This window comes from Tachypleus tridentatus, chromosome 5 (assembly GCF_004210375.1).
Source record: "Tachypleus tridentatus isolate NWPU-2018 chromosome 5, ASM421037v1, whole genome shotgun sequence".
Classification (NCBI taxonomy): domain Eukaryota; kingdom Metazoa; phylum Arthropoda; class Merostomata; order Xiphosura; family Limulidae; genus Tachypleus; species Tachypleus tridentatus.
Genome location: NC_134829.1, coordinates 49,470,630 through 49,614,808, shown reverse-complemented (window position 1 = coordinate 49,614,808; position 144,179 = coordinate 49,470,630). Strand labels below are relative to the sequence as shown.

At 33.7% G+C, this 144,179-nt stretch overlaps 3 protein-coding genes and 1 long non-coding RNA gene across 10 annotated transcripts; 1 reads left to right on the top strand and 3 right to left on the bottom strand.

Annotated features, from left to right (window-relative positions):
* Window positions 1-23,123: 23,123 nt before the first annotated feature.
* LOC143250280 (uncharacterized) lies at window positions 23,124-53,347 on the bottom strand. 3 transcript variants are annotated; one of them, XR_013028123.1, is made up of 6 exons: window positions 53,297-53,347; window positions 46,894-46,972; window positions 27,976-28,100; window positions 26,133-26,749; window positions 25,652-25,702; window positions 23,124-23,720 (listed from the first exon to the last, which is right to left on the bottom strand). XR_013028123.1 is itself a non-coding variant. In XM_076500742.1 (4 exons), exons 2-3 carry the CDS (start codon window positions 28,082-28,084, stop codon window positions 26,133-26,135), a joined length of 726 nt encoding a protein of 241 aa, XP_076356857.1. In that variant the 5' UTR covers window positions 28,085-28,100; window positions 37,771-37,902; the 3' UTR covers window positions 23,124-23,720. The 3 variants fall into 3 exon arrangements, 1 of the variants encoding a protein (XP_076356857.1); XR_013028122.1 differs by lacking the exons at window positions 46,894-46,972; window positions 53,297-53,347 and adding an exon at window positions 37,771-37,902; XM_076500742.1 differs by lacking the exons at window positions 25,652-25,702; window positions 46,894-46,972; window positions 53,297-53,347 and adding an exon at window positions 37,771-37,902.
* A 14,823-nt stretch (window positions 53,348-68,170) lies between these two features.
* Window positions 68,171-108,485, top strand: LOC143251126 (IQ motif and ubiquitin-like domain-containing protein). 5 transcript variants are annotated; one of them, XM_076502503.1, is made up of 12 exons: window positions 68,171-68,602; window positions 69,219-70,086; window positions 70,780-70,945; window positions 73,194-73,362; window positions 75,523-75,733; window positions 77,304-77,479; window positions 78,454-78,621; window positions 83,516-83,692; window positions 85,121-85,375; window positions 87,482-87,667; window positions 90,451-90,571; window positions 108,015-108,177. In XM_076502503.1, the coding sequence occupies exons 2-12, from the start codon at window positions 69,228-69,230 to the stop codon at window positions 108,032-108,034; spliced, it is 2,508 nt and encodes an 835-aa protein (XP_076358618.1). In that variant the 5' UTR covers window positions 68,171-68,602; window positions 69,219-69,227; the 3' UTR covers window positions 108,035-108,177. The 5 variants fall into 5 exon arrangements, with proteins under 5 accessions (XP_076358618.1, XP_076358619.1, XP_076358616.1 ...); XM_076502505.1 differs by lacking the exon at window positions 108,015-108,177 and having other exon boundaries at window positions 68,463-68,602; window positions 69,219-69,642; window positions 69,763-70,086; window positions 90,451-90,807; XM_076502504.1 differs by lacking the exon at window positions 90,451-90,571 and having other exon boundaries at window positions 108,015-108,485.
* Window positions 108,486-109,259: 774 nt separating this feature from the next.
* LOC143251129 (uncharacterized) lies at window positions 109,260-113,383 on the bottom strand. Its single transcript, XR_013028509.1, has 5 exons — window positions 113,365-113,383; window positions 112,383-112,477; window positions 111,785-111,867; window positions 110,540-110,665; window positions 109,260-110,085 (listed from the first exon to the last, which is right to left on the bottom strand). It is a non-coding gene; the product is annotated as an uncharacterized LOC143251129 (long non-coding RNA).
* Window positions 113,384-113,886: 503 nt separating this feature from the next.
* Window positions 113,887-142,808, bottom strand: LOC143251128 (uncharacterized). Its single transcript, XM_076502506.1, has 10 exons — window positions 142,462-142,808; window positions 141,737-141,815; window positions 136,844-136,955; window positions 133,227-134,129; window positions 127,325-127,588; window positions 126,939-127,035; window positions 116,443-116,602; window positions 115,337-115,426; window positions 114,720-114,897; window positions 113,887-114,027 (listed from the first exon to the last, which is right to left on the bottom strand). Exons 1-9 carry the CDS (start codon window positions 142,649-142,651, stop codon window positions 114,810-114,812), a joined length of 1,983 nt encoding a protein of 660 aa, XP_076358621.1. The 5' UTR covers window positions 142,652-142,808; the 3' UTR covers window positions 113,887-114,027; window positions 114,720-114,809.
* Between the last annotated feature and the right edge of the window lie 1,371 nt (window positions 142,809-144,179).

Here is a 144,179-nt window from a genome sequence, read left to right as displayed (position 1 = left end):
ATAGATCGTATTTTGTTTCTGATTCAGTTCCCAAATGAGCCTACAATAGTAACGCTAGTACAGCGTTATGTCTACGGACTTACAACGCTAAAATCAGGGGTTCGATTCTCCTCGGTGAGCTCAGCAGATAGCTCCATGTGGCTTTGCTATAAGAAAACACACACGTACGATAATTTATGCCTTACGAGACCCCAATTTATAATGTTAAGTATTATAACTTATTTCGAACGAGTCTCCAGTTATTACGTTACGTATTACGATTTCAAATAGACTGAAATCTAGTTGAATTGTAATTTTAATTTAAAAGTTAATTAAATGTGAAGATGTATTAAAGTTATGATATTTGCAAACAAGTTTTCTTTCTTAATACAAATATATTTTAATATACAACAAAACTATAATTTATAATAACGGTTACTACTAACAGTTATTACCAAGAATGATTTATCTAAATCTACCGTCGTTACCTCTTCTTACAAAGGCACCCTGAACATCCCACAGTGTGTACCATGTTTTAAGTATATACATACTGAGTTCTTGAAACTTAATAAAAACATTTGGTGAAGAACTAATGAATACTGTAATAATATGTCATGTTATAAATAAACCATGCGAAGGTTAAGAGTTTTATGATATTTATCATAGTATCCACCCCCACATATTTATAAGTTAATAACCCGAATAAAGGATGGGTACCTCAGGTTGTATAAAATAAAATATAAATGTTTGCTGTCAGCGTCGGAACCGCTTAAGTCAGGGGAGCATACATATAAATCAAGTGTTTTACTAGCCATGTGCTTTTCTTTCTCGTCTCTTTCAGAAAGAAATCGTTAAAGTTATTATCAACACGTCTAGTGCATTTCTTATGAAGCACAAAGTTGTACGAAAGTGGGATTTAACCTTTACTCGTGTTACACAAATACAACTCGAATCATAGATTTTTTTCCACTTTGCTTGCTAGCCATCGGACCAGGGCCAGTCCTTGTTACTTGAAATAATGTTATCAAGAGATAACGTTAATTACTGTATTGTCAATAACAGTATTAAAAATGGAATAGGTAATCGAGTTATTACCAATTTTTTTGAGCAGCAGTAATAAAAGTGACGTGTGGCTTTGTAGAAAAAAAAACACACGAATTTAATTCGTTATTAAAAAACAGACTTGTAATCAAGTCACTAATTAATTAGTATTTATTTATAATTTTCTCTCCTGAGACCTGAGTGACTGTTTGTATACCAATGACTTGAAGGAAACTATAACAAACCTTCACTCGCTTCTTGTCAGATTCAACCAGAAGAACATGAGACCGAGATGTGGTGTTTCTTGAAGTAAGCCTAAACAAATGATGGATAGCAGACCATTTTACTTTTCTTAAATTCAAAATAATAAATACTTTACAGATGTAAAAGGATTACGTTGGTTAAAGTGTGTGAAATTAACTTTAAAACTGTAATAATAAAATGTTTTTTTTAATATTTTCAAACGGCAAACAAGATTTACAAATAGTGAAAGATTTATATCCGAACCGCATTTACTTTCTTATAAAATTATTTCAACCGGTTTCATTTCGATGTTTCTAAAATGAACAGTTTTATAACGGGTTGTGATAATAGTTAGCAGCAGGATGAAATACAAAAGGTGTTACTGAATTTCAACAAATATAAAAACAACAACTAAAACCCGAACGTTTTCAAATAGTTAACCTTTGTTTTTTCAAGAAAGTAAAGTCGAGTGTATTGTACAGACGACAACGTGACGTAAACCGGATATTTGTCATCCTTTTCATTCTTTTTTTTATTTTGTGCAAAGCTTCACGAGGACTATCTGCTCTAGTCGTCCCTAATTTAGCAGTGTGAGAGGGCATCTAGTCATCACCACCCACCGCCAACTCTTGGGCTACTCTTTTATCAAAGAATAATGGGATTGACCGTCACATTATAACATCTCCACGGCTAAAAGGACGAGCGTGCTTGGTGTGACGGGGATTCGAACTCGCAACCCTCAGATTACGAATCGAGTACCATGGTGAGCCAAATCATTAGAAAATTATTGCTAATTATTTTTAACGTGACCAATTTTATGAATGAAGAACGTTTATCAAAACAGATCATTTACAGAGCAGGAAAACAGAAACATATTGGCTGCTGTTTCTTGTGTTTTATAACTATAGCCAAGTACGAAATGGCAATCCTGTGTATAAAAACAAACAATTGGTTGGTTTGTTTCGTTTTTGAGAGCACAGGTGCATTAGGCTATCTTCTATGTCTACCACGGGAAATCAAAACCTGGATTTTAGCGTTGTAAGTCCGTAAACTTACCACTGTCCATCGAAGCAACTCATACTGACAGTGACGAAACTTCGCAGAATGGACGGCAACTGCATGTTGTGGAGACACAAGTGTAGAGGACGACGTTTCGAAGGTCTTCCGCCTTTCGTCTTCAAGTCTTGAAGCCTAAACAATCTATCAAAGTCAAACTGACAGTGTCTATAAAATATCGTTATAATGGCTTTATTTTCTCAAGAAAATAATTATACGTTTTGTACATATTCAAAGATCAAAGAATGTTTGGTACCGAATCACGCCCGAAGCAATCAGAGTGTCTGATAAATAGAAGCTTCTGGTCCTTTAAACGTGCGAGAAACCGGGTTTCGATGCCCGTGATGGACACAGCACAGATAGCCCCTTGTGTATCTTCGTATTTTTGGCCCGGCATGGCCAAGCGTGTTAAGGCGTGCGACTCGTAATCTGAGGGTCGCGGATTCGCATCCCCATCGCGCCAAACATGCTCGCCCTTTCAGCCGTGGGGGCGTATAATGTGACGGTCAATCCCACTATTCGTTGGTAAAAGAGTAGCCCAAGAGTTGGCGGTGGGTGGTGATGACTAGCTGCCTTCCCTCTAGTCTTACACTACTAATTAGGGACGGCTAGCACAGATAGCCCTCGAGTAGCTTTGTGCGAAATTCCAAAACAAACAAACAAACCTTTAAACGTTGCAGTGTCTTCTGCTGCAAATAATAAACAAGGATTTCAATTTGTCAACGTATAAAAATCAAAGTGTTCACAAGTCTTCTCAGCATTGTAAGTCCGTAAAGTTACAGCTGTCCCACCGAGGGACACATCGATCACAAGTAATCCTTTAATTGTTATATTTATTATGATCCGCCTTCTACTTGAGTCAAATTGTAGTATCCTTAACAAGTGGTGAAAATTTACGTTTCTCCGCAGCCCTTGTCATTAAATATACACCTACAAACTGGGCTGGTATAAAATTGAAATATTACTTTGAAGACTGACCCCTGGTGGGACAACGGTAAGACTATGGATTTACAACTGTAAAAACAAAGGTTTGATTTCCCACGGCAGACACATTAGATGACCTAGGTGGCTTTACTCTAAAACAAAGAAACGTTAAATATTATTTATGGATTGTATTAAAATACATTTTTCAAGAAATGTTTTATTCACTTTAAATTATTTAATGCTTTCAAGACTTCTGACAGATAGTATAAAGCGGTTACTGCGCAATTCATCTCGGTTGTGTTTCCTTCTTGTTGCAAACACGTTAAACAGAGTAGGTAAACATTTGTCTTGTAGACGAACATACGTTTCATAATCACTTAACCCCTTTCCTGGTCCACTGTGTGTATTTTAGGTTTGTTGACGCTATTAATACGTTTGTTTCTCCACAGAATAACATCCTTCGTTAAGGACTATTACTCTGTTATATAGGCTGTTAAAATATTTCATAACGTCTCATGCTAAAATTATGTAATATGGATCGACGAACAAAGAGCATAGTGAAAGTAAATGTAGAAGGTAGGAAGATAATGGAACTTGATGTTAAAGAGAGGACCAACGTTAGACTTTCTAGCTGTGACCGGCCTTTTAGCTATCAATGCAAAAATTCTCATCGTATATTTTCGACCGAGATATAATTTATTTCTCTATCTGGATAGCCCTAATGTACCACGTTTTCCTCTGCTGAGGTCACTGATTACGTATTAGTAAATACATATATATATATATCTATCCTTATCTGTGTCAAATTGAAGTGATGCTAATGGTTAAGTGTATTACTTAATGTGTATGTTCACATATTGTTAAAACGTTTGATTAATTGCTAGTAATACTACTTAATAATATTTTTATCGATCTATTGTTGGCGTAACAATATTGTACTTCCTAACAATACTCATGTTCGTTGACGTGTTTGGTTAATTATAGCAATGCTTCTTAATAATATCTTTAGCAGTTTAATGTGGTGTGATGATAACTGTCAGATACATTACGTAATAATATATATATATTCACGTTCTCCTTGACGTGTATAATTAATTCTCAATTATATACTACTTAACAATGTCTTTAATGGGTATTGTTGACGTGGTGTTAATTTTGAGATGTACTGTCTAGCATTTATGTCTGTGCTTCGTTCATGTGTTCAAGTGATTGTTTACGTTGGCGTGTTTAGACTACATCTAATACAAGCCATAGTTAACTTGACAAATAACCTTCACGAAGATGAAATAACTGCAGAAATGGTATGTATTAGAAGATTGTCTATTTCAGTGGCTATTATAGAACCTTATAGGCCACGTGCCATCACTGAACTGACTTATCGAACATCCTTTTTTTTTCTAAAAGGAAAAAGTCATATAAATAAATCATAAGTAAATTTCTGGATTAGTCGTTTTAATCGACTCAGATACGACTAGTGTACAGGCTGATATTCAAATATCTCTATATCACATTGAAAAATATTCCATTTAACATCAGGTAATGGTTTTAATACCTCAAACAATCAAGAAATACGATAAATATCAGCTTGCACTAGCTAGACTGTCATGAATGTTAAAACTTGTATAAATTTTCATTACAACTAACAAAGAGTAGAACACGTCAATAATACACGAATATAAATATTATCAAGTGGTTTGTCTTCTTGTTAACCTTAAGGTCTGGGCCACCAGATATGAAACCCAGGTTTCAATACCATAAGTGTACAAATTTACTGTTGATCAACACATGGTAAAATTATAAAACAATAACAAAGAATTACCAAAACATGTCAACAATCCATGAATGAAGGTTTTATTTGTAATACAACTAACAGTTAACAAAACATGTCAACAATCCATGAATAAAGGTTTTATTTGTAATACAACTAACAGTTAACAAAACATGTCAACAGTCCATGAATAAAGGTTTTATTTGTAATGTAACTAACACGTAAAAAAACATGTCAACGATCCATGAATAAAGGTTTTATTTGTAATGTAACTAACACTTAAAAAAACATGTCAACAATCCATGAATAAAGGTTTTATTTGTAATGTAACTAACACTTAACAAAACATGTCAACAATCCATGAATAAAGGTTTTATTTGTAATGTAATTAACACTTAATTAAAACTACGTCAACAATCCATTAATAAAGGTATTATTTTGTAGTGTAACTAACATTTTTAACTAAACACGTCAACAATCCATGAATAAAGGTATTGTTTTGTAACATAACTTACACGTAACTAAACACGTCAACAATCCATGAATAAAGGTATTGTTTTGTAATATGACTAACATTTAACTTAGCACGTTATCATTAAGTTCACATCCAATTATTAATATAATATCAACAACATACAGATACAACCATTATTAAACGCAAAGCTATATAATGGAGTAATTGAGGTCTGAGAACCGCAAGAACTGAATTGCGAAAATTAACGTTATAAGTCTTCGAGTTTATCGTTGTATCACGGTAAGATATAAACTACATAAGTTTATACATAACAATTTGTACGTAAATACTGAGTGGAATAAATACAGATCCGTAAAGTTTAATAAAATGAGAACAAATAAATTTGTACAGAATGTGAGAGATAACAGTAACAATACAATACTTTTAATTCACATAAACAAAATGTCTGCAGAACAAATATATAAAAATATACAGATGATTAACGAAGTAAACAGTGGGTCATAAAATGTGTAATAACCATCTTTTATTTTCCGTCACTTAATAGGTGTAATTAGAAGGATATATATTCGCAGTGCTATTCTACAGTTTTGTTACAAACAGACTCAGCCGAAGTATCTCAGTGAAATCAGATAAAAAGTTTAAATTTGATGAAAGTAAAATATACTCTCCTAATAAAAGTAAAATTTGACCTGAAGGATCTATGCTACTGAAAGACAAAGACAGTTAAAATCTTACTGTTTGTAAGAAGGGGAGAATAATGGCCTCTAACACTGGCCTAATGGCCTAATGGCTCTAATGGCCTAAGACACTGTATATTATATATATCTTGTAAAATTCTGTGTATTCGACACCAATAACATTGTTATGATTGTTTACATTCTTGTGATTAAATTACAAACATTAACTCTGGTGTTATGAGTGTTTCCTATTCTTGTTGTTAAAATATAAACATTAATTTCTATGGTGTTATGGATGTTTCCTATTCTTGTTGTTGAAATATAAACATTAATTTCCCTGGTGTTATGAGTGTTTCCTATTCTTGTTGTTAAAATATAAACATTAATTTCCATGGTGTTATGAATGTTTCCTATTCTTGTTGTTAAAATATAAACATTGATTTCCATGGTGTTATGAGTGTTTCCTATTCTTGTTGTTAAAATATAAACATTAGTTTCCCTGGTGTTATAAGTGTTTCCTATTCTTGTTGTTAAAATATAAACCTTAATTTCCATGGTGTAATGAATGTTTCCTATTCTTGTTGTTAAAATATAAATATTGATTTCCATGGTGTTATGAGTGTCTCCTATTCTTGTTGTTAAAATATAAACATTGATTTCCATGGTGTTATGAGTGTTTTTTATTCTTGTTGTTAAAAAATAAACATTAATTTCCCTGGTGTTATAAGTGTTTCCTATTTTTGTTGTTAAAATATAAACATTAATGTCCATGGTGTTATGAATGTTTCCTATTCTTGTTGTTAAAATATAAATATTAGTTTCCCTGGTGTTATAAGTGTTTCCTATTCTTGTTGTTAAAATATAAACATTAATTTCCATGGTGTAATGAATGTTTCCTATTCTTGTTGTTAAAATATAAACATTGATTTCCATGGTGTTATGAGTGTTTCCTATTCTTGTTGTTACAAAATAAACATTAATTTCTCTAGTGTTATGAGCGTTTCCTATTCTTGTTGTTAAAATATAAACATTAATTTCCCTGGTGTTATAAGTGTTTCCTATTCTTGTTGTTAAAATATAAACATTAATTTCTCTGGTGTTATGAATGTTTCCTATTCTTGTTGTTAAAATATAAACATTAATTTCCATGGTGTTATGAGTGTTTCCTATTCTTGTTGTTAAAATATAAACATTAATTTCCCTGGTGTTATAAGTGTTTCCTATTCTTGTTGTTAAAATATAAACATTAATTTCTCTGGTGTTATGAATGTTTCCTATTCTTGTTGTTAAAATATAAACATTAATTTCCATGGTGTTATGAGTGTTTCCTATTCTTGTTGTTAAAATATAAACATTAATTTCCATGGTGTTATGAATGTTTCCTATTCTTGTTGTTAAAATATAAACATTAATTTCTCTGGTGTTATGAATGTTTCCTATTCTTGTTGTTAAAATATAAACATTAATTTCCATGGTGTTATGAATGTTTCCTATTCTTGTTGTTAAAATATAAACATTAATTTCTCTGGTGTTATGAATGTTTCCTATTCTTGTTGTTAAAATATAAACATTAATTTCCATGGTGTTATGAGTGTTTCCTATTCTTGTTGTTAAAATATAAACATTAATTTCCATGGTGTTATGAGTGTTTCCTATTCTTGTTGTTAAAATATAAACATTAATTTCCATGGTGTTATGAGTGTTTCCTATTCTTGTTGTTAAAATATAAACATTAATTTCCATGGTGTTATGAGTGTTTCCTATTCTTGTTGTTAAAATATAAACATTAATTTCCATGGTGTTATGAGTGTTTCCTATTCTTGTTGTTAAAATATAAACATTAATTTCCATGGTGTTATGAGTGTTTCCTATTCTTGTTGTTAAAATATAAACATTAATTTCCATGGTGTTATGAGTGTTTCCTATTCTTGTTGTTAAAATATAAACATTAATTTCCATGGTGTTATGAGTGTTTCCTATTCTTGTTGTTAAAATATAAACATTAATTTCCATGGTGTTATGAGTGTTTCCTATTCTTGTTGTTAAAATATAAACATTAATTTCCCTGGTGTCTTCTTCACATACTTAACTCTTTTTTCGTGTCTCTGTATTTAGTTATTTAATGAGGGTTTGTTTTACAACATGTAAAATAGTTCCATAAGACATCCAGTTATAACATCACGATCAATTATCCATTCATGTTTAAAAGAATTTAAACAAAACCACTACACTTGAAGTTGTTGGGTTGTCCAATACTGCTTCACAAGTTCCCAGTAACATCGTCCTTACAAATATTATTTTCTTTTGAGTTTTTCCGTTCTGGAGACGAGTATCTCCAGGGAAATAATGTCATGATAGAACCGGCTAGAGGACAATTCAAGATATAATCCAACTAACAACATGGGGGAAATCAAAGTAATATGAAGTCCTAAGAGAATCAACATTTGTTCCAACTCCTCAGTATAATAGAGTTGAACCTTTTCGTCAAATTAGTGTTATTGCTGTCGAATACACAGAATTTCTACAAGATATATATAATATACAGTGTCTTTTATCGTTAGAGGCCATTGTTCTCCCCTTCTTACAAACAGGAAGATTTCAACTGTCTTGGTCTTTCAGTAGCATAGATCATTCAGGTCAAATTTTACTTTTATTAGAAGAGTATCTTTTATTTTCATCAAACTAGTTATGTTACAAAATCAAACCTTTATTCATGGATTGTTGACGTGTTTAGTTAAGTGTTAGTTATGATACAAAATAATAACTTTATTCATTGATTCTTGACGTGTTTATTTAAGTGTTAGTTATGTTACAAAATAATAACTTTATCCAAGAACTGTTGACGTGTTTAGTTAAGTGCTTGTTACACTAGAAATCAATACTTTTATTCATGGAAAGTTAGTGTTTATATTTTAATCACCAACATTTTAAAAAATCATAACATCAGGGAAGTTATTGTTTATATTTTAATCACACGCACACAAAACACTTATAACAGTGCTTGAGATTATTTTCTAGCAAGATTAATCCAATTTAACCACAGGAAATGTTGAAATTATCGTGGTAATAAGAACAATCTTCAAGAAATTAGTCATTAATTTGAGTGTCACGATCTCGATACCCTACAGTCATGGTTTCTATCACGACCAACCTATATTTAAGTTTAACGTGAGGCCTTATTAAATGAAGTCTCTGGAGTTTTGCCACTGAAACTAAACTTATCCAGAGATATCAGAAATACACAAGTCAACTTACGTACCCTATATTTCGTTAAATAATTGTACACTATACTATCCATGCTCATATTTAGTATTCTTTTAATTTGTTATTTCTTTTCATTATTTTTTAATAAGCAGTTCTTTATTTTTTTATGTATTATATTTACCATGTTATTGCTCTTTTCTATAGTTAAACATTAATGTATGATAGAAATTTATCAGGATTTTATTGGTTACAAAATGTTGTTAGAGAAAATTGCATAATGCTTTCTGTAAAATGGTGTCACACTTTTCAAGGTATATGCAGTCTGTGATAGTGCACGAAGCAAAAATTTAAATTTTTGTCATTTATATGTAAGCTATGTTCTATATAATCTCATATAATATTAGTGGAATTATTTTTAATTATTAACATAGTATATTAGGTGAAAACTAGACTAAAACTCTAAATTTTGCAAACCTCGTGAAATATTATTGGGATTATGGCCAACAATGTCGCTAACGGCGGCTTATTCAACCGGTAAAGCAATTAATTTTAATCTTCATGAGAAACGTTGGTGTACTACATTATTTATGTTTAGTACGGTAGTACCATGTTATTTAATTTATAGAAATTAAGAATTGTATTCTATTTCAGTCTATAAGATGCTAAAATACAGTTTCTGTAGTCTTATAAAGTCATCTCTATAATATATAAAGTCATCTCTATAATATATAAAGTCATCTCTATAATATATAAGAAACCAATACTTCTCCCATTTATTTTTCTTCTGATACACATTCGCTTTTTTTGTTATGTACAAAATAAATAAAACTAAACAATGTTTGCATAAATTGTTATCTATTTTCAACGACTGGTATAATTAAGTCACATTCTTTATCTTTCCATAATTATTATATCCCTTCAGTGGCTCAGCGGTATGTCTGCGGACTTACAACGCTAAAATCCGGGTTTCGATACCCGTGGTGGGCAGGACACAGACAGCCCATTGTGTAGCTTTGTGCTTAATTCAAAACAATAAAAACAACAAGAAAGCCAGAATAATATCGTTTAGGTTGTACTTTACTTTAAACAAACAGAAGTTATTATTACTATAAATTAGTTGAAATAAATGTATTTTTCTGAAATTTTAAACTTATAATTCCTCCTCGTACCTTTGTACGTCTCCAGAGGTTCAGGGGTGAGCTTACGGATTTACAACGCTAAAATATAAAGTTAATTGTAGGAAACAGAGTTAATATTTCTGTGTACAGTTTTATGGTATAAAACAACTTTCTAGTGCAAACAAAGAACACATGATGCAAAAAAGTAATTTTTAAGAACTCTAAGACAAGCTGGTGGTTAGGACACCCGACTCATCACCTGCATTGAACATGTTCGCCTTTTCAGCCGTGGGGGAGTTATAATGTGACTGTCAATTCCACTATCTGTTGATAAAAAGTAACCCAAAAGATGACGATAAGTGATATTGATTTGGTGTACCTTCACTCTTGTCTATTACTTCAAAATGACGGACGGTTAGCGCAGATAACCTTCGAGTATCTTTGTGCGAAATTTAACAAATAAACAGTTTTTTAAATATTTATCTCCCTCTTGTTTTAAACTAACTGTTCAGCTGTTAACTAAATGTTAAAAATTTCGTGTGATTGGGAACCATAGCAATCACATTTAGTGAAAGAAAAATTGAATATAATATTCTCTGCTTTTAAATGTCTCTAATCGCTAACAGGCCCGGCATGGCCAGGTGGGTTAAAGCGTTCGACTCGTAATCTGAGGGTCGCGGGTTCTAATCCCCATCGCACCAAACATGCTCCCCCTTTCAGCCGTAGGGGCGTTATAATGTGACGGTCAATCCCACTATTCGTTGGTAAAAGAGAAGCCCAAGAGTTGGCAGTGGGTGGTGATGACTAGCTGCCTTCCCTCTAGTCTTACGCTGCTGAATTAGGGACGACTAGCACAGATAGCCGTCGAGTAGCTTTGTGCGAAATTCAAAAACGAACAAACTAATCGCTAACAAGAACCTCTCGTTGCAACAAAACGCTGAAAACAGCTATTTTGTGGGGGTTTTCTGTTTTGAAACTTGCACGTTTAGTACGTTTTAACATTTCTAATTAACTATAGATTTTGTTAATTTATATTCACCTGCAACTCTGCCTTGTCAAAAGAGTATATGAATGCCGACGAGACCTTTCGCTAATACCAAGTCATATCAACCTGGCTGTGATACAACAGACATAGTAGAGTCCGTTTAGTAGCGCTCTGGCTTTTGGAGCTGGCGAACAGAGTTTGAATCTGGACTATGCCACAAAATATTCTACGCACTTTGTACTGCGACTACATTAAAATAGTGTATTCCTTAGCATTGACAGTGGGTGGCTGCTTTCCCCTTTGACCAGTAGTTCGATACCTGGGATAACAGCGGATAGGCTTAGTGGCTCTGTCGTAAATAGAAATATTAACATAATGTCGTTAAAAACAGCCGTGTCCACCGTGGGAAATCAAACCCTGGATTTTAGTGTTGTAAGTCCGTAAACAGTACGCATAGATATATATAAAACCGAATCAATAATTCCAAAGGTATTCTAACGAAGTGTATCCTGTAATAGAAACATAAATTTCCCATATGTATTAAACTTTATTCGAAACTAAAATAGTTACGTACAACTGCCACGTGTGGCATGAAGATTGTTGGCTTTACGGGTATGACGGGACAACGTGCATGCCGCTGGCTGTCTATTTCGTAAGCACGTGAAACCGTAAAATGTGTGTGTGTTTCGTATAGCAAAGCCACGAAGGGCTATCTGCTCAGCCCACCGAGGGGAATCGAACCCCTGATTTTAGCGTTGTAAATCCGGAGACATACCGCTGTACTAGCGATGGGCAAAAAAAATTAATAGGGATTTACATTTCTTCTAAGATGTGCCCCAGAACCCCTGAAAGTTTCGTGGTGCTCAGAAATTGGAAAATTTTTGTTATAAACATCTAAACAAGATTCAGTTACAAACCGTATTATAGTATAGTTTGTTATAGACATCTAAACAAGATACAGTTACAAACCGTATTATAGTATAGTTTGTTATAGACATCTAAACAAGATACAGTTACAAACCGTATTATAGTATAGTTTGTTATAGACATCTAAACAAGATACAGTTACAAACCGTATTATAGTATAGTTTGTTATAGACATCTAAACAAGATACAGTTACAAACCGTATTATAGTATAGTTTGTTATAGACATCTAAACAAGATACAGTTACAAACCGTATTATAGTATAGTTTGTTGTAAACATCTAAACAAAATACAGTGACAAACCGTATTATATTATAGTTTATTATAAACATCTAAACAAGATACAGTGACAAACCGTATTATAGTATAGTTTGTTATAGACATCTAAACAAGATACAGTGACAAACCGTATTATAGTATAGTTTGTTATAGACATCTAAACAAGATTCAGTTACAAACCGTATTATAGTATAGTTTGTTATAGACATCTAAACAAGATACAGTTACAAACCGTATTATAGTATAGTTTGTTATAGACATCTAAACAAGATACAGTTACAAACCGTATTATAGTATAGTTTGTTATAGACATCTAAACAAGATACAGTTACAAACCGTATTATAGTATAGTTTGTTATAGACATCTAAACAAGATACAGTTACAAACCGTATTATAGTATAGTTTGTTATAGACATCTAAACAAGATACAGTTACAAACCGTATTATAGTATAGTTTGTTATAGACATCTAAACAAGACACAGGGACAAACCGTATTATAGTATAGTTTGTTATAGACATCTAAACAAGATACAGTTACAAACCGTATTATAGTATAGTTTGTTGTAAACATCTAAACAAGATACAGTGACAAACCGTATTATATTATAGTTTGTTATAGACATCTAAACAAGATACAGTTACAAACCGTATTATATTATAGTTTATTATAAACATCTAGACAAGATACAGTGACAAACCGTATTATAGTATAGTTTGTTATAGACATCTAAACAAGATACAGTTACAAACCGTATTATAGTATAGTTTGTTATAGACATCTAAACAAGATACAGTGACAAATCGTATTATATTATAGTTTGTTATAAACATCTAAACAAGATACAGTGACAAACCGTATTATAGTATAGTTTGTTATAGACATCTAAACAAGATACAGTTACAAACCGTATTATAGTATAGTTTGTTATAGACATCTAAACAAGATACAGTTACAAACCGTATTATAGTATAGTTTGTTATAAACATCTAAACAAGATACAGTGACAAACCGTATTATAGTATAGTTTGTTATAGACATCTAAACAAGATACAGTGACAAATCGTATTATATTATAGTTTGTTATAAACATCTAAACAAGATACAGTGACAAACCGTATTATAGTATAGTTTGTTATAGACATCTAGACAAGATACAGTGACAAACCGTATTATAGTATAGTTTGTTGTAAACATCTAAACAAGATACAGTGACAAACCGTATTATATTATAGTTTGTTATAAACATCTAAACAAGATACAGTGACAAACCGTATTATAGTATAGTTTGTTATAGACATCTAAACAAGATACAGTGACAAACCGTATTATAGTATAGTTTGTTATTGACATCTAAACAAGATACAGTTACAAACCGTATTATAGTATAGTTTGTTATAAGACATCTAAACAAGATACAGTTACAAACCGTATTATAGTATAGTTTGTTATAGACATCTAAACAAGATACAGTTACAAACCGTATTATAGTATAGTTTGTTATAGACATCTAAACAAGATACAGTTACAAACCGTATTATAGTATAGTTTGTTATAGACATCTAAACAAGATACAGTTACAAACCGTATTATAGTATAGTTTGTTATAGACATCTAAACAAGATACAGTTACAAACCGTATTATAGTATAGTTTGTTATAGACATCTAAACAAGATACAGTTACAAACCGTATTATAGTATAGTTTGTTATAGACATCTAAACAAGATACAGTGACAAACCGTATTATAGTATAGTTTGTTATAGACATCTAAACAAGATACAGTTACAAACCGTATTATAGTATAGTTTGTGTAAGACATCTAAACAAGACACAGTGACAAACCGTATTATAGTATAGTTTGTTATAGACATCTAAACAAGATACAGTGACAAACCGTATTATAGTATAGTTTGTTATAGACATCTAAACAAGATACAGTTACAAACCGTATTATATTATAGTTTGTTATAGACATCTAAACAAGATACAGTGACAAACCGTATTATAGTATAGTTTGTTATAGACATCTAAACAAGATACAGTGACAAACCGTATTATAGTATAGTTTGTTATAGACATCTAAACAAGATACAGTTACAAACCGTATTATAGTATAGTTTGTTATAGACATCTAAACAAGATACAGTGACAAATCGTATTATATTATAGTTTGTTATAAACATCTAAACAAGATACAGTGACAAACCGTATTATAGTATAGTTTGTTATAGACATCTAAACAAGATACAGTTACAAACCGTATTATAGTATAGTTTGTTATAAACATCTAAACAAGATACAGTTACAAACCGTATTATAGTATAGTTTGTTATAGACATCTAAACAAGATACAGTGACAAATCGTATTATAGTATAGTTTGTTATAGACATCTAAACAAGATACAGTGACAAACCGTATTATAGTATAGTTTGTTATAGACATCTAAACAAGATACAGTTACAAACCGTATTATAGTATAGTTTGTTATTGACATCTAAACAAGATACAGTTACAAACCGTATTATAGTATAGTTTGTTATAGACATCTAAACAAGATACAGTTACAAACCGTATTATAGTATAGTTTGTTATAGACATCTAAACAAGATACAGTTACAAACCGTATTATAGTATAGTTTGTTATAGACATCTAAACAAGATTCAGTTACAAACCGTATTATAGTATAGTTTGTTATAGACATCTAAACAAGATTCAGTTGTATTATAGTATAGTTTGTTATAGACATCTAAACAAGATACAGTTACAAACCGTATTATAGTATAGATTGTTATAGACATCTAAACAAGATACAGTTACAAACCGTATTATAGTATAGTTTGTTATAGACATCTAAACAAGATTCAGTTACAAACCGTATTATAGTATAGTTTGTTATAGACATCTAAACAAGATACAGTTACAAACCGTATTATAGTATAGTTTGTTATTGACATCTAAACAAGATACAGTTACAAACCGTATTATAGTATAGTTTGTTTTTGACATCTAAACAAGATACAGTTACAAACCGTATTATAGCACAGATACTTTAATTAAAAAGAAATATTAACATTAACTGGTTTCGTGACGTAAATATCGCTCTTCAAATACATCTAGTAAAGTTGAAAATTATTCAAATAAAATCTAAATACAAAGTAAGTGTATAGATTTCTTTATGTTTGTGTCATAACGACTACAGGTCTGTGTCGTCCTTTCTAATTTGACTAGAAGAAAAGCTAGCCCCTACGTTACGGTATTATCTTACACTGTTTTAACATTTAAAATACGGGTTATATTTTGTGGTATGTCACTAATTTAAACTCGGTTTACCAACCGTGAAATATAGAGCTCTATTAATAGACCAGGACGAGCATGGCCAAGTGGGTTAAGGCGTTCGACTCGTAATCTGAGAGTCATGGGTTCGAATCCACGTCACACAAAACATGCTCACCCTTTCAGCCGTGGGGGCGTTATAATGTGCGGTCAATCCCATTATTCGTTGGTAAAAGAGTAGCCCAAGAGTAGGCGGTAAGTGGTGATGATGATTAGCTGCCTTCCCTCCAGTCTTACACTGCTAAATTAGTGACGGCTAACCCAGATAGCCCTCGAGCAAGCAAACAAACTAATAGCCAAAGTCGTTTCGTCTTCTAATAATCGATTCGTATATTAAAATAGAAATAAGTGTCAAGTCTGAAAATTTTCGCCTTAAAATATTAAATCTTTCTAGTTTCACCGTGTACAAAAGTTTACAGTTTCAGTTTTAGGTTAGCGTTCAAACTTTATAGAATCTGTTAAAACAGCGCCTTCTACAGTTGAATCATGTATCCATTTATTATTTGTAAAGGCTTAAAATGCGACGTTAAACTTCCCATAAGGAGGTTGTTTTCATTTTTCATTAGAGATCCAAAACGGAAAAAGGAAACGTTATTGCACATGTGTGAATGTTTTCTAATAGCAAAGCTACATCGGTCTATCTGCTGAGTCCACCTAAGGGAATCAAACCCCTAATTTTAACGTTGTAAGTCCGTAGATTTACCACTGTACTAGCGAGGTACTTACTGTACATCGATGGTGTTTATTTCCGATCACTTTGTTGTTCCTTCGTCAGGTTCAAACACTATAGTGCTTTGAAGAATATTTATTGAGGGCTTACGTAAGCCCTCAAACATCCCATCCATACATGCACATCATCAAGTTCCGAGCTTCATGAATGCTTATTGGAATATTATGTAAACTTTAAAAATATCCTTTTTTTCATACTGTCCAAAACGTCATCAAGATATCCACGTAAATGAAATTAAAAAATTTGCAAAAGCGATCTATCCATATATAATTCTGCTTTAAATGTGCTCACTAAACCTTATTAGCTCATTCACTTTTTATCTTGTTAATGAATGACGTAGTTTACACAGATAAGAAAAAAGATCGAATAAAATGATAAAATCTATTTACATTAACTAAATCACGACACATTTTCATATCAGATATCTTAAATGCGATCTGAAATGAGTTGTTTTAAATGTAAATAAGAAACCATCATTACGATCCTTTCACTCACGTAACCCTGAACGAACTGTCTTCGACATAACACGTTTCTGTCTCCAGTTCTTTTATCATTCCATGTTGTAAGACATAATTCCATAAATAAAGATGAACATATAATAATTAGCTGAGTATAAATTGTGACGTATTACAGAGAAATAAATTAAATTACCTAGGTGAAAAAAAAAAAACAAATAAATATGAAAAGCAAAGTGCCTCACAGATTTGTTTGTTTTGTTTTTTGAATTTCGCGCAAGGTTACAAGAAGGCTATCTGCACTAGACGGCCTGGCATGGCCTAGCGCGTAAGGCGTGCGACTCGTAATCCGAGGGTCGCGGGTTCGCGCCTGCGGGTTTGAATCCCCGTCTCACACCAAACAGGCTTACCTTTCACCCGTGGAGGCGTTATAATGTTACGGTCAATCCCACTATTCGTTTGTAATAACAGTAGCCCAAGAGTTGGCGGTGGGTGGTGATGACTAGCTACCTCCCCTCTAGTCTTACACTGCAAAATTAGGAACGGCTAGCGCATATAGACCTCGTGCAGCTTTGCGCGAAATTTAAACCAAACCCCTATAACCAGAATTCTTCCGAATGGCGGACTTGTCTTCATCAGGGGTAGATGAACAAAAGTTCACGTTTTAAAAAGCTAGTGTTATACTCTTATATGAGACACAAAATTATGCAAGTGTCATCTGACGAGAATCAGTAGCTTTCTATTCAATGTTTTACGATAGATGTTATAGAAGCAATCATCAAGTTCTGTACAGCACTGAGAAAAGGTAGCAGAGATTTCAGTCTTACCTAAAGTAAAATTTAAAAGTGATAAAATAATGTGTGCATCTTAATTTTTAATTTTTATAACTTCAACAGTTCTGTGGTCCCGTAATGAAAAAATCGTTACACATCAGACGAAAACGCCATTTTTCACGTAAATATCACATAGGGTTAGGTCTTCCAGAAAATATCATCTTCCAAACCAAAAGGAGACAGTACTGATGTAACGATGATGTAACCGATCCCAAAATTATCTTTAAATGACATAAAATTGGTTTTACATTTTTTTCACGACAAATTTTAATGTCTTATACCGTATCTTTACATTAATAAAACGTTTAAACTGCAAATTCTTCCAGTATTTTAATGTATTAATATGTTCATTACTTCACGTGAAAACTAATAAACTTCTGTTTAATCTAAATCTTTATTTACTTAATTCATTCCCTACCCACAAACATCGTGTTTTTACAAACTCCAATAATCATCACAAATTATGCTTGCCACTTTTGGTCCAGTTGCAATATTTCGGTGACTGAACCTAGGCTTACAGTTGATGACTACATTTCCTCTTGACATGTCTGGACATGTTTCAGCAGAGCCACAATTAACGTTATTTATATAAGGGCACGAAAACAAAATAACATTACCATATCTTCCGAAGATATTAATAAACAAGAATGTTCGATCTGATAATGTTAAGGCGTGCGACTCGTAATTTGAAGGTCGCGGGTTCGCATCCCCATCGCGCCAAACATGCTCGCTCTTTCAGCCGTGGGGGCGTTATAATGTGACGGTCAATCCCACTATTCATTGGTAAAAGAGTAGCCCAAGAGTTGGCGGTGGATGATGATGACTAGCTGCCTTCCCTCTAGTCTTACACTGCTAAATTAGGGACGGCTAGCACAGATAGCCCTCGAGTAGCTTTGTGCGAAATTCCAAAACAGACAAACAAACTGATAATGTTAATTGAATATGAGAATGTTTTTCAGTCGATTTCTCTTCCTACAGAAAAATCCCGTTTCTTGTTTTATTCACTGGAAGCATCAATTGGTTTCAGATTGGATCAGTTTTTCTGGTTAAAACTGCCACACCTGCCATGAACTGTCCTTGTCTTTGTTAAAGAAGCCGTGTTTCATCCAAAGAATACGTGAAAATTGTTTGTTAGTTTTGAATTTTGTGCAAAGCTACACGATGGCTATCTGCGCTAGCCGTCCATAATTTTGCAGTGTAAGACCAGAAGGAAACAGCGAGTCATCCCTACAATCCGCCAACGAATAGTGGGATTGACCGTCACGGCTGAAAGGCGAGCATGTTTGGCGCGACAGGGATTCGAACCGCGATTCTCAGACTACGAGTCGAACGCTTTAACTCACCTGGCCATGCTGGGCCAATAGAAGAGTATTAAAAACAATTTTACACTAGAGGTGGCACTCAGTAGAGCGCATATATCCGTTATGCATTGTTTATCACATTCGGCTCTCAAAATATGTTTGCATTATCGAGCTATTTTTGGCAGGACAGTGAAAAATAATATTCTACATAAGTTCCTCAAAATCTGAACTTTGTTGACTAAGTTACCGTACAGAAATGGCATGAAAACTCAGTCACACTGTTAACAGATAGAGAACTTTTTATTTTTATTTTCGTAACCTTCTTTGTGACCTTGACCTTTAACCTTAACGCTCAAAACTCATCAGTCCTAAGTTCGGCCATTTGTCGAAATTCAGTTACCCGTTTATGAGAAATTCTGCTAACTAACTAACACACGCGCGCACAGAGGTCTCAGAAATAATAAACAGCAGATACAGAGAACCGAAGCTCAATCAGAAGCTGTTTGAAATAATACAGGTCAGAAAAGCTAGAAGGTATTTGGTGTTTTAAACATCAACAGCACTTTGTACGATACAAGAATCAGACTGCTAGGTCAGAGATAAGAGAATCAGTCAATAGCATTAAGAGCGATATTGATTGTCACTCTTATAACCCTCCCAAAGCCACAGATTTTGAAGATAATATTCATTTTTTTCTACCACGTAATAATTTTCTACAAATCGGGAAGGAAAAAAAAAAGCTCTTACTTAGACCAAATTTACAAAATCGTTTATATAAACTCTTGTTCACCCAGCAACGAATAAATACCATTGAAGAGAGAAAAAAAATAACATCGACCTTCCTCGCACAAACAAACATTATCCAAAAATCATACGTCATGCGGCCTGTTAACCGTTTATATACTGGCGGCGTGTTTCTCGCGAGTTCGAGAACGATCGATGAGACTCTGAGGTCGCGACTGGTCTAGAGAAATCTATAGCCAATAGTTGTCAACATATTAATATAGAAAAATGTGTCCATATTTCATTGGAAGTGATTCATTTATGTTAAGTCTGAATCGTAAGTCCTGGACTTCAAAAATGCACCACTTGGTCAATACTCACCGCTGTTTAGAGGCAGTCATTGTTTGTTCATTATTGAGCTCACATTATACAGCGGACTATCTGGGTTGTTCCACAGCTGATATCAGTAAGTCTGAGGTCTGGGGACTTATTATGTTGAACAACCACAGGGGCGCATGGGCGTCAAGGGTCAGTTGTTGCTAGTTGTTAAGTGCAATGCTACACGAAGGACTAAATGTACTCTGCCCATTACGCCTATCAAAGTATAAATCCAGACATACCGGTATGTGACTGAGGGGCTTTAGTGTCAGCAAACTTGTTTTTTATTAACACAAAATTGTTCCTTTGTAACAGCTACCTGAAAATATTATATTAATATACTATATTTAAAAAGCGGCATTTTGATATAATATATAACTAGATTCGTCGCGCCAAACATGCTCGCCCTCCCAGCCGTGGTGGGCGTTATAATGTTACGGTCAATCCCACTATTCGTTGGTAAAAGAGTAGCCCAAGAGTTGGCGGTGGGTGGTGATGACTAGCTGCCTTCCCTCTAGTCTTACACTGCTAAATTAGGGACGGCTCGGTGCAGCGGGCCAACAACCTACTCACTTAAATACCTGTTGAAGAATCCGCAAGTGATTGCGGCCATTTGTTCCTTGATGGAATCCAGTGGTGAATGAATGAATGAATATAACTAGATTGAATATATGATATCAATCATTAGAGTACAGGAATTAATACGAATAAGAATTAGGGCATACTTGTAATATTGTTCAAATAAATTATAAAAGTAACTTTACGCGAATCCTTATACATTGTATTCATTTGAAATTAAACACAAAGCAACACAATGGAACATCTGTGAACTGCCTCACCACGGGTATCGAAACCTGGTTGCAAGCGGTGTAAGTCTGGAGACATTCCGCTGTCTCACTGGCGGGCGTGTATATTGTACTTTAATGTTAGCTGTCTTTTGTTCTTCCTTCATGAGCACAGTTGTCATGGTAACATGACTTTCCAAAGTGTACTCTTTTTTTTCGTGATCAAAAGATGTATTTATTTTGTTTATTTTCAGAAATACTGGGTTCAGATTTATCGGTACATTTGCTTTTATTATCAACTTTTTCAAATATTTAAATGAATATGTTTAACTCAAAAATCTTAAATAAGTTTTTGTGTTTTTCATTTCGCGCAAAGCTACACGAAGGCTACCTGCGCTAGCCGTCCCTAATTTAGAAGCGTAAGACTAGAGGAAGGCAGCTAGTCATCACCACCCACCGCCAACTCTTGGGCTACTCTTGTACTAACGAATAGTGGGATTGACCATCACATTATAACGCCCCCACGGCTGAAAGGGCGAGCATGTTTGGCGCGATGGGAATGCGAATCCGCGACCCTCAGATTACGAGTCGCACGCCTTAACACACTTGGCCACGCCGGGCCATTGATTATATATTAAAAAATGTTTTGTCATGTTTACATGGATCTGAACTTGTCTTTTGGTTGAGAGAAACATTCCTAACTTAAGAATCAACGATAAATGGCGAAAATATCTTACACGTAATAGCACTAAAAACTCTAAACACGCACTCGCGAATTTAAAATTTATAAATGTTTTTTTTTTGTTTTAATACTGAATTTTCAATAATTGAAGCACAGAAATTTCTAAAATAATAAATATTTTTTTAGATCACGTAAGGATATTTTTTTACAAATTGGGAAGAAAAAGGAAGACTCTTGTATATATGAAATTATTATTTTATATCACAATCTGTTTAACAATCATAATTGTTAATATCACAATTAACATTTTTTATTATTATGTTTGGGTTATAGAACGATCGATAAGACTCTCACGTCGCGATTTGTCTAGAGAAATCTATATTCAGTGGTTGTCAACGTGTCGGCATAATAAAATACGATAAGACTTCAATGAAATTGATTCAATTAGGTAAACGTACATATGATGTTTTGTGATAAATCTGTACGTGATGGACATCATTTTCGGATTCAACATACAAGAATTACTCTAGATTTGTTTGTTTGTTTTTGAATTTCGCACAAAGCTACGCAAGGGCTATCTTTGCTGGCCGTCCCTAATTTAGCAGTCTAAGACTAGAGGGAAGGCAGCTAGTCATCACCACTTACTGGGCTACTCTTTTACCAACGAAAAGTGGGATTTACCGTCACATTATAACGCCCCTACGGCTGAAAGGGCGAGCATGTTTGGCGTGACCGGTATGCGAACCCGCGACCCTCAGATTACGAATTGCACGCCTTAACGCGCTTGGCCATGCCGGGCCATTACTCTAAAACCTGATAAAAACCATCTGTATAAATATTGTCATGAATTATTTATTTTCTCACACATACATTTTAATAAATTATCGAGCATTCAAATCATTTGGGTTACATTACGAATGTTTTAACTTCTTGAAGAAACGTAGGATCATTATAGTGATAACAAAACTTGAAAATGTGGTCGTTTAACTTTTTTTTTTTTAAATAACTCGTGATTGGATAGATTATTTTCAGATTTTCTTCCCATGATAAGTATAGCACCTACAGTATGTGACAAAATGTTCTGTAAATAAAACAAAATAACAAAATCGTATTGGAATAACTGCTTTTTATTTCTAAATTATTTAAAAGCAAAACAAGTTTTTGGCTCAGTTTGGAGCAGTTTACGCACATACACACACATCAGTTTTTGCAAACTGAAAATATAACAATAATTCTTTTTATTATCTTGAATCATATTTTTAAAAGGGAGATTTATTACAGACATTAAATCAGGAAATTCAATAGATACACTTGAACAAAGACATTCACTTGTCATGTTTGACTGAAAGTGAATCCTTAGTGTAATTTAACAAATCAAAAACAAAGCAAAGAAATCATCTTTAATCCAAGCTTTTTCCTGGAACATGTATGGACTTGTCGTTAACACATGAAATTTCTTGTTCAAAATGTGTTAAGGTGATTCAAAAGATGACTCTTTTGTGTTATAATTTTTGTATTTAACATTTATGGACTGACTTATTAGTTAATGAAAGAATGAAAAAAAAACACTTCAATTTTGATTCATGTCCTTGAACATGAAGTCGTATTCGTGTTTTCTACATCTTTAAAAATTTAATTATACTAAAGAAAATAGATGTTATATTTTTCAGTCTTAAGAAAAATAAGTATCCATTTTTGGGGCTTCACAAAATACTGGATATTATCTTCCTTGACTCTTTTGGGAACTTCGCTATGTTTAGAACGAGATTTCTTTTTCAGTAATAGTTGGAATGAGCTGTGGGACAAAAATTCACGTGGATCTGAAAAAAAGTAACAGAAAAGTAAAACAATAAAAAGAGTCGAACCAAAGATCGGATATAATATTAGAAAAGTAGACGCCAAGTCAGTTCATTTAAAGTTATTACACTCTCACGAAGTGTCACCCACATAACCACCCTCCCTCAGTGTCTCAGCCGTAAGTTTATAATAAAATATCATGTGTATAACTTCCTCTCGTAGTCAGTAAACGTTTTCTTGCATCGTTTGTTTGTTTCGAATTTCGCGCAAAGCTACACGAGGGTTATTTGCACCAGCCGTCCCTAATTTTGCAGTCATCACCACCCACAGCCAACTCTTGGGCTACTCTTTTACTAACGAATAGGATTGACCTTCACATTATAGCGCCCTCTCGCCTGAAAATGCTGGCATGTGTGGTGTGGATTCAAACCCGCAACCCTCAGATTACGAGTCAAGTGTCTTAACCACCTTGGGCCCCGTTTTCTTGAATATCGATATTTTATTTTTCTTCGAAAATATGTTTTTTTTTTTATTTCGCACAAAGCTACTCGAGGGCTATCAGTGCTAGCCGTCCATAATTTAGCAGTGTAAGACTAGAGGGAAGGCAGCTAGTCATCATCACCCACCGCCAACTCTTGGGCTACTCTTTTACCAACGAATAGTGGGATTGACCGTCACATTGTAACGCCCCCACTTAACACACTTGGCCATACCAGGCCAATATAAGTTTCATGCATAGAGAGAAAGTTCGGGCCCAAGACTTTTAAATAACACTCACAAAACATAGCATGTTTTAATGTATATTATAGTATTATAATTCTTCAGTTATGTATATATATCTCAAACACACTCGTTAAACACTGAAAATGTTTTGTAATTATATTCTAAAATGCGTAATTTTATTTTCACAATAAATCTCTGAAAAGGAAAATAGTGTATTAAGCTTAGAAATAGTAATACATGTTTATAAGTTTCTTTCCATGTAAGTCGCGGGCAAATTTTGAAAATACTACAAACTTGAAAGTTTATTTTTGACTAATTCCAAACTAACACGAGAAGTTAAAAAATCAGTATAATATGTTCTAATTCTATTATTATTATATTTCATTACAAATTTACTCACATATTAATTTTACCTTTATTTAACCTTCAGGACAAAAACTGCACAACGAGCAATCTGCGCTGGAAATTGGATTGTTGGAATTCAGTAAATATAAGACCTAAAGATACCGCTGACTCTTGGGGAGTTAACAGAAGAAGTTCTGTTTGTTTTATGACATTAACAGAGATAACAATTCCTGGTAAAATAGGTTTCTTCAAATACGTACTCAATTTCCAACAAACGTTACGTAATTGGGTGTTAGTATTTGCAGGTTAAGATACTTTCTCGCTTGCTCGTAAAAAATAAATTTTTACAGTAGGATATTTGTACATTTCTATGTGAGAAAAATTAATACATTTACCTTTGAAATAATGTATAACGAAAGAGGGCGCTGTTCTGGGAATATTACTATGTGTAGCTTAGTTAAATAGGCACTATTTAAGTAAAACATGAAGTCGTTTCCACTCAGCATTTTACAGAATAAAAGTTCTATGGGGTGTGGAAGTTTGACTCCAATGTTTAAACTAACGTTTTGTTTTCTTAAGCGTTATAAATTATTCATTAGCCAACGTGCTTCACAAAGACATGACATGAAGCATGATTCTGTTTAGTCGCTGATGTGTTTCAGTCTCAGTTCCTTTTTTTAAATAGCTTATTTTACATTAAAAGTGTATGTAGGCATCTTCTATTTGAAACGTGCTACTGGAACAAAAGAAAATAACCTCAAGGTATCACAAACCTTTTGACGTGTTTGTCTCATTAGTTCTAATCAAAAACATGTTAACCAGATCATTTTGAAGTTAAAGTTTTTAAAGTACGTTACAACACATAAAGAACAAAGTTAAGACTCACTTATAAGTTGGAGATCTCGGTTTCGTACATGTAGGAGACGGAGAATCAGAACTAAGAAAACAGTTGATAGAAAGTATAGGCTTTGTTAGTTAGTGCATTTTTTACATATTACAATATGTTCATCTCTAGCTATAATAAGTCACCATTTATTACTTTGTTTCACCGAGTCTAAAAAACATGTAAAAACATTCCTCCTAAATTGGTTGCTTAACCAATGAAGACAACTTATTCGTTCAATTAGATAATTCTAAAAGGCGGGAGTGAGTGCGTGTTACAAAAAAGAACCTTGGAATTAAAACATAATTCATCATTTATCCGTTCAATTACTACCTACAAGCACAAAAATAAGACTCGAACTAAGGATTAGTTATAAAATGTATTTATGTACATAGCATAAAATATTTTTAAATGTGACTTTTTCTAAATATTATGATACGCTTCTTTGTCATATATGTATGTTTGTACTTCAAAACTTTCTTACCTATATTGGTACAGAGTCCTCTGGCGTTGAATCTGGACTTGATGTCTTTTGACGTATTTCTCGCTTTCTTCTGCCAAGAAATTCCGATCCCATCCTTTTGCCCCAAAAGCTAGAACCAATTCCCTTGTCCAATAGTTCTGGTCCTCCAAGTTGGGTTTCGTGATCAGATGTTAAGCCTAAACCAGTAGTATCATTCTCAAAAATATCCAAACGTTTGCCTAGGAATTCTGATCCTATCCGCTTGTTTTGACGTTTTGGAAACAAGTAATTTGTAACCGTATCTTCGATGCCATCCAAACGTTTTCCTAGAAATTCGGAACCCATTCGCTTACCCAGAAATTCGGAACCCATCTTTTTGTTTACAAATGCGGAATTCATTACATTGCCGGCTTTATTAGAAATTGATCTCTTGCCCAAAAATTCGGAACCCATTACAAAGTCAGGGCGTGATAATTTTTTAAGGTTTTCTCTCTTGACGCCATTTCCAGGAAAACTATAGAGAAACGATGACAGCCCTACTCCATAGTCCGGACGTAGATGTCTCAAAATACGATGAAATGGTTCGAGAGTGTATATAGTTGAATAAAGACTGTCGTTGCTTGAATCAAATAATATGCCTAAAAAGACAAACAAAATAGAACAGAAAATTATTTATTTTTGTTTCCTTTTTCAAATCGTCACCTTGTCGCTCACATGATTCCAGTGATCAGGCTCGAAACTAAAGAATTCTAGCCTGACTGTTCTTTATTTAAAATTGGTTACTATTGTAAATCGAATAGAAGAATTAATACTGAATAGCGAGAAATCCGCTTAAGTAAAAAAAAAATGTATCTTAAGACGGCTGATGTGTGTATTAAAACTTTTATTTAAATAAAGTAAAGAACAACATGTCGACCTTCTCAGGTCATCTTCAGGTTAACAAAGAGAGTTTGCAATTGACCGTTGCCGGGCACATGTCTTAAGGACGAGAGTACAAACGGCTACTGGATTGTAGGGGGCGCTGTAGTATATGTTAGGTTAATAACCTCTCGTCCCTAAGACATGTGCCCAGTAACGGTCAGTTGCTGAAGATGACCTGAGAAGGTCGAAACTTTGTTCTCTACTTTATTTTAATAAAAGAAGTTTTCATACCCACATCAGCCGTCGTTAGAAACAGAAACACAGATAGTCATAGTCTTCATGGCTGAAGGGCATATCGCAGCTCGAACCTTGAATCCTCATAGTTTCAGTCGGCTCGCGATTCTGTAGCGTTACCACAGCAGTAATGGTAGAGAAGCAACAAATGTTCTTTAGTCACACCCACATAAACAAATAGACACTTTCTTGTGCTCGTGAGGAAGCAAGAGTAAACACAATACTACGAAGTAGTGTACATTTCCACCCACTCACACCTTCACACAGCTAAACTTTGTTCATTTACAGATCACGTAGTTAGGACTACTCGTGATTGTAAGATAAAGCACACTTAGTTCGATTTAGTCTTAGTGATGAGATTAGAATTACTGAAAACGAAACTCTTTCGTCGTTTGTGTCCTCTTCATTTTGAAGTCGAGAAACAATAACGTTTTCAGGTAAGAAACAAAAGCCATTTAAGTGAAAACGATTGCTCTAATCTGAATCCAGATTTATATCATTATTTTGAGAGCTATTCTTGATATTTTGTAATCATAAAAAAATAAATTAATATTTAATAAAAAAATAATTAATAAGCAAGAATAACAATTAAACCTTGAAGAAGTGGAAATAACAAAAATACAAACTGATATCTTTCTAATTTGTTTTCACAAGATCGGTATAAATTTTAAGTTATATCTAAATCATAAAAAAATGATTAACCACTTGCCTTGTCCATCGTCTGGCCGAATCCTCTCTCTGGATTGCGTCATAACCACGCCACTAATCACGAGATAAAGAAAGAGCTGTATGCATCGACAGCCAAAACATACAGCCATGATGACACTAGGTTATCTGGAAGTTATAAAATTTGGACCTGACATTATGATGTAAAACATTTAGCTTCCTACCAAGATTTCAAAATATAACAGTGAATATTGAAATACAGAAGAAAACGTACGTTTACGCGACTTAATCTCTAAAGAAAATAAACGGTATTTTCTAAATAATTTGTTTTCACTCATAAAATACGGTGGAGAATTAAGTGAAAATAAAATAATTAGATATTTGTACATTTTAACAGTTTTAACTCATTTTTAGATATGCCCGGCATGGCCAGGTGGGTTAAGGCGTTCGACCTCGTAATCTGTTGGTAAAAGAGTAGCCCAAGAAATGGCGGTGGGTGGTGATGACTAGCTGCCTTCTCTCCAGTTTTACACTGCTAAATTAGGGACGACTAGCGCAGATAGCCCTCGAGTAGCTTTGCGCAAAATTAAAAGACAGAACAAACAAACAATTTTCAGATATATCGTTGATGCGTTTTATGCCCCCCCCAGTGGCTCAACGGTATGTCTGTGGACTTAGAACGCTAAAAACCGGGTTTCGATACCCGTGGTGGGCAGAGCACAGATAGCCCATTGTGTACCTTTATGCTTAATTCAAAACAACAACAATGATGCGTTTTATTGCTAACATAACAGAAAGATATCTCTCATTTAGCAGCAAAAGAGACAAGAGAAAAGTTGTCTCATTACTGTGAAATGGAAAAACCGTGTATAGTGTTATAAAATATCCATTTTTGAGTTTTGCTATACGCCCCACATACCACCGCAATTTTATACATTTGAGTTCTCAGTAAAATATTTAGGAGGTAAATATGGAGGATTAATGCTAAAATGCAAAGTTCGATACCTGTATTACATGAAGCGAAGATAGCTCATGGGGCACGAGATCTGGTGCGGGCTGATAATTAAGGCGCTCGACTTTCAACCTGCGAATCTTGGGTTCGAGTCCCTGTTATCAAACATGTTCACCCTTTTAGCATTGGGGGTGTCATAATTTGACGATCAGTTCTACTGTTCATTGGTAAAAGGATGACTCAACAATTGGTGGTGGATAGTATTGACTAGCTGTCTTTCTTATAGTTTATCACTACCAAATTAGGAACGATTATCTCAGATAGCTCGCGAGTAGCTTTGGTGAATCTCAGAATAAACCGAGCCAAATTTAGAGGCGCTTTTGCACCTTACAACAGAGAAGTCGACGAACAAAAACGAGCAATAAGCGCGTGAAGTGCACGTTAAAATTTTGGGTGACCTGAAATGTAATACTGAAACAGACCCACTGAAACCGAAAATATGAAATAAAGAGCAGTTGACGCGATTTTTACAAAACGGAAAAAAAAGGAGAAAAACGTTTCCTTCTTGCTTTTCGAGATAGTAAGTTTAAATTAAATCAAAATAATGATAAGAGTTTCTTCGCTTCATTAGCATATATTTGGACCACAACTCTAGGAGCAGTTGCCTGAGTTCAAAGATCTCTTCCCTCTGTTTCTCCTGGTTTGTGACTAGATTGTATAAAACGACTCCAGATATTAAACTGGATTTACTTTCCGGACTCAGTTTTTAGTGTTCATTATTCACTAGCTCATTTCTCACGATTATTTAACAGCGTCTGGTCATCCGAATGTACTTCAGATCCTTGACCAACAGTTGGTAAATAGTGACCTCAGCATTGATGGTAATAGAATAATAGGTTTAGAAAATACTATAAATATTCAGAAATATTCATCTGTACAACAGAAATGATTATATTTTTTACAAAGATCTACCGAGAGAAGATTTCAGAATTACAAACCATCGTAAAAAGGTGTAGTTAGAGCGGCTAGATAAAATTTAAATTACAAGAATATATAATACACAAGGATAAGGCGTACAGATAGTTGACAAAGTTCGTTTATTAGGATCGATTTTTTTTTTTCCATTTCGTGCAATGTTTCACTGGATTTATTGTTTATCTTGTAACAGCTACGGTCCCCTAAACTTATTCACGATATGTTTTCAGAATCAGTTCCCCCAAGGTGAGCACAGCGCATAAATGAAAACAATAACAGTTTAATTGGAATTTTTAAACTGAAGGACCCTCTTTGCGTAATTAGACTTGAAGGTCAACCCTTAAGATTCAGGTATATATATATATACGTTCCTAACTTTAAACCACTGTTCAAAGTGAAGATAGCCAATCATCAACATTTATCGTGACAAGTTCTACGGACGGAAAAACGGAGTTGGTTCTTATTTTAATAATACCCCAACAGCTGAAAGCGCGAACGTATTCAGGGGGAACGTAAACAGCGAGAATGATACATCGTTTCGTTTCTGAAAGTGAGACCTGATCGCTTTCGACGTATAAGATATTAGTATTTTTAAAATGCAAGTACATCCAATTAAATAATCGGATTTATGATACTAGCTCTCTCTGGTGTTAAATACAAATAGCTCATTACAAATATAATGGCGTTCCTGATGTTTTACTAATGTTAAGTTTTAGTTATTTGATCTTGGAATTTTCAAATGTTTATTTAGTCTCGGTTTTCCTTTAAATTCAATGTCTTTAAAGCTTATATCGTGTTGTTTTTTAATCATATCTTTATTTACGTTCAAACGTTTTTATTTTTCAGTGGTATCATGTCTCAATCCTTCCGACCCCTCGATTTATAGCCGCACGTGCTGCAACGTCTGGTCCAGGACTATAACAATAACAAAACAGAGAAAGATGAACAGTCAAATTTATATGAAGTCAGGCTTATACATAAGTTTATCTTAAAGAAATTCCTGCAAGTGTACGCAAAGACTACTGCACATAGCCGCTCCTAATTTCTGAGGTGATAGGTCAGAGGTAAGGTATCACCCCCCTTCAGTGGCACAGCTCTTTATGTAGTTTTGTGCTTAAAAACAAACACCAACAAGGTAAGGTAACTAGTCAGCAGTCCCTACTTCTTCCCTTGGGCTTCCTTTGTCTGATTGAATACTGGTATTTGACTGTCACTCTTATAATTCACTCACTGCTGTACAATACGTAGTGCTCTTTGGGAACAGCAGTCCGAGAACGCTAACCTCTAAGCCACACTTTGTTCAGTAGTAATGATAATTCTAAACTTGCTTGAAATAATATTTATTGTTGTTTCTTTAGTGGAAAAAGTGTTATTTTATGTTCGGTTTATTTCTAATTTCGCGCAAAGCCACACGAGGGCTATTTGCGCTAGTCGTCCCTAGTTTAACAGTGTAAGGCTAGAGGGAAAACAACTAGTCATCTCCACCCACCACCAACTCTTGGGCTACTCTTTTACCAACGAATAGTGGGATTGACCGTCACATTATAACGCCCCCACTGCTAAAAGGGCGAGCATGTTTGGTGTGACGGAGATTCGAACCCGCGACCCTCGGATTACGAGTAGAGTGCTTTATCCACCTGGTCATAAGGGGCGGTGGCTTTTAAGTACGAGACCATAAATCAGACTTTAATTAAGTATTTCAAATTTGTTTTTATAATTCACCAACTGAAACGTATGACCACATTTAAAGTGTAATTTTATGCAATTTTATGCTATAATTTTAGTGTTTTTAATTCCGAATTTTGGATTTCCATTTATTTGAACAACCTTTTTTTTAAGTGTAGACAATAATCATAGATTCTATTTAAATTTCCTAAATGCGTTATTTTAATAATATATATATATATATACACATATGTATATTACAACCATAAATTTTAAGCCATAAACAAAACACATTAAAATTAAACAAAATACGCTGCATATTTTTGAAAAGGTTCTAGGGTACAAGCTACAACGTGGGATTATGAAATGTATCCTAGGTTTTGGAGGTGAATGATGAAGTAGGACCCACTTTGTGGTGGGGATACACTGTCTATCAGTCTTAACCTCCATTTCGCTAGTCTCACACAAGAAGAATAGAAATTAGAAAAGCGAGATGTGGGTGCTCAAGTCTTCAACGCCCCACATCTGTATCACCATTCACTGTCTGCAGACAGTTGTGGGAAGGTGGCTGCTCTTCCAAGTTAAATTAAAATAAGAAAAAGGAAAACATGAAAAGATGAAAAATAAATAATTAACATCTAGCGTATGTTAATGAATTAGTAAGCTGTCTTAATGACATAAATGAATAGTCTATGAAACATTAAATATCGTCCACTGGCCGAACAAATAAATGTACAAGAAAACAAAGCTGAATTAACAGTGTTTTAAATTACCATAGCAACCAAAAGTGATGAAAACTTCCATTATAAACGGAAAAAAATATACAAAATAACGAAACAGAAACATAACTGATTAAATGTAAAATTTGAAACATGCAAACATTAAACTATCCTATAAGCTTTAGTTTACTACTTCTGGCTTTTCTCTCTCGTATCAACTGAGAGACTTTCCGAATAAGGATGTTCATCTACAGTACAGTTTTCGTGAGGTAAGTGAAATCGTACGTGATTAAGGGTAACGTAATCGTTAGTTTAACCTGAAACACACCCTTTTAAAGTGTATTTTCAGGAACTGACTTGTCGAGTCTTTAAAATAATAAATTTTGATCTTCTATTAGGGCGTGTTGTTTACTAATTGAAACACGTGTATTCCGGAAGTTGGTAAAAGCTTTTATTGCAGTGAAAAGTAACGTTTCTATTGAGTGAAATTATCTAATGTTTTCCATACGTTCGTCTCGCTTTACATCAGTTCAAAACACAGATACTACATCTAGTAAGTTACGTATCCATTCTTAGAAACAAGTTTCGTGGCTGATGTCAAATAAATGTCATTTTTGATCTAAATGAGTTTATGGTAGCTGTCAGACGTATTCCTCAGCTAATGATCTAGTTTGTTATATGTTAAATTAATAACAAAGTTTTAGCAAATTCAAAACGAGTATGTCATTTCTAATTAAGTACGAAGGTTAAAAATCGCCTGTGTGCTCTGTAAACAAAGATAGAATAATATATTTTATCTTTATAAATCCTCGGTCTGTTTTGTATAAAACGTACAAACACAGTTCTGGAAACAAGAGATTAGCGCGCTCAACACAATAACGAAAGAAATCGGTTCTTCTGAAACATGCGAACATTGTAAATACTGTCGTCTAAATTACATTAGGGAATTATCTTTGTCTTTAAAAATACTTCCTAATATTTGGTTGAAATTTAGGCTAAATAGTTTGTGATACTAAAACTCTTGGTTGAAGATCGTTTACTTCGACTATATAAAAATAATTTTATTGTGTGCTAACTGTTAACAAAAACTTTCCTCAGTGAATTAGTGGTAGGTTTGTGGACTTACAACTGTAAACAAGTGTGTTGAAAGAGTACAGTCTTGTACAGAAAAACTAGCGCAATTCTAGTATGTTGACTTAACTGCAAGACCAGCCAGAGTTCCCACCTTAATATGTTGACTTAACTGCATGACCAGCCAGAGTGACCACCTTAGTATGTTGACTTAGCTAAAAAACCAACCAGAGTGACCACCTCAGTGTATTGACTTAACTGCAAAACCAGCCAGAGTGACCATCTCAATATGTTGACTTAACTGTAAGACCAGCCAGAGTGCCCGCCCACCTTAGTATGTTGACTTAGCTACAAAACTAACCAGAGTGACCACCTTATTATGTTGACTTAACTACAAGACCAGTCAGAGTGCCCACTTTGATATGTTGACTTAACCTCAAGACTAGCCTGAACGACTATCTTAGTATGTAAACTTAACATCAAGATCAACCTGATGACCATCTTAGTATGCTGGCTTAACTGCAAGACTAGCCAAAGTAACCACCTCAGTATGTTAACTAACTAGCGTGACCACTAAGTATGCTTATATCATCACATTTTGATAAACGAATTACAATATTCAAGGATTTCCAACAAAGAATGTAAGTTCACATATATGTTACTTTCAATTAAGCCTAAAAACTGAGGGTTAATTTTACGTATCTTTAGAGCTTTCTGCTTCTGTACAATTTATGTGTTATTGTTTCCAGAAGTTACACGAGAAATATTTACAAATAGTTGTCCACAATTTCAGTTATCGGATTAAAGGGAAAGCATCTAGTCATGAACATCCACTGCCAACACTTGGGCTGTTCTAATCTGCCCTGATTTTATTGTCATTTACAGCGCACCCATGGCCCCAAATATTTGACGACAACGAAACATGAGCCACAAACTTGTTATTACCTTTGAAAAATCATGTACAGATTTGTGAGAAACATCACCCTAGCGGTGCTTTTATGAACGAATAACTCTAGTTTTATCGTATTGGACAGAGCGCAGTCTTGCCCATCGTGTGGTTTCACTGATTAACATTTAAACGTATGAGAAGAAATAGCTTTCCATAACAGATTTAAGAATCACACTTAAGCCTGTAACATGTATTCCGTCCTCAGGTTTTCACCAGCAAAAGGTGCTTCAGACGACAATTAAAATAACAGAACATAACCTCCACATACAAAGTCATATTTCTTGAACCGCAAACACAGCTATAGTTTCCAAATACTCTCTCCATATACCAACCTGTTGTGTTAAGGTCGTTTTCAACTGTGGTAATGTGGCATTAATATGGAGTTTAGATGTGCTAAAGTTGTGTTAAGATATATAAAATATTTTACTAGAATAGTCCTTAGGTGTTTTAACTTAGTACTAAGATATATTAAACGTTGTAAAAGCATAGTATTTAGGTGTCTTAAATAGATACGTAAAAACACAGAAGTTAATATCTGGTGCTTGAATCACACTGTAGATAATACCCGCTAATTTAATGTATGAAACTTTACTTCAGTAGCAGATGATTTTGTGTACAGATGTAATGGATTATTAATAATGGCTTCATAAGTAGATATTTCGTGTTCATCAGCTTATTTAGGCACTTCATAGATCTGAAAAACCTAGTAATTAGTCGTAGTACTTTTGCTGGGTATACAAGACTTTGGTTTTAATAATAATTGTTTAGTTTATTTGAGACTTGATATTTTATTGTTGTTTTAGGTTTGAAGACATAAATGCGTTGTGTTTGCAATTACATTATTGTTTAGGCTTCACCAATATTTTTGACTTCACGTTACTCGAATCTTCGATATTTTTCTTGTTATCCAAGTGACTGTTGTTGCAGGCCTGGCATGGCCAGATGAGTTAGGGCGTTTGACTCGTAATCTGAAAGTTGCGGGTTCGAATACCAGCCACAACAAACATGATCGCCCTTTCAACCGTGAGAGCGTTATAATGAGACGGTTAATCTCACTATTCGTAGGTAAAAAAGAAGCCCAAGAGTTGGCGGTGGATGGTGATGACTAGCTGCCTTCCCTCTAGACTTACACTGCTAAATTAGGAAGGCTAGTGCAGATAGCCCTCGAGTAGCTTTGCGTGAAATTCAAAAAACAAACAGACTATTGTTGCCTCACAGCGCCGCTCGCATAGTTTAGAGAAAGTTCGAAGCCTCAATGAACAACATATAAATATAGGCCACCTAGCGAGCGCAAGTGCAATTCCGTCAGAAAAGTGGTTAACGAAAGAAAACATTAAGTTATGCAGTGTGTGTGTGATTAGCCATAACTGGCGATATTTTAAAGTGAATTTCACAGTTTGATAGAAATAAGGAAAGTAATTTGATTTGTCAATGTAATTGAACCTGTCTGTGTGGACTTTTGACCAGAAAGGAGAATTATTTGGGGTTTCATACACAACTTTAATATTCAATGTTGTGAAGAATTTTATTACCGTATGACTTGTTTTAAATATATTAATTTAAAAGAAGTGGATCCTGTACTTTTCGTTATTGTTTATATTTATCGGCAAGTCAAAGACACCTGCTACAAAAGATTGTCCTCTCCAACTCATCAAGGGCGGATTTAACGGGCCTATCTTTAGCCCGGGCCACGCTTTTTATTTTAGCTCACTAGGTATTTAGGCTTACATAGGCCCTTATCACTCATTTACATAAACCCTGCCAATATTTAATAGGTCCATCTTCATCTCTGAATCACACTTAGGCCTGTGGCAAGTATTCCGTTCTCAAGTTTTTACCAGAGACAGTTATTTCAGATGATAATTAAAATAACAGAACATAGCCTACACATGTAAGGTCAACGAACAAAAATAAACAGTAAGCACGTGAATTACAATATTTAACACTCCTACGAAAAGACGTTTCTAGTCCTGATTTCTCCAAGCCCGTTCCCCTGGCTGTGGTTTCGCTAGATAGTAGATAGGGACAGTGGGAATCTCGTTAATCCATTCATTAATGGATTTAAATGGCAATTTCATTTAAATACAAAATTATTAGCCTAATATTAATAACCTTTCAAATTGCTCTGGGGCCTATTAGGCCCCACTTTTCGTAGGAGTGTTAAGGGTTTCCGACAAAGAATGTAACTTCACATATATTTTACTTTTAATTAAGCCTAAAACCTGACGGTAAATTTTACGTATGTCTAGCGCTTTCTGCTTCTATACAGTTTTTGTGTATTTTTTTCAGTATAAGACTGATTTGGCAAACGTTTCAGAACGCTCCGCGTTTCGGTGGCGAACCGCTGGGCCCATTGTCACCAAACCTTTGTTTTATCCTAATGACACCCGAAAGTGACGTACCCTCTTTATATCAAACCTCGCACTTTGAACTGATATGCCAGCTAGTATGAACTAAAACGTAGTTGAATAGTAAACTAATTAAAGTTATTCTTGCATCGAACGACTTGAAAGAGTTCTATGTACGTTTCAAATATGTCTGATAGATTAATCTCCTTATAGCGTTTGCAGAAGTAAAGTCAATATGGCATACAACTTCGAAATTATCTGATACGAGAATGTTTTTTTGAAAAATAACAGAATTTATTGATTTTAATTTTTAAGTAAGTAATATTCAAAACTTGTTTTAAAGAATCTACTTGAAACATCAAAAACACTCGTAAAGGACTCCTGCCCTAAATTAAACGTCCCAAGAAGATATTTAGATGTTTATAAGAGAGAGAATCCCGAGTGACATCAATAAATGCACTGGACCCAGAATGAGAATCCCAGCGCTCTTAAGAGTACAATGGTAATCAGTTGAAATATACATAACACTAAAATGACCTTTAACGAAGGTATTAGAGTTATAATTCAATGCTTAATCTCATTAATATAACAGCCGGTGTGGGTCTCAATATAACTATTAATGTAGTTTGAGAACACATTCTTATTGTATTGAATGCAATGCAGATGTACTACAAACTTGTTTAAAAGAAGGATCTCAGTGATATGAAACGAACCCTAATTTTTACAACGCTAAAAACAGTGTTTCGATACCCTTACGAAGATATCCTATTGTGTAGCTTTGTGCTTAACAATATATAAACAAAACCTGAAATCTTCTAACCTTAAAGAAACTTTCAGTGACTTTAAAACACTGTCTGTAGACATGTCTGTGAAATATACTTCAGTAATTTTAAACGAATTACAACTAAACATGTCTGATAAAAAAGGTTTCAGTGTGTTGAACGTGCTATCTCTAAGCCAGAGATGGAAGCTTTTCATTGGCTCGAAACGAACCATCTCTTAAAAACATCTGAAAGTCTTTTAAACTAATACATTATTAATATTATTATAAACCTATGTTTTAGCTTAACTACACTTTGGAAGTGCAGAGAAGTTTTGTTTAACGCGTTTGTTATTTCAGTAGAATATCGTGTTTAACGAAGTTACTATTTGTGCTTACCTTGTTGTTTATCTGTCTCAATCTTCAACAATTAATACTTTAAATCTATAGCCAGCGGAAGTTAGGGTTTCAAACTCTCTTGGTAACTCTGCTATTCTACTGGTCAGTGGTACGGTTCACTTTTATACTGACTTTTAGGAGAGGGGGCGAGATCAGCAAGGTAACCTACACTGTATGGCGTCAGTACATAAAGGTGGTACTAGAAGGGAATGGACCAATGGGAGCTACCAGTGCTGTTCAAAGGTTTCCTCCTCCGTGAGTCCTTATTGTTAGTGAAACTTCGCGTGACTTTAAGATCATCTAACTAAAATTCTCATAATATTTTCAATTACACACGTTCCTTATTTTTACGTTTTGATATGTGGTTTTTATTATAAATTAATCATTTATTTTTATTTTCCGTTATTTATGTTTCATTTTCTCCTCACAGTTACTCTCTCTCCTTCTGTTGACTTTGCTAGATCTTTCTCTTCGAATTCACTTGTTGTATTATTTTCTTCTTGATTGGTTGTCTTAACTCTGTTTCGGGTTTTCCATAATTTTTTAAAATTTATTCTTTCTCATATTATATTTGTTTTCTTAATTTTTCTAGCTTGATATTACAATTAATTAAAGATTATTCCCTCTTAACTTACTCTTGTCTTTCGTCTAGCTTGATATTACAATTAATTAAAGATTATTCCCTCTTAACTTACTCTTGTCTTTCGTCTAGCTCGTTTTCTCGTTTATTGGTTCTCTGTCGCCTCTTATTTCGACTGTATCTCAACATCCATAAACGAAATAAGGATATTTTATTAATGAAAAAATAATACAAAAATACCAGACTGTACGAAAATCTAACGGTTCAGATACGTGAGTGTAGCTTAAGTGTAAATTAACAGTCGAGATATTTCCACAGCATTAAAAATTAGTTTACAACAAGCAGAGAATATAAAGATTTATATATATATATATAATTTCGAACAGGCATAAAACATTAACTTAAAAACGCGTGTTATTCAAATTCGCAAACTACATTAACAAAATAATAGAAGAATATAATACAGTTATTGGATTTTCCTGTTAAATAGATTAGCCCATGATATATTATAAAGGCTATATAAACTGCATTAGTCCCCAAAGGATGATAGTAATTCCGGAAGACGTATCCACACGACATTTAGTTGAGACATATTATTCTAAAAATGATCAAACGCGAAGTTCAATTTCGAACCTGTTTCAAAACTAAAGAGATTAAATCAAGGTGAGTAATTCAGAATTTATGAGATTTTGTTGTTGCAGTTGTTGTTGTTGTTTTAACCCCCACTCTTTAAACCATATTCAGCTTCGCAATAAAATCACCTGTTATAGGGGTAGAGATGAACCGGTTTTATCCCCTCCACAAGTGGCACAGCGGAATGTTTGCAGACTTACAACGCTAGAAACCTGTTTCTGATGCTTTAACTTTAAACATATCTTACTAGATGCACTTCTGCAGGGGCTCCAAAAGTGTCCTCTTCCAACAGTTTATAAAACTAATATTAAAAGTAACAACTATTTTAGTTTTTTTTTTTGTTTTAAAGTTCATATGTCATGCTGTGCTGTGGCCTATAGAGTGCATGAAACTTCTCGTGCTTAGTTATAAACAAACGAACTAACTGTAATCTGAGTGAAACTGTTTTACTCGACCGGCCTTCAGACAAACATCTGTGATATCTCGTGATATTTGGTTTGTGGTGATTTAATTTTTGATTTCAGTTAAAATCAAAACTAAAGCCCTCACGTTTACAAACATCTTCCAGAATCAAGTGGACCAGAGATGAGTTAGTGAAAAATGTCCCGTTGCAAAGTAGTGTTTGTACATACAAACATAACGTTAGTTAGTTAGTTTTGGAATTTCGCACAAAGCTATAGAGGACAAACATAACGTTAGTTAGTTTTGGAATTTCGCACAAAGCTATAGAGGACTATCTGCGCTAACTTTTTCTAATTTAGCAGTGTAAGACTAGAAGGAGGGTAGCTAGTCACCACCACCCACCGCCAACTCTTGAGCTACTCTTTTACCAAGTGGGATTGACCTTCACATTATAACGCCCCCACGGCTGAAAGGGTAAGCATGTTTCGTGCGAGGTGATTCGAACCCGCGACCCTCATATTACGAGTCGAACGCCTTAACCCACCTGGTCATGCCGAGCCTTGAACATAACGTAATAAGCTGATAACTATTTATGTTTTATATATTTCACGAGTAAAGTTTGGTTAGACCCATGTATACAGATTTTGGTATTTATATTTCTATAAACGACTACAAAACTTGATAAACATATGATTAAAGCCGAGAGTGTTTGTTACATCTCAACTCCGGCAATATTGTTCCAAGATAGTCATTATAACGTTGAACCTATCAGAAACTTCGAACCGAAAAACTGATAGATCGTTAAACTCAACAGAAGCTATCAACCAAAGAAATCCTTGAAATATTGGGCTCAGTAGAAATTTTAACAAAAACATTGAGGTGTGCACAGAAGATTGGTTAAGAAAATCACATTAGTAGAAATTGGGGAAAATTAGTTTAATGAATTGTTGACTGGTTTTATGGGAGAAAGTAAATGGCTTTTATTAATTAAAAGATTCAACTGGTATATTATTAATGTCATCATTGGGTCATGTATTTTATAGTTAAGCGCAGAACCACACAATGGACGCTCTGTGATGTCGTCCTTATTACAGGTATCTAAACCCGGTTTTTAGAGTTATAATTCCACAGACTTGTCCCTGTGCCCCTGGAAGGAAGGAGGCATCATCTGTGGGAGATTTTCATTATAAAGACTGAGATAGGTTTCATTTCTTCTATATTGAATTTTCAGTGACTAGTGGGTAATTTTGGCAGTTCTTAAATTTTGATTTGTACAAATACTTTGGACATCTGTGTCGACCATATTTTTCAAAATTACTTCCAACAGGAAAATTTGCTTATGGCACCTCTCTGAACATCCGTATTAGGATATGTTTGAGCTACCTCCAATATGCAATTTAAGTTGCATCACTGCACATCTGCATCAGCCATATGTCGCATAACCACATCAAATTCGCGTTTTACAACACCACCCTAAACATTTCTGTCAGCCACGTTTTGCATAACTAGCTCTAACGAATAATTTTGCAAGCAAAAACCATTCAAAAACTTTGTGTTGGTTATATTTTACAAAACAATCTCAGATACTTAATTGTATTAATTACATCGCTCAGATTATGTGTGTCAGCCACAGTTTTAAGAACTGCGTCCAACACTTGAGTTTGTTCACAATACTACTCTGGAAGTTTCTTTCAGCCATATTTTAAATAACTACAACTAGTATGTAAGTGGATTAAGAAAATCTCTCTACTCACCTCTGTCAGCCATATTTTACAGAAATATCTCCAATATGTAAGTGAATTAAGAACATCTTTCTGCTCACCTCTGTCAGCCATATTTTACAGAAATACCCCCAATATGTAAGTGAGTTAAGAAAATCTCTCTGCTCACCTCTGTCAGCCATATTTTACAGAAATACCCCCAATATGTAAGTGAGTTAAGAAAATCTCTCTGCTCACCTCTGTCAGCCATATTTTACAGAAATACCCCCAATATGTAAGTGAATTAAGAACATCTCTCTGCTCACCTCTGTCAGCCATATTTTACAGAAATACCCCAATATGTAAGTGAGTTAAGAAAATCTCTCTGCTCACCTCTGTCAGCCATATTTTACAGAAATACCCCAATATGTAAGTGAATTAAGAACATCTCTCTGCTTACCTCTGTCAGCCATATTTTACAGAAATACCCCCAATATGTAAGTGAGTTAAGAAAATCTCTCTGCTCACCTCTGTCAGCCATATTTTACAGAAATACCCCCAATATGTAAGTGAATTAAGAACATCTCTCTGCTCACCTCTGTCAGCCATATTTTACAGAAATACCCCCAATATGTAAGTGAGTTAAGAAAATCTCTCTGCTCACCTCTGTCAGCCATATTTTACAGAAATACCCCCAATATGTAAGTGAATTAAGAACATCTTTTTGCTCACCTCTGTCAGCCATATTTTACAGAAATACCTTTAATACGACAGTGGATGAAAGTCATCTTTCTGAACATCTCTGTCAGCCATATTTTTCATAACAACCTCCAACACATAACTTTATATGTGATACAACTGTCCGTTTTTCTACGTAGAATTATCTTTAATTAACAAGTAATTAGATTTAGAACAACATTCTAGAAATGTGTGTCAGACATACCTTCCAGAACTTATTTCAATACGTCATTTGATTCACAAAACGACTCATAACATAAATGTTAGACACATTTTGCAGAACTACCTCCATCACGTAATGTAATCCACACCATTCTGGACATCTGTATCAGCCATGTTTTGGAGGGCTTTCACAAAAGGTAATTGACTTATAACACCATGCTGGATAATCGTGTCAAATATAACTACCAATAATATACAAGTTGATTTGTAATACCACTCTTGACATCTCTGTCAGTCATATTTTGCAAGAATACCTTCAATACGTAAATTACTTTGCAATATCACTGCAAATATCTTTGTTAGCAACATTTTGCAAAACAATTTCGAACATGTAATTGTACTCACAGCGCCACTCTAAGCAATCCATATCTCACTTATTTTTGTCAAGCCACTTCCAAGTTGTAGGTTGATTTCGAACACTATCAGACATATGTATATTCTGAAAAATATCTCGAATGTTTAATCTTATTCATCAAACTAGTGTGAAATTTTGTATCTAAAATATTTTTCACGACTAACTCTAACATACATTTGGTTTTACAAAACTAGTCTGGGCATCTGTAGCAGCCATAATTTTTCACGACTAACTCTAACATACATTTGGTTTTACAAAACTAGTCTGGGCATCTGTAGCAGCCATAATTTTTCACGACTAACTCTAACATACATTTGGTTTTACAAAACTAGTCTGGGCATCTGTAGCAGCCATAATTTTTCACGACTAACTCTAACATACATTTGGTTTTATAAAACTAGTCTGGGCATCTGTAGCAGCCATAATTTTTTAAAGTACTTTTAATAAAGTATTTAATTAAAAAGATTAATCTGAAAATTTAAGTCATCTTTATTACAAAACAGGATCCAATTACTAATCTAAGTTACAACAACACTAAATACCTGTATCAGCCATATCTTACCGAAAGTCTCTAATGTGTAATTTGATATAGTGATGTTTTTACGGTACTCTCAAAATTACTGTAACAATTTTAAAGTTCGTCCCTAAAGATTAATTCTTGTAGCTTTATCGAAATAACATTTACACTTTGTAATATCAATTATTAAAGATACACAAAGCTTCAACCTTGTTTTAACTTCGTTTCATGTCAATAAGCTCCGTATGATTCCAATACATCAGATGTCTGACTATCGCCACCTAGTTACACCCTTCTAATCTACTTTAATATTCTGTAGCGCTTTCTTTAATTAGAGGCTGGCTGCCTAAATGAAAATAGAATAAGCTAATTAGGAAAACAAGGCTAAGTATTAGTTTCGTACGTTTTTAGTTTTGGAAATTATTAGGCACTAAATAGCTTCGTGTTTCAATAGGATCAGAGCTTAATTTATTATATTTCACGGTTCTTGTATAATGTCTATATCTTGTCTTTATATTTACCATGCATATACAGTTTAGTTCTTTTTGTTAATATAGTTTACTTCTATGTAATAACTTCATCTGTTTTTTATCAATGGAATGGACGTATCTGTGTAGTAGGTGTGAAACTGACTTAGTCCTTCCAGTAATCATGATTTCCTAATCTTTGTGTTTAACACACTCACACACCTCTACACTTTTAACTCTATTTAACTTTCCACGTACTTTTCATTATATATCCTCAGAGAAGTTTACTGTTTTTCTATTGTTGTTTTCAATCTGATTCTTCCAGACACTTTTCAATCGACCACTATCCATTTATTTCTGAGCGGATTGACTTGAAACTGGGCAGGATTGTACCTTGGTTCAACACGCCTAGACCCCATTCTCGTTTCATAATTTTGTTCTTTCTAAAGTGAAACAAAATGTATATTTTGGGCTCCTGTACGGTCACACTTACAGCAATCAAGATGAAAATTGACACAAATATAAAATTTTATACAACAAAAGCGTTTACATACAAAAAAAATGGTCATTTAGGCTTTCTGGGGTCAGAGTTCACCCAGAATCATAACTTGGAGTTTCTTGTCAGTTACTAGGCAATATTTTGACCTATTTACATGAGATTTGGTACAAAAACACTTTGTTACAGGTCCATACGTTGACAAGCTAAAATGGTGGACATTATAAGGGGTCAAATGCCACATAACTATAACTAAAAGGTTTGGACAATTATACCACAATATTTCTGCCAATCTACAAGGAATTTCTTACCGAGGACAATCATCGTAATTTTCCTTAAAAACAAGTTGCTTAAAACAGATCACAGAGGATAATCATCACAATTTTCCTTAACAACAAGTTGCTTAAAACAGACCACAGAGGATAATCATCACAATTTTCCTTAAAAACAAGTTGCTTAAAACAGATCACAGAGGATAACCATCACAATTTTCCTTAAAAACAAGTTGCTTAAAACAGACCCCAGAGGATAATCATCACAACATTCCTTAAAAACAAGCTGCTTTAAACAGACCCCAGAGGATAATCATCACAATTTTCCTTAAAAACAAGTTGCTTAAAACAGACCACAGAGGATAATGATCACAATTTTCCTTAAAAACAAGTTGCTTAAAACAGACCACAGAGGATAATCATCACAACATTCCTTAAAAACAAGTTGCTTAAAACAGACCACAAAGAATAATCATCACAACGTTCCTTAAAAACAAGTTGCTTAAAACAGACCACAGAGGATAACCATCACAACATTCCTTAAAAACAAGTTGCTTAAAACAAACCACAGAGGATAACCATCACAACATTCCTTAAACACAAGCTGCTTAAAACAGATCACAGAGGATAATCATCACAATTTTCTTTAAAAACAAGTTGCTTAAAACAGATCACAGAGGATAATCATCACAATTTTCCTTAAAAACAAGTTGCTTAAAACAGATCACAGAGGATAACCATCACAATTTTCCTTAAAAACAAGTTGCTTAAAACAGACCCCAGAGGATAATCATCACAATTTTCCTTAAAAACAAGTTGCTTAAAACAGACCACAGAGGATAATCATCACAATTTTCCTTAACAACAAGTTTCTTAAAACAGACCACAGAGGATAATCATCACAATTTTCCTTAAAAACAAGTTGCTTAAAACAGATCACAGAGGATAATCATCACAATTTTCCTTAAAAACAAGTTGCTTAAAACAGACCCCAGAGGATAATCATCACAATTTTCCTTAAAAAACAAGTTGCTTAAAACAGACCACAGAGGATAATCATCACAACATTTCTTAAAAACAAGTTGCTTAAAACAGACCACAGAGGATAATCATCACAACATTCCTTAAAAACAAGTTGCTTAAAACAGATCACAGAGGATAATCATCACAATTTTCTTTAAAAACAAGTTGCTTAAAACAGATCACAGAGGATAATCATCACAACATTCCTTAAAAACAAGTTGCTTAAAACAGACCACAGAGGATAATCATCACAACATTCTTTAAAAACAAGTTGCTTAAAACAGACCACAGAGGATAATCATCACAACATTCCTTAAAAACAAGTTGCTTAAAACAGATCACAGAGGATAATCATCACAACATTCTTTAAGAATAAGTGCTTTAAACAAAATAGTGAAGTTGATAAGTTACATAAAATATACCACTTATGATTCTAAGGACAATTTATGTAAAAAAGGTTACCAGAATAATAAAAACTTACCCTGAAAGCAACTTACTTAAATAGACCAATGAGAGCAAAAGCGAAATTACGTTATAAATAGGTTAAGTAAGATAATAACCAACATTTAAACTTGTCTTAAAAAATACATTTCTTAAAGAGATCATCGAAAGTGATAAGTTAACGTTGTCCTAAAACCATTCACCTTAAACTAACCACTGGGGACATGTTTGTTTGTTTGCTGTAAAACATAAAGTTGCTAAGGGTGAGTATCAAAAGCTGGTCTTAGCTCTGAAAGTAAGTAGACATATCGCCGAGCCACTGTTAGGGGACAGGGGGAGTACTAGAGATAATAAGTGAACATTACCGTTGAAAATGATAATTCAGCGCCCCCTTCCCAAATATTCACACACATTTGTAAAGAGTAAAATTAAACCTGAGATACCTAAATAACAAAAACATTAATTAAGATTAGTACAATATATCACCCAAACCTCTCTCTTTACTAAATGTATATCTGGTATTAAAACTTCAATAAGTACTTGTGTGGTGACATATTTCTGGTTATAGGTTTCATAATACGAATTCTTACATGTCTCCCACCAAGTTTTGGTAAAAGAGTAGCCCAAGAGTTGGCGGTGGGTGGTGATGACTAGCTGCCTTCCCTCTAGTCATACACTGCTAAATTAGGGACGGCTAGCACAGATAGCCCTCGAGTAGTTTTGCGCGAAATTCAAAAAACGAACAAACACAATATATAAAATACAATGTTCAATACACAACATATAAACAGATTACCTGAAATACAATACACTTCAAGATGACAAAAGCTCAAAGTTTTTTATTCAAATATATGTTATATAATAATATTGCTCGACTTGTTTTTGTCAAGATTAGATGAATACTAATTCTTGATGAATTGTCTTATTTTTAAATTGACATATCAGGAGTGTAATGTTCTCCAGCGACATCTATGGTTAGTTCAATACAATCTAAAATAAATCTAGGTAATATGATTTAATTCGTGTTCTCCGAAAAGTACTGTAGGTAATAAATAAATCATTTTTAAACCGTGTGTGAATTATTATCTGAAAATAACAAAATTAAATAACTGTATTTTAATAACACCTGAATCAATGCTCATTAATAACGGTCAAAATTAATACACATACATAAATATGTGATAATTCTGCACTTCTTTAGAATAACAATAAAAATATCCATAGGTAAGGGAAACCAGCAAGTCCTGCTGAACAATCTCCTCCCTATAGTAACTCACCGATAAGTTTGATGTTTAGAACGCTAAAACTCGAGTTCTGATTCACGTGGTGGAAGGAGCACAGATGTGTAGCTTTGTGCTAAGAAAACCAGAAAAATAAAAAAAAAATTATCATCCTGGTAAGAAAATTCGTTTCACAAAGATTAGCACCCTTCACTTTACTGATTGTCCAACCAGTTAACATATCCACAGAAAACAATGTAAACATAAAACAATTTAAAAAGCCAAAAACAGCCTTGAATAAAAAGTTAACGAGACGCAAGTTATGCACGTGAAACGCGTGTTTTTCCTTGAGCTCTTTCGAAAATAAAATGAACTCTTATGTAAAATACAGTTGACGAGAAAAATTGAAAACTTAACCGAGCACTCTCAAAAGTACTTGTAAACACCCATTTTTAAATTCATTTAGATCTCTTTTCAGTCCTGAATAATGTAAAACTTATGACATAAATATATGCACATCTATGTACGTGTATCTTGAACAGGCTTAAGGACTATTATTATTATTATTTCTATGATTTATTAATTCTTTAATTTATAATTTATGCTGTTACACTTCCCATAATATTTACAGTATATGTTTGCAGATAACGAAATACAAAATAAAAGGTGAAAAGTGAATGTTACAAAATATAGTGTTTCGTGGAGTCCAGCTTTGTGAAAATTATCTCGGTAAGGTTTATCAGTTTGATCGTGTTAGAGTCTAGCTTTGTGAAAACTGTCTCGGTAAAGTTTATCAGTTTGATCGTGTTGGAGCGCAGCTTTGTGAAAACTGTCTCGGTAAGGTTTATCAGTTTGATCGTGTTAGAGTCCAGCTTTGTGAAAACTGTCTCCGTAAAGTTTATCAGTTTGATTATATTGGAGTGAATCTTTGTGACGTTTATCAGTTTGATCGTGTTAGAGTCCAGCTTCGTGAAAACTGTCTCTGTAAAGTTTATCAGTTTGATTATATTGGAGGGAATCTTTGTGATGTTTATCGGTTTGATCGTCTTGGAGTCCAGCTGTGTGAAAATTGTCTCCGTAAAGTTTATCAGTTTGATTATATTGGAGTGAATCTTTGTGATCTTTATCAGTTTGATCGTGTTAGAGTCCAGCTTTGTGAAAACTGTCTCTGTAAAGTTTATCAGTTTGATTATATTGGAGTGAATCTTTGTGATGTTTATCGGTTTGATCGTCTTGGAGTCCAGCTGTGTGAAAACTGTCTCCGTAAAGTTTATCAGTTTGATTATATTGGAGTGAATCTTTGTGATGTTTATCAGTTTGATCGTGTTAGAGTCCAGCTTTGTGAAAATTATCTCGGTAGGGTTTATCAGTTTGATCGTGTTAGAGTCCAGCTTTGTGAAAACTATCTCGGTAAGATTTATCAGTTTGATCGTGTTGGAGCGCAGCTTTGTGAAAACTGTCTCGGTAAAGTTTATCAGTTTGATCGTGTTGGAGCGCAGCTTTGTGAAAACTGTCTCGGTAAGGTTTATCAGTTTGATCGTGTTGGAGTGCAGCTTTGTGAAAATTATCTCGGTAGAGTTTATCAGTTTGATCGTGTTAGAGTCCAGCTTTGTGAAAACTATCTCGGTAGGGTTTATCAGTTTGATGGTGTTAGAGTCCAGCTTTGTGAAACTATCTGGGTAAGATTTATCAGTTTGATCGTGTTGGAGTGCAGCTTTGTGAAAACTGTCTCGGTAAGGTTTATCAGTTTGATCGTGTTAGAGTCCAGCTTTGTAAAAACTATCTCGGTGATGTTTATCAGTTTCATGATATTGGAGTGAAGCTTTGTAAAAACTATCTCGGTAAAGTTTATCAGTTTGATCGTGTTAGAGTCCAGCTTTGTGAAAACTATCTCGGTAAGATTTATCAGTTTGATCGTGTTGGAGCGCAGCTTTGTGAAAACTGTCTCGGTAAAGTTTATCAGTTTGATCGTGTTGGAGTGCAGCTTTGTGAAAACTGTCTCGGTAAGGTTTATCAGTTTGATCGTGTTGGAGTGCAGCTTTGTGAAAACTGTCTCGGTAAGATTTATCAGTTTGATCGTGTTGGAGCGCAGCTTTGTGAAAACTATCTCGGTAAGGTTTATCAGTTTGATCGTGTTGGAGTGCAGCTTTGTGAAAACTATCTCGGTAAGGTTTATCAGTTTGATCGTGTTGGAGTGCAGCTTTGTGAAAACTATCTCGGTAAGGTTTATCAGTTTGATCGTGTTGGAGTGCAGCTTTGTGAAAACTGTCTCGGTAAGGTTTATCAGTTTGATCGTGTTGGAGTGCAGCTTTGTGAAAACTGTCTCGGTAAGATTTATCAGTTTGATCGTGTTGGAGCGCAGCTTTGTGAAAACTGTCTCGGTAAAGTTTATCAGTTTGATCGTGTTGGAGTGCAGCTTTGTGAAAACTATCTCGGTAAGGTTTATCAGTTTGATCGTGTTGGAGCGCAGCTTCGTGAAAACTATCTCGGTGATGTTTATCAGTTTGATCGTGTTGGAGTGCAGCTTTGTGAAAACTAACTCGTTGATGTTTATCAGTTTGATCGTGTTGGAGTGCAGCTTTGTGAAAACTGTCTCGGTAAGGTTTATCAGTTTGATCGTGTTAGAGTCCAGCTTTGTGAAAACTATCTCGGTAAGGTTTATCAGTTTGATCGTGTTGGAGTGCAGCTTTGTGAAAACTGTCTCGGTAAGGTTTATCAGTTTGATCGTGTTGGAGTGCAGCTTTGTGAAAACTATCTCGGTAAGGTTTATCAGTTTGATCGTGTTGGAGTGCAGCTTTGTGAAAACTGTCTCGGTAAGGTTTATCAGTTTGATCGTGTTGGAGTGCAGCTTTGTGAAAACTGTCTCGGTAAAGTTTATCAGTTTGATCGTGTTAGAGTCCAGGTTTGTGAAAATTATCTCGGTGATGTTTATCAGTTTGATCGTGTTGGAGTGCAGCTTTGTGAAAAATGTCTCGGTAAGGTTTATCAGTTTGATCGTGTTGGAGTGCAGCTTTGTGAAAACTGTCTCGGTAAGGTTTATCAGTTTGATCGTGTTGGAGCGCAGCTTTGTGAAAACTGTCTCGGTAAAGTTTATCAGTTTGATCGTGTTAGAGTCCAGGTTTGTGAAAATTATCTCGGTGATGTTTATCAGTTTGATCGTGTTGGAGTGCAGCTTTGTGAAAAATGTCTCGGTAAGGTTTATCAGTTTGATCGTGTTGGAGTGCAGCTTTGTGAAAACTGTCTCGGTAAGGTTTATCAGTTTGATCGTGTTGGAGCGCAGCTTTGTGAAAACTGTCTCGGTAAAGTTTATCAGTTTGATCGTGTTGGAGTGCAGCTTTGTGAAAACTATCTCGGTAAGGTTTATCAGTTTGATCGTGTTGGAGCGCAGCTTCGTGAAAACTATCTCGGTGATGTTTATCAGTTTGATCGTGTTGGAGTGCAGCTTTGTGAAAACTAACTCGTTGATGTTTATCAGTTTGATCGTGTTGGAGTGCAGCTTTGTGAAAACTGTCTCGGTAAGGTTTATCAGTTTGATCGTGTTAGAGTCCAGCTTTGTGAAAACTATCTCGGTAAGGTTTATCAGTTTGATCGTGTTGGAGTGCAGCTTTGTGAAAACTGTCTCGGTAAGGTTTATCAGTTTGATCGTGTTGGAGTGCAGCTTTGTGAAAACTATCTCGGTAAGGTTTATCAGTTTGATCGTGTTGGAGTGCAGCTTTGTGAAAACTGTCTCGGTAAGGTTTATCAGTTTGATCGTGTTGGAGTGCAGCTTTGTGAAAACTGTCTCGGTAAAGTTTATCAGTTTGATCGTGTTAGAGTCCAGGTTTGTGAAAATTATCTCGGTGATGTTTATCAGTTTGATCGTGTTGGAGTGCAGCTTTGTGAAAAATGTCTCGGTAAGGTTTATCAGTTTGATCGTGTTGGAGTGCAGCTTTGTGAAAACTGTCTCGGTAAGGTTTATCAGTTTGATCGTGTTGGAGCGCAGCTTTATATGTTTAACTGTTAACTTTCAGAAGAACTTTAAGAAAACAACTTGGTTAACATCGTGATTATACTTGAGTTATTTTCCATTTTTAAAATCTTTTCAAAATAACGCATTAATTTTACCGATCTTAGATAATAATAACTTCTTATCAGAGTAAGCTGTGCATTTAGATCGAAACTACAAATCAGCCTGGCCACCAATATAAATAAATAAATATATTTTTGTTTTGTGTCTATTTATAAAGATTAGAATGCATTGTTTCATCAGTTCGATACACTAGCTAGTAATGATGTTTTCGGGCACAAATCCAGCGTTATCTGTTTTTTTCTCCTCCGTTTTGATACAGCCTGTAAATATATTTACAATTACATATAATTGAAGAAACATTTTATGTCTTAAGATAACTTTTGATAAATCACAAATTTACATAACTTCCGCTCAGTGCCTGTCCCCTGCATATACGTCTCCATGGATTCAACAAACCTCCAAACGAAATTTGGTAAAGATCCATCAAGAGGAAGTGAATTAGTAATAAAAAAACGCAAAATTTGAATGTGCCTCTACATAGACCTAATGAGCCTCCATATCAATTTTGATGAAGTGGTTACATGTACATTCGACAGACAATATTATTATACGTATATAGATAAACAAAACTGTCTGTTTGAAGCTAAGTACAAAGACGTACGATGGACTATCTGTGCTCTTTTTACCACTCGAAACTCGGTTTCTAGTGTTGTAAGACTGCTATGTCACTAGGGGGGACGATACACAAAATATAGAATGAAAAGTAAAAACGAGTGTCATGTTTTCAGTACATAATAATAATAATTATTATTATTATTATTTATAATAATTATTATTTTAATTTCTACATTGAAATTAATCATATTGGTGAATAACGTTCTATCTCAAAAGCACATTTTAAGAAACGTGCATGTTGATTTATAGAAATTAAAAATTTTAAAACATTACATAGCCATCAAAAGGTACTCGTATAGTTATATATTTTCTACGTTTTTACTGACTGTGCTATATTTTACCAATTTCAATATTAAACACACCGTAAAGAACTACTTGTCTTTTATCTTATTTTAGGCTTTCCTTTAAGGGTAAGTAATAAGTTCGAACCATAATGTTTGGCGTACGAATATATTAATGATATATTTTCCTACAGGCCCACCATGACCAGGTGGTTAAGGCGCTCGATTCGTAATTTGAGGGTCGTGGGTTCGAATCCCCGTCACATTATACCTGCTTGCCCTTTCAGCCATGGGAACGTTATAATGCGATAGTCAATTCCACTACTCGTTGGTAAAAGAGTAGCCCAAAAGTTGGCGGTGGGTGGTGATGACTAGCTGCATCCCCTCTAGTCTTACACTGCTAAATTAGGGATGGCTAGCACAGATAGCCTTCGTGTAGCTTTGTGCGAAATTCGAAACAAACTGATGGTTCCCTGTATATTTTCAAAATCTTTAGTCATTATTATTCATTTTTGTACCAGAGTGTCTTCTGGACACTGATATGAATACCATGAAACGTAAGATATTTTATCAATTCAGTCATAGCACATTGTAGAAAAATATTCATAAAAAATATATATATATAATCTATATAATATCCAATGTGTGTCACGTCACGTCATATTAATATCTTGAAATACGAGGAGTCGCAAAAGACAAAATTTATTTATACAGATACAACAGTTCAATTACTGTCTGCCCATTCCAATTTAGTGACGGATGTGGAAAGGGCCGTGAGTGGGAGTGTGACGTAAAACCTTATAAGTGCAGTGAGTGTTGGTATAATAAGCCTAAAATACAGACGTAGTGTGGGATCATTAAGCCTAAAGCATAGAAAAAGTGTGGAATCATTAAGCCTAAAATCCAGTACATAAAATTTATCATGAAAGTAAAAATATTGATTTCATTTTAAACCTAAATCGTTTCTGAATTGAGTTTTTTCTGTTATATCACCAACGTTTTTTAATAAAAAACGATTCTCTTCAATCTACGGAGAGTCTAAATTAATAAATCAACTTTTTTTTTTTTAGTTTTGTTGTCTGTACATTTCATTACTTCAACTAATAACAGCTAAGTTATTCCTTTGTTGCTAAGCAACATGACATGAAAAACATTATTGGAACGTAGTGTTACCAAAACGCACTGAATTTTCTGTATATTAAAAGTTGTTAATCTAACTGATTTTTTATCAGTAATTATTCTATAAATATACCACGAATTCATTTCATGAATTATCTTAATTTTGATTGGCTCATAAAGGAATTTACTGACGTTTGACTGCCTCGACTGCACCTTTCTGCTTCATTATTGGTCAAACGTGATTTCGCAAAAATTTATTTCAGTCAGCTATGGAATCCAATGTTAGGATGTACTATGATGGGGGGTGATAGCACATGTTGTATCGTTTTTAAAGAGTTATACACTTGTGTATGCATAAACACGGGAAACATCTTACCTCTTAGCAACCATTACGTGAAACATTACGGTCCGAATTTCTCGCCGATCAACAAGCTATTCTGAAAGTAAACACTTAACTCACTAAAGGTTCAAAAAGCGCGACGTTCAACGTGTTTTCTTATTACTCAACTTTGTAATGGCAAAATCACTGCTCGATTCTCATGTTGTTTGACAGTGGGCATGTATTATGATTCACTTACAAATTTGCCCGGCATGGCCAGGTGGGTTAAGGCGTTCGACTCGTAATATGAGGGTCGCGGGTTCGAATCCCCTCGCACCAAACATGTCTGCCCTTTCAGTCATGGGGACGTTATAAGTTACGATCAATCCCACTATTTGTTGTTAATAAAAGAGTAGCCCAAGAGTTTGCGGTGGGTGGTGATGACTAGCTGCCTCCCCTCTAGTCTTACACTGCTAAATTAGGGACGGCTAGCGCAGATAGCTCTATTGTAGCTTTGCGCGAAATGAAAAAAACAACAACAAATCCATTATCCCTTATTTTATTGTTAACTTCCTACCAATACTTTCTTACGTTAAATATTTTACTCTTTATACAGCAAGGTTCGAGTCTTATTTACTTACTGGTTTATCGCCACGCGATAAACACTACAGTTTCCTTAAAAAAGTTGTTCAAACTTACCTTTTCATATAAAACTTTAAGCCGAGAAGCTTTATCAAAGCTTTAAAAAGTGACAAAAATAATAATATCGTACACAGTACTTCAAGTTGTGTACGTAAAGACAGCCACTATCGTAGTTTAATCTCGTTCTCAAACCGTGAGGAACTCTCGAAATTCAAGAGAGAAACTTCTCATAACTACACTTTATATCATGATATAAAGAGAAATGTTTGGTGAATATTTTAGGAAAGACTTTCAGATTTTATTTAGAATTTTAGCTTCTCTCTATACGTAAAAACGTTATCACAGATAATAACGTGAACCTGACGATGACCGAAGAAGGTCGAAACGTTGTTTGCTCCTCTACGTAAAAAAAATTTTCTCAACCCAAACGAGCCGTTTTTACATATATATATTTTCTCTACAAGTGGGTTTTCTCGACATCACTGATTATTTAGCTTCTCTCTGAATGTTTTGGAAAGTAAATGTTATTTTAAGTTGGTCGGACAGTGAATGATAACTGACTATCTATCGACTTGACGGTCAATAAGGTAATCTTTAGGCATACCGTACGAGTACTTTCAACCTTACTCTTCCAATTAGAACTCATGAATTCTTCTCTACTAATGTTTTAGAACAAGTCTTTTTTTTTTCCTTTTCTATTTCTATTGGTTAACTTATTTTACTGTTAATCTCTTTAGGGAGTCGACAAAAACGTGCCATGTTTTATAACATGGTAGTCGATAGTTACACATAAAACTTGCCTCTAACTAGCTGTGTCTTAAACACATTTTGAATATGAATTGAGTCGTTACTTGCTAACTGAGCTACAAGTGAGTTGGTTTTATGCATTGAGTTGAAAATAAAAAGTTTATTATCTGTGATAACGATGAACTGTTTTATTTCGTTGAGTTAAATCAGAGTTGACTAACATAAGAAAAACTAACTGTTTTATTTCGTTGAGTTAAATCAGAGTTGACTAATATAAGAAAAACTAACTGTTTTATTTTGTTGAGTTAAATCACAGTTGACTAACATAAGAAAAACTGTTTTATTTCGTTGAGTTAAATCAGAGTTGACTAATATAAGAAAAATTATCTGTTTTATTTCGTTGAGTGAAATCAGAGTTGACTAACATAAGAAAAACTAACTGTTTTATTTCGTTGATTAAATCAGAGTTGGCTAACATAAGAAAAAGCTGTTATATTTCATTGAGTTAAATCAGAGTTGACTAACATAAGAAAAACTAACTGTTTTATTTCGTTGAGTTAAATCAGAGTTGACTAACATAAGAAAAACTAACTGTTTTATTTTGTTGAGTTAAATCACAGTTGACTAACATAAGAAAAACTAACTGTTTTATTTTGTTGAGTTAAATCACAGTTGACTAACATAAGGAAAAGTAACTGTTTTATTTCGTTGAGTTAAATCAGAGTTGACTAATATAAGAAAAACTGTTTTATTTCGTTGAGTTAAATCACAGTTGACTAACATAAGAAAAACTGTTTTATTTCGTTGAGTTAAATCACAGTTGACTAACATAAAAAAAACTGTTTTATTTCGTTGAGTTAAATCAGAGGTGACTAGCATAAGAAAAACTAACTGTTTTATTTTGTTGAGTTAAATCACAGTTGACTAACATAAGAAAAACTGTTTTATTTCGTTGAGTTAAATCAGAGTTGACTAATATAAGAAAAATTATCTGTTTTATTTCGTTGAGTTAAATCAGAGTTGACTAACATAAGAAAAACTGTTTTATTTTGTTGAGTTAAATCAGAGTTGACTAATATAAGAAAAATTATCTGTTTTATTTCGTTGAGTTAAATCAGAGTTGACTAACATAAGAAAAACTAACTGTTTTATTTCGTTGATTAAATCAGAGTTGGCTAACATAAGAAAAAGCTGTTATATTTCATTGAGTTAAATCAGAGTTGACTAACATAAGAAAAACTAACTGTTTTATTTCGTTGAGTTAAATCACAGTTGACTAACATAAGAAAAACTAACTGTTTTATTTTGTTGAGTTAAATCACAGTTGACTAACATAAGAAAAACTAACTGTTTTATTTTGTTGAGTTAAATCACAGTTGACTAACATAAGGAAAAGTAACTGTTTTATTTCGTTGAGTTAAATCAGAGTTGGCTAACATAAGAAAAAGCTGTTATATTTCATTAAGTTAAATCAGAGTTGACTAACATAAGAAAAACTAACTGTTTTATTTCGTTGAGTTAAATCACAGTTGACTAACATAAGAAAAACTAACTGTTTTATTGCACTGAATTGAGTCAGACTCACTAAAATGATCAGACGATGAGCTGTTTTTAACATTGAGCTTCTTCAGAATTCCCTAAAAGTATTGAAATGTGAGTTGTTTTCATGCACTAAGTGTAGTTACAATTTATTAACATAATTTAATGGTGATTTGTTTCTCACTCATCGAGTTTAGTCAATGTTCAGTGGAGTTAACTGTAGATAAGATGATTTACGCACGACTAATGTGAATCTGTTATATATTCGTCTGCCATTCATGAAGAAATCACTTTCCTTTTAAAAGAATTATTCTAAAGTTTTTAAAGAATAAACACAATTAAAATCCCAGAACCTTGATATCAATTAAGTCTTTAATTTTTAGTTCTCTCGAGCTGCAAGAAGTTTTTTATTCTGCCTTATTCAGCAGACCAAGTTTATTTTAACTTGCTGTCAGTTGACAAACAGTTGGCACGGTTGTGATCGTACTGGCAAGGCATCCACTACTAATTCCCACGTCTTTGATATTAATTCTCAATATTAAGGGATTAAAACTGAAGGTATATCATGTTATAGAGGGCGTTATATTGACTAAAAGTGCAGAATCTAACGAGAAGAAACGGGCGTTCTGATTATTTCTATGGCTAACCACAGCGGAATTGCACAATTTTACACCTTATATCTAAGTCTTAGTCTGACAGGTATGAAGAATAAACCACCAGCTGGAAATATAGTGTTAATCCATTATGACATATTTACTTATCGCTATAAGATGATATAGTGTATACAGTATGTACTATACGTTTTCTTATAAGCGTGAATACTACATTTAGACAACGGAAGTTTTGTATTGACTTGCCATTCCTTTTCTATCTTATTTACCACCTCTCTCTTTCGTTGTGCTCTTATAACATGTCCATTTTGCACGAGTCTGTGTCAATATTTATTCTTTTCGATCTCAGCTTACCATTTGCTTACTTATATTTTACGCTTCTGGGTTTACAGTCAAACTTTTAAAACTTTTACACTCTTATTAGATACCACACTTCTAGATAGCGCTTCCAAAACATTTACACTCTTATTAGATACCACACTTCTAGATAGCGCTTCCAAAACATTTACACTCTTATTAGATACCACACTTCTAGATAGCGCTTCCACTATTCTCTACAGCTATCTCTCGCTATTCTGTAAATATATCTTCCTCTATCCGTTACAGAATGCTCGGCATGGCCAGGTGGGTAAAGGCGTTCGGCTCGTAATCTGAGGGTCGCAGGTTCGAATCCCCGTCGCACCAAACATGCCCGCCCCTTTGAGCTGTGGGGGCTTTATAATGTGACGGTCAATCCCACTATTCGTTGGTAAAAGAGTAGCGCAAGAGTTGGCGGTGGGTGGTGATGACTAGCTGCCTTCCCTCTAGTCTTACACTGCTACATTAGGGACAGCTAACACAGATAGCCCTCGTGTAGCTTTGCGCGAAATTCAAAACAAACAAACAAACTATTCGTTATAGAACTCTTTGTCTCTTTCATTCTGTTATCTTTTCCACAAAATGTCTCCTTTCTTTCTTCTATGCGTAATTTTCCTACTGTTTTGTCTCTATCTCCATGTTTCATAAGACATTCGCTTGCACCATTCTAAAATTCTCTTTTAACTTCTCTATATTTCTTTACTTTTGTTATATATCTTCCCATATCTCTGTGTTTACATTTTCTGTGCTTTTCTTCTATCTCTTCCCTCTGCTTAATGCGCTGTTTTCTTATTGTTATCAGTTTCTCTTCCTATCCACTATTCTATTCTGCTTCACTATATGTTTTTTTTTCTCTGTAAACCTACTGCTCACTTCTGAATATTCTTGTCTTTCCTTCCCATTACATTATTTTGTTGCTGCTGTGTTTCTCACACTATCAGTGGCTCCCTTTGCTGCCTTTTACGTCACTTTTCATTATATTATTTTGTTGCTGCTGTGTGTGTTTCTCCCACTGTCAGTGGCTCCCTCTGCTGCCTTTTACGTCACTTTTCAATTCGTGCAAGAGACTGAAGCAAAGTGAACAGAAAGAACGGATAAATTTTCTGGTTCGTAGAAAATAACAGAAGTGATTTAAACCAACTAAACCACCGTGATGAGTTATGAGATATTTAAAGGTTCAGTATTTTATCACACTTACTATTACACATACGAATGGCAGTTTCAAAGGTCAAATTGATTTATCATACTTGGTACAACATACACGAGAGGCAGTCTTAAAAGTCTTTTCTGAAGATGGCTGGTATGGATATTAGAACTCTAATTTAAAAAAAAGTACAAAACAATGTTTGGACCTTCTTAGGTCATCTTCAGGTTAACCTGTTACCCGTCTTCAGAACAGATTTTTTCTTCAAGTGGGTTTCTTGTCGTCATTCTAACATTATGTGACGTGTGTATAATTATCACATCAACTGACACATATAATGGCAGTAAGTTCGATATTTATGACTCGTTTCTAGACTTATCTTAAGAATTTTTTTCTCATTTCGTAAATATTTTTGAAACACAAAACAGTAACTTGTCAGAATTACCTGGATAACTTAAGAGAATATTTCATCAAACGAAATGCGTGTAGTAACAAAAAAACTTCCATACAGGACTGCAAAAAGACATTGTGTACTTCTCGGTAGTTAAGTGGAACTATAGTTTTAGTGTTTTACCTACAAAATCTGCCCCAAGCGATAGGCTTCAAGGCTTATTACACTAAAAACCAGGTTTAATATCAATAATGCGTCCCTCACAGACAGTTAAAAACCCTGGCCTTAAGAAACAAAGAAACCAAAAAATTTACGATTTTTGTAATTTTTTTTTTAATTTTTCTTGTGGAGTCCAGTCCAAAAAAAACAACAACTGCACAATGGCTACTTTGTAACCTGTCCATACTGTCCAAAATTGTCTCCTAGTTTGATTATATTTCTCGCAAAGCTGTACCTAAAGTAGTTTGTTTGTCAAGTTAACTTCTTGCCTTATTTTTGAAACTCCGGTTTCAAGGAACACAAACAGACGAGTACGGTGAGTCATTCCTTCTGGATGGACTTTCAGTTCATCCGAGATTAATCTCCAGCTAACAGCTGAGTAGACTGTAATAAGTAGGGTAAAAACCCGAACTCGCAACCATCCGACTACGAATCCAAAGTGTGAAACCATTAAACCACGCTACCGCCCCTGATTTTGAGCCTCTACAGGGAAATTGGCTAACCAAAAACACCCACCGCCAACACTTGTGTTACTGCTTTTGCCAAATAGCGGGATCTGACTGTCACTCATATAACGCACCGACAACCGTAAAATGCAGAGTGCGTTTTTATACCAACAGATCGCGAAGCAAAAATCCTGAAATAAAAGATCCGAGCACTCTAGCTACTAGCCCATTCACAGCCGAGCCCTCATATTACATACTTGTTTATATGCCTTTAGGAGGTGCCCATATATTACACCTTCTCGAAAAAAATTTTCATGCAACAGCATGAAAAACAACTGAACACGAAAAACAGTTAAAATCACTTATTTTTATAGAAAATAAATAGAAAAAAATAGTGACTTCACAAAATAAAATTAAATACGATATTGATGATTGTTTGATGTTTCTAAATAAATTAAATATTAAAAACTAAGGTAATGAAGCCACAAATAGTTTCGTTAACAAATATACACTGTATTGTGTGTTTTATTCATTTAAAAACGGTTGGTATGGACAGAGATAGCACTATTACAGGAGCGAACAACGTTTCGACCTTCTTCGGTCATCATCAGTTTCACAAAGAAAGAAAGAGGTAAATGACCGATAGCTGACCACTTGTTAGAAGACGGTTGTGTAATTAAGTGTAGAATGTATAGGGCGTGCGTAGAAGTTGGATATATTTATTAATATAGACATAAAGGTGTTTTTTTGTATTGCTTTATTTTGGGCTTTTGGTCAGCTACCGGTCAGTAACCCTTTCTTTCTTTGTAAACCTGACGATGACCGAAGAACGTTGAAACGTTGTTCACTCTTCTGCTAGTGTTTTCTCTATTCATACCAGCCATTTTTAAATATATAGTTTTCTCTACAAGTGGGTTTTCTCGTCATCACGGATTGTGTGTGTGTTTGTCAACAGCAAAGCCACATCAGACTTCCTGCTGTATCCACCGAAAGGGAATCGAATCCCTGATTTTATCACTAAAAATCTGAAGACTTAACGCTGTTCCAGTAGGATCCTTATGAATTCCTATTCGTAATTCTAGAGTTAATGAAATATGGTTTGGTTTGGTTTGAATTTCGCAGAAAGCTACATGAGAGCTATCTGCGCTAGTCGTCCCTAATTTAGCAGTGTAAGACTAAAGGAAAGGCAACTAGTCATCACTACCAATCGCCAACTCTTGAGCTACTCTTTTACCAACGAATAGTTGGATTGACCCTAACATTATAACGCCCCCACGGCTGAAAGGGTGAGCATGTTTTGGTGAGACGTTGATTCGAACCCACAACCCTCGTATTACGAGTCGAGTGCCTTAACCACCTGGCCATGCCGGGCTTAATGAAATATGTAATATTTAAAATCACATTGTTACATATCCATCAAACTTTGTATAATGGCCAAATATCTATAATTCTGAAGTTTGATTATTAATGTACTAGATGTCCCAGAAGAACTTAGTAAAGTATCGTCTTGTGTCTTTATACGCTCAAAGTGTCCATGTTCAACATATACATACACTCCCTACTGAATTAAAACTGACTTGTAAATAGAAGCAGTTATTTCTCTAGATATTCCATTAAATACTCTATAGACGTCGAATGGGCTTGGTGTAGCCAGGTGGTTCTCAGTAAAATCTTTAGACTGTAAATATGGTGGATTTATACTAAAATTCAGAGTTCGATTTCCTGTAGTGCGTACAGCGGAGATAGCTCATCGGGCATGGAGGCTGGTACGATCTGATGATTAGGGTGCTCAACTTGAAACCTACTGTTCTCGGGTTCGAGTCCCCATCACCAAAACATTTTCGCCCTTTCAGCAGTGGGAGCGTTATAATGTTATGGTCAAGAGTTAGCGGTGATGGTGATGACTAGTTGTCTTCCCTCCAGTCTTACACTGCTAAACTAGGTACGGCTAGCGTAGATAGCCCTCGTGTAACTTTGCGCGAAATTCAAAAACAAAACAAACATGTCTAACGACCCTTTGCAGGTTTTGATTCGAATCGTTTGCAATACGTTTTCCTTCATTTGTTCGATGTCAGTCGTACGTTGACAACCACATTCTGGATGCATGATGTATTAAACCAATCTCTTGAAATTTTTATTCAGCTTAGTTCCTGCTTCAAGTGGCGGGGTCTCGTTCCACCGCGCTTTGTTTTAACATCGACTTCCAACACATTTCATATTTGTACACCACCTGTATTAAATTAAGTCTTTGTTCAACAGCGAGTCTAAAGGATCCATCACCTCTTACTTCCGTGGTTAACTCGAGTAATACCTACAACAACAACAAATACTATATAATAAGTTTACTATGTACATTGAGGACACATTGCATGTAAGCATCATATTAAATTTTCTTTAAAGTAAACTATCTTTTGTGAAATATAATACTTTTAAAATACTACATTTTACACCTTTAAACAATTATCTGAGAAAACTTACGATTAAAAAAAATCATATCGACTGTGGTCCCTTGACACTGTGGACTCATGTGTATATGTCGCTCTGCCCTTTGGTTAATCTGGCCTCACCTTAATAAACTTTTGTGTGTGCCATTGTTTGCTCTATTTTAAAATGATTGGTATATTACCTTGATAAACTTTTTGTGCTATACATAGTCTCTTCTGTTTTAGATTGATTAATATATTACCTTGAAAAACGTTTGTTTGTTTTTGTGCCATAGTGTGTTCCATTTTTAAACGATTAGTATATTACCTTGATAAACTTTTGTGCCATACTTTGTTCTATTTTAGAATCACTAGTATATTACCTTGATAAACCTTTGTGCCATACTTTGTTCTATTTTAGGATCACTAGTATATTACCTTGATAAACCTTTGTGTTATCCTTTGTTCTATTTTAGGATCACTAGTATATTACCTTGATAAACCTTTGTGCCATACTTTGTTCTATTTTAGAATCACTAGTATATTACCTTGATAAACCTTTGTGTTATCCTTTGTTCTATTTTAGAATCACTAGTATATTACCTTGATAAACCTTTGTGTTATCCTTTGTTCTATTTTAGAATCACTAGTATATTACCTTGATAAACCTTTGTGCCATACTTTGTTCTATTTTAGGATCACTAGTATATTACCTTGATAAACCTTTGTGTTATCCTTTGTTCTATTTTAGGATCACTAGTATATTACCTTGATAAACCTTTGTGCCATACTTTGTTCTATTTTAGAATCACTAGTATATTACCTTGATAAACCTTTGTGTTATCCTTTGTTCTATTTTAGAATCACTAGTATATTACCTTGATAAACCTTTGTGTTATCCTTTGTTCTATTTTAGGATCACTAGTATATTACCTTGATAAACCTTTGTGCCATACTTTGTTCTATTTTAGGATCACTAGTATATTACCTTGATAAACCTTTGTGTTATCCTTTGTTCTATTTTAGGATCACTAGTATATTACCTTGATAAACCTTTGTGCCATCCTTTGTTCTATTTTAGGATCACTAGTATATTACCTTGATAAACCTTTGTGCCATCCTTTGTTCTATTTTAGGATCACTAGTATGTTACCTTGATAAACCTTTGTGCCATCCTTTGTTCTATTTTAGGATCACTAGTATATTACCTTGATAAACCTTTGTGCCATCCTTTGTTCTATTTTAGGATCACTAGTATATTACCTTGATAAACCTTTGTGCCATACTTTGTTCTATTTTAGGATCACTAGTATATTACCTTGATAAACTTTTCTTATTTTCGGTGGCTGTAGTGAATATTTATATGAAACACTCTTTTGCTTTAAAGTTTAAGTAGCACAGGTTGTGACTTAGTTTATTTCGAAATAAATACTATTTATACTTTTACAGGGATGAATGTGACCCGATAATATTTTATAGATAGAGCCCTCAAAGTAAATCCTATAATATGTACATGTTGTACGTTACCGTGCTGATGCATCATCGCGCGCGATCCCAGCAACTCCCAGGAATTGTGTTACTGTACCGATCTAAGAGCACAGCGGCATCTCTGTGGACTCATCCCGCGAAAAACCGGGTTTGATACCCGTGGTGGGCAGAGCACACACAGCCATTGTGTAGCTTTCTGCTTAATTACAAATAAAAAAATCCAGAAGTCACTATATTAGAGAAATAGCTTCAACACAATCTTGTTTTTTTTTTAAATCACTGAACTGCAACTCCAAACTTGTACAGATCTCTCACCATAGTTTACTTTGTCAAACCATCTCAAACAGTCCAAAATTATATTCATCTGTTTGCGGTCAACTTTCATCTTTTGATTTGATTGCCTTTTTGAGAACAGGTTTTTAGTCTAAAGGTCTATTGAGACTACTTTATGTATATTATTACTGTTTTCTATGTAACAATCACGCCTGTATTTAGATCAAGGTTGTTGGTAAGATCTGCACTGATCTTTATATATCACACAATGAGATACTATACATGATTTCTGAAAAGTTTCAGTTTTGTTTTAACTCGATCACTTATACTGTTAGCAGTTTCACATGCCCTTTTCGGAATTATACATACAACATCTGTTAAAATATGAAATTTTGCAGTAACTGTTGGATAGATTATCAACCAAAACTTTGATTTTACACACTTGACACGATGTGTTCAACCGTTTTAATATTGTTGTGCCATTTGTCAATTGATAGGAGGACCACCAGTCACACGTAATCTACTAACGTATGATTGTTCTCAGGTGAAATTCATTTTCTCGTGGTAAAGGAGTGATAATCCCATAATATTTGGTTTTTTATATCCTCTTTCTTCCCAACTGTCACAACTGTTTCAAAGCTTATTGTTAATGTTTAACGCTAAATATATTTTTACGTAATTTTGTAAAGACGAAAAGAAAAACCATTTGTTATGGGGTGCTTTTTAAACTATATTAACTTATCTTAAGTTCTATTAGCACTCTTTATATGTATATATATAAATATATGTCCTGTATATTATTAACAGCATTTATTACAATGCAATCCAAACCTCAGTTTTTTTCAAACGTGTATAAACTACATAAAACCATACTAGGCCTACATTTCAGAATTTTACACAAGTTGCTTGTTTACACTGGTGTGAACAAATATTATACCTCATTATAAAAAGAAAGCCTTATATATACCGGTTTAAAATAATCACACTCTGCTACAATGTAAAAAGACATCCACAGAGTTACTGACGTACTGACAAAACATTTTCATTATTCAAAATTGTTTGTTTAGCTGACAAGGAGGGAGGTCCTACCTGAATAAAAAATACACCTTAACGTCAGCTTCTGCTATTAGAACTGTCAATTTTAGCCCAGCTAGCTCACAAGTGTGAGCATGAACATGGTTTCAAACGTAGTGCTCCCAAATCCCTAGGAGAACCAGATATACAAAATTCTATTTCAAATTTCAGCGACCATGAAAACTTGCTTCTAGACACCCCTTATCCGAGTGACTTTCCAAGATCCTTTTGTTACTTTCTCGATAGGAGGAGCTATCTGGTAAAGATAATGACATCTCTAGGCTGCACCAAGATTATTGATGGAGAGAAATTGGTGGAACAGTGGTAATTTTACGGAGATGAAACTCTGAAATCCAGGGATATATTCCCCGCGTTGAAAGAAACATAGATTGCCTGGCGTTATTATAGCTTTATTCTAAAATATTTGTGAAAATCCATAGGTTGCTGCCATCTTTGGATATCTAACGAAAGCACAAATAAGGTGAGAAGCGATTTGAAAAGTACAGAAGTTGAGATTTGATTGGATTGTTTTGAATTATACGTAAAGCTACACGGGAACTATCTGCGCTAGCTGTCCCTAATTTAGCAGTGTAAGACTAGAGGGAAGGCAGCTAGTCATCACTACCCACCTCTAACTCTTGGGCTACTCTTTTACCAACAAATAGTGGGATTGACCATCGCTTTATAACGTTCCCACGGCTGAAAGAGCGAGCATGTTTGGTGCGACAGGGGAAGCTCAGATTGTCAAACAAATTTGGGTTTAGGCAGATAAAAAAAATTAAACAAAAATTGTTTAACGCTCACCTCCTGTTACTGTGCCCTTTTGAATTTTACAGAATTTGCCAAACTGAAATAAAGTAGTAAGATATTTTTCTTTCTTTCACATACACATTCACACCCATCCATATACACGTGTATATATATACTCTAAGAACGTATGCGAGAAACCAAGCATAACATGTTAGTCACATTACTATATCCAGCACCAAAATAAGATGCTATATATAATAAAGGATCTTCCTTAATACTGATGTTTAAATGTTGAATAAAATTTGTTCTATATATGTTGACATTTTTGACAAACGAGGTTGTTTAGTTTAGTTTTATTGTTTTTGTTGGTTTTATTTTTTTTTTGGGGGGGGGTGTATGGAATTAGAAATCCATAGTCATAATTTAATAATTTGAAATGGGAAACAGTTAGAAAGAAGTTATTTTATGTGTTTGATATACAAGTGATTTTTGTGTGCGTGCTGCGGGTGAGCAAGGTTCAAAACTGAAACAAGAAGAATAATAAGACAATATCTGAAGTAAATTCAGACCAAATTTTACATAGTTAAACAATAATCTTCCAGCTATCATGAGTACATTGGGACAATGATTACAACAAGACTGTTTTCTCCAATTGAATCACAACAAATCAGTAAAATAGGTATCGATAATTCATTATTAAAAAGTACGGATAGAAACTTCCATGAGATGATTTGATTTGTTTTGAATTCGAGTAAAGCTACACGAGGGCGATGTGCGCTAGCCGTCCCTAATTTAGCAGTGTAAGACTAGAGGAAAGGCAGCTAGTCATCACCACCCACCACCAACTCTTGGGCTACTCTTTTACCAACAAGTAGTGGAATTGATCGTAACTTTATAACGCCCCCCATGGCTGAAAGGGCGAGTATGTTTGGTGTGACGGGGATTCGAACCCGCGATTATGACTCCTTACATATTGAAGTAGAAAAGGATGCTTCAGTTAACCTTAGCGTAAGTAGATGAAAACTGAAATTTAAGTTAACATAACAATAATTTGAGACAATTTTTTTTTATTTTTGGTTAGATATTTAGAACAGGAAGTTTAGTTTTCAGATGTTTCGTATAGTTCCTAAAATAAACAAACTTTGATTATTTACCACTTTTGTTTCATGTATAGTAATCCACTTAAACAATTGCATAACAGGTGTTATTACATTAAGATGTACATCAGTATTTTATAAACTACGAAGTTTTCTTAAATAGCGTGTTACTATATCTTAATGTTTTGTTTACAAACATTCAGTATGTTTGTTAGATACGAGATTTTTACATACATATTATATATGCTGTATAATTTAGCTATAAAAAACTAAGCTTGACATTTATTTATAAACTAAGAACTTTTCGTAACTGGAATTCTAGTGTATTTTGAAGTTTTGTTATATTTAATTCCCAGCTTTTAGTTACATGAACGTGTGTATTTTCTTGTAGCAAAGTCACATCAGGATTTCTGCTGAGTCCACCGAAGGGAATCGAAGCGCTAATTTTAGCGTTATAAATCCGTAGACTTACCGCTATACCAGTGGGGGAGGGATTTCCACTCATCAAGAAAAAATAAATTACGAGAAAAATGGCATAAAGGTAAAATAATATTTTTTGTATAATTAACATGATGACTGGTGTTCCCTGAGATATTTTAGACAATTAATACGTTTTGTGTGCAATTATAGTAAATCCTGATGAAAATGTTTATGCAAACAAAGCCTCTGTTCTATCTTTAATTTAAAAAGTGTCGTAAAATAAATTTATCACGTATATCATGAGTCGATTTTAATTTAACTTGCACAATTCTTATTGATTTTTGAGAATGTACTTAGAAATGTTTTTAAATCCTCGATGTGTGATTATTTTCCTTTTATCATAAAGAGGCAATTTGGAGTTAATAGCTCGCTAAAAGAGGAGGGAAGCGTTTTTTTAATTTTTTACATGGGTTGGGCAAAACGACTTTAATAACAGTTAAAATTTTGGAAATGCTTATAAATTTACAATTAACTTACAGAAATACTAATTCTTACTGTATCACTTTACTAGATCAATCTACTCTTGACCACTCTTTCACTAAACACCTCACTCATTTCTCTGTCAGCTATCTGCTTTAATGTCTAGATTAGTTTAAGTTTCTAAGGCCCGGCATGGCCAGGTGGGTTAAGGCGTTGGATTCATAATCTGATGGTCGCGGGTTCGAATCCCAGTCGCACCAAACATGCTCGCTCTTTCAGCCGTGGGGGCGTTATAATGTGACGGTCAATCCCACTATTCGTTGGTAAAAGAGTAGCTCATGAGTTCGCGGTGGGTGGTGATAACTATCTACCTTCCCTCTAGTCTTACACTGTTAAATTAGGGACGGCTCGCGCGGATAGCTCTTGTGTAGCATTGAGCGAAATTTAAAACAAACGAATTAATTAAGTTTCTAGTGTTTTGACATCATTATGAACTTTTCGCGTATTCTAAGACTACTTGATCACGACGTCTTTCGCCCCCTAACATACATTTAAATTATAACAACGAATATATAGTTTATGACAGCGTTTCCCCAATTTTTGTCACTCACGTCCTCCTTTAATAAATGTATTTTTACGCGCCTCTATATTTATAAATTAATGAAAAACAATTAAATGACGACATGTAATATACGGAGATTCGGTGAAAAATACTAAGTGCTGCAGTAATTAATTATTATTTTCAATTATAAAAAAAATCATTAAAATGCTTAATTTGCATTGTTGTACGACTGCTCTACCCTAATTGCTTGCCCCTCCAAAAATAATCATTTGCGCCCCACACTTTGGGAAACGCTCATTTAAAACTAAATATGAGTTACCTTATTTCTGTGCTGTCTTTAAATGTATACATATATTTTCCTCTTGAATTATCTTATGCAGGAAAATATATACTTGAGAAATCTTAGGGAGACAAATTTGACAAATAGAAATATTTCTCGCCAATGAACGTACAAAACATTTTAACTGACTTAAAAGTAACCATAGTTACAACAGTAAACTAAACTTTCGATACCATACGTATGTGTCATGGTTACTGGTATTATAGTTGTTAACGGTGCCCTTATCCAAGTTGTTGTAGTTATTTTGTATTATCCTCAAATAAACATGTCTAACCAAAGTCTACAACATGAAATAAAATCACAATATTCGAAAATTGAAAATAACGGGCATTGACACTAACATCGGCAGACAAGGTGTGGGTAAGTTTATTATTACCAATATTGTTTTTTATTTTTTGTTGTTAACTTTTACTTGTCTTAAAGAAACAATAGAAGTAGAGATCGTAGCTAATCATGTAACAAATTATATAATTTAATTTCAGGTTAATATCTGGTTAGTTATGGTATTCACTGAATAATGCAAAAAATCGCACTTATTGTTCAAGCCATGTTTTGATTAAAGTTTAGTTTAGTAGTTGTTAAAGCTAGATGTAACAGTAAGTCCCATGTCTCTAGCTTAGTAACAGTTTTATATTATATTAAATATTGTAAAACTTAGACCTAAACATATGTACCCTATGTTCATAAATATTTTAAACTATGAATTATTTTTAAATTTTTGATAATAGAAATTACTTTTCTATCACAGTTTTGTTAAAATGGTTTATCACAGTATAAGATAAATGCAAACTTGAGCAGTAATAGTTTGTGTTTCGTTTAATTCTAGATAACTGTGCTTACTATTCAGTTGCCATGAATTTACTTAACAAAGCTTCTGAATTTTAAAATAGCTAATTACATTCTAAAGTTATTTGTAAAAATGTTTTTTTTATTCAGTACTTTACAAAAAAAAGTATATTAACATATTTTTAAACAGCTTTCTATCATGGAGAGCCAAAAAATCAATGAATCAGAAGAACCAGAATCTAGTGATGATCAGTTGCCTGCAGTTGATACCAAAGATAAAAAGGAACAAAACAGCAATAGTTCATCAGTTATTTTGTACAACTCTTCTACAGAAGAGGAAATGGGAACTCAAGATATAGATTTACAAAACTTCTCTATAAATGATGATATGAGAGAGCAAATAAACTCGTTTCCCAGACCTGATGGCAACAACTATATTACACAGGAAAAGTCAGAGATTACTGTTGACCATAACACCCCATCAGAATCAGGTACTTATATAGTACTTCCAGAGCCTAATGATAGCTGTCAGTTTACACCTGAAGAATCAGGTACTTCTTATATAGAAGTTCCAGAGCCTAATGATAGTGGTCAGGTTACACCTGAAGAATCAGGTACTTATATAGATGTTCCAGAGCCAAATGATAGTGGTCAGGTTACACCTGAAGAATCAGGTACTTATATAGAAGTTCCAGAGCTTAATGATAGTGGTCAGGTTACACCTGAAGAATCAGGTACTTATATAGAAGTTCCAGAGCCTAATCAGGTTTTACAAGAAGACATTGGTAAGCATCTAGACTTTTGTGAATTGGACGATAAGAAACAATTACCATTTGATAATTCAGATAATCAGACAGATGTTTACAATGATGAGAGAGAGATTTCGGTTAGTGAGTCAGATGGTCAAATTCAAGACGAACCTGACCAGTTAGAAGTTACTGACTATGAAAATGATGGCCACATACAAACTGATGAAGAACCAACTCCAGTGTATACAAAAGTAGAATCAAAAGTGATTAACAATCTTCAAACTGAAACAACTCAAGGATTGAGTGATGGTAAGTTAGAGAAGTTTGGGGTCTTATTTTTGTTGTAGTAAATTTTTATTCAGAAATAGCACAAATTAAAATGAATAGATATTTAAAATAGGCTTTGTGTTTTAATCTCGGTGATGGCATGATGAACTAAGTGCATTTCTTATAGGAGTACTTAAGTTATTTTTAAGTGGTACTCAAAGATTCAGACTTCAGTGGTGAACAGTCATGTCAAGCATAAAAAGTGTGAAGGAAGCTGTTAGCTTACTGAATGTTTACATATTATACACACACATATGTATATTGTATTAGAAATAAGAATATAAATATATTTCAATGCTGATTACAAGATAATCTGCATATTCATACACATATTTGTATATGTATGATGAAGTAGTAATATATGCTTTATGTTAATGTTTTTATGTATATGTATCACTTGTCGATTCATAGGTTTGTTGGTGAATGATTTGAGCAGTAATTATTTATTTTATATCTTTATCAGGTTTTTAAGAAAGAAAAATTAATAGGACTTTAGAATGTAATGTGAAAATTGTAACGGTATAACTTGCCAAGAATTATTTATTCGTTTACGTCATTTTTATTTTTTATAACAAATCAATCAGGACTTGTGCTCTTATACCAATCTATTTAACCTAAAAATATGTTTAAGTATTATGCCACAGGTGGCATTATTAATGTAATTAATTTTCTTAGCAACATACCAACATCAAGGTACAACGACAGAGATTATCCAGGCTTGCAAAACCGAACCTTTCTTAGGAGGCTATCGACACAAACTAACTGGAGTAGTGTACCAACACTTGTCAACTCAAACAGTTTCGAAATCCAAACCTGATAAAAAAATAGAAACATTCTCTCGGTGAGTTCCAATGTAAACAGTTTTCAACATTTCTCTGTTATTCAGAATCTCCCTTAACTTTAATCATGTACCCTACAACTTTGTCAAAATCGTTTTTGTTGCAATAAGCTGATATATTTATTAAATTAAATACTTTATTATTTTATGCCTTGCTTTCACTTGTAGAAAGGAAACTGTAATAAGTATTGAGAAAACTAACATCAAAAACTATTTAAATCCCAAATGTAAAATAAATGCCTGCAGATTCTTTATAAAATATTGTTAACTTAATTATGCCTTCCCTTTGTATGAGGCCCAGCATGTCCAGGTAGGTGAAGGCGTTAGACTTGTAATCTGAGGGCCTCGAGTTTGAATCCCTATTGCACCAAACACGTTCACCATTTCAGCCATGGGGGCATTATAATGTGACGGTCAAACCCACTATTTGTTGGTAAATGAGTAGCCTAAGAGTTGGAAGTGGGTGGTGATGATTAGCTGCCTTCCCTCTAGTTTTACACTACTAAATTAGGGACGGCTAGTGAAATAGCCCTTGTGTAGTTGTGGGTGAAATCCAAAAAAAGAAAATAAAATCGTTTGTATGAATGTAATATTCAGTGTAAGAGATTTGTCTATTGTATACCACAGAGAAAAAAAACGAATAGGTTATTTGTACTGTTCAATAAAATGTTATTTCTTAATATGCTTACATTATCATAACCAATATCATGATATTCAGAAAGACTCTATCAGTCTTTATAGTACTAATACTCAAAAAAATAATCTTATTTGCACCCCACACTTTTTGAAAAGTTATTTAAAACTAAATATGAGTTACATTATTTCTGTGCTGTCTTTAAATGTATACGTATATTTTCCTCTTCTATTATCTTGTGCAAAAAAATATATAATTGAGAAATCTTAGCGATACAAATTTGAAAAGTAGAAATATTTCTCGCCAGTGAACGTAAAAAGCATTTTCAACTGACTTAAAAGTAACCATAGTTACAACAGTCAACTTTCGATACCATATGCCTGCATCATGGCTACTGGTATTATAATTGTTGGCATTAGCTTTATCCAAGCTATTGTAGTTATTGTGTATTTTCCTCGAATAAACTAGTATAGCCAATTTATAGTTTTTTGGTAAATAATAGTATTTTATTGTTGCTGACTTATAAAAAAAACAACAACAGAAAATTCCAGAACATATATGTGCTGATTATCACTTGCTTCACATATATAGATATAAACTTGTATCAGTTTTACTTTAATAAAAGTCTACTTGACAACAACTGAATATTAAATCACGAATATTTTTCATTCTAATACAGTCGTGACTTCCATTATAACTGGTAGAAAGGTTTACTTAGATGCTTTGGTAACTCTAAGAATGGGCATTGAGACTATATTGATAAATGATGTACATAAAAATATATCTAATTAAGAACAATATTTTTTGTCCTATTCGTTTAGTACTCTCTTGTTATAGTGCTCAAAAAATAACTTTATGAAATGATTGTAAAGTTTTCTTTGAATATAAGTGTGAATATATAAAACAGTAGTAGTTTGAAACAGTTGTTTTATGTCTGGAAGTACAGGAAATATTTAAAACAACTATAGGAGAGCAGAAAATGTCGACACTATTTGAATCTGATAATGGTCAACCCTAGTGAAGATATTAGCTCTATTGCTTCTTTCTCTCTCTATTTCAACCATTTTTGTTCTATGTTCAAACAAAGGTTTCAAAATACTAAGTTTCATAATTTATATTGAATGAATTATACTGAAGTATACATTTTAGTGATCAGTTGTCTCAACATAAAAAACATATAATTTTAAGTCTCTCACTGTAAACTGTTTCTTTGATAAAAGTTAAAACATGCAAAGCATGTTAATGTTATGGGGGTCAGGAGGTGTGTGACTGTTTCAAATAATAAATGCTAATTCTTCATCAAAAGAATGTAAACCATCTTGGAAACATTAAGTACCATGTGTAGCCATGCTATAATTATATAAGCATAATTTTTACATCACAAAAATATAAGGTTTGGCCAACCCTCCCTGCATACATGTGTGTGTGTGTATGTATCATGCATAGTACAAATAGCATGAATTTAATAGATTTATAATTTCAAAAATACTGCCTCTATATTACAACTGAACCTTTGGGCTATGTTCTTAAAATAGAAAATATTGTACTGCAGATATAAATATTGGTGTTATTATGCTGGTTTGATCTCATATATTATTATTATTGTTAACACTTCAGAGATACTCAGACCACAAAATGGAGCCATAAACAACAGCAAACAGTCAAAAGTGCTCACACGCATGTAGAGATATCTGACGTTTACTTACCTTCACAGAATGACAAAATTCTGGTACCTCGTAAACCGTATATCACCATAGATGAGATTCAACAAAAGTTAACAGCCAAAGTAAGATTTCTTTTTATCCACAATAAGAGATTCATTTTATCCAAATGTTCTAAAAAACTATCTTAGTTGGTACTCTGAGATTGATACACTTGGTATAGTTGGTATTATGTAGTTCATGCTATAAATAATGTTACAAAGATGAGTAAAACTATGTTAATTTTTGTTTATTTCAGAGCAATAACTGAAAATCCATTTATATTATAAATAAAACAACTGGTTTGTCATTTTTTCCCAACCAGTACATGTATATTTTTCTAGGATATTTTCTCACTGTACATGATTATTCAAATGTGTATTTTACGTAAATACAGTATGGCCTGAGTTATTGCCCTAGCCCCAGTACATACTGTTGTTAGTCTGAGAGATAATTGATGTTCAGTAATCTTACATTCTGTCCACCTCAGTGACACTCTAGCACCATTCATTAGGTTCTGTTAACAATATCTTTTGAACTATGATTTTTACTGAGCAAAAAGTATTTTGTGCATGAGAAGGGTGCAATCTGCCCTTGAGGGATATCCCATTAAGTTACTCAATCTCAAAGTGAGTGATACCTCATTAGGGTCTCCAATCTCCCATTAGGTTACCACATCTCCTATGTTACCCTCTCAATGTAATTTCTTTCTCTACACTGGCCCTTCAACTTTCTTAACAGTGTTGGGTTCTAGCTCATTGTTTTGAAGAGAGATGAGTACATGTATCTGAAGTTAACATTTTCTCACCTGAAAATGTATTTCAGATAGGTATTCACCTCTCTGCATAATCTTTCACCTTTCACCCCTTTCAGTGTTTTTCTTTTGCCTTTTCAAGAATGATCCATTCTTTCAATGGTGGTGAAGTGCTATATTCTAATGATGATTATATCATAGGCTGATGTAGGACACACTAATATCTGTAAGGGTGGGAACTCTGTTCACAGTTTGTGATGTGCACAGAAACCTTCAGACAGTGTAGGAAGTAAATAGCTGTGTTGTGCAGAGAAGTGAGTACTTATATGAAAAACATTTCAAGTATAAAAAAATGTCAACATTGGGAATATTAATTTAAGTGTAAAATATAGCATGCCTGTGATAATATAGTTTGTTTGTTTTTTACTTACATAATCGTCTTAAACAATTCTGCTTTTGTGAAGGAAAGGCGCATTTTTGTGAAGGAAAGGCACATTTTTCTGTTGTGGAAAGACTTTTTAAACAATTGGATCTTTAATTTCACTCTTTAATAGTATTTAATAATATGAGTAAAATATTTGATTGAATAATACAAAGGAAAAAAGACTAACAGCTCCTTGTGTTGTGAAATGTATAGTACTGCTAGGTATTAGTGAAGTATTGTAGAAAGTAGTTCTGTATAATAAAAGTTATTTTAAATCATACTGCTAGGTATTAGTGAAGTATTGTACTTAATTTACATGGTTAACATTCTTATTACTGAAGTTTGTTAAAATTATTACAACACGATCTTAAACTAAACTATTAGTGTCACATGTGCAAAATTATTACCAAAAATAGATTAACCATTGTTTTAATGGAATATAATTAAAATTTATATAAGGTATTGGAGAAATAACCTGAAAATTCTATAATGAGCATCAGTATTTTTGGGAAATTAAAGAAATGGGTAAAAAAAATACACACACAACAGAATACACAGGCCAGGCTTTCTTAATTGTCTAATTTGATGTCACCAGGGACAAATGTCTCTGAGTTCATATGTTACACAATGCTTTTTCTGCCATATTTAGTTTATATCATTAGAGTAGAGTGGTCTTGAAATGTATTAGTCACAAATCAATTAATTTTCCTAAAAAAAAGTACTTGACAGTGGGTTTATATAACAGATAGATATCTCTTTAATTGTACAACTAACATTTGCATGGTGTGAGTGATGGTAGTTTTAGGTTTATATGGCTTATAAATCTATGAGTGGTAACTAGGGATCTGTTTATAAAAAGAGATAACAGAATGTTAGAGGTTTAGCAAAGATTTTCCTTAGTTATATTTTCAAGAACTGTATAATTCATATTTATGGGAAAGTATACTGTTGTTTTACATTTTTCATTTATAAAATGGACACTTAAGAAACCCCTACCCATAATCGTATTTATTAGCTCTTAAAGCATATTTATAATATTTTTCATTTTTCTTATTGTTCAATTTAAAGGTTGTGGTGATTCAAAAATACTGGCGTCGATGGATAGCAAGAAGTTTTGTGAGACGGTTGAGAGAAGCTCTACATAAAAAGAAACAGTGGGAAGAAGACCAGAAGTTGATGCATCAGAAGATGTTAGATCAGGCTTTGGAGGATGAGTATCGTCGAAAGCTCAATCCTCGCAGGAAGACAGACTTTGAACTTCTCTTCTCTGCACTAAATCGTAATAATATCATCAGATTGTAAAATGATGATTCATTGGTTCCTTTGTGATTTCAAACAAATTATAAGATACACGTCACAAAGACCAGTTAGAAAATTATTTTATCAATGTATTTTACTCTCGTTTTTCACCTTAAACTTTCATAACCACTTTCACCTGTAACAGTATTTACTAAAATTAAAAACTCTATATAAGAGTTTGTTTGTTTTAAATTTCACGTAAAGCTACTCGAGGGCTATCTGCACTAGCTGTCCCTAATTTAGCAGTGTAAGACTAGAGTTAAAGCAGCTAATCATCCTCACCCACCGCCAACTCTTGGGCTACTCTTTTACCAAGGAATAGTTGGATTGACCATACACATTATGCTCGCCCCCACGACTGAAAGGGCGAGCATGTTTGGTAAGACCGGGATTCGAATCTGCGACTCTTGAATTACGAGTCAAACACCTTAACACGTTTGGCCATGCCAGGCCTATAAGAGTTTCCAATACTACAAAAAATAAATTGGTATGTAGGCTAGCAGTAAGACTTCTGTGTAATTTAGATAATTTGTTATAATTTGGATACTTGATATCTCGCAGTAAGATTCAGAATGTACCAAGTGAAGTATGCATTTAAAGTTAATTAATATATATATAGCAAGTTTTCCTCAGTAACTGTTGTATGAAAAAAATTAAAAATCAACTTGGCATTTTTTGCATATATGTATATGATTTTATATATGTATGCATATATATATATATATACACATATATGTATATGATTTTATATATGTATGCATATATATATATATATACACACACATATATGTATATATATATGCATATATATATATATACACACACATATATATATGTATATATATTTTATATATGTATGCATATATATATATATACACACATATATGTGTATATGATTTTATATATGTATGCATATATATATATATATACACACATATATGTATGTGATTTTATATATGTATGCATATATATATATATATATACACACATATATGTATATGATTTTATATATGTATGCATATATATATATATATACACACATATATGTATATGATTTTATAGAGAGTCACATGACAACTTTTATGCAAGCAACTAATATCACAATTTTTCCATTTTAAGATTTAACTTTTAACATTTTAAGATTTTACTACTCTTAATATATTTTTATGTTTTTGTCATTGACTCAAGTTACAAAGTATTGTGGCAATAACGTCCAGATTGGTCGATCATTCTAAATTTTTAAACAGTTTGGTATTTGTCAAGAAATAAGTACTGCTGTCAATTTATAATAAAAATGTAATAATCTGATGTTATTGTTTTAGAAGAGGTTTTCCATTCACTGGGATTGACTGGATTTGTGAAACTTTGTAATTGTTGTTTAAATTCACCAAACTAGCTAGCTTTTCCAATTTTCAGTCCAAAACTTTTGTTTTTCATAAATTTGTTTTATCATATTATTGAAAGTAAGAATTTAAAACAAAATTATATTTTCTCCTGATAATACTTATTTGATTCAAAAATAAATACACCTTGTTCTTTACATTTGACAGAATGGCGTAATGAACAAGTGGAAACCATAGAAAGAACCAAGTCTGGAGCTGAGAGAAAAGCAGCTCTTTGTGGTATAACAGACATGGAAATGGACTACATTGCTATGATTAACCGTCAACGTCAGGCTGCTAACACCATCAACCGACAACTTAATAATCAAAGATTTCTTGAGAAAGTAATGACACTTTACAAGACTGTGACTGTAAAACTTGATGCATTTAAAATTAAAATACTTGTTACCAAGAAACATAGTTGTGGTTTAAATGCTAACTAAAATAATAGATTATTTTCAGTTGTCACCAACAAAATAAACAATAAGTTGTGTATGTAAGATTTTCACACAGTCACTTTAAAACCAATATAAAATATGTAACGCTCCAAAATAATGGCATGTCATAATGTAATATTTCTTTTTTATTGAATATACTAATTGTTTATTATAATAAAATGTGTACATACTAGTTTAACTAATAAACTTTTTTTTATGTTCATTGTCACATGTTCACAGTTTTTGTTTTCTTGCTCTGCCATATAATAGTCACTAACCTCTTATCAAAGAAAACTACCTACAAAAAGCAGTAATAAATATAGCTAACTTAATATAGTATTTTTATTTATATTGATTGGAATGTATTATTTTACAAATTAAACTTAAACTTGATATCTGACATTTGGTTATTTATTTGTAATAAACACAAACTTAATACCAACTTTGATGATCTTTTTATCAAAGATCTGATTTATCCACATTTAAAAAAAAATGCCCCCTGAGTGGCACAGCAGTATGTCTGCAGACTCACACCACTAGAAACTGGGTTTTGGTACCCATGGTGGGCAAAGCACAGATAGCCCATTGTGTAGCTTTGTGCTTCATTCAAAACAAACTAAACTACACTTTAAAAATAGTTAAATTATACAACAAAACTTGAACCATAACCATCAGGACAGGAGTTGTTTGTTTTTTTTTAGTCTGATGTAAGCTATTGTGAAACATACCCATTAAGAAATCTTAAAATTGGAAAATGAGAGATCTTGCTGTAAAGCCTGAAGCCTCAAATTCATTTCAACAATTAAAATTTATAAAAATAGTTCCACATAAACAGAAGTTATACAGTATATACTAATTGTAAAAACATAATATTTCTATAGGTAGCAGCCCCAAAGTGCTGGATTGGAAAGAGAGGTGTGGTTGAAGTAGACACAGTAGAAACTGTACGAGCAGGAGAACTGCGTGATCTGAACCACAACCTCAGCTTGCACCACCTAACTCAGGATGAACGGATGGCTGTTCTTTTATCTCTGAAACACACCGTTAAAGTCAGTGCACTATTATTTTCTTTGCTTATTTTGATTTAATACAATTACGAAAATTTACTTCCTCTTCGTTAATACATTTTAAAGTTATATTTGTTCATGTTTTCTTTTTATAAATTCTGGGAAACAAGTAAGAAAACATTCTTTAACACTTTTTTATACAGGAACGTTATAAAATCTTCAAATGAGCCGTGTTTCAGGTTTTCAGTTGTGAGGGCTTGAAAGAAGAACAATGATGGATTTCATGTCCTAAAATTTTGATTTGTAGGCAAACAAGCAAACTCGCATTTGTGCAGTAATGTTTTTAATGCACTATCGACTCTTCCTTGTATTTACTCTGACGCTTAAATGTGACTGATTAGTGGGAGAATACAGATCTCTAAAATATATATTTTTAACATAACGTTAAATAACAAAAAGCCATCCTTTCCACTAATAACCTAAACATTTTTCAAAGTTTCTTTTACATTAACTGGATCCACCATATCTGGAGGTAACCCAAACCAAATACCAGCCATCTTGTTAGGAAAATAAAGCTGTTTTAACAGAATATGGCTCCTTCCCTGCCAAAATTTATGTTAGTGTCTCCTGGTCCTACTTTTGATATGTAAAAACATGAGGCATCATCACTACCAGTTTCAATACCAATCTTAAACATTTTGATACATTTCTTTCTAACTCTTCTCCTTCAAAAGAAAACAGATTCAGAAATCTTAAATTACCTCATATGACAACCTTTTCATCCTATATTTCATCCATATAGCCCTTCTCTGAATCCTTTTGAATAATTCAATGTCCTTCCTGAAGTAAGGACCTTACTAAGTATGTGACCTAACCAATGACTTACACAATGAAATTATAACCTCTTTAGACTTGTACTCAGTATTTATGTTAATACAACATGAAATCCTATTTGCTCTTTCAGTAGCAACAGTGCATTTTTTGGTAGTCTAAGAAACTCATGAACCAGAACACCCAAATCTTTTTCCTGCATAACACAGTTAAGATTATTCCCATCAAAATTATACTTATAATTCATATTATGATATCCCACCTACATTATCTTGCAATTATCATAATTAAAAGTAATCTGACATTTATTTGCCAAACTCACCAAATAACTCAAATTCTTTTGTAAAACAGTAGCATCCATCTCTCAGCCAACAACACCCAGAACTCTAATGTCATTAGAAAATCGAAATAATGTATTGGCAATTCCCTCATCTACGTCATTGATGCAAATCAAAAAGAGTAAATGTCCTAAGACTGAATCCTGAGGTACCTCACCCATAACATTAATCCAACTTGGCAAAACTCCATTTATAATCTTGTATTTCCCTCCATCTATTCAGCTTTTTATCCAATAGTGCAAACCTATCCCCAACACCCACAGAAATACACTTTTAGCAAGTCTCTTATGTGGCACCTTATTAATTAAATGCTTTCTGAAAATCCAGATACATTAAATCCACACCCATGTCTGCCTCCACATAAACAGTAACCTCTTCAAAGATTTGTTTGTTTGCTTTTTGGATTTCACTCAAGCTACACGAGGACTATCTGCACTAGCTGTCCCTAATTTATCAGTGTAAGACAAGGAAGGCAACTAATCATCACCATCCACCACCAACTCTTGGGCCTCTCTTTTACCAACAAAAAGTTGGATTGACTGTCACATTATAATGCTCCCATGGTTGAAAGGGCAAGCATGTTTGGTATGATGGGGATTCGAACCTGCAACCCTCAAATTATGAGTCAAGCGCCTTAAACACTCAGCCATGCCGGGTTGTTCTTCAAAGAATGTCAAAAGTTTAGTAAGACACAATTTTCCTCTAATGAAACCATGTTGATTATTTAAGAAGCTTCAAAACTTTGTTATGTGACCTTGTAGGTCATTTTCCATCAAACTTCCAACATGTTTTCTCATCATTGATGTAAAACTAATAGACTTACAGTTACTGAGACAATTGTTATTACTTGAAAAGAGAGTAACGTAACCAACTTCCAACAACCATCTATTGAAGTGTTTCACATATCCAGTCCTTAAATTCTTTCAAAACCCAGGTGAACATTATATATCTCAGGAACTTTATCATTTTTAAACTTCCCAATATTACATTAAAAATTTCTTAATTAATGTGATCATCTTGCTCAATTAGGTAGCAAGTTGTTAAAAGAAAACTTGGCAAATTAAATGCATTTTCTTTGGTGTTCTTATACATATCCAACTTGTGTTGTTTAAAATGTAATTGATATCTTTACTATCTTAAATCACTCAGTTTGCTAGTTTAAATATTGTGGTAATTTGATTTGTTAGAAGGTGCTCTGTTAGCAACACCTACTGGTCCAACCTTTATTTAAGTTAACGATACAAATCACTCAACGTTGGAGACGACTCTATTTCGATATCATGGTGAGGATATGTAATGCAAAAAAAAGTTACATGCTACGTTGTATTACCAGTTATATTATAACAATCCTTTTTTTTTTAATCCACAAGTGGGATTACACCCAGGACCAAGATCCTTCACACCAAGCAAGTTCTCTTCCAACAAGCTAAAGGGTATTGCTACTAAGGCACTTTTAACAAATCATACTATCACAATATTAAAATTACATTAAGTGATGTCATCTATGTTATGAAACTACAAATGCTCATTATAAGATGTATAGTTCAAAGGTCAGTAAGTCTATATTTGTGATCATGCTCACATCAATCCCCAACCTGTCACAAACACTTGATACACGATTTTAATTCTGCTTAAACTAGCTGAAACAAAAAAGCAAAGAAATATACTATCAACAATATTTTATTACTGTTTTAATTATATTATTTTAGCATCTTTTATAACTATATTCCATACATTTTTTTTACATTAAAGATTACTAGATTGACTCTGTCTGATTAAAAAATAATAATAATTCCTAATGAGTGACTCAAGATTATCTTGGCTAAAGTCCAGGTTTTTAAAAAAAGTTTTACTTCAATGGAGTTACAATCAATCAAAATAGATAAATCCCAACAAGTGACTGAAGATTCTCTTAGCTAAAGCTCCATTTTTTAAAAAGTTTTACTTCAATGGAGTTACAATCAATCAAAACAGATAAATCCCAACAAGTGACTGAAGATTCTCTTAGCTAAAGCTCCATTTTTTAAAAAGTTTTACTTCAATGGAGTTACAATCAATCAAAATAGATAAATCCCAACAAGTGACTGAAGACTCTCTTAGCTAAAGCTTCATTTTTTAAAAAGTTTTACTTCAATGGAGTTACAATCAATCAAAATAGATAAATCCCAACAAGTGACTGAAGTGACTCTCTTAGCTAAAGCTCCATTTTTTAAAAAGTTTTACTTCAATGGAGTTACAATCAATCAAAATAGATAAATCCCAACAAGTGACTGAAGATTCTCTCTTAGCTAAAGCTCCATTTTTAAAAAGTTTTACTTCAATGGAGTTACAATCAATCAAAATAGATAAATCCCAACAAGTGACTGAAGATTCTCTTAGCTAAAGCTCCATTTTTTAAAAAGTTTTACTTCAATGGAGTTACAATCAATCAAAATAGATAAATCCCAACAAGTGACTGAAGTGACTCTCTTAGCTAAAGCTCCATTTTTTAAAAAGTTTTACTTCAATGGAATTACAATCAATCAAAATAGATAAATCCCAACAAGTGACTGAAGTGACTCTCTTAGCTAAAGCTACATTTTTTAAAAAGGTTTACTTGAATGGAGTTACAATCAATCAAAATAGATAAATCCCAACAAGTGACTGAAGATTCTCTTAGCTAAAGCTCCATTTTTTAAAAAGCTTTACTTCAATACAGATACAATCAAACATGTTTCTTAAATTGATATAAAACGTATCACAGCCTTTTGAGTATAGAGTATCAAGTTGGTTTAAACAGTATTTGAAATCTCACTACCGTTAGATATTATTTAGTGGAATTTGGTTGCTATAAATGTTCACTATGCAATGATAATGATGCAATACACAGTACCTGTAGTTCACTGTTTGTTTTGCTCATCTTAATTTACAAAGTACCACAAACTAATTACATTAATAAATGAATTCTTCAAGTTATTAATTTCCATTGTAATAATCACCTGCAATATTATAAACTGTTTTTTTTTTAAATTCATGTTTTCCAAGTTGTGATTGACATCACTTAACAGATAACCCTACACTGCTTCGCTTCACCTAGTTTATTTTACTTGTGCTCAAAGAAAAAATATTGAATGTAGGACCATGTTTTCTCTGAATACTTTTCATTCATGTTTTCGTAGTTGTTATTGGTTTCTTTTAATGTTCATTTATGTTTTAATAGTTTTAAATACTCCAAAAAGTATTTATTCAGTTGTATTTCTTGTTCTGTTTATTTCTCCTAAACAAACATGGTCACTGAACTGTTAAGTGACAGCATTTTCTAGTGCTGTTTAAAGATACAAAACACCTCACCAGGTTCTTAAATGATAATTGTTGCCATGTGCCCTTTATGATATTAAAATGATATCTGTTTCCTAGTGCTGTTTATAGGTACAAAACACTACCAAGTTCTTAAGTAACAGCTGTTTCCATGTGCTGGTTTTAGAGACACCCCAGACTTTAAAGTAATATTTGTTTGCTTATGCTGTTTATGAAGATAAACAAATACCTGGATGTTTTATTTATAACTGTTTTCATGTGCTGTTTATAGCTTTAAATACAGTAACGCTTTAAGTGAAGTAACTGTTTACTGCAGAATAATATTTTTAAGCTCCTGTTACATCTGACAACAGTTTGTGTTGATGAATCCAGAAACGTTGCCCATCTGTGAGTGATTCTGAATCATTGGACATACAGCTCATTAATTTGATTCAGAACTTTAAAATTAGTATTATTTTCAATTCCAACAGGAACAAGACAGTCAGTTAACTCGGGAGTTAACAACCTTGGTGGACAGAGAGCTGGACCTTCTTGTTCGAGGCATGGATGAAAAATACTTGACAGGCTTAAGACAGTGTATTTTGGATTTGTTCTGGCAATATGCAAGACAACCAGCCTTCAACCCAGAAATTGCATTACTTCAGAAGGTTTGATTACCTTGTCTTGTTTACAATACTCTCAAACACATGTCTAATATTTATTTTCTTACTTTTTTCTTAACCAAACTTGCCACATTTTCTTCTCTTTCCCCTGTTAAATATCACTGATGAACAGAATAAGAGTTACTGTGTCTCTAGTTTCGAATTTCTCTGAAATCTCTTAGTTCAAGTGAAACGGAACAGTATTTATTGTAATGTAGATTACACATTATATTTCCTGGCTGAAATCACTGAAGTACCCATTAGGTGGTAAGTATATATTACAACTTTTAAAATGTTAGCATTTTAGTGTCAAATTTTGTAAGATTGTCAAAGGAAATATACAATATTTATCAAGAATATCTTCTTAACTAATTCATTCTTAGACTCAAAATTTATTAAGAAGTTTCATCTCTTAGTGACCAGAAGACCATTTGATGTGCATAAGTAATATAAAACATTCAGTTTTGATCTCAGAAAAAACTGTTATCAAACAAATGTACCTGTAAAATTCAGAAACACTGAGAGTTAATCTAATGTTTATGGTAAAGTAAATAAAATATATTTATTCATAATATACCAAAATACAGTGAAGTATGTGGTTGGGTACCAAATCTTCAAAAGGATACATTGTTGTTTTTACAATTTACATGTAGAAAAAATAACCTAAGCTCATAGCTTTGTTTCAAAATCACTCACTTAAATTTATGATAACTTATATCAATCTTCAGAAACTGCTAACTAGGAGGTTTAAGTGTTTTCATTCAACAAGTGTAAATCATTTTGTTTAATGAAAAACAAATATTATTCTTTGACCAATAAAAGGTGAGCACTATTTTCTGGTTGATATCTTTAGAAAAACAAATGGTATGAAACGAATCTATTAAATGATCCAACCTTTAGCCTGGTAGTTGTGTCATTCGAAACTAATCTACTTTAAGTAAAATCTCATTAAGCCTTCCTTGTTTCCTGATTTGATGGTAAACTATGAACTTCTGTGCACTAAATGCTTATGGTAGAAACAAATTTTACTATGTGTCAGAGAAACCAAAAATGAAGTAATGTGAGGCCTTTCTTAAATTAAAGATAACTGGTTAAAATGTATATCTTAATTTGTATTAATTTTTATCTCAAGTAATGAAATTAAATGTGGCTGTTTGCATGTCCAGTAAGTATTGTATTTTGGTATTTATGTGGATGAGTGGCTACAGAATTTTTTTTTTTTTCTGGGCAGAGGAATGCTAAATGCATGAAGAAAGAATTATGTTTCATTTTCAAGATGGGTAAGAGAATCATAAAGTGCAAAGCTTGTAACTTGCTTTAGTTTCTTCAAACTTATTACTTAGACCAGCTAAAATTTTGTGGAAACATAAAACAGAATTAAACATTTCTGTAAAGTGACCTACAGGTGTCTTAAAGTAAATGTATTTTCTAAAGCTTCCTTCAGCTCGAACAAATGTTGCACAGAGGTTAGCTCACTGTCGCTACTGTGACACTCATTACCTGATTCCTAACGAAGGATCTGGAGAGGTAGCCAGGCAGGTTCTTACTTGGAAGTGTACACGATGTCGTGACCTTGAAAATGAAGGGTGGAGAAGAAGAGAAGGAAGAGTCTTTCTTCAGATGTTGAAGGAAGTGTGGGATAAGGAGAGACAGTCTGGTAGCACTACTGGACTTGTGTTCCTTCTACATGTAAGTTTATAGAAACAAGAGTAAGTTTGTGGGGAAAACAAACACCAAGATATAGTTGTTGTCCTGTCAATGTTTTTAATCCAGAATTTTCTTTAAGATTAAACCAAATAATCCACAAAAGATTTACAAACAGAACTTCAAGAAACCCACATACCAATCATACAACTGATCACCATGTTACACCTGTTTCTGATCAGTTTAGAATTTTCAACTTTCACATATCTTAGAAAATACATTAAATACTAGCATACAGACCCTTCTCAAGAGATGTTATATGTGCATCATCACTTGTAGCTGTGGTGGACAAAATACAGTGGCTGTTCTACAAACATCTGTCAATTTCTATGTGATCAGTTACACAAGTTGACATAAAAAACGGTGATTGTCTTTTTACAGGTGTACAGTGAGTCTTATAAAATAAAACTATGGATGAATGCAATTATAGTGCTTGATTAGACTTACAGAGGATACCATCTTATGGGTAGTAACTTATAGACTTACAGAGGATACCATCTTATGGGTAGTAACTTCTAGACTTACAGAGGACACCATCTTATGGGTAGTAACTTCTAGACTTACAGAGGATACCATCTTATGGGTAGTAACTTATAGACTTACAGAGGATACCATCTTATGGGTAGTAACTTATAGACTTACAGAGGATACCATCTTATGGGTAGTAACTTATAGACTTACAGAGGATACCATCTTATGGGTAGTAACTTATAGACTTACAGAGGATACCATCTTATGGGTAGTAACTTATCTTTATGAAACATTTCTTTTGGAGGACACTCATTATTCAGCCTAATTAAATTTTAATATTAAGCAAAAAGTGACAATCAAAAACTTATATTCAGTCATATAACAATGTTATAAGACACTGATGGAAGTAATAGTTTTTTATATACTGAATGAACCTTTGTTGTTTTTTTAGTAAGGATTTACAAATAAAATAGCTTAATATGGTGTAATAAAAACTGATTGTTCTAACAAGTGTTTTGTAGGTTTGGTAGAATTCTTAATTTCATATTGAACATGAATATAACCATCCTTCAAGTAGAAGCCCCTACCTGTGTTGTAATGCAAATTACCAGTGACATGGATAGCTCGTGTCACTTTGAAAACAGTGAAGTTTCTTGAAAACTAAGAATCATAGCATTCAAATCATCTGAGATTCCATCTTTAATGAAACAGTACAGCCTGAACCTTGGTCTTAGTTCTAAGTGGTATTATATAAGGTCTTGTTACAACAAACTGAAAGAAAAACAAGTGTAATGAGATGATTCGGCATGTTTTGAACATCCAAGCAGGTACACACACACTCTGTTTTTGTTAGATCACATAATAAAGATTAGTTATTTTGTGTTTCAGTTTTTCTTCCATTCTCATCATTTCAGTTTGGTAAGAGTTATAAAAAGACTTTGTGATCAATATCTTGATAGAGTCACCAATTATCAAGTGGATCTATCCAGTCTATGTTAAGAGTCACTCAGTTTTACCTTGATATACCTCACTTATACCACGGTCATAAGTAAGATCAGACCTACCATTTCCTATTCCTCCACTATCAGCAGTAATTTTATACTACATTTCTCATAATATTAACTTGTTTGATTAATATTTAATGTATTAAATCTCTCTTTCCAGTATAATAAATAAACATTCTCATTAAAACAACTAACTTCAAGTCTCTGAAAAATGACAATAAAACTCAAGACTTTGAAAAACTATGACTGATGTGTACATGTGTAATAATGATGTCAGATGCTGATGTTTATACAACTGGGAAGGGTCTGCACATGTATCTTAATGAAAGCTCAAACACTGTGTCTTCCATTATGAGGATGTGACTGAAACAGTTTGAAACCTACATAACCACAAGTGAAAGCTTCTTGATGGTAAAACAAAGTTATATGTACAGTGCTAAGTGACTTTGGTTTACATTTACGTTTAGTCTGACTGTTTACTTTCTATCAACTGCATAATAGATACAAGTTAAAGCCTCATTTAAGAATTACTAAATACTCAGTAACTGTTCAGAACCTTTCTGATACAGTTAGTAATAAATTTGTAAAATGTATCAATAAGTTTGATTCTCTTTAGGAAGGAGAAATTCGTTATCTGGCAGAAAAGATCTGGAAAGGAAAAAGTGCATTAAGTGGCAGCACTAACCTTTTTGACTTGGTGTTTCCACGGTGGAACAAGGAATACGAGTGGACCCCCTGGAACTGTATTCTCATTAACAGGCAAGAAGCCAGAAATCATGGTGCACTAAACAGTGTTTCTCAGGTATTCCACTTCATGATTAGTCCATGATAGATAGTCATCTATGATGTTCTCTACTGGCTTTTGTTGATATTTCTTTCAGAATTTTCCCAAAATGTTTTGGCAAAGGTAATTTTATAGATCATAACAAGGAAAAACTTTGAGGATCAAAAAACAATCAGCCTCAATGAGTTTTAACAAACAACAAGCATGCATACATAGCCAACAAACATTCATTGTAGTACTAGAAAGTTTTAAGGGATATGACATAAGCAGGTGTGAGGAAAAGTAAACCACATCTGGGTTTAAATCTTTTCATTCTATATACTTGGTGATAGATTTAAGGTTACGTGGGCCAAGCAGCTAATGTTTTTTGTGGGCCCTCCATCCTTTGTATTTTTACATAAAATAAAATTATCAGTGGGCCCTTCTAGCCCCTACCTAGATATACCACAGTATATACCAGAGTATTATGTACTATCTTTCACTAGGTTAGGTTACAACTTTTCATAATATTTTCTTCTCATAATTCTCTTTACTTTTTAAACATTTTCAGTGCTACTGAAGAAGAAGTTATTACTAATTAGCCCAAAAACATATAAATATATCTATTACACACCTTCATCTGTATATAAAACACGTAAATATATCTATTACACACCTTCATCTGTATATAAAACGTAAATATATCTATTATACACCTACATCTTTATATAAAACACGTAAATATATCTATTACACACCTTCATCTGTCTATAAAACACGTAAATATATCTATTACACACCTTCATCTGTATATAAAACGTAAATATATCTATTATACACCTACATCTGTATATAAAACACGTAAATATATCTATTATACACCTACATTTTTATATAAAACGTAAATATATCTATTATACACCTTCATCTGTATATAAAACACGTAAATATATCTATTATACACCTACATTTTTATATAAAACGTAAATATATCTATTACACACCTTCATCTGTATATAAAACACGTAAATATATCTATTATACACCTACATCTTTATATAAAACGTAAATATATCTATTACACACCTTCATCTGTATATAAAACACGTAAATATATCTATTATACACCTACATCTTTATATAAAACGTAAATATATCTATTATACACCTTCATCTGTATATAAAACACGTAAATATATCTATTATACACCTACATTTTTATATAAAACGTAAATATATCTATTATACACCTTCATCTGTATATAAAACACGTAAATATATCTATTATACACCTACATTTTTATATAAAACGTAAATATATCTATTACACACCTTCATCTGTATATAAAACACGTAAATATATCTATTATACACCTACATCTTTATATAAAACGTAAATATATCTATTACACACCTTCATCTGTATATAAAACACGTAAATATATCTATTATACACCTACATCTTTATATAAAACGTAAATATATCTATTATACACCTTCATCTGTATATAAAACACGTAAATATATCTATTATACACCTACATCTTTATATAAAACGTAAATATATCTATTATACACCTTCATCTGTATATAAAACACGTAAATATATCTATTATACACCTTCATCTGTATATAAAACACGTAAATATATCTATTATACACCTTCATCTGTATATAAAACACGTAAATATATCTATTATACACCTACATCTTTATATAAAACGTAAATATATCTATTATACACCTTCATCTGTATATAAAACATGTAAATATATCTATTATACACCTACATCTTTATATAAAACGTAAATATATCTATTATACACCTACATCTTTATATAAAACATGTAAATATATTTATTATAAGCCTACATCTGTATATAAAACATATAAATATATCTATTAGACACCTACATCTGTACATAAAACATGTAAATATATGTATTATAAGCCTACATCTGTACATAAAACATGTAACTATATGTATTATACACCTACATCTGTATATAAAACATGTAAATATATTTATTATAAGCCTACATCTGTATATAAAACATATAAATATATCTATTAGACACCTACATCTGTACATAAAACATGTAAATATATGTATTATAAGCCTACATCTGTACATAAAACATGTAACTATATGTATTATAAGCCTACATCTGTATATAAAACATATAAATATATCTATTATAAACCTACATCTACATATATCTGTACACACACACACACATGTACACACAGTTTGTATTAATACATTAAAATAAACAGAATGAATTATCACCTGGTCTGCCCGTTCTCACACATTCAGTCAAATTGACAGAAATTCAGCATTACTCTGTAACAAACATATTGTTTAATGTTTTGTTATTAAACTGACTTATTCCATCAATTTAAACTAAAATCAGTTTGTCCTCAAATCATCACACTAACGAGGACCTGCCAATGTAAGGTTGACTCTGCAACATGAAGTGTCTAAAATTAAATAAATATAAATATTTTAACATAAACAAGAAAAAGGACCTGAAAGGATACAAAAATGTAACAGGATAACTGTAGAAAATGTGAGTAACTTATTAAAACAAACATAATATGTAGTTTAGCTATTACAGCCCTTTCTTTTATGTCCTTTTTTCTGTTCTATTTCTATCAAAACATACTGACAGTAGATGTGTAGAATATTTTCAAGTTATTGTTAATTTCAGAATGTATATTACCTAATGTCTCATGTAGTTCATTCTTTTTACTTAACAAACCAATAACGGTTATCTGTCGACATTTAAATTGTAACAATAACTTTCTTCAATTATTTTCAGCACTACAGTCCAACTTTTATTCAACAAGTCCAACAGAAACATATCGCAGCAAAGTCGTATTTTTCCTCGCTTCCTAGACTACTACCTTATTTGGATTTCACGTCAAAAGATGGCAGCACAAGTAAAGTCAAGATGTTGCTAAATTGATGTATGAGACCTGTGATGGTCATACATAGTGCAACGCAATTGACGTAAAATTTGCGTATTAAGGACCACGTTTCACATGTATTACTGTTATACAGTTACACATTGCGTACAAAAAATTCTTTATAAGATCTAAGTTATTTTGTCTGTAATTTAGAAATACTTGAAACGGGGAAAAAATGGCAAATTAAATATATAGTAAAAAAGTATTAATTCTTATTAATTTCTATAAATTTTATTAAGTGTAAAATAGCACGAACTAAAATCTAAAGCATTTATATGTTAGGCATTCTCCACTGATGAATATGATGTGATTGTGGCATGTTAGGTTTATTTGTTTGCTTTAAGGCGAAGTTGCATTGGTCTGTCTGCTACGTCCACTGCGGAGAACCTAAAACCGGATTAAAGCATTGCAAGTATATTGACTTATTGGTGTCTCCCGGAGGGGCAAAAACACTGGTATTGGACATTCGAACCACACCGAAAGAAATTCCAAATTCCTCATTAGCCTTGAATATTCTTTGGAGGAATTCTATGTCCGATGATCAACAAAGGTTAAAACAATTTTACTCCGTAAATGTTGACCTGGCCTCATTTTTGTAAATGTTTAAATTAGGTTTTGAAAGAGGTGTAACTCCCTGTAAATATATTCAACTGTTAAATGGTGCTATCTTCTACATTGTACATCAGAAGACCAAGAACAATAGTGGCTCGAATCCTCCTCAAGAGACGAAACGCCATTATGGACCATTCCACCGCAATTTAACCGCTGATTTTTGAAACTTTTAGTTGCGAATTGCATCATCTAGGGGAGCTCTAAAAAAATCGGGGGCAAATTTATAGATAAATCAGCTGATTTAGTAGAATGATTCTGGGGTTCCTACAAGTTAAGAATTTACAATAAAATAACTGTAATAATTTTCATCGTTTCATTTTCACAGTGCAATGAGTTCTAATAATGAATTGTCATATACACATAGTATTGGAAAAGTAACATGAACCCTAGTAAGAAAGGTATCTGAACAGTTAGGACTCGCGCCGTTTGAGACACGGTATCTATCAGAGTTAGATCTAGTATACGTTACTAACCTATGCATCATAGATCCTGTTATATTGCTCATAGAGATAAGTGACTATCATGGGAACACTGAGACAAGTCTCTCTATCACCATAAGTTGCCCGTCTTTAGTTACGTATTTTATTTATATATTTTAATTGTCATTTCTTGCTTTTGCAATTAATTAGAAGAAACTTACAGCTAACTGTAAATGATAATTGAAGTTTTAGATGTAGGTCGTTGTCGGACACATTTATCTGCTTCTAATGTTTCTAATTACCTGTTTGTTTTAAAATTCGCGTATAGAGGCTACCTCTATCAAGTAGTTTGTCTCTACTGCTATGTATGACCTACTTCATCAGATACCTCCCCTATCAGGATACATTTTACCTTTCCACGTTGTAATTTATATCGTGCAGTTTTCATTCACAACATTCTTCTTATAGACGACTTACGAGAAATGTTTTATAATATCATATGGAGTTGTTGGTCTCCTTTTACTAAGGTGGTAAATTTGTTGTAACTCTTGTGTAATATATATAAATATATGCATAATATTTGTAATTAAAATGGTTCTTAGAAGTAAATTTAATATATTGTACTCTATCACAGAATCCTTCAAACTGCGCTACCAATTTTGAATGCCCCCCGCTAGTACAGCGGTATGTCTCCGGATTTACAATGCTAAAATCAGGGGTTCGATTCCCCTCGGTGGGCTGAGCAGATAGCCCGATGTGGCTTTGCTATAAATAAAAACACACACACACACACACCAATTTTGAAACGTTCTCTCTCTTACTGAATAATAAATATTTTATATTCATGCTGTACTTTGCCTGAAACTGTTACCACGTGATTTGTTTACAGCGACCCTGTCTTATTGCGGTAAAAAAAAGTTAGATTGAGTTTCTTGAGGGTTGTTGCTGAAAATATCGCCATTTTTGGCCTAGGTTTATGTGTCTCGGGGAGCTAAACGGTCTTCCATGCCCGAGGTTAGGGAAAATTGGAGTAAGACGTAATGATCGAAAATCATTCGTTTAAAAGCAGGACAGGTGTGATTTAAGTTGTCCGCAGTATGAGTTATAAAAGTGGCATTGAAATTTCGCTATTCGATTAAATTAGCCAAAGAGTTGGCGGTTGGTGCTGTTGACTAGCTGCCTTTCCTCTAGTTTATCAATTCAAGATTAGGAACAGCTAGCGTGAATATTTTTTATGTAACTTTTATAACGTTACCAAAGCCTGAATTGCGAAATGCGCTTTTTTCACTAATGACAACAAACCATGGACCTTCAGTTTCAAAGTCCAGTAGGCTACGATCAATATTCTATGATTCATACACATAAAACATATTTTGTGATTCATAATGACGAGCAGTCATTCATTTACTTTTGTAACAACAATTTTATTTGAATAGCCTTCTGTGCCTAAGCGACCAGTCTGAGGGCTTATAACGTTAACAATTAGGTTTCAGTTCTCGCATTGCATACAACACGGGTAGCCCATTATGTAGCTTTACGCTCAGCAACAAATGAACGTTTTGAATAAGAACGTCTCTTGCATGATGAAATCTGTAAAGAACCTAATTCAATTACTGTAATGCATTCTTTGCCACTAGCTGATTCTTCTGAAAGTGTAGTGTAATACTTTAGTATGAAAGTTTATTTTAAATATATATGTTCACATACATACACTTGTCATGGGTATTGGTCTAAAGTATTGATATTTGTGAAACTATACATCTTCACTGAAAGAAGTTTCAAGGATTGTTATTTTTACAGATAAGATTTGTATTGCTATAAAACGGATTATTGCAGAAAAGATAAAACTAAACAGATAGCGATCGTATTATTTGGCCGTAAAAACTATTTGTTTAAAATAGCACAAGGGTTAGCGGTGAGTGGTGTTCATTAGCGGCTTTTCCTTTAAGCTAGGCCCGGCATAGCCAGGTAGTTAAGGTACTCGACTCGTAATTCAAGGATCGCTGGTTCGAATCCCCGTCACACCAAACATGCTCGCCCTTTAAACCGTGGGGGCGTTATAATGTTACGATCAAATCCATTATTCGTTGGTAAAAGAATAGCCCAAGAGTTGGCGGTGAGTGGTGATGACTAGCTGTCTTCCCTCTACTCTTACACTGCTAAATTAGGGACGGCTAGTGCAGATAGCCCTCGTGTAGTTTTGCGCGAAATTCAAAACAAACCAAACCCTCTAGGCCAGTGGTGCACAAAGTCCGGCCCGCGACGAGTCGCCGAGTGGCCCGCGATGTCCAACGGGAAAGTCAAACATAGAGAGTTCGCACCTGCGCGAAGATTAAGCGCTATAGAAGAATATTCATTAGATTAGACACTGGATGGTTCCATATTTGTGTTGAGCAATAAAGAAAATTTAATAAGAAAATCTCGTCAATGTATAGGCATTTAATAATTGGCGCAATGATGTAATATTTCCGTAATTACGAAATCTCACGTGTTTCAATTGTTCTTCGAGATTTACTTACGAGCCCTATTTTGATATTATTTTGTAACAAAAAATGACACCTAATCGTAAAAGAAAAGTTGACGACGAAAACCAACAGTTTCATGATGATTGGACTGCGCAATACTATTTTGTTAAACAACAGAAGAACGTGATTTGTCTGCTGTGTCATTCGACGGTAGCAGTGGCGAAGGTATCCAATATAAAGCGTCATTATGAGTCGAAGCATAAAGATTTCCACAACGTTGTCGGTGATGAACGAACAGCTCGAATTGAAACTCTGCGGCGGTCGCTGAATCACCAGCAGAACGTTTTCTCAAAGTAGTCAGCAGATTTAGGTGAAGCATGTGAGGTCAGTTACGATATTTCGTTATGATAATGAAATCTGGCCGACCGTTCACTGATGGTGATTTTGTCAAGCAATGTGTAATTACTGCATCGGAAAAGTTGTGTCCGGAAGCAGTTCACAAGCTACAAACGGTGGCTTTGAATCGTATAACAGTTCAACGAAGAATTTCACACCTCTCAGCAGACGTGAGAAGGCAGCTTACAAATAAAGCAGCCAACTTTGTCTACTTCTCTGTGGCAGCAGACGAGTCGACTGACATCAGTTCAACAGCACAGCTACTAGTTTTTTGTTCGTGGTGTGTCGTCATCGATTGATATCACAGAGGAACTAATCGGCATGGGTTCCATGAAGGGTCAGACAACTGGGTCTACTCTATTCGAGGAGACAGTACGACTGTGTAGTAGTGTTTCATTGGATTTCACGAAACTGGTAAGTGTGACAACTGATGGAGCACCAGCCATGACCGGAGAAAGTAGCAGGCTGGTAGCACTGTTGATGAAGCATCGAAGAAAGCAGAACAAACAGTTGGTGAAGTTGCACTGTATTATTCACCAACAGAACCTGTGCAGTAAAGAACTTGGTTTTCAGGCACTGATGGCATTAGTGACGAAAATCATTAATTCCATCAAATCCTGAGGGCTCAATCACCGTTGTTTTCGAAGTCTTCTTGAAGAAATTTATTCAGACTACGGTGACCTTGTATATCACTGTGGAGTATGCTGGCTGAGTCGAGGAAGATGCTCAAAAGATTCTATGAGTTGATTGATGAGATGATAGAATTCCTCAAAAGCAAGAACAAAGACACAGAAGTGATTTCAATGACTGATCCAGCATGGCAAGCTGATTTGACCTTTCTGGTCGACATGACACAACACTTGAATGATCTGAATTTGAAGTTGCAAGGCAAAAATCAGTTTGTCTGTTGGCTTTCAAATCACGTTTCAGCTTTCAGGACAAAGTTTCAGTTGTTCCAGCAGCAAGCAGCATCAGGCAACTTTGTGCACTTTCCCACTTTTCAGTCACAGCTACAGAAGAATCAGGACATTGACACACAAGCTTATGTTGGGTAGCTAGATATCTTGATTCAATCCTTCAACTCACGGTTTCATGACTTTGACCAATGCAGATTGTTGATGAAACTTTTTGCTGATCCGTTCAGTGTGTCAGTGGATGACTTATCAGCAGAATATCAGCTCGAACTTACTGATCTCCAGGCATCTGATGAATTGCGTGCTATTTACCGAGAAAACAGTTTGCAAAACGTTGTCTGATACAATTGCTAATCCGAAAGAGAACGCACTTGTCCACACTATCATGTTTGGCAGCACATACTGCTGCGAACAGGCTTTCTCGCATATGAAACTGAAGCAAAACAACACTCGCAATCAGTTGACTGATGGTCATATGGAAGCAGTCTTGCTTCTTTCAACGTTAAACATCAAACCGGACATTTCTAAGCTCGTAGATGACATCCAGCACCATCCATCGCACAGACTTTGTGACAGTTGACGTATCATAACATTTCCTAGAATAATGTGCAAACTCTTTGATGTAATCGTTATTTGTGTGTTCTTAAATGTGATGTCCATCTTGTGTGAAACAACTTTGGGACGATTTTAATCTTCACTTTTGTGTGGCCCCAACGGTTACGAGAAGTCTGTTTGTGGCCCCTTACTCAAAACGTTTGTGCACCACTGCTCTAGGCTATCACTTCAAAATTAGGGACAACTAGCGCAGGTAGCTCAGGGGTAACTTTGCATCAAATAAACTCCTTTGGAACTGAAAATTATAACTTATTTAAAGATTCTCTAAAACATAAATAAATGATGTTTATAAACATAAGAAAATATTTAATAAAAAGAAAACTAGTTTCAGCATTAGCCATAAATTTCTTATTATGCTTCATGTTATATTTTATATTAAAATTATTAATAGTCATCTGTAAAAATCTTACCTTTATGAAATATTTTTATTTCCAAAGCTTATGGACTTGAAAATATACCTTTTCCACCTAAATTATGATATGGTTTGTTTTGAATTTCGCACAAAGCTACTCGAAGGCTATCTGCGCTAACCGTTCCTAATTTTGCAACATAAGACTAGAGGGAAGGCAGCTAGTCATCATCATTCACCGCCAACTTATGGGCTACTCTTTTACCAACCAGTAGTGGGACTGACAATATCATTATAACGCCCCCACGGCTGAAAGGGCGATCATGTTTGGTGTGACGGGGATTCGAAACAGCGACCCTCGGATAACGAGTCTAGTGCCTTAACCACCTGGCCATATTAATATAAAATGGTAAATTGATTTTGACAGACATTGTTACTATAAATAACAAACATTTTTTATAATTGTGATTTTATATGTGCAGTTAAAATGTGCTTCGAGTTCCTACAAAGATAAACAGTATGTTGAAGTTTTTAACCTAAGTTATTTAATTCAAAAAATAACATTGGTTAAAAAAAACACCTAACGAGATCGTTGGAGTTGTGAAACAAGAGCTTTACTAATTTTTGGATCGAAGTCTCAGAACTTCATGATTGTATGGAAAACCTAGTAGATTCTGTAGGTCCGTCCATTATTGGTGTGATAGAATTATAGATTTCATTCTTTTCATCAGGAATTCAACACTGACTAGATATTTATAGATTATACGGGAAACGACTTTTTAGTTCCATTTGTAGTAGTTCAAAACTACCTTACTAGTAAAGATAATGGATTTTACAGTGTAGTTTAACTGATAAAACACTTCAAGTGTACCAGAGGTCCTGGGTTCGATCCTTTCTATATACACGAAAATTGAATTACTGGTGAAAAGCTGACACCAACGGCACTTGTCCTAACCCTGTTTGTTAGAGAGAACGTGGTTGTTAACCGGTTGAAAAAGTGTCTTATCAGAAACTGCCAACGCTTAATACATTACCTCAGTTGATAAAGAACTTGCTTATAGTGCGAATGGTTCCAAGTTCGAACCCTCTTCAAAGAAAAAAAAAAGATTTATACACAGTCCTAAACAACAAATCTGAGTTTTAAGGTAACATATTTTGTTACTGTTTCTTGGGTATTGTTTTCAGCAAATACACAGTTTTGGTAACATAAATACAGTTTTGATAACAGTTTCTTGGGTATTGTTGTCAGCAAATACACAGATTTGGTAACTGTTTCCTGGGTATTGTTGTCAACAAATCAAAAAAATACACAGTTTTGGGTTATCATTTACCTATTTATTTGCAGCCTACAAAATCTTGACGGAAGTTAAATATATTATGAGAATTCGTACAAAAATAATAGAAATTAGAAACTATATGGCCTTCCAAGATCCTACAGTTCTTTCATTTATTTATTTATTTACATGAACAAAGATTATATCTACAAAACTTCCAGCTGACCTGATTTTATTTTCTCTGTGGGTTGGATCATTACGTATATATAGTTATATCTATGCATAAGTAATTTAAAATTATTTATCCATCTTAGAGACAGTCAAAAATAACAAATCAGTACATACCAGGTGGTTTGGTTTGAATTTCGCGCAAAGCTGCTCGAGGGTTATCTGCACTAGCCATCCCTAATTTATCAGCATGAGACTAGAGGGAAGACAGCTAGTCATAACTCTTGGACTACTCTTTTACCCGCGAATAGTGGGATCGACTGAACATTACAACGCCCTCACGGGGTGACGCGGATTCGAACCCCTGAACTGCAGATTAGGAGTCGAGTGCCTTAACCACCTGGCCATGCTGGGCCTCATACCAGGGCAGGTAGTTTAGATAACAAGTTTCTATAACTAAAACAATCAATCCGAATGACCCAGTCCTCTATATCCGCTGATCGATCGTACTTATAAAATAGAGGGCGCTGATTCGCGTTTACAGAAGAGAAGAAAATACATCTAATAAACAACAAATAATAGGTTTCGCAGTAACGATGAGAACTGTTTTCATTTATCTGTTCCTATGGATATTATATAGAAAGATGAAAGTAGAACTGAAGTGAAAAGGTATAGAAAATGATTTTCACTTTATTTTATTCTTTCAAAGGATAAAAGTCTATAATTTGTGCATATATCATTTTGACCTATCACTTTTTCTTTTTTAATTTCGCGCAAAGCTACACGAGGGTTATCTGCGCTAGCCGTCCCAAATTTAGCAGTGTGAGACTAGAGGGAAGGCAGTTAGTCATCACCACCCACCTCCAACTCTTGGGCTACTCTTTTAACAAAGAATTACGAATTGACCATCACATTATAGCGCCCCCACGGCTGAAAGGGCGAGCATGTTTGGTGTGACGGGTATTCGAACCCGCGACCCTCGGATTATGAGTCGAGTACCTTAACCACCTGGATTTAGCGTTAAGAAATTACTGTAGAATATGTAAAAATATAAACACAATAAAGCCATAGCAAGCCTGTGTTATTCAATTAAAAGTGCTGTCTCACAAGTAAGTATCCTTTCATTCAGCTGATGATTTGCAAGTAGATATAGAAAACGTTTTAAATGTTATCGCAGATTTCTGCTAACCACGTAATGCGATATGTTCTGTGTAATGGTGTTAGCTCAGGCCTGAGGGGTTTCTTTACCTAAAATAGGAGAAGGGGTTGGCATTCAAATCATACTCTCGAGTCTCAGGCCTTCAAGAAGGGATTTAGTTTGTTAATTGTATCATATGATCTGTAATAAAAATATAGAAATGTATATTTTATGGGGTGCAGAATATTGAAGTTTTTTTGTAAATTCAGCTCCAGAGGGGAAAATGTTATTGTAGCCAGGGTTGTTTGTTCATGCCTCTGATATAGGTAATTGCACTGACTTGAGGATATTTATATTTGGGTCTACCGATTTGATAATGTGCTTGTTTATAGAACGTAAAGTTTTCACGTAATCAGTGCCGTTCAGTGCCTCGTCTTTGTACCAGTAGGTAGATCATAACTAATATCTTACTGACAGTCTGGAACTAACGATTTCGTTCGAGACATTCATACTGTCCACTTTGTTGCTTTGCAATGAAAGTGTCGACACTTGGAGCAACTGCAATGCTGGGTGGTCATACACCAGTGACGGGGACACTTTATTCACAGAATATCGTGGATGAAACGTGGCGCAGAGGCCGTGACCACGAGCGCACGTGGAAACCGGGAATAGTGGAATATATACGCATATACGAGGCAAGTTGGCGCCAATTAACGGAAAGGTTGGAGAAAATACGAAGTGAAACTTGCCGACTTATTTCAACACCGACACTGACTGTCACTCCGTGGAGCACTGAAAGACTTCAGCAGGTCAATGTAGACCAGGAGCCTCACGAGTACAACGAAGCATTTGCAAACTATTCACGCGAAACAGCCCATAATAGAAACTTCTCGAGTATTTCTGTACAGCAGAATTTAAATTCAGTAGAAGCTGGCACCGAGAATAAGGCGGAAAACTTTGTAACAAACAAAATTACGTCATCAGCTGAGCGTATGGTGAGTGATGCCGAAAATAGTAGAAATGTCCTTAAAGTTACAAATGTTACCAGAGTAGGGAAAGCAAAACAGATTACAACTCCACAAAGGAACAAATACTGCCGGCGGTGTGGGAAGACTGCTTATCTTACGGAAAACATTGAACCCAACCGTGGGGCAACTTTTCATCACGGCTGCTTCCGATGTCTTCGCTGCAGTACGAAGCTGAGTTTACAGACGTTTTTCACCAGCGACGATGAAGTGTACTGTCGTGCGCACGTGCCGAAACCCTCTTACAATGTCAGTAATCCGAACAGAGGTAAGAAGTGTATTTTTTATTATGAATGAAGTCGTAACGTTAGTCCTACATTAACATAATTTATGTTGTCATGTACAAAGGGGACGCTCCTATGCCATTAGAATATACCATTGGCGTACAGGACGAGTCAAATTTTTAATTTTTCTTATAATTTTGAAATAGGTGTGGAATGTCCCTATTTACCTCTGACTACTAGTTTCAGAGATAGCATTTGATCGGCCTTCATATCGTGGCAGATAACAAATTTTCCCAACACGTCAGAACACCCTATGCTAGCAGATGTCGAACATTCCAAGCAATAAGAAAATTCAAACTTCTGACTTCCAGATATAAGGGGCCTGGCATGGCCTAGCGCGTTAAGGCGTGCGCTTCGTAATCTGAGGGTCGCGGGTTCGCATCCCCATCGCGCCAAACATGCTCGCTCTTTCAGCCGTGGGGGCGTTATAATGTGACGGTCAATCCCACTATTCGTTGGTAAAAGAGTAGCCCAAGAGTTGGCGGTGGGTGGTGATGACTGGCTGCCATCCCTCTAGTCTTACACTGCTAAATTAGGGACGGCTAGCACAGATAGCCCTCGAGTAGCTTTGTGCGAAATTCCAAAAACCAAACCAATCCAGATATAAGCAATGGCCATGTCTGCCCAACATTTTGTGTGCGTTATTTCTAACACGTTCGAAACTAGCGAAAAGAAATGCTGTTTATTTTGTACCCGTCAAGTTTGGTATCACCTGCACTTTATTTCCTTATTGTTCCCCCCGGTAGCTTAAAGGCGAGTAATAGTACTTAGAACGCTAAAAACTGGGTTTCTATGTAATATATTCGTTCATTACACTATATATAACATTACAAAACTGTGTAAAAAAAACCCACAAAAATTCACATTTTGAACTTCATTAAACCGTCGGCATTCTTCATTCCAAGTTTTAAAATATTCCTAATGCACCGTTTCGTTCAGTGTACGCATATTCCATGAATCCAGTTAATTAATCAAATTACGTACAATTGAAACTGCGTTATATGTTATTTTATTTATTGTACTTCACGCCCATAATTGTCACATAACACCCTCGCCTAACTAAGTGATAAAATATCATATTACTCTGTCACTATTTTCAGTCCCCCGCTGGTACAGCGGTCAGTCTGTGGATTTACAACTCTACAATGAGCGGTTCCATTCTCCTCGGTGGAATCAGCAGATAGTGTGGCTTTGCTATATGAAAACACATTCGTTATTTTTGTATGGGTATACATGTACATTTTTGCCCAGTAAAGGATCCGGTAAAAGGCCCTATAGCTCGCAAATAATTTTGTATACTAATTTACCTACGTTATGTCTTGTAAAAACACAACGGGTGTCCTCCATTATCCATTATAGAGAAGAATTAAAGAAAAGAAATTATTTAAGATTTACTTTAAGTAATATTTTTAAAGTAGGGTTAAGAATATTTGATAACCTTTAACATGGGTTCGTATGATGAATTGAAGAAATCTAAACAGTGGTATAAAAGTAACTTCGATTATAGAAGAGCGAGTAAACAAACTGACTTGTGTAAAACACACTCGAAATATCGAATCATAATAATGTTATACATAAATCTGTTTGTTTATAAACGGGAAGAGAAACACAAATACAGAGTAAATTATTCATATAAATCACTTGTTCACTTTTACAGCAACTACCTGTAAACAGAAACTATCTTTACATTTTGTTTTCTCTTGTCAGTTAATAGAACAATAAAAGTATGAAATAGAACGCTAAAATATTTCACGTTTTTAATGGACGATAGGTGGATCTGTTCGTTTGTTTGTTTTGAATTTAGCGCAAAGCTGCACGAGGGCTATCTGCCCCTAATTTAGCAGTGTAAAACTGGAGGGAAAATGCTAGTCATCACCACCCACCGCGAACTCTTTGACCAATGTAACATATTCTGAAAGGGCGAGCATGTTTGGTGTGACTGAGACTCGATCCCCGATCCTCGGATTCTGAGTCGAGTGTCTTAACCACCTGACCATACCGGGCCCAGATGTATCTGACAAACCAACAGCACACAAAACGAACAAGCGGTATATTTCGCCGTGAGTATCGATTGCTTTAAGTTTATCACTAATTTTTGCATAACAACATGTAATATGGTGACATCAGATGGAAACACTCTAAGTATTATTTGAAATCCTCAAATGACGACATAAACAAATATTATCATTGTGTGTATATTTTTCCGTGTACCTTAACCTACTGTAGCCATCTATGATATATTTGTTTGAGGTCATTTAACTTGGAAATTTTGGTTTAACCAAAGTTAAAGCCACACATATAAGGTTCCTTCTGTGTAGGCCAATAAACGCTTTGTACGCTTGAAGCGGTTTTCTTATACCAGGTGTATTTTTATTCTTGGATTTAACGTGTGTTTGGTAAATATAATAACTAAATGTATACATATACTTATAAACCAGTAGAAAATCAACGGCGTCATTTCGTAAAAAAGTCTGCCAAAATAAGATTTATATAATACGAAAGTGTTATGTTTTAATGTATCTATATATGTACATATAAACTGTGCATGTATCAATAAGGTCATTGCCTTTATAATTAACTGACACATTGAAAACCACTGGACTTTTGCATACGAATCTAGCGCGTGAAGACAACACCAGCGGGCAATTTTAAGTCCTAATTCCGCCAAGATGCAGTATGTGTGTGTTTTCTTATAGCAAAGCCACATTAGACTATCTGTTGAGCCCACCGAGGGGAATCGAACCCCTGATTTTAACGTTGTAAATCCGGACAGGGGCAGGATAATTTTCGAACTTAATTATCTAAATACTGTATAATTTATTACATACGTCACCAATAGATGCTGTAAGCGTGCCCAAGACATAAAAATAAACACGACAATACGAGAGGCGTATATATATATTCTCTCATCACATGGCGCTTCTTGTACTATAAAATTTATAGTAAAAAGGAAGCCACTGTAGATACATGTACATAAACCGCATTAATTATATCACCTACATCGAATGTTACTTATTTGTAGCGAAGAAATTTAATCTGCACTGTAAGACAGGAGTTTCTGAATCTTCTCGGCAAAAGGTGCCCTAGAATATTCCGCGTTATGAACGGGCCCCCAATCTAATGAATCTATAAATACTGAGTATCTTAATTTCATTACAAATAACATACATAAAGAATGATATTTTAATATTTAAATAGTTCAGCTTTTCTTCACACTCCTTATTTTAAAAAATATATTTATCGTTACACACACCCAAAAAATCCTGCAACCCACAGTTTAGGAATCCTGCACTAAAAACATTTTGCATACAAAAAAGTAGAATTGAAAGACATACAACCAAACTATGACTAATATTTAGTGTCTCACAACATAATATCAGGCATGGGAATAAGCAATTGTAAATACATTTAAAAATCATTCTTAGAACATGATGTTTGTCATTCCGAAATATTACTCTAACAGACCTAGTCTGGTTACTCTTAAGTCTCTTACAGACGAAACTCACTACATGTTTACAAACAATAAACATCTCAAACAACTAATCTTTAAATAATGTAAAAGAGGATTGTTTCGGTGCTAATGCCCTTTTTACTTATATATAGATGAATCTTTCTTAGATGTAAAAATGTAATACACTGAGTTTCGCAAGCAGGATAAATACATAGTACGAAGACATCAGAAAAAGTTAGAATATCATGAACAAAGTTTCATATGAAGAAAAAGCAGGACTATTAACCTTAAGTAAAATAAAGCGACACTCATGCCTGATACGTTATGACACGAATATTAACAATAGATCTGGTCACTCGTATACAGAACTAAATAAACTCTTAAGGATGGAAGACAGTCACACTCATTAGTTTTCAAGATATTTTAATCAACAAATTGGATCACTCCAACGTTGGAAACCAAGAGTTGGTTGTCTTCACAGGGCCAGAACAGCTAAACTTTCTCAGCACAACCCCCCTCACTAAAACATTTTCCATTCTAACCAAGACTCTCTGCACATTGAATCTGTAGGTAGCGAGTACCTTAAGAGATAGTGTTACTACGGTCCTTCTGAAACTTTTGTGTGGACCCAAGTCTGGGGTCAACTCATTTAAGCAGAAAGCAAACAGCATCTTTTAACTATCAAAACAGTCCTGAGAGTTCCTAAATAACCTATACCTCACAAGGAAGCAAGAGCTGTCAATCAGACAAAATTATAAATAATTCTACTTAATAGGTCAACGAAATGTAAAAAGGAAAACAAGTTTGTATCAAGTAAGAACAAATTAGCAATCATAACATGATCGTTGCGCTTGCATAGTACCACAAACATTTGAAGTTAAATTCAAATCAGAATCGTTTCGCTTATACTGAAATATGAATATTTTAAGTAAACTACAAACATACGTAGTTCCACTTGTTTGTACTACGGAAATTTTAAAGATTAATAATAAATAGAAGTTTGTCCACTCTAGTTAACTAACAGCACGGTTGCTACGAAACATAAGTTGTCTTTTTTAAGGAAAAGCTAAAACAATTTACCTATACTTTAATCATGAAGCAAAACATTAGACAGAAAACACGTTGTGAAATAATTATGCACTTTATTACTTTAACATTTCAAACGACGCTTTGAAATAACGGCTTTGAAAGAAGGCAATTAACAAACACCAATTACCGCCAATTCTTGGACTACTCTAATCAAATAGTAGAATTTGACTATCACTATTATAACACATCCAATGCTTCGAATTTGGAGTGAGATTTTTTTGCTTGTCCTCGTGTTAATATGGCACGAACCTTAAATCTTCAATCTTGCACAATAACCACTAGGAAACATTTGGACCATTTAACAATATATATATATATATATTTGTTTAAAACAACCTAACTACTTCTAGTTTCACAGGAGGGACATACCTGATAAATGCATAACAATAACCAAGATAAACGCAAAAACTGGTTCACAAGATAACAGGTAGGCAAAAAATGATTTATATGCATGAAAAGTTTTATCGATGGTGGAACATCCTACAGGTTTCGATAGAACATCAGGTACTATCTATACTAAGCATTATAAGATGTCAGAAAATTATGCCAGCAAAACATATATGCTAAGAGATTTGTTATCGTAATTTCCGGGCAGCGTGTGCATACTGTTAGAGTTCATCAATCCATCTCAGTTTGTTTTTATACAGTACGAATATTGGTTTATACAAAGAATGCCAAGAAGTTTCAATCTTGATTAAACGTAGTCTGACGAGTTTATTTTCTCACAAATCGTTTAGGTAATTACTGATGATATCGTTATAATATATTCTATCGCTGGGCGACTTATCTTGAATTATTCGATGAAAAAATAAGTTCTGTCCACGTAAGGATACAAAATGAATTTATTTTATCAATCACGTTTCGTGCAGACGACAGGCTATGTTCACTAGTAGGCTTAATTTCACAAACAGCAATTCAGCAGAAATTCAGAAATAAATATGAGCCCAACTTATTTGCAAAACTTTCCTTGCTTGTTTTTAATTTATTAACACCCTCACTAACTTGATCACTGGCGAACAAACTCAATAAAATATTGTACCTAACACTGAAATTATTAAGTAACTTAGCTCGTTTTGGCATTTTTATATGACGCAAATTTTAACAGCACGACAGAAATATTCGATATTCCACAGAAGCATAAACTTTCATCTCGTTTAAACATCACTCAAGCATTACACCAAGTAAAATATCTCCCTCTAGTGAACAAGCCATTAACTGTTTAAAAAATATAAGCCTACAACAATATTAATTTACTGACATTTTGTGTTTCACTGTGTAAAAACAAACATATTGTTAGCAATTTCATCACCTACAAGTTAAAGCTATTGACCATCTAAAAATTTTAGCGTGATAGAAGTAAAGCCGGTAATACGATTAGTAACTTCTACAGTTTTGTTTTGTTTTATAACTGGCTTAATATGGCAGTATTTACCTTGGAAAATAAATTGTTAATTATCCATGATAATTCTTAAAAATAACTATGCAAGTAATTCCGAACGACTAGTTTTAAACAACCATATAGATGTCCTTATCAGTTTTCAACTAAATGCATGGAGCTCCATAATCCCTTGATTTTCATTATGAAAATATAAATGTGGGAGCTTCTTTTAAATCATTCTTTGTATGTCTCTACCAATTTTCATATAAATCCCTGGATTCAGTTCCGAGAACTGTCAAAACCCCGATATGAGGTTCAAATCTTGAAAATTACAAAACATCTGAATTCCTTTGAAGAATAGGCAATTTTAATTAAATATACGTACATTCCAAATGGAATTATAAATACAATACAGCGAAATACGATTGTAGTTAATCCAAGAGCTTTTAGTCTATCCATGTTATTACTAATTATTATAATTCAATCTTCATTACATTTATTTTAAAAATATCAATAATTTTATAAGATATTCTATAATTTTAATTTTCATATCTTGCAAGTACCTTAAAATATCGATTTTATTTCTTCTATCGATAAACTCTTGTATATTTTCAATGTTAATAGATAAAAATGTTTATGTATAATCCATTTTTTAACTTCTGAAATCTTATATTTTATTCTCCGTACTCTACTAGGAAAACCAATTTCTTATTTGATTCGAAAAAACTTTTATTTTTAATAGTTAATAAGCTATATATTAAAAATACTTTATAAGAAATGTTTTTAGTACTTACTAATTGTTTCATTTTTATCATTATGTAACATATTTCACATTATTATTTTGTAATGAAACTAGCTTTAGTGCAGGTGGATAAGTTTCTTCCTTCATCAAAATTCAATACTGAATTACTGATTGCATTAATGGGAAATGAATAATTCTTACCATCTACCCACTTTACAATTTTTATCAGTTCATAAGCGTAGATATAACATTTACTGTTTCCCACATTTACAGTTACTACTATTACCTATACACCCATTATATTTTGTTTCTTCGTGAGGAAGGGTGTGTGTGTGCTCATTACTGTAAAGATACAATTTAGTCATTTTATTTTAAACTCAAAAGACATGCATTTTGTATCCATATTAATGTACATGTTTATTCATGTATTTCAAATTTACTTCTTCCTTACATTTCAATATTAATTTCCAAATCAAACAGAGAAGCCCATATAACGACCCAAAATCTAAAAATGATGGAAACAAAAAGCAGAATTTATGCTATCGTTTTGAAGGGTTCCTTATCAAAATCTCTTGAGATTCCATATTTGCCATCCCTTCCAAGATTTTTCTTTTTTGTATACTCTGAAGGTCGAGAGATTACATTCAAATCACTCGCAAGTGTTCTTTTTAACTTAATTGTCGTTTCAACTACTGAAATTTGCTTTGAAGTTGTGGTGTTGTTTGTATAGACGTCAGTAACACTAGTTTTCAAACACCTGTAGTTTCATATGAGTATCCATTTGTATTATTTTTGCCTTATTTGCTTCTGTATTTTAAAACCACGTATCTCGGATTTATATAGCACCAATCTTAGAATGTATATTTTTCATTTTTAAAAACTGAAAGATTAATCCCGAAAATATTCAATTAATTTTGATTAGGGACTGCAAATTTTATTTTACATACATACTTATGTATACACATGTTTAAATAAGATTAAGGAAGGAAAGGTTATTCTAGATTATTCGTTTTGGTATGTTTTATTATAAAACTCTTATCATTTTCATTAACCCTGAATTTAAATTTTTTATTCAAGATTTATTTGAAATCTTCCAGAACGATTCATTCAACAGTAGTCACAAGTGCTCAATCAGTGTTGGGAGCCAGAATATCCTGGGAAAAACCACGAAGGTCTATTAAGTATGACGTAAAGAAGATAGACGTAATTAAATCTGATGTTATTGGAGCTGAACAGAAATTATTATAAATGACGTAACACGATGTTCATTGGAGTGCAACAACCTCAACGTGACCAGTCGTTTCCTTGTTTATATATACAACTAATAAAAAATATATAAAATGTTAATCAATATTAAAGGATAAGAAATATTATTAGTTATTCATTTAATTGAGAATTGCTTTAAATAACTGAATGACCATTTTAAGAAGGATTTTATTTGATTCCACTTGGAAAAACTTAATTACGTTATTAATTTCAAGCATGGTTTCCTTATTTACACGTTAAACATAACTGTTAAAACTGCCAAACTCGCTTTTTAAAAAATTAAGAAATAAATTTATTCACTTGAGTTACAGGCACTTATGTAAATATTACGACTCATCACGATTATCAAAAACGAACACTAATGCAGATTACACATCACCTGATGTTCAAATTAACTAATTTTTGTCTTCAGTATCCCAACTCTTTAATAAAATTGAATCAGTTCCTTTTCTACTAACATATAGTAGTAACAAGATAAAACAATAACATAAGTAATTTTTCCTGTATTTTGTTCCACCATCTCAAACCGAAGTCCGTTACTTTTTGGCAAAAAACGAACAAATGTGTGAGAAAAAGAGGCAAATTTCTGAAAATCTATTTACTCTTAAAACCTCAGATATATAAAGGGTGAATACATGAGGGCTATTAATTAGTCAAAATTATTATTACTCAAAGAAAAACAAGCATGAAAATGTGGTATTCAATTGATGAAATTCTAAAATAAGTAAATTATTCTATACCATTAATATAAAAAAAGGATCATTACATTCCTTACAATTGTTGTTGTAGAAATAATTAAGATATTATTAAAGAATTAAATGTATTATTACAACAATTCTATGCATCGTTAAGTCATGTTCTGCTACATAGCATTATTATAATTGAAAGTCAATTTTTACAATTCCACATTATTCCTTATTGGCTTAGATACATGTGTTTTGATGAAATACATATGTTCACTTTATATAAACATTCTCTCTTAAGGACGAACAGTTTTCTGAAGATTATTGACTGTTAATAAAATTATTCATTATTCACCTATGACTAATTATATTAACTGGTTATCAAGAGAATACATCTATGATATGATCAGCAGTGTTATTTAATAACCACACAAATTCAGGATCTCTTCAATAACAAAAGTAATTCCATAATAATTATCAACTTAAATGGTAGAAGAATTAGTTATTTCTGAAAAGTTCAGACATAAAAGATAAACACGAATATCAAGTAACAAATATACTCATTCCAAGTATAATATTTTCACAATTTAAAATCAAAGGTTAATCCCAAAAAAATAAAGATTTTAAAAAAATTGTATTAAAAATTAGTTAATAGAAATCACTTCATTTATTATATCAAAGTTGTACAGATATTTTCTTGAATGAGTGGCATAAAAAAAGACTATTTACAAAAAAGTTTCTTTGACAGTTAAGTGTTACTAATACAAAAACTAATATATGACAAAATTCTGATACTTTTGCAGAAATTCTAAGCTTGAGCTATTAGTGTCAGACTTGAAAAATTCAACAAGATATGCTTGTTTACTAAAAATAATTAAAAAATTAAAATTTATAAACTACAACCTCTATTCTGTGTAGATTTGAAAGGAGAAAATCATTTCCTTAAATATCATATGAACTTTATCATACTTGTAAAACAAAGTAGAAAAAACAAACATTGTGAAACTATTATGCATTTCTCCAAGATTATTATCCCATTTAGAAAATGAAATAAAAGTTGTAATACAATGTGCTCTGTGGATGGACTACACGTTTCATAATTTTAATTTTTATTTACAATCTGTAATGAATGATATATCAATAATTTTCTTTAGTTCAGTAGTTTTCAACTTGCATTCCATGGAATCCCAGGGTCCCACGGAAGGTCATCAGTTGTTCCCTGCAATGACAACGGGTAATAACATTCTTTTTTTAATTACTGAATGTTAACACTCCAGGGGCAAAATATATTTTTAAAAAACCATGAGTCCTTTCACGTTCAGTCTTCTCCATACAGTTACATACACAAACAAAATATGTTTATGTAATCTACATAAGGCTTTAAAGGTGAGTAAAGGGCCAGAGGTTTTGTGAAAGGAAGGAAGGAGGGTTACATAGTCTCTTTAAAGTTTGAAAACTACCGTTCTAGTCTACAAGACTAGCAGAAATATTACCATATATCTACAATATATGCACAATCATTGCACTAACTTTATATTCAGGAATTTTTCTCTTCTGTAGATTTTTTGTCATGTTTAGTTGGTTCTTGTCAACTAATCCTTAAGAATAAATCTTTAAACAACAAATACTTATTCAAACATTAAATTTTAAACAATAAAATATAAAACTTTTACTATTATTCCAGGAACTTTTCAAGAATAAAACTATGGTTATCTTTTCTTTGCTCCTTTAAAAGGATTTCCTTTACTAAGTCTTATCTTCTTTCCCTGCTGTGCTTTCTTCCTCTTAGCTTGTAGGTTCTAAATATGATGCAATTAAATAAACAAATAAGCATATGTTTAAACATATTTAAATATGCACATGGTTTAGACTTTGTATGACATAAATAACTACAGCAAACTATACAATTTATTGTAACACCATAACACAACCATTTCACAAATTTTATATTCAGGAATTATTTTTCTTCTGTATACAATCTTTCGTAATACCATATTTGACTTCTTATAAATAAATTAGGCATAGGCCTAAACATGTATCAAGTATACATGTCACCAACTGTACTTCTACTAAACATTACTAGAAAGCATATTACTCATCATTCATGAACATGTTAAAAAGATGACAACTTTAAATGTGAAGTATATCAGTTAGGTTCTATTCTTATTGGCAAAAGAAATATGTAACAAGGGTTACTATATCCACCTTACTCTATTATCTAGATCTCTGAATTTACAAACCAGAAAGAAAACCCAAGTTTTATGTCAGAGTAACCTTTCTACACATTTTCAGTGTGCGTGCGTGCACGATTTCTTATAACAAAGCCACATGAATCTACCTGCTGAGCCCTCCGAGGAGAATCAAACCAGATTCTAGCATTGTAAATCCGTAGACATAATGCTGTACTAGCAAAGGGCACATTTTCAGTGATCTTTGACATAAAATTTAAGCTTTCAACAGAGCTTTTAAGCATTTGTGCCATAAATTACACACATTTTTTTAATCAATTCTATTTATTTGGTGATAATTTTACGGTTATCCTCTAAGAATTACTGCCAAGAAAAATATTTAACTTTTAAAATTAAATATAAAAAGCTGCTCTAACCCAATTTATACAGAAATTTAAATAAAGAAAATAGTGCTCCACAGAAAATCATAAAGAAATTGTATAGAAAAAAAAAAGAAGAGCAAATAGAGTGCTGATACAGATAATAACACGTTTATAATTAAAAATTTTAATTTACCAAAACTGATGACTAAAGGGAAATTGTTAAAATCAAGCTATGTCATTAAGGTTATTACTAAAACAATTCTAATAAATGTATATAATTCCTTAAGTATTTATAAACTTAAAGGTTTTGCATGGATGTTCCCAATATTTAATGTTTGTCTTTGGATCCAAAAAAAATTTTCCAAACCTCCAGTAATTTTGACCTGTTCTCCATCCATCTTTTATGTAGTACGTTCATGTCTTCTGTTCGCTGAAAGAACTCCACTCCTTCTGTAAAACAAGATTGAGAAAATTTTTAGGCTGAACTATCTTTTTTTTTTTTTTAACACCTTTCCTCTGTTTATTGTGCTTCAAGTTTTAATTATGTAATAAAATCATACAAGATTGAAACTCTTATGCACATATTTAAAAACTGTAAAATTAATGGAATTTCCTCAAGAAAAATAATTATAATAATCTAAATTAATAAAGATTTATAAAACATTTTTATAATAAATGTTTTCAGGCTAATTGTTTCCATCCATAGTTTTGTTTTTCTGTAAAATCAACCCAATAGACAAATTTAGGAATGTTTGCACTCCAAGAACATTTTAACACAAGTTTTATAACCGTTATAAATTACTGCTAATTAAAAAAAACATAATGACTTGAATTAATTCTATGCTGGCCTTTAAATTTAAATTTCTGAAGTTGAACGTTAGATGAAATACAAAACAAAGACTACTCCTGTTACTCTGAACTCACAACAAGAAATTTCCATGACATTGCATACAATAATCACTCACCTTGGAGACGAGAATCGTCAGCCTGGAAAAAGAACATGTTGTTCTTAGTCCTTTGATGTTTCTCATCAGATGGAGCTGGTGTGGACGACATTGGGCTACAATAAAAAGCAGAAAATTTTCATAACGATTAACCAAAAAGTGGTAAATTAAGTCAAACTCTACTTTACAAAACACATACACTTACTTAAATGTTTCAAACTTTGAAAAAAAAAAAAATGTTTATGCAAGTCATAGTTGATTTATTCTTAGAGTAAAGATGTCAGTAGAAGTTCCCTATCACTCCTTAATTTGAAAAAGAAAAATATAACTAACACAAAATTATTGATGCATACACATATGTGCATACAGATGTTTCTCTGAAAGTAACTTTTCAGAAACATGAATAGCAAATGGCCAACTTGTGACAATAATTAAACTGGAAACCAGATAAGAAGAGGAACTACTATACTTAGAATGTGTAATAACCAATAATAGATCTTTACCACAGATTGTCAATATCAGGTGTTTATACAATAGGTATACATTAACTACTCAATCAACCATTTTATTAAAATAAAATTCCTACTTCATCACTTGTGCACATAAAGTTTACATCAGTATTTTCATGTTTCACCTCTACAAAATGTTTTTTGTATAAATTTTAAAAAATAATCTATAAATAGTGAATATCCAAATGATTATTTATATCTGAACTATACATTTTACAATAAATCAAACATGCTATTTCAGTTTCGGGTTTATCAAACAAACTATTTCAGTTTCGGGTTTATCAAACAAACTATTTCAGTTTCGGGTTTATCAAACAAACTATTTCAGTTTCGGGTTTATCAAACAAACTATTTCAGTTTCGGGTTTATCAAACAAACTATTTCAGTTTCGGGTTTATCAAACATACTATTTCAGTTTCGGGTTTATCAAACAAACTATTTCAGTTTCGGGTTTATCAAACAAACTATTTCAGTTTCGGGTTTATCAAACATACTATTTCAGTTTCGGGTTTTTCAAACAAACTATTTCAGTTTCAGGTTTATCAAACATACTATTTCAGTTTCGGGTTTATCAAACATACTATTTCAGTTTCGGGTTTATCAAACAAACTATTTCAGTTTCGGGTTTATCAAACATACTATTTCAGTTTCGGGTTTTTCAAACAAACTATTTCAGTTTCAGGTTTATCAAACATACTATTTCAGTTTCGGGTTTATCAAACATACTATTTCAGTTTCAGGTTTATCAAACATACTATTTCAGTTTCGGGTTTATCAAACAAACTATTTCAGTTTCGGGTTTTTCAAACAAACTATTTCAGTTTCGGGTTTTTCAAACAAACTATTTCAGTTTCGGGTTTTTCAAACAAACTATTTCAGTTTCGGGTTTTTCAAACATACTATTTCAGTTTCGGGTTTATCAAACATACTATTTCAGTTTCGGGTTTATCAAACATACTATTTCAGTTTCGGGTTTATCAAACATACTATTTCAGTTTCGGGTTTATCAAACATACTATTTCAGTTTCGGGTTTTTCCCACCGATCTCATCATCACTGCTGTCATACTTGAAAGGATTTTTTCCCAAGGACTGAAGGAGGAATTGCTTATATTTGGAATGGATGACACTTCATAATTCGTTTCTTGAGTGTGGTCATCTGCGAGATTAGAAGTTCATATTCATTTCCATACAAAAGTAAATATTTTATTCAAATAACAGTGTAAAGTGTTAACACTAACTAAATTAATAAAAGTTTTATACGTGTGAAAACATCACTCAAATGTTAAACAATACAAAAAACCTCATTCATTTAAATCCATTCTCAAATTGTATACTTAGTTTTATAATCAGTGAGGTAAAGACAACAGCCTCTACAACAAAACATAGCATTACCCCCCTTCCCCCCATAAATCTACCATCACCAGGAGAGCTGACAAGAGCACGGTCCCGGTTCTATTGTCAGAATAGTGGTAGTAGTTGATCTTGCTTCCACTGTCACATATGATACAAATGATGAGTGCAGAACTCCAGATTCCAACAGCAATGGACAAAAAAACCTTGTGACAGCAGATCATCAGTTATCATCTATCAAAACAGAACAACACCTCAAGTACCACCACTAACATATACCGCGATCTCGGGTAACAACAAACAGCAGAAACAAAAAAATAATAATCTAAGCAGACTGTGAAAGAATAAACCCTGTTACCACAACATTCCCATGCTGTTCTGATCTAAAACATTATGAAATTTCTCCTTCTCTACAGATCCATCTTAAGTTTCTTTTATTTACCATCAAACAGAATTATTATTATCATCATTAGGATACATAATTTTGTTTCCCCTCACCTTCTTTATCAGATACGTTATAATTTCTACCTAGAGCCTTTAAAACACTGAAACCTTCAGTTTCTTTTTCAATAGTGCCTTCTCCAAATTTTACATCAGATTTAACCTGATAAAATCTCTCACTAGAAACTTTGGGAGAGGATTGTTGGACATTTCTTCCTGAAGAGCTTCTCTGGATCTGGAAAAGTAAGAAATCATCCAAAGAATCTGAAACATAGCTTTATCCACTGAAATTCTAAAGCTCACTGCCAAAATTTATAATACTTAGTTGTAGAGATACACAAGTATCATAATAATAAATACATGAATAAAACACAGCTTTATTGACTGAAATTCTAAAGCTCACTGCCAAAATTTATAATACTTAGTTGTAGAGATACACAAGTATCATAATAATAAATACATGAATAAAACACAACTTTATCCACTGAAATTCTAAAGCTCACTGCCAAAATTTATAATACTTAGTTGTAGAGATACACAAGTATCATAATAATAAATACATGAATAGAACACAGCTTTATCGACTGAAATTCTAAAGCTCACTGCCAAAATTTATAATACTTAGTTGTAGAGATACACAAGTATCACAATAATAAATACATGAATTCACTCACTTTTTTTTTTTAGTCTCTTTCTTTTCAATTTTCAATTCAAACTTAGCAGAATCCTCTCTACTCGGGTCAAATCGTAAGCTAGAAGTGTCCCTATAATTAAATAAACAAACTTTGTTTAATGAAAACCTGTACACATGTCATGGTTATCAAACCTTTGAAAGACATCACTAAACCATCTTGTTAAGTCTGCAAGTAGTAAAAAGTTACACAAGAGTTAAATATTAAAACAAAAGTGATGTCTTGTTAAAAATTTTGTATTAATGAATAAGCAACGTTAAGTTTAATTAAAAATGTATGAATCTCTTACTTTATTCCAGAAAGAAAATGTAAAACTCAGATAATTTCCTGAAAGCCTTAAAAGTTTCCAAAAAGAGTCCAATTTCCTCACCTATTCCTAAGTGTTGCAAAAACTGAGCTTGTAATACAGAAACAAAATTAATATTGGAGATTTTTTATTTCTTCTTACTAATTCTAATAGTATCAGTTTGACTGCTTTACACCTTGCTTTCAGTTTTTAAAACTATATAATAAACCATTACAACAGTCAGCAGTTGATTGTTTGGTTGAATGGGAATGATGCAAAGTAAACTAAGCTATTTGCATCAAACAACTGGTAAAAAAAGAAAAAAACGTTAAAAGTAAAATAAGTTAAAAACTGAACAGTACCCATAAAGCTGTTAAAAATTAAACAGGTAGAAAAAAGTAAATGGCCTGTAAAAATCTAATAGCAAATGAACTGTCCAACATCAGAGGTAAAACCCAAGAAAAACATGGTTAAAATGATGCTACCACTCACAGTCATAATGACATCATGATAGCAAAATGTAGACAGTGGTGACTGGAGTGTTACATAGGCCAAACACACCAGTGGATCAGTCCAAGATTAAGAAGAAAGAAAAGATGAGTTAAACTGTGGCCAATGCCTGACCTCAGTAAGACAAATTCCTCCCTACAATCCTCATAAAAGATAGACGACCAAATAAACAACACCTGGTAAAGCTTGTTAGGAAGTTCCAATCTCTAAATTGACTGACAACTGGTGTGAGACTGGGACATGAATATGAATCTGTCGCTAACATGAGGGACAGGGCCGTAATAAGACTTACTTGAACATCCACTTCTTCATGCCTTCTGTCAGGTTTTTAGGAACTTCAACACCGACAACACTTTCTAAGATGCTGAGATTACGGTTTCGTTCGGCTTCTACATCAACAAAATCATCACTAGTTTTCTGTGGCAGTTGTGGCTCTGTCTTCTCTTCTCGTTCTGAAAGAGGTAAAAAGATTGGATGAAATAGATTATTAATCTAATCAAATATTCACATGGAATTAAAAACAAACAAAAATTTACCATAAGATTGCTCTTACTTTATACCCTTGTAATGATAAAATAATGACACACATTGCTTACTAAATCTTAGTACTACAAAGCAATCTATCTTGAACATCATCTTAGAAATGTTGTCCCCAATGTCTTACAGAAAAGTTTTAAAAAATATTACATATGAAGATTTTGACTGGTCAAACAGAGAATAAATCAAACTTAGACAACAGAGAAAGTGAAATGCAGATGACAAAATAAAATCTTTAATGACAGAGAATAACAGGTCATCAAGTCTGTTTCACTGATAAGCCAGCCTCTAATTCTGTTTTCTTTAAGTGACTGCTGCAGTGTTTTTATGAAGCCTCCTCGAAATATCTATATTGGATGAAGAAAACTTAGATTCTAATGGCACAGAAATGGATAAAAGTATGGTAAACCAAATATAAATCCAAAGCTGCATATACATCACCAAATATTCTAAACATTTGTAAGGATGAAAATACCTAATATAAATTAATTTATACAATAATCTGAAACATCCAACTTAAAGGTCTTAGACATGGTTTAAAGTATGCAAATTTCTAGTAAGTGGCAAATGAAACTTTACAGTAGTAAAATAATAATATGTGTTTATGTCCTTTCAACACCCATTAACAGGAATATAATTATAACATACAGAAAACTGCATAGAGAATATACCCAAATAAAGACTTTTATATTAGTTCTGGACAGTGAGATTTATGATTATTTCAGGCTTCACAGAAACATGACCAATCAGCTACCTAATTTGTGATACAAGACTTGAGTCAACCACCTAGTTATTAGTGATGTACCTTAGCTGGTTGCTTTATTTTTCACACTTGTATATAATTGTAAAACAGCAAACAAAACAAATATATTCAAAATCGTCATAAAAATGCTGAATGCTTAACTAAACATAAATTAGCATTTAGCATAATAAGTAATAGTAAATATAAAACATCTGGCTTTTACTTTAATACTTTTGCACTTCAATCATGAGCAATACATTTTCAAGGTGTTTAATGCATGCTGATAGGATGAACTGTCTTCACTGCACCAATCAACATAGATGACATATAGTCAGTACTCACACAGTCACTGTGGTCCATAATGGATTTATCTCATGTAAGTAACATCTTTTGTCATCACTTTTCCTAAATTGAAGTAATTATATATTTGTGCGAGTAATGGATGAGATTCAAATATCTTATAATGATTAAATTAATACTTCCTAAAATTCTCCCAAGACTAGTTCACTTCCAGTAAGTGTGCTACAAATACTTATGATACCAGACTTAATTCTCTCATGAACTTTTCTAAATTATCAGTAAACATTACAAGGAATCATAGACAAAATATGAAGTTTTGTTTAAGTTTTAAGATGTTTTTGGTAAGGATTTGTTTTTACATTTTTTTCTTTTTGAATGTTGAGTACAGAAGATTAAAAATACTTTTATGCATCAGAAAATTATCAAATTTCACATGTAAAATCATTGTAAGTTCCTAACAGCCTGGCATGACGAGGCAGTTAAGGCACTCGACTTGTAATCCAAGGGTCGAGAGTTCGAATCCCTGTCACACCGAATATGCTCGCCCTTTCAGCCGTGGTTAGCAGAGATAGCACTCATGTAGCTTTGCAAGAAATTCATAAACAAAAAAAAACTAACAGCCTCCAGATAATTATCAAATGTTTTTCTTGGATAAAAGCTGTACTTTTCTGTTATATTCATTATTGTATCTCTGTACAGGTTTGATTGATGTAACTGACCTTTTAACCACCATAAAAAATTACAAAATAGATATAAATTATGCTTTTTTCATTCTTGGATTGTTACAGATTATAACATAAAATCACAATTCTTTAGTCTAAATTGCTTAAATCTCATAACATTATACATCTATAATTTTTATTTCACTGATCTTTCAGCTGTGTCTGACCAACATTACACAAGTTGCAATGATGAGGTACATGAGCACTCATGTAACCATATCCAAAAATATAAAACTGATGTTTACAAAGTAACCTGCCTTGACTTTATTATAGTGGACCAATATTTGTTAAAATAGTTACATTTTGGTTATAATATAATACATATCTGTATATATTATTTCTATTTACAAATAAGTTCTTAAATGTCAGTTATTTTTCTTAAAACATGGAACAGTAGATAAGGAAGTATAGAAAACAATGATATCTACAACTCACAGTTATAACGAAATCTGTACTCACTTGCTATACCTGATATGCTGTACTTTATACGACAAGTCCGGTCGAATTTCATAAGGATGTAAAACAAAATAGCTTTTTGTTAGGTTTTATACACATACATTTTGAAATAACTAAAAATTATAATTTACTATACCGATACCATAGAATTTCACCATAATTTGTTCTGCTTAATAACTCAACTGTACTTGGGTCGAAAAAAACGTTTTTTTGTTTTAACAAGATGGTCATTCACTCCTTCCTTTGAAGTTTGGAGACAAAAGAAATAATCTTGGGAAATTCTCACCCCCAAGACACTGAGAAACTCCCATGGGGCAAATTCTGAGTTTTTGATTGGCTATAAACACATAATACAGGGAAAAAATGCATGTAAATATTTATTTCTGAAACTAGAAAAGGTACGTGAGACCACTGTGTTTAATTTGCTAAATATAGTGATATCTCAACAAAAGTAAAATATAGAAGATTCTTATTTTATATTTTAGCTTGTCAATATCAGTAATTTGAGTTTATAATTCATAAGAAACTACAGACTTTATATTTGGTCATCACAAACATCTAATTTGAACTAAAGCTGCACTCAACATGAGATACACAAAAAAAATCAATGTTCAGGTTTTTTTTAATATTCACTTTTAAATTAAGAAATTAATATATAATACTAAAAATTTAATTTAGATCTACAATTTGATAAAGTTTATGGACATACATTCATAAAATAGTAGTTGAGTAATAAACTTTGAATGTAAATCTGCAAACATGAAGAATACCTTTTAACCCCTAATCAAAGGAAAACTCATAGTGACAGGGTTAAGTGAACCACCTAGTTGTGGTACACAACTTCAGTAAACCATTTAATTATAGCACCAGACTTGAGTCAACCACCCAGTTACCCCTATCAATATGGGCAGCTGGTGGTCAGAGAACACGTCATCAATTTTGTAGATTTACATTCAAAATTATATTGAATCGCAATTCAATGAATGTATGTCAATAAACTTGATATGGAATGCTAGATTTTAATTTAAATGTTAGTATTATATATTAGTTAATTTCTTCATTTGAAAGAAAATATTAAAATAAAAGGGAGTAAATATCAATTTTTGTGCATGACATTTCTGGGTTTGGTATATTTCACGATGCCCACTATATAATGTTTATAATTTCATACAAATTATAAACTCAAATTTCTGATATTGGCAAAATATAATATAAAATGAGAACCTCCTACCTTTTCTATTTGCTTAGATATCATAAAATTTATAAAATCCACCATATTGGTTCCACCCCCACTACTTCATTTGAAAAGACTTGTTCATTTGTGCTTTTTTCTTTATTCCCATAAAATTACAACCAATCAAAAGCTCTACATTTTCTCTACATAATTATGTTAAGACTTTCTAAGTTATTTACAAAACAAAAGCTCTTACATTGTAAAACAGTTTGAAGCATTATGGTCAGTGCTATTTGTTCCTAACAGAAATTAGACTTTCTTTTAAAATCAAATACAGCAAGTTAAGAAGCCTGGTAAATTACAATAGTTTTTTTTTAGTATCATATAGTCATTTATAATTTTTAGTATTCAAAAATGCATATATAAAGACAATAAAAATTATTTTTTTTACATCAACATGTGAACTTGGACAAAGCTTATAATAAGGGTTACCAAGTATGACTCACAAACACAGAAAGAGAAGTTCAAAGCACCTTAAATAGTAGAGATAATTATCTCCAAAATATGTTTACTGTTCTATGTTTTAAGAAAAATTAATTTAAATATTTATTTTTAAATATAATAATGATGATGATGATGATAATAATAATAATACACACACACACACATACTGTTCCTTACAAAATATTGGAAACAATGCATTTATTAGTTATTTTATAAGAAAGCAAAATCAGATGATTAGATACATCACAGTTGGAAGGCAAAGAAGAGAAAGTTGAACTTAGCTGAGACTAAAGGTGAAGAAAATGCCCAAATTACCACATATTGAGAGGATATGAGGAAGGACAAAGATCACAGGTTAAGCCACACCCACTCAAATGAGTAGCTTTCTGTAAAAGAAAAGATGTGCGAGAGAAGGAAACCACTTGAAAATGAGTCAACAGTTGTCAGTAAATGAACATCATCAATAGACTATGAATATGGTGGGTGTTGCCCCTCACAATACCAATAAATACAAAAGTGGTCAATGATCAGTTGTAGAGAAGAGCAAGAAATAAGAAGATGTGAAAAAGATGGACAGAATGTAGAAATAAATGAAAAATGGGTCAAGAATGATGTGTACGAAAATGGCTGACATATTCAACCAAGGATAACTGCAGACAGGCTGAAAAAAGGCCATACATCAGGGTCCCATAAGCAGGAAAAAAGGAAATAGAAGCAAGAAGAGAGATCATTGTGAAGAAATGAAAAAAAGGTTCAAAAAATGAGACTAAAAGCAGGAGGAGATATAGGTATCCAGAAGGTCATGCATGTCTGATAATCACTGATGAGAACAGCAAAGAACTAAGCTGCTGGTAGAAGAACAAAAACAGGAAGACTGCAACATGGAATGTTAGGGGTAGACTACTCTAGATGAGGAACAGAAATAAACCTAGGAAGATGACAAGGACAAATGAACACCATGGAAGACATCCTGATAAAGAAAGGGAGCCTGACAAATACCAGGTGCACAAGCAGGAGGATAGAGAGAAAAGAAATGTAACCTAACAACTCCCAGAAGCAGAGGATCAAAGTAAGGAGAAACAGAAGAAGTAGAAAAAATATGATGGTAAAGACACAGGAACAAACATACACAGAAAACATATTTGAAGCACGATAAAGTACTTTATATAAAAGGTGGAATTTGAGAGAGAATAAAGGAAGGTACTGATAAAAAAAAGAAAGATGAAAATTGGAAACACCTGAAACAGAGCAAGGGACTTGATCCCCAAACTTACCAAATACACAACAAGGACAGGAAACTGAAACAGAGTAAGGAGCTTGATCCCCAAACTGACCAAATACACAACAAGGACAGAAAATAAACAGAGTAAGGAGCTTGATCCCCAGGGTGATCAAATACATAACAAGGACAGGAAACTGAAACAGAGTAAGGAGCTTGATCCCCAGGGTGACCAAATACACAACAAGGACAGAGAACTGAAACACAGTAAGGAGCTTGATCCCCAAACTGACCAAGTACACAACAAGGACAGAAAACTGAAACAGAGTAAGGAGCTTGATCCCCAGGGCGACCAAATACATAACAAGGACAGGAAACTGAAACAGAGTAAGGAGCTTGATCCCCAAACTGACCTAATACATAACAAGGATAGGAAACTGAAACAGAGTAAGGAGCTTGATCCCCAAATTGACCAAATACATAATAAGGACAGGAAACTGAAACAGAGCAAGGGACTTGATCCCCAGGGTGACCAAATACACAACAAGGACGGAAAACTGAAACAGAGCAAGGGACTTGATCCCCAAACTTACCAAATACACAACAAGGACAGGAAACTGAAACAGAGTAAGGAGCTTGATCCCCAAACTGACCAAATACACAACAAGGGCAGAAAACAGAGTAAGAAGCTTGATCCCTAGGGTGATCAAATACATAACAAGGACAGGAAACTGAAACAGAGTAAGGAGCTTGATCCCCAGGGTGACCAAACACACAACAAGGACAGAAAACTGAAACAGAGTAAGGAGCTTGATCCCCAAACTGACCAAATACACAACAAGGACAGAAAACTGAAATAGAGTAAGGAGCTTGATCCCCAGGGTGACCAAATACACAACAAGGACAGAGAACTGAAACACAGTAAGGAGCTTGATCCCCAAACTGACCAAGTACACAACAAGGACAGAAAACTGAAACAGAGTAAGGAGCTTGATCCCCAGGGCGACCAAATACATAACAAGGACAGGAAACTGAAACAGAGTAAGGAGCTTGATCCCCAAACTGACCTAATACATAACAAGGATAGGAAACTGAAACAGAGTAAGGAGCTTGATCCCCAAATTGACCAAATACATAATAAGGACAGGAAACTGAAACAGAGCAAGGGACTTGATCCCCAGGGTGACCAAATACACAACAAGGACGGAAAACTGAAACAGAGCAAGGGACTTGATCCCCAAACTTACCAAATACACAACAAGGACAGGAAACTGAAACAGAGTAAGGAGCTTGATCCCCAAACTGACCAAATACACAACAAGGGCAGAAAACAGAGTAAGAAGCTTGATCCCTAGGGTGATCAAATACATAACAAGGACAGGAAACTGAAACAGAGTAAGGAGCTTGATCCCCAGGGTGACCAAACACACAACAAGGACAGAAAACTGAAACAGAGTAAGGAGCTTGATCCCCAAACTGACCAAATACACAACAAGGACAGAAAACTGAAATAGAGTAAGGAGCTTGATCCCCAGGGTGACCAAATACATAACAAAGACAGGAAACTGAAACAGAGTAAGGAGCTTGATCCCCAAACTGACCTAATACATAACAAGGATAGGAAACTGAAACAGAGTAAGGAGCTTGATCCCCAAATTGACCAAATACATAATAAGGACAGGAAACTGAAACAGAGCAAGGGACTTGATCCCCAGGGTGACCAAATACACAACAAGGACATGAAACTGAAACAGAGTAAGGAGCTTGATCCCCAGGGTGACCAAATACACAACAAGGACAGAAAACTGAAACAGAGTAAGGAGCTTGATCCCCTAGGTGACCAAATACACAACAAGGACAGAAAACTGAAACAGAGTAAGGAGCTTGATCCCCAGGGTGACCAAATACATAACAAGGACAGAAAACTGAAACAGAGTAAGGAGCTTGATCCCCAAACTGACCAAATACATAACAAGGACTGGAAACTGAAACAGAGTAAGGAGCTTGATCCCCAAACTGACCAAATACATAACAAGGACAGGAAACTGAAACAGAGTAAGGAGCTTGATCCCCAAACTGACAAAATACACAACAAGGACAGGAAACTGAAAGAGTAAGGAGCTTGATCCCCAAACTCACCAAATACACAACAAGGACAGAAAACTGAAACAGAGTAAGGAGCTTGATCCCCAGGGTGATCAAATACACAACAAGGACAGAAAACTGAAACAGAGTAAGGAGCTTGATCCCCAGGGTGACCAAATACATAACAAGGACAGAAACCTGAAACAGATTAAGGAGCTTGATCCCCAGGGTGACCAAATACACAACAAGGACAGGAAACTGAAACAGAGTAAGGAGCTTGATCCCCAAACTGACAAAATACACAACAAGGACAGGAAACTGAAAGAGTAAGGAGCTTGATTCCCAGGGTAACCAAATACACAACAAGGACAGGAAACTGAAACAGAGTAAGGAGCTTGATCCTCAAACTGACCAAATACATAACAAAGACAGGAAACTGAAACAGAGTAAGGAGCTTGATCCCCAGATGACCAAATACATAACAAAGACAGGAAACTGAAACAGAGTAAGGAGCTTGATCCCCAGGGTGACCAAATACATAACAAGGACAGGAAACTGAAACAGAGTAAGGGACTTGATCCCCAGGATGACCAAATACATAACAAGGACAGGAAACTGAAACAGAGTAAGGGACTTGATCCCCAGGATGACCAAATACATAACAAGGACAGAAAACTGAAACAGTGTAAGGAGCTTGATCCCCAGGGTGACCAAATACACAACAAGGACATGAAACTGAAACAGAGTAAGGAGCTTGATCCCCAGGGTGACCAAATACACAACAAGGACAGAAAACTGAAACAGAGTGAGGAGCTTGATCCCCAAACTGACCAAATACATAACAAGGACAGGAAACTGAAAAAGAGTATGAAGCTTGATCCTCAAACTGACCAAATACATAACAAGGACACGAAACTGAAACAGAGCAAGGGTCTTGATCCTCAGGGTGACCAAATACATAACAAGGACACGAAACTGAAACAGAGCAAGGGTCTTGATCCTCAGGGTGACCAAATACACAACAAGGACAGAAAACTGAAACAGAGTAAGGAGCTTGATCCCCAGGGTGACCAAATACATAACAAGGACAGAAACCTGAAACAGATTAAGGAGCTTGATCCCCAGGGTGACCAAATACACAACAAGGACAGGAAACTGAAACAGAGTAAGGAGCTTGATCCCCAAACTGACAAAATACACAACAAGGACAGGAAACTGAAAGAGTAAGGAGCTTGATTCCCAGGGTAACCAAATACACAACAAGGACAGGAAACTGAAACAGAGTAAGGAGCTTGATCCCCAAACTGACCAAATACATAACAAAGACAGGAAACTGAAACAGAGTAAGGAGCTTGATCCCCAGATGACCAAATACATAACAAAGACAGGAAACTGAAACAGAGTAAGGAGCTTGATCCCCAGGGTGACCAAATACATAACAAGGACAGGAAACTGAAACAGAGTAAGGGACTTGATCCCCAGGATGACCAAATACACAACAAGGACAGGAAACTGAAACAGAGTAAGGGACTTGATCCCCAGGATGACCAAATACATAACAAGGACAGAAAACTGAAACAGTGTAAGGAGCTTGATCCCCAGGGTGACCAAATACACAACAAGGACAGGAAACTGAAACAGAGTAAGGAGCTTGATCCCCAGGGTGACCAAATACACAACAAGGACATGAAACTGAAACAGAGTAAGGAGCTTGATCCCCAGGGTGACCAAATACACAACAAGGACATGAAACTGAAACAGAGTACGGAGCTTGATCCCCAAACTGACCAAATACACAACAACGACAGGAAACTGAAACAGAGTAAGAAGCTTGATCCCCAGTGTGACCAAGTACACAACAAGGACAAAAAACTGAAACAGAGTAAGGAGCTTGATCCCCAGGGTGACCAAATACATAACAAGGACAGAAACCTGAAACAGAGTAAGGAGCTTGATCCCCAGGGTGACCAAATACACAACAAGGACAGAAAACTGAAACAGAGTAATGAGCTTGATCCCCAGGGTGACCAAATACACAAGGACAGGAAACTGAAACAGAGTAAGGAGCTTGATCCCCAAACTGACCACATACACAACAAGGACAGGAAACTGAGAAAATGAAAGGAAGAAACTATACTTCAAAGTGTCACAAATGCAAGTGCTATTAGAGGAAAGAAACAGTAAAATCTTAATGACTAATAAGGAGAAAAGACAAGGGTAACCCCAAGAACTGTGGACCACAGAGTAATAAACATGAAATAATAAAAAACACAGGCAAAAGATAAAGAAAGCAATATATGTAAGAATGAAATCCAGAAAAAGATTGGAAGGTTTAGGATGTTTCTCTGATGACAAGGCACTCTACGAGTAAATTAGGATACGTTCTAGTCCAGTACACCATTCCTGACTGGCATGAAAGATTTTCAATTGGCTGGATAGAAGATGCTTAGGAAGCATGTGGTAGTCCCCAAAATGTGAACAATGTTTTTTATGTTCCTGATGGCTAACAAGCTTCCAGAAGTTATAGTACAAATAACACCTGTGTAGAAACAATGTCACACACATTTATTCAATACAATGTCAAGAAGGAACAAAATTCAAATTAATTCCTATGCAATTAATACTTTTCAGATGTATTTAATTAAAATGTATTTTCTCCACAGTTCTGTAAACTTCATCATGTAAGTTCATTAACTTGCACGTTATGTCCAGGAAGACCATTACTGAGGAGAATTCCCACACAGATTTAAAACTGTGGGTGTACATGCAGGTGCCTTTCACCCTCCTTCATTTATTTTTAAAATTTTCAATAGACCTCGTAACTTTCATTTTTTTAAATGTTTTCTACTCTACTTCTCATGATTAGAAATATATATATGGTGATAAATTGCTCAAAACTAGTATAAGTGAAAAAAATCTTTTTCTGAGCACTTCCTGTACATCATTACTACATCTAACTGGGGTTGATTTTTCCACAGAATAGAGGACTCTCAACATCAAACACCACAGATATCCTCATTTAATAATTCAATGAAACAATTTAAATTACCAGATTCTGAATTCTCACTTCCTCCATCACTCTCAAGAAACTTTTCATCCATTCGAAATCGTTCATCATGCCCAAACCGATTCTGAAGGTCCATTAGCTGAAAATAAACTCATCTTCTTCAATATTTTAAAAACTTAATTAATGCTTTGGGAAACACAAGTTCTTTAGTTACAGATATTGAAATTTTGAAAATAAACTGAAATGTCACCCTACACATCTTGACAGACAATGTCTCTTGTAAAAATATCTACACACCTTTGCACATTACTTCTAAAAAACTCATTAAAACTAATTCTATAGGTACAATAACAAATATTAAGATAACACAATACAAATGCAATATAGGTTTAAAATGCAGCTCAAACATGACTCATTTTCTAATATACCCTTTGTCCTTTTGAACCTTCAAACTGTGGTCTTATCCGGAACATCTCCTTGGCTTTGTCCATCTCTTCACTGCCATTGTTTCCTTCATCTTCCTCACTGCCATCAAATAATGTCAGTTTTCTCCTATCATGGGATTCCTTTTGAAACTGCTTTCTAAAGTTATTCTGAACTTTATCGTCTTGTAAACAATCTTTTTTGTCATCACAAGTTACCTCTTCTTCAGTATCAAAAACTATTTTCTTATTCAAACTTTTATTTGAATCCTGTATGGAATAGAATTTGGTTTATATTTTATCTTGAACAAAAAAAAAAACAAACAATTTCTAATGTAAATAACTGTTGTTGTTTTATTCCCTAAACCATTAAGCTTGGTGAAACATATTTTTCACTTACAAGTAGATATAAATATTTAACTTTGGATGTAATTATTTCAGCTTAAATTTCGAAAAAAACAATTTCAATTTAAAATTTTGAAATAAACATGTGGAGAAGGACTCAATTTCAGGTACTGTATTTATTGTACTAAACCAATAAGCGTACAATGCTTAACAATGTCTAAAACAAAAGAACTTTAAATAGACACTAAACTGCTTAAAAACATTTCTGAATAATAGTACCTGTAAAAGTGATAGAACTTTCATACTCTTTAAAAATTAACAATATTTCTGTGTTTCACGTCAGTGGCAAAGAATAGATAGTTAGTCTAATCTTGAGTAAATTGTCTCAAAAAATAATTATAAAACCTATCAAAGAAAAATTAAACATTCAACCCATTCTCCAGTTCTTGAGATAAAGGAGAAAGCTTAGTAAAAAAAGAAAAATTGAACAGTTCACCTAAAAACCTGTGAATGCAACATTACATACATTTTTAACAGTAGTCATGCTATAGGCTAGAGTTGAATTTTCCTTATAATAGGGTCAAAAACTGTATTATTCTACCCTCCCCAGTATGAATAAATTACCATAATTGACCAAGAGATAATGATGTGATTACAAAGCATCTTTTACTTTTGAAAGCATGAGAACATTGCTACAAACATAACCTCATAACCAAACTTTGAAAATGACAAAATATTTTGTAGGCCTAATTTGCAAATATCAGAACTCTTGCCAGCATTCCAAGAAATTTTTGTGCTGAAGTTACATAGATGCATACTTTATACATTTAGTGGTATGATCACATAATGATGAGATGTTATACTTTGAAAATTAAACAATTTTTAAAACTTGATGATTTATTATAGGTTCTTAAAATTAGATTAAAACCTTCAATGGAATGTTGACCTTTAATATTTATATGTAGGCATGGAAAAGTAGGCTAAATATGCTATGTGGCGTTACTAATTAATCAGATTTTAGTTAAACTGAATATATAAGAGGGGTGAAGAACAGACCAATTAGTGATTTCAGAAATAAGATCACTTGTTACTTTATAACAAATCAAAAATTATTCATCCTTCCTGAAGTTTGTGTCATGATAGTGATGTAAAATGAGAGAAAGCATTAGCATTTACTGAAAACCATGTTTGTACAAGAAACTCTCAGTGTGAGTAAAGTTTTCATTTTTTTCTATACTGAAAATATATTTCCGATAGGAACTTACTTCCTCTCACATAATTAGCTATTCTCATTCAGTGCTGCCCTCAGTGTGGATTTTAAAGATTAAAGAATACCTGAACAGGCAACACTCACCATGGAACAGAATCCAAACAATGAGAATCATGATGAAAAGGAAAATAAGGCCCCTGAAAATTCTAAAAAAAGAATAAATATAACTTACCCAGCCTTATATAATTGCATGGAAGTCTGAAGAATGAGCACAGGAGGAAGATGATATCCTGAAGAGGAAGAAATGGCAACCTGATGCAAATAATGAAAGACAAACATGTTAGGTGTAGTCCACATGCCTGACTGAAGAATTTTCTCTAAAGGAACAATATACAGGAGGTTGACAAAAGAGAAGAATAAGCCAGTCGAATCAAAATCCAAACTGGAGAGAGTGGAAGGAGAAAGATCACAAACAGAGAAAGGTTATGGAGTCAGGAACAGACACCACAGACAGAAGCTGTGTAGACAACATAATATCAAACAGCATGTACAGGACATAGTCATCTATCCAGATCAGACCAAGGATAAAGATGGGAAATGGAAGGAAAATCAGTGAGAAGGAGTTGTCCTCTCTAGCTGTTTAGGTTTGTGAGATAAGAATGATCAGATAATAGATAAAATATTTAAAATGAAAAAGAGTACATGAAATAATCATGGCAAATAAATCAATTTGCCCACAAGCTTACAGAAGAAGGAAGAAAGTCATAACAGAAAGGTGAAACAAGGAGCATGTGAAAAGTGGTTCAAATGGAAGCAAAGTGAGACAATGAAGGACCACATTAACATCCCAGTCTGGAAGGATTGCCTGCTGTGTAAGTGGCGTATCCAAAAAGAATGGATCAACAGGGAACATCTTGGAGAGGTTCAAACCATATGTTATTAGGAATAAAAGGTGAGTGCAGAAAAATTCAATCGATCAACAGCAATCGAGGAGACAAAGGACCTCAGTCAAAAACCCAAGTAATAAATCCCACAATACCAGGAACAGTGGGCTGATCAGTCAAAAACTACTGATCTAGAGATCAATGGCAAATAAATATTCCATTTATGTTGATAAACTTCCACAGAAGAAGAGCAGATGGAACAGGTTAGAAACAAAGTTACACATTAGGATAATCTCAATCTCCTTGCCAAGGACTGGATAAGAACCAAGGGTGAAGACAGAAGATAGGAAGAGCGGGTTGAAGCACTGATGACTGATGTTGCCAAAGAAGAGAGAAAAACAAAGGAAGATGTAGTGGGAGAGCAACTTGAAACTGGATAAATTGAGGAAATCATGGCCATGCCGAAAAGTAAGGAACAATCAAAAGGACCTGACACTGAGTAGCATGGATGATTAAAATAATCTGGTGAAGGAACCAAATTGGAGGATAGACATAAGTATTTGTTGGTCTAATTCTGACTGAAAGCATCAAACACCAGAGCAAAAAGATGAGGGACCAGAGACCATAACAATGTGAATTAGTGGTTGAAGAATATGGCAAATGCATCGATGTAATGAATAGCCCACTGATGGCAAAGCCATTGTAAAACCATAGAAATGAAAGACCATTCCATCTGATAGATTCTTTCTGGATGTGAAAGTTGATATGCAAAACGACTGAAAGCACCTGGAACATGCCATGCAATTATATGTATACCCTGTATGTGAGCCCACAAAAGAAGATGCAGCTGGTTGGTAATGGGAGCCTGAGGCACAAGAAAAAAAATGTGTATCTGTGACAAATGAGCAAGGGAAAGGAATAATAGGACAAGTCCTTTTGAAAGAACTCTAATGATCCACTGATCAATGATGAAATATTGCCAAAGTCACACAATCGAGCTCCCACCAGGTAGTAAACAGTACTATTGGTGTTTGTAAATATATGTTGATGAAAACAACAAGACAGAAACCTTGGAAAAAGGGACAGGTAAGGACTGAGAAGAACTAGGAAAGCAAGCAGCAATAGAGGTTTGTCATGGTTCCAATTGCAACAAACAGGATAACAAAGAAGAAATGGTGAAATGTGACACAGGGATTCCTCATACGATTACAAAGTGTCCAGGATATGGCTGAAATCACACCACATAAAAAAAGGGGCTATACATAATTTCCCAAAAGAAACAGGTAACAAATGAACCTGCAACAAGGCCACACCCCGACCCAGAAGATTGTAAAAGAAGAACCACGTATATGTAAGGTGACAGCCAAGGACAACTAATGAAACAATGCAAAAGGAAGAAGTTGTTCCAGGAAAAAACCCTCAGGATTTTGATGCATAACCTATGAGAGATGTATGGATGATAAACACAGCAGAAGCACAGTAAGGGTAAGACAAAAAAAAAAAAAAAAACCTTGGCAGAATTTAAAGACCAGAAAATCATGGAGTACTACTCAAATCAGCAAAACAGACCCCAACAAGTGAGAGAAGATATCAATATTCTGCATGATGATATGCCAAAGCAACTGATCTGTAGCCAGTGATGGTAAAGCATACTGGCACTCTCAATCAATTTGGAAGCAAAATGCTCAGCATGAATCCTAATATCTGGGGAAAAACTAAAGAAGGAAAAGAAGAACTATAGTGCAACAAAGGAAGATTAGGGTCATAGGTATCGAGGAAAGAGGCAAAACATGAAATACCTGAGAAATAGTACCTTAAAAATAACGTATTAGGCTTCAGTAATTCTGCAGGTGGGGTATAGAAAGACATGGCAAATTCCAGAGATGAAAAGAGACTCTCAAATCTCAAGTAGGATAATTTCAAAGAAAGTGGTTGATCCATGTAATAATCAATCTCTCTCGACAAATAATCATAAATAAATCCATTAATGGATTGCCCCCACCCATAGCCACTGAAAAAAAGTGTTTATAATAGGTGTGAGACCCAAAGCACTTGCATTTATCTCAGAATTCACGGTAAATAATGAGTCAAACAATCTGTTGGATAGATAAATACAAACATGTGAAAAAAAAACTGGAAAGTAAATTGAAAATACATTAGTCAACTGTACAATAAAAAAATGATTATAAAACACTTTGGAAATATAGCTGTTAAAGTGAAATTTGAAACACCCTAATGCAAGCACTGTCAAATAAGAAGTGATAATTTAGTAGAATTCAACAGAATCCAAAGCATTATGAGTGTGTGTGTGTGTGTGTGTGTGTGTGTGTAACTCTCATTGGTGGAGGGTAAGCAAATGATGATTTGAATGATAGACATATTGGAATGAGTCATTTCCAGTGGAAGGAAGACAGAAAGCTTGTGACATGTGTACAAGTTTTTGCATGTTGAAGGCAGCTACTCATGTGAGTGGAGGTAACGTACCATATCGGAATAGTTTTGGAAAACTTCAAATCATCACAATCTTCTGAATCATTTTATCAACTCGTGTGGCAGAGCAATGTAGCTGATAATTTTGTTTAAGTGAAAAAATACTGAGTTAAAATTTAAAAAACTGCAAACTTTATTAAAGATATGACTGTAAATGTAACCATTTTCTTTATACTTAAGTCATACCAGTAATTTCATATTCTGTCAGGTTTCCATAAAACAATCAACACTGCAACAAGATACCTGGATTTGAACTAGAAGGCTTAGAAAATTACTTGGAAGACAAAATAAGAAGTGCTTAAATAAGTAAAAGACAAGTACATTTAATGCTATAGAAGTATTGTCCAATAATATAGGGAATTATTATTAGGTTTTCCGTCATGATAAGAAAACCCACTTGTAGAGAAAATTATATATTTAAAAACGGTTGATATGGGTAGAGAAAGCACTAACATAGGAGTGAACAATGTTTTGACCTTCTTCGGTCATCGTCAGCCGTTTTTAAATATAGAATATTAAGTTTTGTTTATCAAATCTTACTTCTTGTTTAGAGACATTTTGAATATGGTCCTATCATTGATGAGACTTTGTAGAATGGACGGCAAGCGTAGAGGATAACGTTTCAAAAGTCTTCTGCTTTTACAAAGTTTCATCATGAATACTCTGCCTAAACAATCTATCAATGAATGGTCCTATCATTATTCAATGTAGCTTTTAACTTCACCAAAAAGATAGTAAACTCAAAGTCTATTACTGTGACTTTAAAGTTTGAATCCAGAAGTGGTTATAAAAAAAAAGTATTATAATTTCATGGATTTTGGTTTGAGTAAAAATAATGAATTCCATCAGATTTACAGAACTGGTTTTAAGAGAAACCTACATGTTTTAGGCTTACAATCATAATATAATCCATTCTTACACTTACAATCATAATATAATCTATTCTTAGGCTTACAATCATAATATAATCTATTCTTACCATACTACAAAGAGCAGATTTTATTGCCATCTCATGAGCCTTATTTTGTTTCCTCCAATTTTCTAGGGAAATGAGTCGTTTCTCGTTGTCTGTCTGATGCTTATTCCAGGATTCATGAAAGTCAATCTTTCCAGAATTAAACTCCTGAATTCCTGAAAGGTTCGACTGAAAGTTTTTGACATCAGTTCCATTTTCTTTCAAAACCTGATTTTTTGTAAACTCTTGTGTTTTGTGGTCCCTTTTATTAAGAGCTGTATTTAAATCATGTTCACTCTTCACGGTTATTTTGGGCATTTTTACTACTGGTGTGATTTTGTTGAAAGTGTCAGGCTTTTTGGAAACAAAACTGTAATGGTCAGTTGTTAAACACTGATCATCATTATCAACAGAAAACAAGTCCATAGTAGCTTGTTTTAAATCTGGCACGTCAGATTCTGACGTTTTATTTGCCAGCATAGATCTTGTTGTTTCCTTAGTGGCTAATGGCTGTGCACACGTTAATTTTCTCGTGCTGTCAATGGGTTTGTGATGCCTGATTATTTCATCAGTGTCAGCAGAATCAGAACCACTAGTCATGTTTTTCCATGGATCAGTTGGTTCTGAAGTTCCTTTATTCTTCTTTCCAGTTCCACCAAACTTTGGCAGATTCCCAGGTCGACTTTCTTCATCGGACGAATGGTTAACTAACTCAGTACAAAGCATACCTTTGCAATCATGGCTTCTCTTAGGAATATGACTTTTACCTTTACAAGAATTCCCTTTCTTAATTTTATCTCCAGCCTCTCTCTTACTGTTGTCTTCAAAAACCTGACCACTATTGTTGTTGCCTGTTGACCAACATAAAGAAGTAACAGCAGATTGTTCATCTCCCTCACCATTAAAGTAAATTTTATTTCTATTAGTCTGAGAACAAACATTAAGAAAAAAGAAATTGTTCATGCACTCCAGTTTAATGCTACAATAAATAAGTAGAATAATTCTACGTATAAAGAAAAGAAATTATAATATTTTAAAACATCTTTAACAATTTGGTACTGAAGTTGCACATATATACACCACAAATTAAAATACATAAAATATATTAGTAGAAATTTATACAGCTAGCCTTCACGTAAGACAGTTATTTGAATACTACTTTAAACATACGTGTGGAATTTGCATTAACCCAAAACTAAGAACAACATGTTTTATATGAGACAGACCAATATACTTTGCCTGTTGGACAAGTAATTTATTTTCTGCAGTATTTGTTATATTGTTAGAAAAACACTCCCAGTAGACTACTAGAAAGCCATACAAATTCTGAAAAGTTTATAACTTCAGAAAACTCACTCACATATATACAAGTACATTTAAAATGCATATTTCATATAACTACAACCAAAAACTATGTACACAAATAATCCTCTCCCTTTAACATTGTGGTGTTCAGAAGGGTGCATCCTACCATCAAATGAAAAAATTAATATTACTAAATTAAAAAAACAAACTTCAAAGTTTAAATTTATTCCATTACAGTTTTACATATATAATTCTATACACAAAAATAAGTAACAAGTTTTGACATGGTTTAGTTTCAGTAAATTTTAAACAAAAACAGTGGTAATTTCTTGAATTTTTCTGAGCCTCATATGACACTCATAGTCCTTTAAAGGAAAAGTAAAAATAGTGCTAACTTGAATTTTATAACTTCAACACAAGTGTATTTTTATTGATTTTAGCTAATCATTGTTTCTTAGCTTCAGTTGTCATGGTGTAATATAATTATCTATACTGTTAATTCTGAAATCTTCAGTCACACACACATTTAAATTAATGCAAAGATACTATTACATTGATTTTTGTATAAAGTAAGAACCCAGCAAGGTTGGACTGTCAACTCCAGCAAGAATATATACCATAGTCAAAATCACAAAAAGCTTTATTCTGTTATATATAAAACACTATTTTAGTTTGTAGTAGCATTAATGTAAACCTTTTCTTCATCAGTTCATGCACAGAATATTCCACATGATGGACTTTATTATACATTCTTAATGGTTAAATGTTAAAACTATAAATTGGATGAATGCACACACACATACGACAAGATAAAAGCAAAATGTTGCACATGTAATTCCTGACAAAACTGAGCTGTGACATTGTATTGATGGATATGTAGCATTTCAACTACAGGTTTTGTAAAATATGAAACAAATAATATTTAGATTTTGAGATTTTCAATCTTACTGAAAACAAGGTTGTTCAGCTTAACTCATTTGTGTGACAACTCATGAAAATAATCAAGTTATTGAAACTACTGTAGCTTTAACTTAATATATTGTGTACTTGTAACAGGTTACAACCACAACCAATATAATTTAGAGCAAATTTGTTTTAATACTTTTGTGTTTCAGATTATTAGTGTTTTCAATTATTTCAAGCAATCAGAATACTGATTGAAAAATCAAAGTATTAGCTATTACTACTCCAATAGTGTTAAGATGCATAGCAGCATAGCCTGCTTGTATACATGTATAATGCCATGAATTCCACAACTAGCAACAATAATGCATGTGAATGTAGAAGCATTTACACTGGGAAGTACATCACACTCTCACCGGTGAAGGGGTTTGCTGCATAACACATCATCGTGTAGTTGTGCAACTTTACGTGTTTCCAAGTGAACTTTAGATGGGTGTTTCACAAGGCTGTAGGCATGCAAGTCTTTAAAGCAGAATAGTAAAACTTCAGGAGCAAAAATAGACAATCTGTGCACAAAGATGAGGTACTGTCTCAGAACCCAAGTTTTGCAAGATGGATCTTGGAAACACATCTGAATTTATTTACCAAAGCTGTCATCTTACTTCTACGTTCTATGTGTTGCTTCAAGTCAGATGACAACGAGAAAATAAGAGATTTCAAAAACAAATAACCATGTTTCACCAGCTAGAAAAAGGCATTAACATGATAACAGCTCTTGTTGTAATAAATGGCTTATATAAACAGTATTGAGATCAGTGGTGTTGAGAAAACCCACTTGTAGAAAAATATATATGTAAACACGGCTCGTTTGGGTTGAGAAAATATTTTACGTAGAGGAGCGAACAACATTTCGACCTTCTTCGGTCTTTGTGAGCTTGACGATGACCGAAGAAGGTCGAAACGTTGTTCACTCCTCTACGTAAAATATTTTCTCAACCCAAACGAGCCGTGTTTACATATATATTAGTATTAAGATCACTGGTATGTTTGTTGTGTCTCAGCTGGCCCCTTGAGCTATAGATTGACTGAAACACACCTTCATCAACTGAATATAGCAAATACAGTTGGAACAGTATACATGCTTCTGATTCTAGAAAACCCTTAATGGACTAAACAAAGAATGCAGTGTTCAGCAAAATAATAAATATATGACACTTATGTCTTATGATACGTATACTCAATGATGCTTTACCAGCTGGAAAAAAGAAACTTGCACCATAACATATCTTCATACATTCTTACAAAAAGTTTACCTTCAAGTGAACCAATCTGAAACCTCAATTTCCAATCATAAAAATGTTAATATTTGAAAATAAGGACTTTTTAATTTTAGGTACAAGTTAATGATTACATTGTAACTAAACAAAAGATACTGTTTCCTTATGATATTGGAACTCAATCTGTGACTTGGAAACTTCTGAATGTTTTTCAGAGGAATACTTAGGATTACTTTTAGAATCTTGTTCTTCCCGTTCCCGTTGCAGCCTAGAAAAAAAAAAAAAAATGTTGCTCTTAATCAACAAACTATATCAATTTTGTAAAAGTAAACACTTTCCTAAACTGAAATGTATTTCAGACAGATACTTCCCATAATTCACAAACTAGGTTTTCTCAATTAGTATTTCCCTCTATTGGTATAAATTTTCAATGGTTACCACTAGCCTTCTGCCTCCTGCATATCCTCATGTAAATTATTGTACAGCAGCTTTCCACCAATAGGAGCATGATACAACCCCTATCATAACCAGTGCCCTATCCACACTTGTACTCATTAATTACTTTAAGATAGGTTATAGGACCTACACCACGTATCACCAACAGTTGTAAAACTGGGTGGAAAATGTGGGAGGAGGTAAGTATTTTTTGGAAATATATTTTCAGTTCAGGAAAATGTTAACTTCTGATGTGATATCTTACCTCATCTCACAAAACAACTAGAATCCCACATTGAACTGGTTAAAAATAAGCTCCCTTTAGAAAGCCCCCAAATAGCGACCTTGCGATGTGGAACAAAAAAAAAAATATCACACCTCAACAGGAAATCACACCACATCTTATCCATCTAGTTCTTGCCCTTTTATGACTGTATCACAAACATGAAAGGTGGAAAACATGAAGGAATCTTACAATACATATGACCTATAAATTTGATCACTGAGTGTTGAGTGACTAGAGCAAGACAGACCACAGTGGTAGTCTGACCTCATCCAATACCTGATGGCACCTGGAATTGTACACAAGTTCCATACTAGGCAGGAGATTACCTACCTCCTCCCTTTGAAACAGGAATTGGTAGAGAAGAGGAGCTTCTATTCCAAGATCAGTCTCCAGATGCATACATTTCCAACCCAAAAAAGCACCTGATCCACCATGAATTAACATCCAACTGATGGTAGAAAGGAGGACTTCCCCAGTGTGGTGCCATCTCCAGTCCAAAACTTGGTGGCATTGGATATATTTCTTCCAGTCCATGGTAAGAAGAGAATGCCCAACGTACACAAGTAAAAATACGTGTTGAGTCCAAATACAACCAACATCATATCCACTGAGAAGTAACATCCAGCAAATGGTAAGAAGAGACCATTAACCTAGGGTGCATCACCTGTACAAAGCCTGGCAGAATTGGACATTTTTCATCTAGTCCATGGGCCAACACCTAACTCCTTGAGAAACCACATCTAGAGGACAGTAGGTAGGAGAGATGTCTCAGCCTGAGGAGCAAATTGCAGTATATTATCATGACAGTGTGGAGTGCTTCAACCAAAACCTGGCAGTATCTGAAACATACATCAAGTTCCTGGTACGAATGGTGTCCACCATTGACACAAGCTTTTCATCTCTCCAACAAATACCAGACTGACCAGGAATATACATCCAGAACACAGCAGAAAAGAGGAATGCCATGGTGGGAAAAAGCAATCTGCCATATATGAATAAGGTGAAGTGCTCAATTGAGTGATATAATGCATCTCTCAGGAGAACAGGTCTCCACAGTCCACCACCCAAAAAGCTAAGAATTAGTAACTGGCAAGGATTTCGATAGTCCACTAGAAGAAAGGAGGGAAACAGTGTAAAGGTGACTGTGATATCCTATTTTGAAAAGCAAAACTACCACATCAACAAAGTTAACCAACCAACACCTAATGGTAACTGGAATTGTAGATCAGGTCTGTTATAAGAAGAGTCTCCACCTTACTGGGCCAACCCACTTCAGTAACTTCTTGAAGAATATACTGTGTATGAACAGCAGATTCAACCCGAGAGGAAATTAAAAGTAGCCAGTCATCCAAGTAATTGTGGAAAGGAAGGTCTCTAGTATGAAGCAGTCAAATGAACAACTTGAACTCCAAATATTCAGAATCAAAATAAAAAAAAGGAAGAACTATGAAATGCATGTGCACTATCTTCAAAGAAGGCATACTAACCCCCAGAAAAAGTTTATCTCCAACTGCTAGGGATGAGCCCCAGTATAAGGTGAGGGAGGTAACACTAAATATTGGTCCATAGACTCTTCAATGTGGAGAGGATGCTAAGAATCATAGGACACAAGAGATCAGGATAAAATAACACAAACCTGATTAATTAATTCCATAATAGATGAAAGAGGTTTGGGTAAATCGCCCAATATTGCTCATGACCAGAAAGCATGCTCGGAGAAAGTGAGATAATTGTCCAAAATCTTGTCCACCCCTGCCAGACGCCTTAGGAACAGACAAAACAGGATGTTCGTTGCGTGGCAAAGGTTGCATGAGTGTGGATGTTAGTAATCAAATAATTACTATCACTTCCTTGGCCAATAATCGGTTGTTGTGATGAAGAGAGTGCTCCTTATAGCAAAGCCACATCAGGCTATCTGCTGAGCCCACTGAGGGGAAATGTTATAAAAAACCCACAGCAGCAACAACAGCTATGGTAGTTGTAACAACCTGACACAGTGACTGCATAATGACAATTCCAAACTTGGAGCAAAAAAGTGAAAAGTTGGAAAAAAGTAATTTTTATATTTCAAAAATGTGAAAAAGTAAAAAAAAAATACTAAAGGAAAACATCAACAAATATGCCAGCAAAATTAAGCAGATCTCTACAGTACTGCTGCTAATCAGGAAGTGACTAACAAGTGCAAATGTGGAGAGGGTGTAGACTATGGGATAGGATAGGGTTGTGTTACACACCTATTGGTGGAGAGTTACTGCATAATCATTTCCGTGTGGATCTGCAAAAACGGATGAAAGGCTAGCATTGAAAACTTGTGCCAATAGAGGGTAGTATTAATTGAAGAAAGCTATTTCATGAAAGGAAGTAAGATATTGAATCAGAAAATACACGTTTTAATTTTGTCCAAGTACTTGTGTTCAATAATTCAATAACAAAATGTTAACATTTAATGAATCCATATAGATAACTTTCCACCTATTTAACAAAACAGTTTTGAACTAGTACTGAATTATAAAACAAAATACTAGATTCTAAAGAATACAGGATATAACAAAAAGTGATAACTAACGTGAGCCAACCAAGCATCTCTTAGTACTGAGCCTAAGATGGCCATTCTGTAAATTGGTGACTTAGAGTTACTTAAACAGAACTGAATAAATGAAGCTTGGCTCAACTCCTGAAAAAAATGTTTTTTTTGTTTAGAATTAAGCACTAAGTTACACAATGACCTATCTGTGCTCTGTTCACCACAGGTATTGAAATCTGGTTTTTTGCAGTGTAAATCCATAGACATACCACTGTGCCACTAGGTAGCAAACAAATAAATATCAATAAAAACAAGACAAAGAAATCCAGTGGTCGGGAAAAAAAAGATTAAATGGAGAAGGAAAAAAAAAAAGATGAAATAAACAGGTAAAAAAAAGTATATATATCCAGATTAGAACACAGAGATATTAGAAGCTTTTGTCCTATCAATATCCCAGATATTTTAATTTAAAAAAATCACTTTTTTAACCCCTCACGAGAAAGTAAGTCAAGAGTTTTTAACTTATCCTGAAAGTCAATATTCTTTCTTAGCTAAAAAGACCATAGCTGTGTACACTATTCCAGATGACACCTAATTAATGATTCACATAGAGATTATTACTTCTTTTAACTAGGGTCAAAAACTACACCCTAACATTATAGTTGTTTTACTAACAATAAAGCACTGTGCTAACAGATTGAACGCTTTGACCACCCAATGTAAAGATCTATTTCTACAGTCATACTATGAAAATGGGTTTCAAATTATAAGCCAAATGTCTTACCTTTCATTCCCTTATTAAAATTAAATCTCATTTGTCAAATATTTACCCAAGTTATGAAATAATCCAAATCATTCTGTAACAACTGGACGACATCAATACATCTAAATATAACTAAAGTTTTAATATCTTTCGTGCACTTCACAATTTTATTAATTATGCCAATAATCAATACCATTCACATTACAGGTGAACAAATGACCTTTTAAATGTGTCTCAAAATAGCTGGTATGGGTATTAACACTTTTATTGACAAGCAGAGAACAACATTTTAACCTTTCTAGGTCATCTTCAGGTTAACAATGAGAGAGTTTGCAACTGACCAGTCAGTACAACAACTAATAGCAAAATTAAACCAATATAAAGGAACACCTTTATACCTATACTAATTAATAACCTAACATCTAACTGCAATGCCCCCTACAATCCTATACCCATTTATACTCTCATCCCTAAGACATATGGCTGACATCTGTCAGTTGCAAACTCTGTTAACCTGAAAATGACCTTGGAAGGTCAAAACATTGTCATATTCATACCAGCCATTCTGAGATACAGTTTTATTTCAAGTGGGTTTCTTGTCATCAAGAAGGGACTTTTTAGTCCATCTAGACTCCCATATCCGCACACTGAAATAAACAGTGAATATCTCAATGTCAGCCCTCATTACTTAAAAATTTATCAAGCCTTCTATTAAAATTTCCTTAATTGCATCAAATGCATAAAGCCAACCCATTCAAAAAACCAACAACCATGTTAGAAAAATAAAGTTGTTTTATCTGAAGATGTATCCTACTTTGCAAAAATATTTATCTACGTCCCCCAATCCTACTATTAACTATGAAAAAAGACAGTGCACCAGCACAACCAATTCCATGAATAATCTTATACATCTCACTGATATCCCATCTAATTCTTCTAACACATGGAAAAGTATAATGGAGAAAAATTAGTCTATTCTTTAAAATTCTTATTACTAGAAGTTAATATATTTGTGAAAACATAGGTGAAAAATACACCTACCTCTGTAAAAAACTTTCTTTAGCTAACTGGATCACAATTTTTTGTCCTTTCCAGCTTGTTTGATTATAAACACTGATACCTGCCAAACAATAACCATGAATACAAGAAATATAAATCTCTATAAATAATTTCTTCAATGTGAAGCAAATCATAAGAAATTACCTTTTAATTTAATAGCTGGTTATAAATCAAGCTTATACTACAGGAGCTTACCATTTTTTCTCATACACTTCATTCATTACCAGGTGTGTATACATACAAACAGCAATGCCTTACGTATATACATACGAACAGCAATGCCTTACTTTTTGTTTATTGTATTCTCTGAAACTTCTCCAAAAATATATCATTTTGATTTTTTTTTAAATTATTACCAAAACTGGACGCAGCATTTCACGTTTATTTAACGTTTCTCATACAGAAAACATACTAATATAGTAGTTGAAGACACCACTATCAAAGAGGTGAAAACTTCAGTGTTTCATCAAAAGCAATACGTTTTTTTGTTTGTTTTTTCACACAATAATTTTTCCCTGCCCCTTACGAATTCACTATAAGTGTATTCACAAAATGTTAAAGTATTTAAACTAATTATTATAAGCTGCAAAATGATCCTTTTAAGTTCCAAGTAGTTCAACTTAAACCTATTAATGATGTCATTAATTCAAATATGTATATATATACCAATTAATATTACACATAATATATTATCTAAATATACTTACATCTAGCCAAACAATCATCAGAAATTTTAAGATCAACATATGCAAATCTCTTAACGTCGCTATTTTCATAACTTTTCTCGCGAATCTCCACACCACAGATATCCCCAAATCTTGAAAACTTTTCTTTAATATCATTTTCTTTAACAGCTGGAGATATACCTCCGATAAACAACCTTTTCTGGCTTCCCATTATAAGTTAGTTTTTACTTCAATTTGTTCAAAGTTAAGTGACTGAAATATTGAATGAAACACTGAATTCCACCCACGAAAACAAGTGATAGAACAAAAATCCCTTTTCTCATGCTCAGCACTCATGCCATGTATAATTCCATATCGTTTGCAGCTCCCTCGAACGGATATGAAATTACTGTATTATATTTATTTCACACAACACAAGCTGGAAATGAAAGTAAATTCATAAATGTTAAACCATTCACCGAGTAGGATTTATTTTCTTAATTTCATAGTTATTACTAACGATGATTTGAATTATGTGATGTTATATTGTTCTGTAATTCTTCTACTCTACTTTTGTTTTTAAGTTTAATTTATAAAGTACCGGCCCCATGTTTTTGTAAGTGTAAAACATTATTCAATCTAAAAAGAATACTATTTATTTTAGTTTATCATTGACTGAAATCTTTATGAACATACACCTAGATAAACTTAGACATATTCTCCAGGATCAAAATATCAAATTAATTTAAATGGTATACAATTTAGACTGATCATCACACAAGTCAGTACTTTAGAAATTTTGTTTACATTTATGATTTAATGCTTAAAAATAACAGAAGTTTTAGCTTTAAATTAATTTGGCCCGGCATGGCCAAGCGTGTTAAGGCGTGCGACCATGCTCACCTCTTTCAACCGTGGGGGCGTTATATAAGTTACAGTCTATCCCACTATTCATTGGTAAAAGAGTTTTGTTTGTTTTGAATTTTGCGCAAAGCTACACGAGAGCTATCTGCACTTGCCATTCCTAATTTAGCAGTGTAAGACTAGAGGGAAGGCAACTAGTCATCACCACCAACTGCCAATTCTTGGGCTACTCTTTTATCAACGAATAGTGGGATTGATCGTCACATTATAACGCCCCTACGGCTAAAAGGGCGAGCATGTTTGGGTGCGACGGGGATTCGAACCTGCGACCCCCGGATTACGACTCGAACGCCTTAACCCACTTGGCGAAGCCATTGAAGCACCGAAGCCTACAACGAAAACGGCGAGGTATACTGCAATGTAATTAGTATGAAAAAGATCTTAGAAAATTTTACAATGAGAATCTCAATTTTCAAGAACTAACTTTAAAATAATCCTATGATCTCGTGCAGTGTTGTTTCAATATTTTTGTATGGAAACAGTAGCTATTATCTCTGGAAAACAAAATGAACTAAAACAATTAGAATTAAGTCAGCTTAAAGGATTTCTGAGTCGTGCATTGTGTGAAAACTGCACACATTCTAGGTCAGCATATTTTTACAAAATTGCTATAATAAAATAAGATGGCGGCAAACGCATTGTATGCCTACAAGCCACACCCTTTTATCATCTGAACAAGCTTTTGTTTTGGAATTTCGCACAAAGCTACTCGAGGGCTATCTGTGTTAGCCGTCCCTAATTTAGCAGTGTAAGACTAGAGGGAAGGCAGCTAGTCATCACCACCCACCGCCAACTCTTGGGATAGTCTTTCACCAACGAATAGTGGGATTGACCGA

Bases quoted from the DNA above. Each gene is read 5' to 3' on its own strand.
- LOC143250280 (XM_076500742.1), bottom strand. From the start codon at position 28,084: ATGGCTGTATGTTTTGGCTGTCGATGCATACAGCTCTTTCTTTATCTC. The intron at 26,750-27,975 runs GCAAGTGGTTAA...TTGTCTTTTTAG, and splicing joins TCGGCCAGACGATGGACAAG to GCATATTATTTGATTCAAGC.
- LOC143251128 (XM_076502506.1), bottom strand. From the start codon at position 142,651: ATGGGAAGCCAGAAAAGGTTGTTTATCGGAGGTATATCTCCAGCTGTT. The intron at 127,036-127,324 runs GTATATTAGAAA...GTTTATTTTCAG, and splicing joins AAGGTTCAAAAGGACAAAGG to CTAATGGACCTTCAGAATCG. The intron at 115,427-116,442 runs GTAAGTCTTATT...ATTTAATTATAG, and splicing joins ATGAAGAAGTGGATGTTCAA to GGACACTTCTAGCTTACGAT.
- LOC143251126 (XM_076502501.1), top strand. From the start codon at position 69,228: ATGGAGAGCCAAAAAATCAATGAATCAGAAGAACCAGAATCTAGTGAT. The intron at 75,734-77,303 runs GTAATAATATCA...TACATTTGACAG, and splicing joins TCTCTTCTCTGCACTAAATC to AATGGCGTAATGAACAAGTG. The intron at 78,622-83,515 runs GTCAGTGCACTA...CAATTCCAACAG, and splicing joins CTCTGAAACACACCGTTAAA to GAACAAGACAGTCAGTTAAC.